The 144,179-nt window shown below is 37.0% G+C and overlaps 1 protein-coding gene across 3 annotated transcripts; it reads left to right on the forward strand.

Annotated features, from left to right (window-relative positions):
* Window positions 1–13,850: 13,850 nt before the first annotated feature.
* On the forward strand, window positions 13,851–95,800 carry LOC132306162 (uncharacterized). Of its 3 annotated transcripts, none has more exons than XR_009481843.1 (28): window positions 13,851–14,075; window positions 14,403–14,468; window positions 31,868–31,954; window positions 33,476–33,532; window positions 33,673–33,737; window positions 34,202–34,371; window positions 36,213–36,274; window positions 36,447–36,530; window positions 44,170–44,329; window positions 45,398–45,513; window positions 58,692–58,820; window positions 60,998–61,069; window positions 61,245–61,340; window positions 62,177–62,254; window positions 63,241–63,369; window positions 64,264–64,440; window positions 68,467–68,670; window positions 68,805–68,918; window positions 69,029–69,270; window positions 72,462–72,507; window positions 72,599–72,847; window positions 81,246–81,476; window positions 81,782–81,873; window positions 88,651–88,879; window positions 93,476–93,832; window positions 94,084–94,157; window positions 94,265–94,471; window positions 95,087–95,800. XR_009481843.1 is itself a non-coding variant. In XM_059803428.1 (27 exons), the coding sequence occupies exons 1-27, from the start codon at window positions 13,962–13,964 to the stop codon at window positions 94,368–94,370; spliced, it is 3,606 nt and encodes a 1,201-aa protein (XP_059659411.1). In that variant the 5' UTR covers window positions 13,851–13,961; the 3' UTR covers window positions 94,371–94,796. The 3 variants fall into 3 exon arrangements, 1 of the variants encoding a protein (XP_059659411.1); XR_009481842.1 differs by having other exon boundaries at window positions 95,090–95,800; XM_059803428.1 differs by lacking the exon at window positions 95,087–95,800 and having other exon boundaries at window positions 94,265–94,796.
* Window positions 95,801–144,179: the final 48,379 nt, after the last annotated feature.

Genomic DNA, 144,179 nt, shown 5'->3' on the forward strand with positions numbered 1-144,179 from the left:
GACCGATATTCCTTAGAAATTTTGATCCAAGCTTTTTGATAAAATCGGTAGACCGGTTTAGATTAACCTTCCATTTCGGTTGACCGAAATGGAATTTATGTTTCAGGAACCTGTTTTGATGATGTGTTAAGCTTGGTCCTTTGTTCCTTAGATATTATGAATGAGTTGTTATGCATGATTTTTGGAAATATGAGCTTCAAAGTGTTCATACAAACTTTAACAAAGTTTCCTAAGATGCTCACCATCCTAGCTAACCCCATTTGATAAGATGTTGATGACTTGTCTTTGATTCCTTTGTCCTTTTCCCATGCCTTTGTGTTGCTCCTTCATTTTTGCTTTTCTATTGTAATGTCTTGTCTTGACGAATACTTTTAATCTATAATTTGCTCAAGGTAGACATTAGTACACATAGAACATCATTAATGAATTATGATCATCAAAATCCTTAGATTCAAGGTCAACAGACTTCTTTTATAACTTCAATAGAATATGGAACATTTCCATCTATCCAGTAAGTCATCAATTTCCTAGCAACAGTTAATTGTTGCGAATTATGACTAAAAAAAAAATCCATATTTCTTATGCAAGTGAAAAGACTTAGTTTCGTCCTCCATGTGCAACACCGGGAACTCCTCCTAATGACACGCCATCGTAAATAAATTCTTAATTAAGAATAGACTGATGAAGATTTATTCAGTCTACTATCCTTACTTGGCGTCATTCTAATAGGTACCTAAACTAGTATGAAATCCTCCTTCCGACTTAGTAACAACTACCAGAACGTCCAAGAAGATATTCTGTAACACCGACACATCTGATAAACCATCATGGTGTTACAGTGGTCTTTATTTACCACAACCTCACGAATACTGAAATATTAATAACCACCATTATTAGCAAGTAAGTGGCTTGATGAGGATAACGAAGTTGACACGCCTGAGTTAGCTGCTGGCACAACAAGGTGGTGCCTCCTGTATCTTCTAAAAGGAAAAAAGATCTCTGAGAGTTGTTTTCTTGATCCAAATTTCAATAGGAGAAGCTCGGGAATCTTTCGTATAGGCTTCACCTCTATTCTCAACCCTTCAGTTGCTTTTCCCTGAGTCAAATAGCCATAGAATCACTTCGTTAGATAGGAACAGATTTGATAAATACTGATAACTCTCGGATAGAGTATTAGAACGGAAAGATCCATTAGATAATGAACTATTGGTTCTAAGCCATCTATTATACGAATCCCTACCTAGCGTAAAGTATATTAAACTAATCATACTAGATTATTAGAATCATCATGATGGTTTAATTATCCCATCCCAAATAACATATCATAATGACGCATGTCGAGGTCCAATTGATTGGCTAGAATTATGTATATCTACCAAATCATATGACCACATGCTAACAATCCTAGCATAAATTAGCGTTATTACCCCATAGTGTTAGAAACAGTAGTTAGCTTATCACATACTTGTGTTCCCAACTAAACCACATACCAAATCCCAAATAGTCAACAAAAATAAACACGTATGACAAACACAGTACCACAAAATATACTCCTACTCAAGACATCATTCTTTCTAGGGAAAATCTCCTCTAAAATCAACTTACAAAATTGTTTCACACAATTTTCGTTTATAGTTTCGTAGGTAATCATTCAACCTCAAAACATATCCTTTAAACATAACTTAAAAGCAACATATGATTGCCTAAGCAAATACCAACGGCTTAACCCTAATCCTCCTTATACGCGGAATGTAAACTGTTTAACTTGGCTTTATAAAGCAAATTAGAACGTCACAACATAATACCAATGCTATCATGAATATGATATAAAATCATACGTTTCGTTTTGATAAGAACTCCATCAGATCCCCAAACTCTTGAAGAGTACATCTTATATATCTCTTTTAAAGATGATAAGAAAGTTTAACTATATTTGAATTGATTAACACCAATTCTACTAATATCATTTGCTATACTACTAGCAAATAAGATCACCCTCTGGTGATCATTTATCTTCAAGATTTAGTACCCTGTTTCTTGGATACCCTGAAATCTCCTCCATTAAGATCATCTTCGGACTACTCCTCCTCCTCGCTTTTCTCTTTTTTGAGAATAATTGAAGTCGTGTTGTTCCCAATATGCTATGACCTATAACACACACTTCTTTGGTTGATACTTTAAAGTAGCGCCAACCAGAATTAAACTTTCTATCCCTAATTTTACCTTCTGGCAAAGAAATCGATAACATACTCCTTTACTTCTTTGGGTCTTTATTGCTTATGCTTTGAACTCCATCCTTTTCCTAGTACTACCCATTCTGTGAATACAGAATGTAATTGACATCAGCTCCTCCTAACGAACCGTAAATAGAGTACAATGAATCCATGGGCTCTATGTTTTAAGAGACGCAATGCGGAAGTCACATAACGAAAGACACTCTTAAGGATACTTGAACCTAGAGTGCTCTGATACTAATTGTGATACTCCCGAATTTCCACGTGTAAGTTAACCAGGCCCACAGCCGAAAGCACGGGGATATCAAAATCAAACTGGTAATAAATGAACACAGAATACAAAAAGATAAATAAGAATAAATAAAATGATGAAATGAAAACTAAAATAATAATCCAATATTTAAATCACAGAATAAATTTCCATTAAATATTAATTTCTCCTGATACAACGAATTCTCCAAATACAACTCGGGAATCTATCACGTGGACCCCTAATAAAATCCCAACTAAAAACTAAATAAAAAGGAAATCCTACATAGATGAGTGATGAAGACTATCTCTGCTCAACACGAATAATCTCTACACCTGACGAACACTTGAAAAATAATGGTGGGTCAAGCCCACAAACAAGTTCTATTCTACTACATTTCAAACAGAGACCCGATATACATATACATTCTAGTCAACTCAACAATAGCTAAGTAGCCCATATATATATAGATACAAACTATATGACGCTCAGTGGATTATAGGTCTGCCTCAACCTAAATAGTAGGCAACATGCAAATCGCACACAAAGTGAGCATGAGTACCTAGACCTACTAGGGCACACAGCTATCTACTATAACCTGTTGTCCATTCTAGCCAATATACGCACCCTAACCATGATCCTGAGACTCAAGCACATATCACGGCATATATCCATATATATATATAATCCATCCTATCCAAAAATAAAAATAAAATAGGTAGGACTTAACTTATTAGTTAATCCGTTCCTAATAAACGAATAGGTAGGACTTAACTTCTTTTGGTTAATCCGTCCCTATAATACATAAGTAGGTAGGACTTAACTTTTCTGTTAATCTGTCCCTAAAATGCCCCCATCCCATAATAGTGCATTAAACAATACAATCCAATAATTGATGCAATAAATATAATTATACATCAAATAATGCATACATAGCATGATATAAATCATACAGATAATCCTTACTTGTAATTAAACAAATATGACAATTTAAATAACATGCAGTTAACTTACATGCAAAGTAATTAACCTACATCTCAATTAAATTATAGTAATCCTCGTAATCGTGATTAAAATCATTTAACATCCATTATACTTATTATAATAATTAACAATGGTATAAATATACATTCAACAACATATAAGTTATTTTAAAATCTCATACTGTCCAATTCCTTAGTATACAAATGTATATTATGCATTATGGGACTTCCTCAAGTCCATTAAACCCATTTAAATTAATTAAAATAGATTTTAAACAATTCTGGACAATTAAAACAAAATACACAGGTCGAAGCCCAATTGAGCAGGCTCATTCTCAATTGAGTAAACTCTTTCTCATTTGAGTTAGCTCATTTACCAATCGAGTCGGCTCGTTCTCAATTGAGTCAGCTCGGTTGCTGCTATAGGTCGTCTTCTTTGTCTCCGGCGACCTCTGTCTACTCTGTTCTCTTCCGTTAAAGGTCTTAATTGATTGTACTAAGTCCCAAACGATCCCCAACAAATTTTTTAATCCTTTATGAATAATTTAAACAATTTAAAATAAGAAATCATGCATTAAAAATGAAGAACAAACAAAGATTTACATAAAACTATATACACTGTAATTCATCTTTTTAAGCATGCATACATGGTTGATTTTTACAAATTAATCATCTTGGAATTGTCCTAAACATGTATAGAACATAAGATCTAAAGGAAAGAGTTAGAAGAAGAACTTGCCTTTAAGGATTTCGAATTGAAACCTTAAACCTCCTTCTTCCTCTGATTTCCGGGGACCTTTGACTACTATCAACCTCCTTGTTGTTTCTGGTTATACATCACACAACCCTCTTCTCTTCTCTTCTCTTTAGGTTCGGCCTTGGACTCCTTTGGCCATGCCTCTCTTTCTCTCTCGGTTTCCCTTTTTTTTTCCTCCCATAACCCTCTTTTCTCTCACCGAGAAAATCCAAAAAAAGATAGAAAAATTGCCAAAAAGGGGACTGTAATCGATCGCATGTAAAGTGCGATCGATCGTACCTCCACGTCAGTAAAATGGCCTAAGTCTTTAGTACAACCTGCGATCAATCGCAAGAAATCTGTGATCGATCGCAGCCACGTCAGCCAAAGCTCAGATAAGATAGAATATTGCTAGCTAGCTGCGATTGATTGGAGCCAAGTTGCCATTGATCCCAACTTATGCTGGCATGATATTTTTGTGTGTGGTTTGCTGGATCTTCACCTACCAAAGGGGCTGCGGAATTAAATGATTTTGGGGCTTATTTCTGACCTGTTTTAGCCTCCAAGGGTCTTCTATAAAAGGTAAATTGAACCATTTTGTAAAGGTTAGCTTTTATATCATTAGATAGATATTTTGTTAGATAGTATTCCCTCTCTAGAATTATGGTTTTTGGGAAAGGAGGCAAGAACAACTTTAGATCTCTAGGGTTTCAGGCAAGAAGATCAAGAAGAAGAAGATAAAGTCATGTTGGGAGATTGCCCTTGAGGGTTCCATAACCACATCCACTTCCTCCATGAGTGGCTAGATTTCTCCTTAGGGCTTGGATGAGCCCTAAGCTTGTAATCTAAACCCTGTTTTTATCTTTTTGGGGAATTCATTGTTGTAATGAATGTTATAACCTTATGAATATATAAATCTTAGTTTTTCTTGTGATTTCTATGGTTAAATTATTCCTATTAATTCTCTAGATTGGTTGCATGTCTATGTGTGATTAATTGAAGATTATGTCTCTACACTAGATACCTTTGTATTTAGGATTTACTGATAGTTATGCATGGATTTCATTAGATACACTTATTAATTAATTTGATGAGTTATGCTTATGCTTGATGGATTGTACTACACCTTTAGTTTAATTGTTTTAATTTCATTGTCTTAGTTTAATTGTAGTTTAATTGCATTTCAATTCTAGTTAGGTAGACAATCCATGCTTGAATTTGATAATTCATGCTTATTGCTGCAAGTTGTATAACTCTCTAGATTGATGTGTGCTTGTTGGTTTACAACATGATATTTCCCAAATAAGATGAAGGCTTGTAGTTTAGTGAATGACCTTAGTGGTGATTCCTATGCCCTAAGACTCCTCTCCTATTTTCTAAACTCTACTCTCTTTAGCTTTAATTTGTTCTACATTACATGTTTTCAGTTAATCATTATAGTAATAAACCAAACCAAAAAATTTTCAATCTCTTGACCTACTAAGCCAAGTTTAATTCCAAGTGTCCTCCAAATCCCTGTGGGCGATCCCTTTCTCACTATACTTCATTGTATTCATGTTAAGTGGTTTTATAAATATTAATCCTTGATGCACACTTAGCACACTTTTCTAGCACATTCAAAAGTATACACATTCTTTTGTGCATACACGAAGTGAGCCATCAATATCAAAAAATAGTTAAAAGTTGCTAGTATGCGTGTTTAGATGAGAAAGGGTCCATTACATGATTTAGGCATCTTAGTTTTGGGTTTTTCATCTCTAAATCATTACATTTGAGCACACCGGAATTGAAAGAAATAATTATACATCTCCTTCCTTGTGGTATTGTAGAATTGACTCCCTGAATTGATGAGTTGAATGAAAGAAATTTTCCTTGGCATTGAAATATATATATATATAATAAATTTGCATTCTTTTACTTTGTCAACCGAGTAACCGGACCTTGTGCCTCAATAAGCATTGGATATTCGCGTAAAAAAGAAGATAAGTATAGAATGTAAAATGTGTGACTTGTTTGAGTTCATAGCCTAGCTATCCCGAGTAATTACACCCGTTAGAGTGTTTTTACACTTAACGCTCTAAGACCATTTGGTTTGGGAGTCATTGGCTCAACGCTCGCTACATGGGGTACTTAGAAAGCTTAAAGGACTTGAACATTGCACGACCATCTAATATATATATATATATATATATATTCAAATAAAATTCATACCTTGGAAAACTATTTCAAAAGACAAGTTAAGGATGGGGAAGCCATGATATGAACCATGAAAGGGTTAGAATGCATTAAAAAAATAATAATAAAATAAAATAAATATTCTTGTTCTCTTCTAAAAGAAGCTTGAGATGAAATTCTATTAAAAATGAGATGTTGAATGTTGTGTATGTGGATGATTTTGTTGATACATGAATGCTGGAAATTGTATAGTGTTTTGAGATATCATTGTGTACATACTTGTTGTAGTCTTCGTGATAGAATCCTCCCTAATGCCATATGTTTCAACTTAAAAGAATGAGCCTTTTTGTTAATATTAGTGGGTATCATTTTTGGTAAACCCTCACGAGACTTCACTCATCCTATAGGGATGCTTAGGGGTTTAAAAGGCTTATTGCATATGCTAAATTCAATCGTCACACCCACGAAAGACGGAATTTTTTATTTCTATTTTTGCTAATAGACAACCAAAATGTAAGTTTGGGAGAGTGATAAGCGCTGAATATTACATATTCAAGCACCCTTAATTGCATGGTTTAGTCTATTTAGCTTGTTAATAAAGTTTTACAGGCTTTATTGTATATACTTGTTATTTTCAGGGCTTATCTCCAAAATGGTGTAGAAGCGGATTTTTACGGGCTTTTAATGAATAAGGTACATGACGAGCAATGGAACCCGACAAAATGGATATAAGTCTAAGAGCATGCTCAGCCTAAGAAAGAAATCAGACCCGAGAAGCAAATCTAAAAAGAAGAAGTCAACCTTCAAGAACAAGGCTTGGCGTTCGGACATAAGCTCCAAGTGCATTTCTGGCATCCAGACACCCTTTATAACTTGGGACCAACAATTACAATTGCATAAAAATAGAATTCCAGTAGCCAAGAAAAATAGCGTCCGAACGCCCAATTTTGCGTTCGGATGCTGATAAGTGCTCAAATGTGATGCATTTTAGCATCTAAGTTAGGGTATTTTAGTCCATTTATCTATCTTACTTTCCCATTTTAGTTCTAATTTGTGTTTTTGTCTATTTTAGGTCAATAAGGTTCAAACAGGCTAAAAAGAGCCTTTTATCTCAATTTTGGAGTCAATGAGAAGATCCAGAAAAAGTCAAAAAATCTGCATTGTTGAAGGTTCAATCGATCGAAGGAAGTCCCGATCGATTGAAGGAAGCTACAATCGATCGAGATCAAGGCGGTGCCAGCTCAATGGATAAGGTTGCCAACTGTCCAAAATATCTTGCCACGTCAGCTTCGATCGATCGAAGTAAGTGCTGGATCGATCGAAGCCCTGTTCGATCCATCGAAGAAAAGGCTGGCAGTAAGCTGTTTTAATTCCCGCACGCCCGAACCCCACCTACCACATGGCTGCGGGATTAGATATTTTAAAGGCTTATTTTCTAACTTGTTCATTACTCCAAGAAGCTTGTATAAAGGGGGAATTGAACCATTTGTAAAAGGGATTCAATTATTAATTTATTTTTACATTGTAATAATTAATTTCTCTCTCTAAAAAAGTTAGAGATTAGGGTTAGAAGAAAAAAAAAAAGAGTGGAGGCACCAAGAACACATCTCAAGATCTACACACTCTCTCTTTCTAGATTCAACAAAGAAGAAGAGGAAGAAGATGGAGCCATGTTTGGAGATTGCCCTTGAGGGTTCCATGACTACATCCACCTCCTCCATGGGTTAGGCTTCTCCTTGGGGCTTGTATGAGCCCCAAGTTTGTAATCTAAACCTCTATCTCTTTCATACTTTTTGGGGAATAATATCTTGTGATTAGTATTTTAGCCTTATAAATTTAATAAATCTTGGGTTCTCCTTTGATTTCTATGGATTAATTTTTTCTATTAATTCTATATGTGATTACATATTGTCTTATGTGTGATTATTTGGGAATTGATCTCTACACTAGTTTTTCCAATATTAATTTCATGTCTATGTGTGGTTGATTGAGAATCTAGTGATGGCTAGGTATGGTTTTATTAGATGGGTTTGTCAATTAATTTGATGGGTTATGTTTATACTTGATGGGTTATTCTACAATTTAATTTATTCTTGTAGTTAGGTAGACAATCTATACTTGATTTGATATTACATGGCTTATTATTGCAAATTCCATAATTCTCTAGATTGATGTGTGCTATAATTGTTACTAGTTTGATGGATCATGCTTACGATTGATGAGTTATTTTACACTTAGTTTAATTGATGGTTAGGTAGATAATTCGTACTTGAATTTGATGGTCCATACTTAATATTGCAATAGGTAGTCGCATTTTGTTCATAAGAAGGTTTTCCCCAAATTAGTTGAAAGTGTGTGGTTTGGTGAACGAGCTTGGTGGCGATTCCAATGTACCCCAAGACCTCACTTCTCATCTCTTAAATCCCTATCTTTACTTAGTTCTGTTTTACTTGCATTTTAATTAATTGCATCTTAGTGTAATCAAACAACCAACCCTCCTTTGCAATCATTTGGCACATTAGAGTCAAAATTAAATTCTAACACGTATAATCTCTTGGGACGATTCCTTCTCACTTATACTACATAGTATTGGTGTTAAGCGGTTTATAAATTTAAAGTATGATATCACTTGACACTAATTTCCAAACTCAAAGTGTTGTGCATTATTTTGTGCACACGTTCGAGTCGCATCAGACACCTAATGCCAGAAGCCTGCACCATAAGTACCTCATCGCTCACTGCACACAAGCTTGACACTCAGCGTTCGGACACTCGTCTTAGCATCCGGACGCCCACCTGCGAGTAAATGTGCTGAATTTAAATTATCAATTACTTTTCTCTCTCTTCTTCAATTGAATGACTGGTTTTTAGGAGTTTTGAACCTGATTCTGACGAGGAGGTTATATACACTTGTCTAATGTTGTAATAAATATCATATATCATTTGGGATTCAAATTTTGTATACTTTTAGAGAGAGAAAGTGAGGAAAAGCTAAGGTTCTTGAGTGTTCTTGGGAGAGGCTACTATGGAGCTGAAGATGGAGGCTTCCTCTTCAACCATTGAAGCTTCAACCACCACCAGGATGAGCTAAATCCCCTCCTAGGGGATTGAGGTAGCCTTGACCAGATCAATTGTGTAATTTTTGTAGTTTAATTTGGGGAAATAATATTATATGTAATGGATTTCATGAATAAGATGAGGATTTATGTGCAATTCGTGTATTACATTAAATTGATGTATGATCCGGGCAGAATTCATATTTATAAGTATATCTACCATGTAATTCTTATCATAGAACCATGTTTACATGCTTATACTCTTGATATCTTTATGGTGACAATGAAGATTGATTTTCATGAAATGGGATTATAGGCATGTTGTGTATGACTTTAGATAAATTCTGCCAAGGGAAGATAGGCCATGCTACACCCCTATATTAATGTAGTTAGGTAGATGGTTCATGCCAACCAAGTATAGTTTATGCCAGATAATTGCTTTCATATGCTAAAACTTGTAAATTCAAGACCTTAATAGGCCATGCCTAGGTACCACATCCTAGTTTAGGTGGATGAGTCATGCCACCTGCAGATGGGTTATGCTTAGTCTTGAGTTGCATGAATTTCTGAAAAATTATTGTAGTTGTTAATGCTTCTACACTTTATCATTACATGTAGTTGTTTTTTCCAAGTTAATTACACTAAAGCATGATTATGAGGTCTCGGTGAACTCAATTCCCTAGCCTCATTTAATTGTTATTTAAATCTTTGAATTTGATTTATCTTTTTTAAAATTTTATGCTAAGTGACAACAAACAAACTACTCTTCAAATCATCTTGTGACATTAATAAGCTTGAAATTAATCTTTGAAATCTGATTGCCACAAGCTTCGCAATCTTCGTGAATCGATACCCCTACTTAGCCATTTTCTACGTGAATTTGTGCTAGTCGGTGGTTTTATAATTGACGCACCGCTTGGACGCCCATCATAGCCCTTCTAGCAGCTTTATATATCACCATTGATCCTTTGTTGATCTCATCTTCAAGAATCCCTAAGAAATATTCTGTGACAAGTGTAAACAGAAGTGGAGACAAATGACAACCTTACCTTAGGCCTTTTCCAACTTGAAAGAAACCATAGGGGGGTCCATTGACCAAAATAGAGAACCAAGCTGTAGTTATACATTGATGCACCCAGCCAATCTAAGTACTCCTAAAACTAAAAAGCTGCATTAAATGGAACAAGAAGGATCACTAGACAGAGTCATAAGCCTTCCTCAAATCAATTTTCCAAGCAAGGGTAGGTTTTACATTCTTTACACCAAAGCCTCTCATTAGCTCATGAGAAAGAATTAGATTATCTTGAATTTTCCTCCATTTAATGAAAGCATTTTATTTTCCCCCAACAATTTTACCCAAGATAACAACCAATCTATTAGCCGAAATCTTTATAATAACCTTATATACCACATTACATAAAGATATAGGTCTGAAATCATTCACCTTTAGGGCCTCTTTCTTCTTTGGAATTAGGGTGATAAATGTGTTATTTAGACCTTTGCCCATCACTGGAAATTTAAAGAAATAAAGGATAGCATTCTTCAAGTCATCTCCAACTACACTCCAATATTGCTGAAAGAATTTAGTAATGAAGCCATCAGGACCAGGAGCTTTATCGGCCCCATGTTAAAGACAGTATTCTTCACCTCCGCCCTACTGATATAAGCTTCTAACAAAGCAGCATCCTTAGGATCTAAGTGTCTCCTAATGTACTCTGATTTGGGGTCGGGGATGCTAGTAGCCTTATTAGTGAATGCATTTTTGAAATGATCCACAAACATCTTTTGAATTAAAATAGGATCATTTATCACCCCCCCCCCCCCAATGTCTTCCAAAACAGAAACATTATTCCTGGACCTATCCTCCTTGATCTTCTGATAAAAGAACTTAGAGCAATGTCTTGTTCTGTTACCCATCTCATCCTAGCCTTTTGAGAAAAGATAAGAGCTTCATCAGACTCTGCAAAGTCAAAATATTTCCTTGCCGTTTCTTCCCTCTTGATAATATCTTCATTCAATGGTTCATTAGCCAACTCAATTTGCATAACTTCCAAATTTCTTCTACAAGATATAAGATCCTAAAAAATGGACCCAAATTTCTCTATACCCTATGTTTTCACAGCTTTTTTGGTTAGCTTCAACTTCTGTAACAAACATTGAATAGGATCTCCATGCACCACATTAGACATGCTTTAGCAACCATCTCAAAAACAATAGGCTGTTTATTCCAAACTAAAAGGAATCTAAATGGTTTGGGACCAACATCAATATTCAAAGGGAGTTTCACACCCCTGTCCAGTTTTGCATAAATTCTCCTTTGACTAACTCTCTTGTTACACCAAGCAAATTCACCATTAGAAATAAGCATCTTTGACAGGCACAATTGATCAATGGTATGGTTAAAACCCTTGAAGAACTCTAGGAGTGTGTCAACCCACCTTTCTTTTCATAATTAAACCGAATAACATTCCGATCCCCAATCTGAAGCCATGGTCCATTCATCACAGAAGCACAATCTAGTAGATTTTTCCACAGGTATTTTCTCTCAGTGGCAGTATTCTTTACATAAGCAAAAACAACAAAAAAATACCTAGTAAACCCTCTAACACCAACTTTCAACAGCATTACTTGGGCTTTAACCATCATAATATTAACAACAAGTTTATTTATCAAAAAAAAAAAAATATTAACAACAAGTTTAGTAGACTCCCAACCACACCAAATATGTACCCTAGCATCAACAGAAAAATTGTTAGTCTAGGACCACTCATCCTTGATCCTAGACTTAATCTTTGAAAACTTGCTGCAATTGAATCTAGTTTCAACTAAACAACAAAGAAATAAAGAGGACTTACTCAACTAGGACCTAACCTCAGCTTGCATCTTTCTCCTGTTGAGCCCCCTAACATTCCATAACCTAATCATATAGGTAAGTGTGGTGAATTTGTTCCACCTACTGCCATGCCTCTAGTCACTTTAGTTGTGTTAGTTTTAACCTCAATATCTTTCTTCCTATTCTTCTTTATCTAATTTTTGGACACTACAACCATATGAGACATTGTACCAGGGAAATAGTTTCCGAGTTCCTATCTTGAGTATTTGCCTCTAGTTCAACCACCTCTACATTAGAGGATGTTAAAGGAGGGTCCTCGTTATGATCTTCAACAGAATCTTGCGACAAAGGCTCCGTCTCCTGCACTTCAGCCTCCACTGTGGACACCTTCCCTTTAGCCTTAACCACCCATTGTTCAGTAACCTTAGGTATAACCTATTTTCCCCTAAAGGACATAACCACTCATTGTGATCAATTCGCTTACATAGGTTTCCACTCATACTCCACTCGTACCTTACAGGACATCCATGTAATCAAGTACTAATGGTTTTTGGAAAACCATCTTCAACATCCATCTCTGCCATGACACGAACAAAAAGTCCTCTTTCCCATTGAAAGGTAACATCATCCATGTTCAAGGGTTTAGCTATGTTGGACACCACCTTGGCAACTGATGTTTTACTACGAGCATATACTGGTAAATTATATAACTTGACCCAAATCGGAATCGAGGCAAGGATATCTCGTTCCAGTTGAATACTCTTATGCCATTTTTTAATGATTACCGGTCGTCCTTGGAACATATGGAACCTATACATATTTTGCAACACATTATCTTCGCATGCAAACCGAACTTGGAAGAAACCATCCTTCAAAGAGAGCACCACTGCATTCGGTTCTGGATATAGGCTTTAAAGTGAGGAAAGTAGGGTTTGTTCCCCAAGACATAACAAACCACCGAGTTCGCCCAATACTTCAATTCCTTTGCAATATCTGCGTCTTCAATTTTAACAATGTCCTTTGATTGTATATTGCTATAATACTGCAATGGAGAATAGCCTGAGGGTGATGAATCCACCAACAAAGAGCTCCATGTTGGACGTTAGGAAGAAGGAGAGAGTTGGGTTTGATCTCTTCCCAATGTGGAGGAGGAGGGAGGACCCTCCTCTATGGTGATACTAATCTTCTTCCCCGAAACCCTAGCAAATCCTAGGGTTTGGAATGGCCTATTGAGTTGCTTTTGGAATGGCCTATTGAGTTGCTTTTAAGTTCCACCTATAAACTTCTTGCAAAGTTAAGAGTTATAAATAGGTATAGCTATATATATACACACACACATACACATATTATAATTGCTTAGTGTGGGCCAGTTCGGTCCTGTAGGACCCTAATTCGAGACTGAATAAAAAATTTATGATTTCATTATTTTAGAACTATAATTAGACTAAATCGCTAAGAAATCGGCCCAGACCGACCGAGTTGGTCGGATTTGATTTCTCTGAGTTGATGGTTTTTTGCACACCCCAAAAAAAAAATGGACATCTAAAAAGCCAAAAACCATAAACCTCGGTCTTTAGGTTATATATGTCACACCCCCAAGTCATATGTTACAATAACTCGCGCAGAGTAGTAGATCTGCTATACTGAAAACAGCCTCTTGAAAGCCGAAGCTGAAGCTTCAGATCAGACGAATAATGGCGATTCTTAGAGACTATTATTTTCTTCTGAGTTTCTTCATGATGCATATAGTCTGTGCCACTTCATACGCTGCTGCTGATCTGATCCAAGGATGTGGTGGATTTGTTGAGGTGAATTTTATTTCCTCTAATTCATTTATAGGGGAAAATTATTCTTCTAACTTTCAATTTTCTGAAAAAATTTCCCAGTTAAATATTTTCTTTCCTACCGTCAATCGAATTCAAGTGGATGATAGAAACCCTTGTGGCTACTTCAAAGTGAAACCCCTAATAGAATCGTAAAGATATGATATTTAATTTAACCCCTTTAAATTAGCATCATATTCGTTCCGTAAGAAAATATTGTCTCTCTTGATTTCGCCGAATTGATGGATATGATGTGTTTGGTTTGTTATTTTCTGCTGTTAATTTAGCTCGGCGTGAATCTCTATGTTATAGGCCAGTTCGGTTTTGATCAAGACGAGGAAGGCGACTGATGCTAAATTGGATTATTCTCATATCACGGTATGATATTATTTTGCTCATTTGCGTATCTAAATGATAGTATTATATTCTTGTTTTCACTTTTTCTTCTCTTTCGCTCTCTTCTTTTATTATTTTATTTTATTTTATATTTTTAGGCAAGTCCCAGTCATCTTGATGCACTAAAAGTTTTTTTCTTGAATGAAAGCTGCAAGATGTTCCAAATGGCTCGCTTCCAACTAAAAAGCCCTTAATACCAAAACCTTCTCTTTCAGGGAGACAAATATCTTTATAACCTACTTTTGCTCCACCTGATTTTAAGAAACTTCCACATAAAATTTTCAGTCTCCATTAGCAATTTCTTTGGAAGAACTAACATAAATGACTGGTATACCTCTTTGGATAACAAATAGTCTAAATAGAGTTAATTAATTCCATCCTCCTAGCAAAAGAAATAGCTTTCTTCATCTTTAGTTGGATTATAGCAGTGATGCGATCAACCAAAGGCTCGCAGTTCTCAGCTCTCAAAAGAGTGGAAATGAGTGACACTTGCAAGTATTTGATGGGAAGTTCTCCTTGTAAAAACTAGAATTGCGTTATATGCTGATGTTATCAGCCAATGGCTTGCAATCCTCGGCTCTAAAAAGAATAAAAATAAGCAACCCTCATAAATCTTTTTCTAACAGTTTAAAATCTTTCTGACCTGTTTGATAGATCCAACTTAATCTACCAATTCACTCTCTACACTTCGATAGTTTTATGTTTCGAAAAACAATTTATGCATTCAAAAATAGCATTTGAAGATCAAAATTATATGAACCCTAACATGTTTAATGATGAATTTTTTATTTTTTTGGTAATGAAGAATCAACCAATCCGCAAAACACGCATATATCATTGAAACCCTGGTGTTTTTGTGCCTTGTGAGAACTGAATAGACGACATCCGAGTTTACGGTTTGCCCCATGAGACCCCTTATCCACTGGCCCACCTGTGCGTGTTGTTTAATGATGAAATTGCATGAACATGAACCCTTTCAAATTGGCGAGTGAACAATCTAAGAGTTAAACTTACTTTTGCACCCTTGTTGAATCTTTGAAATCTCCTATTTGACCTTGGATAGAGGTAATTACACTGAATGACTAACTTGTAAAAAAAATATAAACAAACTAAAAATTATTGACTCTTGTTTTCAACGAAATTATGCTAAGTCATATTGCCCTTACAACAACAACAACTATAAATTCCCAATTGTAGGTGCAAAAAATTGCAGACCAAGAATGGTCAACTCAATCAATGCAGAACACTCAAAAAACGAAGAAAAAGACAAAGGAAGCTATGAGACAAAAGCTTTTCAGAGAGAATTGTTATTTATTTATTTTATTTGAGGTCTCTGCCCCTATTTATAAGGATTACAATAGCCGAGTCCTCTTTAGACTCCTTTCCTCAAGCCCTTTTCTTCTTTATTTTGTTTCCATCTAGGTTTCTATTACCGTAGCTGCATACTTGATTCACAAGTCTAAAATTTCCTCTGAGTTTTTGAGTTGAGAATTCGGCATTGGACCTGGGCTTCATGCATTGGTCGAATTGGGCTTCAGCTGAGATGGGCTTACAGCTTACTTTATGTCTTGCTTCTTATTCCTTGGGCTGTCCACGTGTCATCTTTCCACCGGCTCTCCACTTATATAGATGGCTCGTTTTTTATAAGTGGAAAATTTTCTCTCCACACTTTGCCCCCAATTGTCTCCTAAGTTAACGGTCCTAATTTGAAGGGAATTTAATTTTTGCTTGAATAGTAGATAGTCCTGGGTAACTTGGGCGGTTGATGTCAGTGATTCTTTTACCGCTAATTCAAATTTTTGATGGTGTGAGTCGCTCCTCTTCACCTTCCTCTAGCTTCCCATGAATAACATGGATAACCTGAATTGGGTGGGGCATCTGTTGGGTTAACCCTACGGGTATTCAGCATTGGTTCTTATGGCTTAGGCTGCTCCTTGCCCAACAAATACTTAGTCAACTCTCCCTTGGCCAGCATAGCCTGTACTTAGCTCCTTAAGTTCCTACACTCGTTGTTGATGTGACCGAAGTCTTGATGAAACACACAATGTTTGTTCTTGTCGTTTTGCTCAAGTGGCTGCTTTGTAGGTGGCGGAGGTTGGAACTTATTCTTTTTCTCCTGATACAACCGTGCAGTTGATTTCAAGTTGAGAGGTGAGAGTTTATTAAACTTTTGGCATTCTTGAAATGTAGGTTTCCTTTTAATGAAGTAGCTCTGAACTCTTTCCACCATTCCCTGAAACTCGTCATTGTCAGACCAGAAATAAAAAACCTTAAAAGGTTTATTAACCTTTGCAGGGAGAGTTTAACCATAAAAGTGATATATGAATGATTATAAATACCTGGAGGATGAAAAGAGACTTCAGAATAAGGGAAGACCATGATCCATTTTTCATTATTCATAACTCTGTTCAGTGTTCAAGTGATCACCAGTAAATTGAAAGCCTACATTGATAGTTTAAATTAACCAATTCATTTTGGCATGTACAATTATTAAAATTGTCCATGGATCTTGGCCATCCTTTGAACCCCTTATTCTTTTATGTTTAAATCTTATGGCATTAAAATCCCCTGCAAGAAGCCATGGAGAGGAAGAAGCCAAACAAGACATTTACCTGATCTCCTTCTATAATTCTGTTGAAGGAATAGATTATTCTTGGGTAGTTATGCTGTTACTTTCTATCTGAATGCAAGTGGCTTTATATATTAGAATTATACATACCAGGGCCCATGTGACATCTAACATCTCGCAGTTGATGTTTCTTCCTTCTCTTAACTAAAGAAGAGAAATCTTATATCAAATTTTCTTCTCTGTTGTGATCTAGACATAGGGGTTGGCATATTGTGTAACTCATGTCACAACTGTTATGACTGGTTACCCAATTTTGACAACATGGCCTCCAAAAAAGGGGAAAGAATCATGTTAGTATTATATATTCGTGCCCCTGATATTTGATATTGTAGTTGGTACATTGATATTACAGCTGCCCTTGTGTAGTTGTCTTTGGGATGTGCTCCCCTCTTGAGCTCTCTTTATTGAAATTTTACTTATCGTAAGAAAAAAAAAAAAAAAATTGATATTAGTGTCACACTTCTAAATTTAAATACCGGAACATCTAGTCCCATACTTAAATTGTGATTGACTTCTATTCAACATCCAAATTCATTCACAATAATGTTTAATAAACCACATCACCAACTAACATATCATTCAACTAGAAAGCACCGACACTTCACCTAGGGGTGCCATGGCGGTGTTGGACATGTGAACATGACTCGGACACGATTAGAAGTATCCTAAAATTTAAATAATTTAATTTTTTACTGACACGGCTAGGACATGGCTGACACACGGCATGGACACGACAAAGACACATTTTGGACACTTTTAGGACATGACAGGGTCACGGGGCGGTTTTTTAATTATTATTTTTTTTTTAGAAAAATGGGATTCAATGAAATTTAAAACATATTATGAGTTAGGTAGAAAGATAATATAAAATTTGAAAAAAAAAAAAAAATCTAGCTCTAAGCTTCGAATTAGTGATTTAATAGATAAAATGAGTAAAAGTTATTATTATTATTTTATATATAATAGTATATTATATTAATTTTTTTTTTTATGTATCCATGCTGTATCCGTGTCCTATTTTTTTATTTTTTTTATTTTTATTTTTTATATTTGTCATATCGCCGTGTCCGTATCCATGCTTCCTTAGTCATTCAATATTATAAAATCCACAAACCAACTTCAACTAATAAATTCCTATCTCCATTATGTGGTTATCCTCACTACAAGATCACTAATGCTAGAAATAAATCTAAAATAATAAAAATACAAAAAATAGACGTCTCTATACAATCACGTGTCTAGGGAGGTTAGATTGTCGTTACGGGGAGGGTGTTGGTGGGTGGCAGTCTAGAGAGGTTAGATTCCCAGCGGGTATGGGCTCGTGGAAACTTATCCATAGAGGTTGGGATGAATTTTCTAAAAGGATTCGGTTTAAGGTTCAAAGTGGAAGAAATGTCAGATTTTGGGAAGACACATGGTGTGGGGATTTGGCTTTGGCCCATAAGTTCCCGCTTATTTACCGAATTGCTGCTAATAGAGATGCTTTTGTTGCTGATTATTGTCGTCTTGATAATGGAAGGGTGACTTGGGATTTACGGTTCCGTAGACAGTTCCATGACTGGGAACTATTGGAGGTTACAGATCTTTTGACTTTCATTTATAGCCAGATGGTGGTCGCGGTGGGCATGCATGAGATGGTGTGGGTGGGTTCCTCGAGAGGGGTGTTTGAGGCCAAGTCTTTCTATTTTAGTATGGTGGAGTTTCTTGGCCTCGTTTTTCTCGTAGACAGCTGCTTTGGGAAGCATCCTCACTATTGATAATCTTAGAAGAAGAAGTCAAGTTGTGGTAAACAGGTGCTACATGTGTAAGAAGACGGGGGAATCTGTCAACCATCTTCTTATTCATTGCTCGATGGCAAGGGATGTTTGGACCATGTTTTTGGTTGCTTCTAGTATTCCATGGGTGTTCTTAGATTCAACGGTTGACTTGCTTGAGACTTGGATAGGGTGTACAGTGGAGAGCCGAGTCAGAGATGCTTGGAGGGATACTCCCTTGTGTATATGGCGGGGTTTGTGGCGAGAGAGAAATAGGAGATACTTTGAGGGTGTGTAGTCTCTTATTTGGGCTATTAAGTATAGTATACTTTCTTCTTTATTCTTTTGGGTAAATGGGCGGGATTGTATGTTAGTGGATTTTCTTTTGGATTTTGTTGATAGCTTGAAGCTTTAGTGTCGTCTTGGATGGCAGTTGTTTGTTTTGGGAGCGCTGCCCTTTTGAACGTGTTTATATAATCTTTTCTTTATCTATCAAAATAAAAAAACTCTTGATTTTCTGATATTGATATTGATAAAAGTAATACCTGATCCCTAAACTCTTACAACATGTATTTATAGGCATAAGCAAACCCTAAACTATTAAGGAAATTAAAACAATGACAACTTTCTAAAACAGACAATGAAAACTTTCTAAAACTACCCTAAACTATTTAGGAAAGTACAACAATGGAAACATCCTAATATAGACTCTTAGCTATTAGGTAATTAAAACAATATGAAAAAGGAAACTAGAAAACACTCTGGAAAAAAACTGTTCATGCACTGTTCATTGCTGTACTACATCATGCTTCCCCTTCTTTAGAAGAACTCGTCCTCGGGTTTAATTTGCTACGGGTCATATAAAAGTATGAACAAAGTTTTGTACCATTGACGACATGACCTTGGTATTTCATAAACTTGCTTATTACTTGTCCAATCCCAAAAGAGCACCAACTGTGATAGATTTCCAATCTCCCTTGGCAACTTAAAAGAAGAGAAATTATTTGAGACATCAAGCCTTTGCAACTTTTGACAATACCCATTCTCATAAATAATAAGACCACTGCTAGATTCAACAACAATATTTTCCTTGAATAGCAGACAATTAGGAATGCTGAATTCTTCAACAGTAAGTGCATTTGAATTCAGATATATGTATTCCCATAAGTTGGGCCTTTGCCGAACACCAAGTGCAATTCAAGGATGTGCCACTATAGGATTTTGGATAGATTTTAAAACAAATCCAAGTGCTTCATTAATGAATGTCTCTTTGCTGTCCATGCTATCCATATGACGTGTACAAACTTTTTTTTTTGATAAGTATATGACGTGTACAAACTTTGAGGTTTGTTTCCTCAAGTTTGGCCATACACTGAAAATTATTTTGAAATGAATTAACATTTGTATCATTGGGAACTACCTTATCTTTAACAAAAGAAATATTGATGGCAATAGTCTCGGTCGCATAAGATATACTAGGAGAAGTTGTGGCAACACCCACTTCCCGAGTCTTGACTGGTGTTGATTGATGGTCGAAGATGGTGGTGGTTTATTGGAATCAGTTTGCTATGCAGAAGGAAATTTTGATTACAAACATTCTGTTGATCCAACTGGGCTTCCACTTGAGTGGCTAACTCAACTGCAGCATCAAGGGTGAAAGATGCTTGCAGCATCACTCTATCCTGAATAGCCAGCCGCAAACCATTATTGAACAGCACAACTTCTTGTGCTTCAGTCTCTAACAAATTGTTGCGAGATGATAAACCGATAGAATTCTTCAGCATAAACACGAACTGAACGATTTACTTGGTGACAATTTTGGTACTGTTGAAATAAAATCTGACCATAATTATCTGGTAAAAATTGCTTCTTCGTAATTTGTTTATCTGAAACAATGATCTAATCAGATTCTTCATGTGTCTGGTTCGAGAATGTTGTAACTGATCCCACTACGCAAAAGTACCACTCTTAAGACGATAGGCGACCTGTTTAACTTTCTTTTCCTCCACGATACCCAATAATCAAAAACAATTGTCAACATCTGAAAGCCAGTTCAGAAACCCTTCGATATCAAGTTGACCATTAAAAGACGGAAGGCCAATTTTCATCTGAAAATCTCACTTGTTTCGACCCGTGATCTCCATGTGGTAAAACGATACCTTCAATCTCGTCATCACTCGAATCAGACCAGAACAATGGAAACTTCCTAAAACTTACAAAAATGGAGATCTCTCATTTAATTTTTGCGAATGATACCTTGGTAATTTGTGATGCTGATGTATCCTAGTTGAGATATTTGAGGTGTGTCATGGTTTGCTTTCAGGCAATTTTGGGTTATAAAATTAATGTAGGAAAGAGCGTGCTTGTCCTTGTGGGGGATGTTCAGGATATCGTTTCTCTTGCTGCAGTTCTTGGGTGTGGGGTGAGCTCTTTTCCTATTCCCTATTTGGGTTTGCCGTTGGGTGCTTTGTTGAGGAGGGTGGAAGTTTGGGATCTTGTGATTAAGCGATTTGAAAGAAGACTAGAAGGGCGGGAAGGTTACTCTTATGAAGAGTACGTTGTCGAGTCTCCCTAAATACTTCCTCTCTCTCGTTCAGATTTCCTCCTCTGTAGCTGAAAGGATTGGTAGACTTCAACGAAACTTCCTTTGGGGTGGGCGGGGGGAGGAGTTCAAGTATCACCTTGTTCATTGGGAACAAGTGTGCAAGCCGATTCCGTTGGGAGGTCTGGGCATTAGGAGGTTGACCCCTTTCAACAGGGCTCTTTTGGGCAAGTGGCTGTGGAGATTTAGAGGAAGGTTGTTGCGTGCCGTCATGGGGAGTAGAGAGGTGGGTGGTCCTCTGATCCGATCAGATTCGGGAGGCGTGGGTGTTAGGAAATTTATTCGGAAGGGTTGGGATGAATTTTCTAAACACATTAGATTCAGAGCACGGGATGGCAGGAGTATTCTGGGAGGATTTATGGCGTTGCAATTGTCTGTTGGCTTGCTCTTTCTCCATACTTTTCTGGATTGCCTTGGATAGACATGCTTTGGTTGTCGACTGTTGATAACGATAGGCTCACGTTGGATGTGCATTTTCGGTGTTTCTTTAAGGATTGGGAGATGGATAATGTTTCTGGTTTGTTGGAGCTGCTGTATAGACAGGAGGTGGATGGTAGTGGCACGGATTCCTTGGTTTGGGTGCCTTCTCCTTAGGGGAGATTTGAGGTCCGTTCCTTGTTCCGATGTCTCTCTGACTTTCATGGCTCTATTTTCCCTTAGAAGACGGATTGGCACTCCAAGGCTCCCCTCAGAGTGGCTTTCTTTGTCTGGACTGCCTTTGGGGCAAGATTTTGACCCTGGATAATTTGAGAAAGAGAAGACAAATTACAATTAATTGGTGTTGTATGTGCAAGAGGAATGGCAAGTCCGTGGAACACCTTCTTTTGCATTGCCCTGTGGCCCACGATTGCTGGAGCCTTATTTTTGGACTATTCGGCGTCCAGTGGGTTATGCCTCGATCTTCGAGGGATTCAATTAATGTTTGGAGAAGTTGCAGTGCGGGGGGCCACACGGCCATGCCCGAGAGTGTTGGAGGGCGGTTCCCCTTTGTGTTTGGTGGTGCTTGTGGAAGGAGCGGAACAAAAGATCTCTTGATGGGGAGGAATCTTCCTAGGGGGCTTTGAAGTTCCATATTATTAGCTCTCTTTTTAGTTGGGTTTTGGGGAGAAATTGTATATCTATATTGGAGTTAATTGATTTTTTGGGTTCAGTGGGTCCTTAGGACCTTGTCTCTGGCTTCGGCCTTTGTGTGGCTTTTGGGATGCGTTCCCCTTTTGAACGCTTTCTAATGCAATCTTACTTGTAAATAAAAAAAAAAAAAAAAGCTCACTCAACTCAATGAAAGGTGTGCACCATAAATCATAACATGATCAGTGTCTCACACAGAATTCTACAATATCTCATCTAGTCTTGCATGTAGTTCCCCTTTTGAACACTTTTTAATACAATCTCACTTGTAAAAAAAAAAAAAAAAAAAAAAAAAAGCTCATTAAACTCAGTGAAAGGTAGCTGTCTGCTAGATTTTGTAAGTTATGTACACGTCACTATGTGCGATTTCACCCCACTAGGGGCGATTTGTGAGGCGATCTGTGTTTTGGTTGTTTGGAATGAAATCTTTTCTGGACATCGCAAGGTTACCAAGAATTTCGCTTGGGAGAGATGTGAAGTCGGCAGTTCCTCATCGCGGTCCGTCGTTGTATATCGACGGGGAATCCGTCGGAGGAAGGATATCTGTTCTCTCCTCTTGTTTGGTAGGAAAATTTGACAAGGAAGTGGGGAGTTGCGATCGCGTGAAAGAATGGGCAGCGAGGGCTTGGAATACGACTTGTGGAGTGGGGGTTTCACCGTTATCCGATTCAATGCTTCTTTTCCGGTTTCCTTCTCAGGCAGAGGCCAAACGTGTGTTGAAAGAAGGGCGAAGACAATGGGGTTCTGCAACTTTGAGGATCGATGTGTGGTCCTTTCGTGTTGGTTGCCGTGGCGTTCTCAGTGATCAAGGTCTCAAGCAAATCCGGTTGTTTGGACTTCCATTACATTTATGGTGCCATGCTCTGTTCGTCGAAGTGGGAGAACTTTGTGGTGGTTATGTCAGATCTGACGCGGATGAGACCAGGGATGCTGAAAGCGTTCGGATAATAATACGAGTTGGTCGTGATTGTTCGAAGTTTGTGTATATCAACGACGACACTTTCTGCTACAAGGTCGCGATTTGGGAAGAAATTTCGCCGGAGCTTGTTCCTTCAACGGAAAGTCTTGAAGGCAGTGACGGATCTCATCTTATGTCGGAAGAAAAATGGAACGAGCTTCTTAGCAAAGGTGAAGAAGGGATTCTCGAAATTCAACAGTGGCTGAAGGATCGTGAAATTCAGCAAAAGGTGAAGTTTATTGGAGGTAGACGACGAGGTGAGATTCACACGCCGAGCAAACGCGTCGTTGATGAGCAACACCGGTGTACACGTGGTGAACGGTGGGCTACCCCTTCAGATTCAGCTTTATCCTTATCTCTTGAAGATAAGGTAGGGAAGGATTATTTTCGGGCTGATAAAGGTTTTACTTTGGGCCATAAGTTATCAAGACAGGTTAGGAAATTTGGGCTTGATAATCATGGGCTCATTCAATCTCAACCTTATAGAGCGTATTTGGGTTCTGGGCCTGTTAGAAGAAGACTACAGAAAGGGCCACTAAGATTTGGTCAAACTGGGCAACTCCAAACTGGGCCTCTCAAGTCTGGGCCTATTAGAAAGGTACGAAAAGGGCCTAGCTCATTATCTATCTCACTTACAAACATCAAACCTGGTCCTAATGAATCACAAGCCCATACCAAACCCTCTAATATTTGGATGAAATCCGAGAGGAGATTGACGAATGTCGGACGCCATGGATCTCGGTGGACTCGGAATGAAAAGCAGAAATGGGTCGCACGTTCTCGCACTTCTTCTCCAGGTTTGAGTCCTAATCTTTCTCTCAACACTCTTTCTACTTCTTCTCCTTCTTCTTCGGGTGAAGTGGCTAGCGACAGGAATGTTATTGAGAATGTTTCGGGTCAACAGAGAAGTATCATTGGGATTTCGACTTCTAAATCAGAGTTGGACGTCTCAAAGGTTACTACCGAGAGTACAGGTTTTTTCAATGGAGTGACAGTTTGTGTTGGAAAAGATTTGCATTTCAAATTGAATAATGATTCAGCCGTAGCTTTGCTTAAAGAGCTTCGGCTATTTACTTCAGTTAAAGGTTTGAGCAATTTTTCATCTGAGCATGAGGAGTTTTCAGTAATCCCATCCAAAGAAGTTAATGCTTCGGAAATAGAGGGGATTTTACAGGAAGGAGAGGTTGATGTTGCTCTTCAGCAGCACCCTTTTAACGTATCTTTTTCCGGGACAGATCCTGTTCACGATGAAGTGGACTTTATGGAACCTTTGGCTGTTGTGCGGCCTGATTGTTTGGAGACAACCACTGATCTGGGCATGGAATGGGTCATCGAGAATGTTGGAGCAGTTAGTGAAACTTTGGGTGTCTCTGCAGAAGGTTTTGAGGAACAAACCCTGTGTATTCTCCACGAAATTATTGCAGGAAATGGTAGCAGTGAACCTATTCGTGACACAAAAGAAGTCAAAGTCAGAAATTCACATCGGAAAGGCGAACAGGAAGTGAAGAATTTGATTTCTTGTGTTAACTACGATGGAAAGAATGGGTCGACCAAAGAAAGGGGGAGAACCAGGAGTGGTAAAAGGGGAGGAGGTGAATTGATTGTTTTTGGTTCTTCATGAAGCTACGACTTATAACATGGAATGTTCGTGGTCTTAATGACCCGAAAAGAAGAAGAGTTATCACGGTCGCTTTGAGGAAGTGGAGTGCTCATGTTGTCTGCTTACAAGAAACTAAATTGGCTGATATTACTGTTGAGATTGTCAGGAGTCTTTGGGGATGTAGGTTTGTGGACTTTGAAGTTTTAAATGCAACAGGCACTTCAGGTGGTATTCTCCTCATGTGGGATCGTAGATGGTGTCAAGTTTGAACTGTTGGAAGGGTATTTTCTCGGTGTCATGCATGTTTCAGATGGAAGAAGACAATTTCAAATGGACGTTTTCAGGTGTGTATGGGCCTGTTACTGATAGTGATAAACCAGTCCTGTGGGAAGAGCTTTGCTTTGTTAAGGACTTATGGTCATTGCCTTGGTGCTTAGGTGGGGATTTTAACTCTGTTAGATCCCCATTTGAGAGATCCACAGGAGGTAGGTGGTCTTCAGAAATGACTATGTTTTCAGAATTTATTGACAATAATTTTCTTATCGATCTTCCGTTGGAAGGAGCGGCTTTTACTTGGTCTAATGGTAGGGAACCGGTTACTTTTTCTCGATTGGATCGTTTCCTGATTTCTGGGGCTTGGGAAGAGCATTTCCCGGATGTCTCTCAGGCTGTGTTGGTTAGAGTCACATCTGATCATGTACCTCTTGTTTTGGATTGTGGTGGTTTGAGGTCTAGACGCACTCCTTTCAGATTCGAAAACATGTGGCTTAGATCTGAAGACTTTCAGGGGAAGGTTCAGTCTTGGTGGCAAAAAGGGTCTTTCACAGGCTCTGCTAGTTTTGTGTTAGCTAGAAAGCTTCAATTTCTTAAAACTGAGCTTAAGAGATGGAATAAAGAAGTTTTTGGGAATCTTGAATGGAAAAAGAATAGAGCCCTTGCTGATATTGCTGAGCTTGATCGTTTAGCTGAGGTGGGACAGAGTAGGGAGTCTTTACGCTCTCAAAGAGCCTCTTGTCAAGCGGTTTTTGCTGAGATTGCTCATATGGAGGAGATTTCGTGGCGTCAAAAGTCTCGGGCTTTGTGGTTAAAAGATGGTGATCGGAATACAAAATTCTTTCATAGACTGGCCAATGCTCACAGAAGGTGTAATCATATCGGAAGTATTCGGGTTAATGGTTTTGATTTGTGGAGAGAAGAAGATGTGCGCAGAGGAATTGCTTCTTTTTACCAGCAGCTTTACACTGAAACTTTGGATCGAAGACCTACTCTTGATGGTCTTCCATTTAATACTATTTCTGCGATGGATAGGGATAGTATTGAGATTCCATTCACGGAAGAGGAAGTGCTTAAGGCACTTTCTAGTTGCAACGGGGACAAAGCACCAGGGCCAGACGGATTTACTATGCGCTTTTTTAAGGAGAGTTGGGAGGTGGTGCGAGAGGAGGTGATGAGTACTTTTCAGGATTTTTATTCTCATGGCACATTTGAAAAATCTTTGAATGCATCTTTTATTGCTCTCATCCCTAAAAAGGGCGGTGCATCTGATATCAAGGATTTTCGGCCAATTAGCTTAATCGGATGTATGTATAAGCTTATTGCCAAGGTTCTTGTTTCCAGGATGAGTAAAGTGTTGGATGGTCTTATCTCAGAATCGCAGAACGCTTTTGTTGGTGGAAGGCAGATTTTGGATTCTGTTCTTATTGCTGGGGAATGTGTTGACTCTAGATTAAGAAGCGGGGTTCCTGGCGTTTTGTGTAAGCTTGATATCGAGAAAGCTTATGATCATGTTAATTGGAAGTTTGTTTTGTATCTTCTTCGGAGGATGGGATTTGGTGATAGATGGATAAAATGGATTGACACTTGTATCTCATCAGTTATGTTTTCTGTTCTTGTGAATGGCTCTCCTGCGGGTTTTTTTGCTAGCTCACGTGGTCTGCGACAAGGTGATCCATTATCTTCTTTTCTTTTTCTCATCGTTATGGAAGGTCTGACTAGATTAATGAGAAAAGCGGAAGATTTGGGTTACATTAGGGGGTTCAGAGTTGGCAGAGATGTTGATCATCAGATCCAGATTTCCCATCTTTTATTTGCTGATGATACTTTGGTATTTTGTGATGCTGATATTTCTCAACTCAGATATCTGAGGTGCACTCTTGCTTGCTTCCAAGTAGTTTCTGGGCTTAAGATTAATGTCGGAAAGAGTGTGCTTGTTCCAGTGGGGGATGTTGCAGATATTTCCTCCTTAGCTGCTGTTTTAGGGTGCGGAGTTGGTTCTTTTCCTCTTCCTTATTTAGGATTGCCTTTGGGAGTTTCTTCTACTCTGGTTGGGAATTAGGACTCAGTGATTAATAGATATGAGAAAAGATTAGCAGGATGGAAAAAGCAGTATCTATCTAAGGGTGGGAAAGTCACACTTATAAAGAGTACTCTTTCATCCCTTCCTACCTATTTTTTTATCTTTGTTTCAAATTCCATGTTCTGTTGCTGATAGAATTGAAAAAATTCAGAGGGATTTTCTGTGGGGTGGAAGGGGAGAGGAGTTTAAGTATCATCTTGTTAATTGGGATCAAGTTTGCCAACCATTGAGATTCGGAGGGTTAGGCATTCGAAAAATTGTTCCTTTTAATCGTGCTCTCTTAGGAAAGTGGTTATGGCGATTTGGAAGGGAACGACATCGTCAGTGGAGAAGAGTTGTCTCGTGTCGTTTTGGTGAGGGGAGTGGGGGTTGGTCATCTCTTCCAGTCACTATTACGGGAGGCGTTGGTTTGTGGAAATTTATTCGGAAGGGATGGGATGTTTTCTCTACTCTTATTAGATTCAAAGTTCGTAATGGCAGGCATGTTCGTTTTTGGGAGGATCTTTGGTGTGGCGACCAGTTGCTTTCAGACTCATTTCCTAGGCTTTATAGCATTGCAACTAATAAGCATGTTTTCGTGATTGATTGTTATCATCTTGATAACAATGGAGTTACGTGGGATGTGCGGTTTAGGCGGTCTTTTCAGGATTGGGAAATGGAGGAAGTTTCTGCTTTTTTGGATATTTTGTATAGGCAGAAGGATATTGGCAGAGGGTGTGATGATATTTTGTGGGTTCCTTTGGCTCATGGTCGGTATGATGTCCGCTCTATGTTTATTCATTTATCCAATTTCGTTGGTTCCGAGTTTCCTTGGAAGTCCGTGTGGTGCTCTAAAGCCCCTCTTCGAATCGCGTTCTTCGCTTGGACAGCTACATTGGGGAAGATTTTGACTTTGGACAATTTGAGAAAGAGAGGCAACATCATTGTTAATTGGTGTTGTTTATGCAAAGATGATAGTGAATCCGTGGATCATATTCTTTTGCATTGTCCTGTGGCGTTTGGTTGTTGGAGTTTTATTTTCAGCATTTTCGGCATTTTTTGGGTAATGCCTAAGCACTCCTCTCAGTTGATTAACGCTTGGAAAAGCTGTCCTGTTAAGAAACAAGCTCGTGCTTATTGGAAGATTGTTCCTCATTGTGTTTGGTGGTGTTTGTGGCGTGAGAGAAATAACAGATCCTTTGAAGGAAAAGAATCGTCCTTAGCTAATTTAAAAATTCATATTCTTCGTTCTTTATTTTTTTATGTTAGAGGAAGTATATGCTCCTCGATTGATGATTTCTTTGATCTCTTGGATTCTATTGGTCCTTAGATCTTTTCTCTTGTATTAGGGATGCGTTCCCCTTTTGAACGTTTTTCTAATATATTTTTACTTATCAAAAAAAAAAAAAACTCAGTGAAAGGTGTGCACCATAAATCATAACATGATCAGTGTCTTACACAGAATTCTACAATATCTCATCTAGTCCTGCATGCAGTTCGACCAAACTCCCAATATCTCCATCACTTGCCACTATCCATACCATTATCAACATCAGTTTTAACATGATTAGTGTCTCACACAGAATTCTACAATATCTCATCTAGTCTTGCGTGTAGTTCGACCAAACTCCCAATATCTCCTTCACTTACAACTATCCATACCATTATCAACATCAATCACAACACATTCCATTCAAACACCACATTATGTGTCCTAAAACACATCCTAACTGCAATTTATAACTAATATGTACAAACTAGGGAGATTACTAGACCTAAAAAGCATTAATTTTACCTAACTGCCCATAAATGATCAAAACCTAATTAATCAACACATAATCACAATATTTTAAAATTCCGTAAGAATGATGGAGAGTCTGTGGATCACCTTCTTTTGCATTGTCCCGTGGCTCATGACTGTTGGAGTCTTATTTTGGGTCTTTTTGGCGTCCAATGGGTTATGCCCCGGACCTCAAGGGATTTGATTGACATTTGGAGGGGCCAAAGGGTGGGGGCTCATGCTTGCGATTATTGGAGGGTGAACCCACTTTGTGTTTGGTGGAGCCTTTGGAAAGAGCGGAATAGAAGATCTTTTGATGGAGAGGAATTCTCCATTGGAAGTTTTTTTTATCATTTGTTCTCTTTTTTGCTGGGTTATGGGGAGAAATTGTATATCTTTAGATGAAATTGTGGACTTTTTGGGTTCTTTGGGTCCATAGGACTCCCCCTTTCTCTTTTTTTTGGTTATTGTTCAGCTCTTGGGACGCGTTCCCCGTTTGAACGCTTTCTAATACATTTTTTCTTAAAGGACCTGGTTGCGGGCCCATAAAATTGGGCTCAGAGAGTAGACTTAAATGGTCCAAACATGGACTCAAAACTCACTTGGGGGGAGTCACACTCTCCTCCACTCACTTTCCCCTCGAGTTGGCATGTGCAAAGCCCATACCCCTCCTCCTCTAATTTTTTTTGCTCATAAACTCTACCTGAAACTCACACTCAAGAACCAGCCTATTCATCCTCAAAATCCATCCTTTAAACACGTTTCAAATCTCTTCAAACAATGGGACTTTAGTTCCACATACATCAAATACTACATAGAGATAAAAATCACTCGACTTAGTGACCTAATTTGACCATTTTACATATTTTTTTTTTTGATAAGTAAAAAATATATAAAAAGGCGTTCAAAAAGGGAACGCGTCCCTTAAACAAAAATGGAATTGGGGTGTAAGGTTTCACATAATCCAAAAAAATAATTAAATCATCAGAGGAGGAGCAAGAACTCCTCTTCACATAATTGAAAAGAGAGCGGATAATATATAGTTTCAGTGTCGCCATAGACGACTCATTCCCTTCAAACATTCTGCTATTTCTCTCCTTCCAAATGCACCACCAAATGCAATGTGGTACAATTCTCCAATAATCGCATACGCCTCTTCTCACGCGACATCCTCTCCAAGCATGAATCAAATCCTTAGAAGAACGTGGCATTACCCAACACATGCCAAACAACCCAAGAATAAGATTCCAACAGTTGTGCGCCACAGGGCAATGCATGAGGATATGATGAACTGACTCACCATCTTGCTTACATAGACAACACCAATTAACAAAACAATTCCCCCCTTTCCTCAGATTATCAATAGTCAGTATCTTACCCCAAACAGCAGTCCATACAAAGAATGCCACCCTAGTTGGAGCCATAGACCGCCAAATGGTCTTCCACGGAAAGTCGATGCTATCAAAATTAGATAGACATAAGAACAAAGATCGCACTTCGAAACGACCATGGGAATAGGGAATCCATGTCAGATCATCACTACCTCTGCTAACTCCTTCCTGTCTATACAACTGATCCAAAAAAACACATACCTCGTCCATCTCCCGATCTTGAAAGGAACTCCGAAAGTGCACGTCCCACGTAATCCCACTACTATCAAGCCGAAAAGTTTCTAGGGTTTCATGCATTCTAACGTAAAATTTCCTCAAATCTGCAACTCAATACCAAAAATTAGAACAATTAAATATAATAAAGTCATTTTATAGCAAATTATTCAACTAAATCAACAACTATGTCAACACGTTTAATGAAGAATAATGATGTCTATGTAAGATAAACTTAGGGTTCATGAAGGTTTATTTTATTATTATTTTTATTTTTTTTTTGTTTCCGGTAAGTAGGGTTCATGGGATTCATATACAATATATATGCACGTATTTATGTACTATATTTACACAAAAAGTCATTATATTTGTGATTGAAAATTAGTATTATTCGTGTATTCATCAACCCTTTGAAGTTTGAACACGTTCAAATAGATATCCATTAATTCACAAATTATACAACCATATGTGATATGACTTTCATGCTCTTTAACCAATTTAACTAAATTTACTAGAAACATGCCAATTATTGTAGGAAAATTAGAATATTACTTACATGGTAATATTTCCAGTTTCTTATGATCTCTTTCCTAGTTCTCTCTCTTCAAGACTGTAGACTGATTAATGTAGCGCTAGGCATTTGTAGACAACCACACACACACACACACACACACACATAGTCTCAATACCCATGTAGTTCTTCTGTTTAGGTTAGGATTCCATCACAAATTCCATTATTTCTTAATTTATTAAATACTTAATTATCTTTTATGAATTTACCCCTTAATTAACCACTAATTTGTGTTATTAATTCGGTGGTTATTACATTGTAGTGTCAAGTCCTCAAAAGTACTGGAAAAGACTTGATGCTTTGTTATTATGTTGGTCAAATCAGCTTTAGACCTTTATGCTTAAGTTTTGTTGATTATAAATTTTTGCTTAATAGATGTGCTATATCTAAGATTGGAAATACGTCATTATGAAACTGTAGGTTGAACTTCGCACATTGGAAGGATTGGTGAAGGAAAGAACTCAGTGTGCTCCAAATGGTTACTACTTTATTCCGGTTTATGACAAGGTATTTTGAAAACAATATCATCTCACATACTGCATTGAATTACGTATTCTATAATTCCTTCCGTTGAACATACCATCATATTTGTCTATGACTTTTCTGCTGACATTTAGTATTTTATATGAGGCATACAAAATGTCTAGAAAGCTTAACAAGTGACTAGGACTGCTAGTGAAGCATTTAAGCTAGTTTGGCTGGTGGGTTAGTATGAGTTGGCTTGATTATGCTACCGTCTTATGCATACTTTAAGCAACTTTTAAATGTTCAAAATGGAGACATGATTTTAAGAGATGAAACTTGGCATATGAGTTGACCAGTTTTCTCACTCCTGCAGGTACAGTTTTATGATTTAATCAGTTGGGTTCAGGTTGGAAATTTCAAATCCAGCTTGGGCTTTGGTTTTGACCTGTTGAAGGGTTCGATTACTGTGTAAATATTTTGTCATAAATTATTGTTGACATTTTGACCTACGTGAAGTCAATTCAACTTGCAAGAAGGTTGGATGCTTATAATTGGACTTAGATGGTAATCTCAAACCTGCTATTATATACAGCATCGAACCATGGATTTGATAAATCAGGTTAGGAGTTCGAGGATTGGTAGACAGGGAACTGAGAAAAATCAGGTCGTTGAGGTCAAATTGAGTAGTTTGCTTCGTACCTTTTCATGCTTACACAAATCGTGTTTGTTTGGTGTAGATGTTTGACTTGCTAAGAAGCTGTCAGCAATCTTTATCTTCTCCTAGCCATTATTTGCAAATGTAGCTATCGGCCGTGGGAGCTCATTCATTCTCTTGCTCTATGGAAATTTATACCATTAGATTGTGAGGCCCTGATTGCACGATGAGAGTGTAATTTGCGAGGACTATTGTTAAACTTACTTGCTTTCCTTCTTTATATAATCATCCTAGCACTCTAGCAGTGGTGATATGAAGAGTACCCCTCTTGTCTAACGTGTCGAATTGTAGGCATTGTACTTATATGCTGTGGCTGTGAATTAATTTGTCAATTTTGTTGCTCATCATTGCATCTTTGGTTCCTCCTTTTAGATATCATTTTGTCTGGTTTCCATACATTGCCAAGTGGAGCTGGCAATGGGTTAGGTTTGGATAGTATCAACTTCATTTGGGTCCGTGTCAGTTATAACAACTTTCTTCCTTTATTCTCGCACTTGTTGAAACAAACCAAACTAATTTTTGTCTGGTCCTTTTGCCAACGTGTTCATACTTATGTTGTTTAAAACCAACTACTTGTAGCATGATGTTAAGTGCTGGTTTGGAGTCTAAAAGGAAAGGGTGGGGCTAAGGCCTAATGCTTTGATCCTTACAGCTTAACAGTAATTTGAAGGAAAAATAAATAAAAGAAAAACAATCCATATTAAAAATCGGCTGTTCTTTTTTTTTTTTTTTTGAAAACCATTTAAAAATTGGCTGTTCAACCATCAATGTATTTAACGTGCTTGTCTGACCCTCTTATAATTATATGTTTTGTTCATTTTTTCATCACAAGGTTTTTCTGCTTACAGGGTTCTTTTATAATTAAAATCAAGGGGCCGGAAGGATGGACAAGGGACCCAGATCAAGTTAAGTAACTCTTTTGTTAATTTCAGAATATTCTCGTGTACAGTGTTTTTGTCTCCTTTTTGACATGTGACCTGTTTAGACGTATATTATTAAAATAAACTTACAACCAAGTCTGACAGAAAATAATTTTTTTTTGTAGGTCCCTGTTGTTGTTGATCAGACTGGCTGTAATGCCAATGATGATATAAATTTTCGATTCACAGGGTTAGTCCAAATTCAAACACTTCTAACTTTTTTTTTTTCATGGTTGGTACTCACACACACATGCCTACATGGAGACTTGAACCCTTGACCTTCCTTTGGGAAATAAGGTTCTGATACCACCAGGCCACTGGCCCATTGGTAACACTCCTAACTTCTGTTTGTGTGATTCTAGATTTTTGTTAAGGATAACGATTTGGAGTCCAAAAGTCGGACAACTCTGACTGATTTATGTTAGTGGGGGCTGACGTCATCATGATGTTATTAATATCTTTGACATCATGATGACATCAGCCCATACTCACATAAAATTAGCTGGAGTTGTCTGACTGTCGGACTCCCTATCATTACTCTTTTGTTAATGATTCGTATTCTAAATTTTGTTTGTCTTATATGCATCATGACTCAACCTATGTGTACTGCAAGTTTTGCTGTATATTAGCCTCTTAAAATTTCATACTTTGTAGGTTCACAATATCTGGAAGAGTTGTAGGAGCTGATGGTGGAGAGAGCTGTTCACATAAAAATGGGGGCCCATCAAATATAAAGGTTGAGCTTTTGTCTTCCATGGGCGATCTGGTCTCCACTGTTTTAACATCATCGGGGGGAAGTTACACTTTTGCCAACATTATCCCAGGTCTGTACAGTACAGAAGGACTACATGTTCGTATATAATTTGCTGACTTCTCTGTCTGGAAATAATTACTTGGCCTAATAGAAAGAACACTGAACGTCATTTGTTTCTATTTATCTGGTTATCCAATTATTTATATATATTTTTCCTGGTAACCTTTTAACTTATTATTATTATTTTTTTCCTGAATGGGATTTTTTTTATATATTTTCAAAATGGAAAGATAGAGTACAAAATACAATAGAGAGGCATACCTCTCTTTACAAATAAAACAGGAAATGAAAAAACTTCATTTCCAAAACAAAATAAAAACCAACACCAATCAAACAGCATCAAAAATAGCTAGAATGTCTGCTAGACCAAGAGAAAAGAAGTTCAAAACTTCCCAAATAATATCATTTGCAGCAACAGTAGGAGAAGCTTTGACACCTCTATGTAAAGCTGAGTTTCTTTCCAACGAAATCTTCCAAATAAAAACTGAAAACAGCCCCTTTAAAATCTTAGACTTGATCCCCTTATTTTTTGTAATCTGTATCATCCAGTCCACAAAAAACTCAAGTCAGAAAACCTGTTATCAGGAATTTTCAACCAAAGCACAACCTGTTGCCAAACTGCAACAGCATACACACAGGTGTGAAACAAATGAGTATTGGAATCTTCATCCTGAAAACAATTATGACAAACTGAAGGTCCATGAGAACCCCTTCTCTGTAAATTAACACATGAAAGATTTTTGTTATGCATGATGATAACAAACACAGCAGCAATCCGTGGTCTGCAATATTTCCAGCACAGGTCCTTCCACGTAACCACTTGCCCCCTAGCCCTACAAGCTTTCCAGGCATTTTTCAAACTAAATTCACCTTGAATCCAATCAATAACATCATCTCCAGCCTTCAAATTTATATTAGTAATGAAACCAACAGCATCCACTGGAAAGAAAGGAGGGAACTGCCAAACACCATCAACAATGAGAGTTTCTGCTTTAGCTTGTTTATCAAAATTTCTGAACAAATTAACTCCAAATCTCTGGACCAAAAACAGACCTGCACACCAAGGGTCAAACAACATGTTAAAAGAAGAACCATTCCCAATTTTGTACACAACATTTTCTTGAATGAAATCCCTGATATCCAGAAGTTGCTTCCAAATACTTGAATCTTGAACCTTTGAGACAACCATCCAGAAATTATTTTGTTGTAAATATCTAGCATGCATCCACTGCACCCACAGGGTCTCCTTGTTCCTCAGAAAATCCCAGCAGATAGACACTTTTGCAGCAAAATCAATATCAGTAATTTTTCGAAGATTGAATCCTCCTTCTGCATAAGGAAGGGTGACTTGACTCCATTTGAGTTGAGACATCTTTCTTGAATCCAACTTCCCACTCCACAAAAAGTGTTTGAACTTTTTCTCCAAAGCAATGATACAACCCCATGGAATTTTAAAACCGAAAACCCAATGATACAGGAAAGAATAAAGAAATGATCTGATAAGCTCTATCCTACCTGCCAGAGATAAATTGATTGTATTCCAATGATCAAGCCTGGCATTGACTTTATCAAATAAACCCTTGCAATCTGCAGACTTCAAAGCTCTATTTGCCAGAGTAATTCCAAGATATTTAATTGGGAAAGCTTCAGTTTTCATTTGAAGAACCTGTAAAATTCTTCTCTTGCCTCTAACAGCCTTTGAAAAAATCACTGAACTTTTATCTTTATTCACTGCAAGACCAGACACCTCATGAAACCTCTTGAGCACTATTATTATTATTATTATTATCACCACTATTATTATTACCTTGACTGGTTTGCCATTTTAACTGTCGCCGTCCTTGGTTGTAGGAAAATATAAATTGCACGCTTCTCGTCCTGATTTGGATATTGAAATTAGAGGTTCCACGGAGGTTACCATTTTCTTCTCTCTTTTTCCTTTTTCCAATGGCTTTCTACTTACTATTATTGAATACAACCACCCCCCCCACCCCCCCACCCTCCCTCCCTCCCTCCCTCCAACATCTCACATATGTGAATTTTTGTATCTCGATGTACAACTAAATTCTGCTTGTCCCCACGCAGGTGCAATTGGGGTTTGGAAATGGTGTAGTCGATGATATTTTCTTTGTCACTGGATATGATATTCGTGGATACGTAGTTGCTCAGGTGAATTTCTCCAAAATGTAATATCCTCACACTTGTCTCTGTATAAAATGATACTCTTTTATGTTATTTTGGGGGAATATTTTAATGCCACTTGATTTCATATCAAATATGTAATGGTGATTTGCATGTTCCATCTTATGCCACTTAACTCAAAACTGAAGTTCATGTACAAGAATGCTTCTTATAAAACAAAAAGAGTAAATTACACCAGCCTCCTTGAGGTTTGGTGAAGTTACAGGCAGATAGATCTTACATAGGGGTATAAACGAGCCAAGCCGAGCCGAGTAGTGGGCTGTTTGGGCTTGGCTCGGCCGTTAGAACAGGATGTTTGAGCTTGGCTCGAAGCCGTTCACGAGCCCTTCGAGCCGAGCTTGAAGATCATTCAAATTTTTATTTTTATTTTTTATTTTTCTGCCCAGAAAAGCTTGTTTAGAACTTAAAACGACACTTTATACGGAGTATATATATATATATATATATATATATATATATATATTTATATATTAGAGTACAAACTTACAGAGATCTATATTTATAATTATATATATATATATATATATACACTCTAATATATATATATATATGTGTGTGCGAAGACTTATCACTGATCTTGTGGGTGTGAAATCATTCCTGTAAAAGTGATGACGAGGAGCAGCTGTTGAAATAAAACAAGCTGAAACTATGGATCTGCATTTGGGGGAGTGATGAATTGGATTGAGAGACCAGAGAAGCGTAACTGAAAGAGAAGTCAAAGTCGCTGCTGCTGCAGCTAGGGTTGGGACGACATGTGGGTTAAATATGAGGTTAAAGGATTTATATTGATGGGCTTCAGAGTGTGGGCTTGGGTTTTGGTTGTTTCAAATTGATTGGGCTTCAGAGTGTGGGATTCGGCTGGGTTTGGATGGGCTAAAACTTTAAGTTAAAATGAAAAGGTAAGGCCCAAACTTATGAAGTTATAATATATATATATATATATATACGGAAATGTTCACTTATTAATTAGACGGTGTATAATTGTGTAAGCGGTAAGAATTTGTGTGTTTGATTATGGAAATGTTCAACGTTTCCATAATCAAAGCAATAGTGGGCCTATTGATTAGCCGCTGCGGTTTCTTACCGCTTGAAAAACCAAGGTCTATACTAATTAGACGGTGTATAATTGTAAATTTGCGTTATAAAAAGCTTAAATCGAGCCTATAAGCGAGTTTGTTCACGAGCATTAACGAGCCGAGCAGATGAGTGTTTGAGATTGGTTCACTTATTAATCGAACACACAAATTCTGTTTGGGCTTGGTTCGCTTATTAAACAAACGAACACGAAAAGAGCCCTTAACTAGCCGAGCTCGAGCTGCTTGTCGAAAGCTTGGCTCATTTACAGCCCTAATCTTACGTGTTTATTGCACTTGGCTCCCTTTTATGAGTTTGTGGTAAGTAGATCGAAATGACATTTTTACCCTTAAATACTTTTATAAGTTCCTTAATAGAAAGTTGGAAAAAGTCAAAATGCTATAAAATGACCATTATTCCTCTGTTATGCTATATATTTTCTTTCTCTAACTTGGTGCCTTCTTCATATCCCACTCCATCATAGCTACCATCATTCCCATCACGCATCCCTTTGGCCTTTTTTTTTCAGTCCATGATCACCACTAATTTCTCCCTGTCACCCTCTTAACCATCATCTTCTTAAACCACGATCCTTTTAGGGTTGGTGTGTTCCCTACAAAGCCATTGATTTTAATTTTGACATTTAGATTTAGCAAAGTCTTTTTTATTTATCTTCATACATAATGGTGAATGCTTGTATTGATTAATTCATGAGTTATATATGTGTCCTTTAATTGTGATAGGATGGTTTATGTGCAAATGCAAGTGGCATAGGAGACATAAGTCATGGTATTCATAGTTATAAACTTGTTCACATTCGTTAATAGAATTGGGCTTTCTATTAGAAAGAATGTAACACAAAGGTTTCTACTTGTTTGGGTGACTTATCTCAGTCATTTGAGTGTAAGACTCAGAACCTAATGTGCTGGTGTGTTGGACACACTGAATTGGATTGAGGATAAGTTGAGAATAACTTGAGCCTTCACGAGTAATTCTCTTTATCAATTACTGAAGCAAACAGACTCTTTATCCTGAGAAATTTATGGACTCAAGTTCATGATCATGGTTACTTTGATTTCCTTGAGTGATATGTGAGTCAACGCAATTGGGTATTATGGGTGATTAATTGTTATGGGCTTTGGAACACACTTTTCATGATGGGATCCATGTGGTGTTTATTTTTTGGTTAGATTTGTTTGATCACAGAAAACTGGCAATTTATATTTAATAAATAATTTTCTTATTAATTAATTAATTTATTAAATATATTTTTTTCTGTAAAAGAATTTATGAGATCAAACAGTTCATAAAGCTAGTGGCCAAGTTATGGATTGATTAGTATACTGGATAGATGGTATTATTTATCCAAACAACTAATTAACATGTAGGGTTTAATTTTTCAATATTTACTAACATTGGCTTTTTATTCATGACTTTGAGTGCAATTGTTTTTATTTAGTGGACTTAGAAATAATTAATGAACTTACAAAATTGGCCAAGATTTGGCAAGCCGTTTAAATAGGCCCATTGGAGCCAAGACAAGGATAGGCCCAGCTTGATCCCATTCCTAGCCTAACTTGGATAGCAAGAAAAAGTCAAAGGAGGAATTAGAGTAGGACAAGGAGAGAGGGGCTGCCTACTCCATATATAAGGGTGGGGTGGCCAACTCCTTGGACATACATACATGCGATAGTTGCACACAACACACATACACACCCTCTCTCTTTCCTAGACCCTAATTCGTAAGAGACTTGAAGCCCACTCTTCTATTGCTTGTGGATTCCATCCAAGGACATAGGAGTGAAAATTTGGCGGTGTTTACAAGTCACACAAATCAGTTTTACACGAACAATTGGAGGTTGAAGATTGGAAAACTTCTGGTTTGGATTTTTCTGTATTGCTTCACCATTTTGGCCATCACTTCTTCGTTACTTGAAGTTTTGACCTGATTCCAGCGGCAAAAGAAAGTAGACTTGAAGACAATCAATTTACCAATGGGCCAGTGGCCTAGCGGTATCAGCCTCTTGTCTCCCAAAGGGAGGTCAAGGGTTCAAGTCTCAAAAGAGACAGGTGTGTGTGAGTACCAACTAGGAAAAAAAACAGAAGACGATCAATTTAATAGGTTATATATTTGGAGGTCGTCTGCCCTCTCTGCCGGCCATTTGATGTTGCTGTACATGCTGCGTAAATCAACTGTGGGATTTTTCAGGAAAGTTTAGAAAGAGTTGAAGACTTGCCTCCTAGTTGACAATGTACAAGTTGTTCAAAGGTCGTATTAATTCTTCTCTCTCTATTATCATAATCATGATTAGTTCGTTGAGACCAATTGAGATGATTTTTTTTTTTTCGCTGCCGCTTTAAACATGTTTTTCTAACAAATCCCATAAGGGCTGGAGATTTAGCACAACAAACGAGGAAACCACATACCCTCTTAACACACTCCACTATTGCCACCATCAATCCTTTCTGCAACGTGTCCCCTTTGCCCCTCCCTCTCTCAGCAAACCACTGCCATCTCCTTTCTCCATCAGTATACTTACCATCATCTTCTCAATATATTCTACATTTGAAATAATTTCATTATTAAGTGGCCATGAGTCAGAAATGTTTTAGTTTTGGAGGAAACAAAATTGATGTGGAGGTGGCACTGGCAGGGTTGTGGAGGTGGCTGTAGAGTTTGTCCCTGAGTTTGAGTTCTGGCTTATTGGAGGTGGTCAGTGGTGTTGGTGTTAGGGGTTGAGGCAGTTGTGTAGGGAGGAGCGGCGAAAGGTGGTGTTGTTTGTATTGTTGGTGGTGGAGTTTAATTTCGGCGGTGGCAAACGGAAGCAGATCAGAATCTGTACTTTGTAGTGACCTTAGGCACATATGGTATGACGTAGAAAAAAACTTACACTGTGAAACCATTCGAGTTGCTGAGTCACCTAGAGCACCCTTTCTTCCCTTTTTCTTTGCTCTTAAGTCTTAACCAAGAGAGCAACCACCTCTCTGTTTCTTTTGGTTTTGCCCTCCTCTCCACCTCTTAATCTCTCTCTTAACTCTCTCATTCTCTCTTCAAAAGCTTCAAGGCATCCACTGAGAGACCACACCATCATGGGCGGCCAACACCAACTTCACTTGATTGCCAGCCATGCCATCACTGTTCTCCCACCACAACGCCACACCACTGTATGGAAAACATAGACAAAAACAAACACACAAACATTACAGATGAAATAGGAAAGATAGATGAAATAGCAGTAAAGATAAAACAAAAATTCAGGGAAAGGAAAAATTTGAATGAAATGAAATTGAATGATCTATGTATATTTATATCGAGAACAAGAGTAGACAAATATACATTAATACCAAGAATAAGAGTAGACAAACCCGCAAGAAGTACAAATGAGTGCCAGTGAGGATGAGGTGATATCCGGAATGAATGGGGGAGTGATCGATGGATGAGCTAAGGAGTAGAGAGAAGAAAAATGAATATGGTTGTCTGATTTTATCGGGGCTTTGGAATAGGTTTTCATTGTATTTATTTAATGGAAAGATCAATTTAGGAAGAGTGATAATGAAAATCATTTGAAGAAGCAGTGCGATCATTTAAGGAAGGATATAGAGACCTTGGGTTCATTTTGCTGATAGGAAAAAAAAATGCTTAAATCTACGAGAAATTCTTAAATTCTCTCACTTTACTCATTAGATATATAAATCATCTAAGTATCTTTGTAAGAAACATGAAGGGGATCAGCGTTGTTCTTTTAGGACTTATGTAAATATAAGTTGGGGCCATATTTTTTTTCTTTAAGAATCTTATGACATGGGAAAACTTGTTGTTTTAGATGTCTAAGTAGGGTTATTTTTGTCCATTAGTCAAACCGAATGGCATTTAGAGAAATTCCATTTAATGGCCTTAATGGATGCATAATAGCAGGGTATTTTCATAAGTCAAGAAAACTGCGGGAAGTGGAAATTCAATCAATTTGCAGTTTTGCCAAACCTAAGGGAGGGTAGTGTAAGAGCCGGTTTGGCATTGCAGTACCTTATAATAAGCACTTTTTTTTATTTATTTTTATTTTTTATTTATGTAGAACTATAAAAAAAGTGCTATCTGGAAGATCAAGTGGTATTTGGTAACGGGATATGTAAAACAATTTTTATAATTTTTTTTTTTTTTTTTTTTTTCATAAATAGACAGTTGTATATGTTTGTTCCCTCTACTTTAAAAAAGCTTCAATTTTTAGATTTTACGAGTCGAAGTGCTACATTGCATTTCTAGTCTTCTAGTCTGTCTAATATAAATGCCAATTTATTTCGATATGTTGGGAAGGGGTATCAGTTGTTGGATGTTTCCAATTTTTTGTGAACTTGAAATTAATTATATCTAATTAAATTTCGATGGAACACCTGGATGCAACAATCTATCATAAAACTCATGCGAGTTGTTTTAGTTGTTAAATTACAGTCTGCTACTAAATTGATGAACTATGTTATGAGTTTGTGTAACTTGCTAAGATTTTTATTTTATTTTTGAAAAGTAAGATTTCATATAAGGCGCTCACCGTGTAACCTGCTAAGATTTGGAGAAAATTTGATTCCATGTGAGAAGTATTCTCCCATGGTTTTTAAGATTGTCTGCTTAGGGCTTGTTTGGCAACTGCTTCTGTTTTGCGTTTCCGTTTTCATCCGAAACAGAAACAACATTTTTGTTGGGGTGTGTTTTTATTTGTGATTGGAAGCATGTTTGGTAATGTAGAATTTGTTACAAGATTTTTGGATGCAAAAAAATGAAAACATGTTTGGTAACAAAATAGCTAGTTAAAAAGGGCCTGCTTCAAAGGGGTGCTATGGCGGATGAATTTAAGTACCATCTTGTTTGCTGGGAGCAGGTTTGCAGGCTAATTCAGTCAGGTGGCTTGGGGATCCGGAGATTGAAGCAGTTCAATTTGGCCCTTTTGGGGAAGTGGTTATGGAGATTTGGAGTGGAGAGACAGAGACTATGGAGGAGGGTTATTGCTAGTAGATTTGGGGAGGAGAGGGGATGCTGGTGTTCTCTAGAGGTCAGGATCCCTGGAGGGGTCGGTGTTTGAAGTTGGGATGAACTATACAAACATATCAGATTCAGTGTGAAGGATGGCACGGGGATCAGTTTTTTGGGGGACACCTGGTGCGCTGACTGTTCTTTGGCACGCACCTTTCTTAGACTTTCCAGATTGCTTTGGATAGGCGTGCCTTGGTGGCCAACTGTCATCATCTTGATAGCGCAAGGATGACATGGGATGTGCGTTTTTTTTGAGGCATTTTCAGGATTGGAAGGTGAATGATGTTTTTTGACTCTTGGAGATGTTGTATCACCAGGAGGTGGTGGGTAGTGTTGCTGATACTAGAGTATGGGTGTTATCTCCTTAGGGGAGGTTTGATGTGCGCTCGTTCTTTAGGGCCCTCTGGATGGACTGAGGCTTGCTTTCCCATGGAAAGCCATTTGGCACACGAAGGCACCTCTTAAGGTGGTCTTCTTTGCTTGGACTGCTGTCCTGGGGAGGATTGTGACTTCGGACACTGAGGATGAGTAGACAGCTTGTGGTGAATTGGTGTTACATGTAAGAGGAATGAGGAGTCGGTTGATCTCCTTCTTTTGCATTGCCCTGTGGCTAGGGACAGCAGGCGGTTGATTTTGGCTTTGTTTGGAGTTCAGTGGTTATGCCTCGGTCCCCACTTAGTATGATTGAGGCTCGTAGAGGGTGTACAGTGGGGTCCCAAGCTCGTGACTTTTGGAGGGTGACGCCTTTGTGCATGTGGTGGTGTTCTTAGGAAGGAAAGGAATAGGTGATCCTTTGATGGGGAGGAGACTCCTATTGGGGAATTGATATTCTTTATCATTTGTTCTCTTTTTGTTGAGTTTTTGGACATTTTTGAGAGTTTAGGGCCCCTTTTTGGTCCTGGCTTATTTTTGTGGGCTGCATCCCCCCTTTGAATGCTTTTTTTTATATAATCTTACTTATTATTATTTTTTTAAAAAGACCTGCAACAGTGTTCTTTGGGTACTGTTCACTGCTAAAGTGTTTGTGCTACAGTGCGAAACATTCTATTTGGGCCTCTTTTTAGCAACAAATTGGGTACTGTTCAAATCGCAACAACTGATTAGCAAACTTCTTGTGGTGTATTGCTTCACTACAGTACACCCGCAACATGAAACATGCAACAAAGACAGTTGCCGAACAGATTCTTAGGGGTTGCCGAACAGATTCTTAGGATGAAATTAAGTATTACTGCTGTCTACTTCCAGCCCTACTGTTTTCGAGCAAACTGCTTTATTTATTCCTGCACATATTGTGCTTTGTTGTATTGATGATATGGACCATGTGGTTATAATATTGCATAGATTTTTGTACCTAAAAATGAAGAACTAACAAAAAGGAACAATCATCCCCTCTTATATGTATAAAAATTGAATTTGTTGTGTGCCCTGAAAATTTTTGTTTTTGGTATCTGATTGTGTCATATTTAAACTAATGGAGCTAATATATTATTTAATTATGCTTTTTGGTAGGGAAATCCTATATTGGGAGTTCACATTTATTTATATTCAGATGATATCATTGAGGTGGACTGCCCCCAGGGTGCTGGTAATTCCCCTGGACAAAAAAAAGCACTCTGCCATGCTGTGTCTGATGCTGATGGAATGTTCACATTTAAAGCAATACCTTGTGGTAATACTCAATTTGCATGCCTATGCAATATTTTTTATTTTTTTCCTTTTCTCTTTATCTTCTCTTCTTTTTTTATTTTATTTTTATTTATTATTATTATTATTTTTTATTTTTGGATTTTTATTACAAGAAGTTTTTGGTTATCCAATATCCTCGACTAACAAGGATCACACTTGGGAATGAAAAAAAGATATATATATATATATATATTTTTAACCTCCAAGTATGTAGCCTGCACTTGGTCTAGATAATATTTAATGATAGCCTCAAAGAACTGTAGGTTCTCTGTTTTTGTATCTAGATAATATTTAATGATGGCCTCAAAGAGCTGGAGGTTCTCTGTTTTTGTAACTTTCAGATTGAAGCTTTCACCTGTCTCTGATATTTGGAATTCTAATTTTAAAGTGCAATTTTATTAGTATCTCTAGTTCTGTAAAATGGGATATGAATTTTATTAGTCTACACTTGGATATATACACACGTTGCACATCATTTTTTACCTCAGAACTGGAGGTTGTCTGTAATTTTAACTTCCAGTTGAAGCTTTTACCTGTCTCTGATTACACTCAAATCGCAGCAAAACTTGCTCTAATATGTCTGAAGTCTGTTTGTTGAGGTCAATACACTGAGCATATACTTCTTTAATTGAGTATGAAATATTATATGCGTGTATATATTAGTTTTCAGTGAGAGTTGACGGCTTCAGCCTGCTTAATTATTTGAAATGTAAACTTTCCTTGAAATAAAGAAAAAAAAAATTAAATTTACAATTAATCATGCACTATCATATAAATTTTGGATTTTGCCTGTTGAGACAATGTGCTTAATCAATTAATCCGCTTTCGATTTTGTTTAACTTCTTACCATAACTAATGTTGAAAATGTCTTTCCATGCCTTGCATCTGTAGTCATTTCTTGGTTTTAACTATACTGTGGATGTCTTGAAATTGAGTTGGTATTAAATTATTCACTATGTTGAAATGCATGGGGAGACGCTTCTATTATTTGTTTTAGCAAATGTATTCCTTATTATTTGAAAACAATTTTTGTTATGTGAAATTTGTACAGGTGTTTATGAGCTTATACCTTACTACAAGGGCGAGAACACAGTTTTTGATGTTTCGCCTACCTTCATGCCGGTGTCTGTCAGACATGATCATGCAACAGTCCTCCAAAAGTTTCAGGTATCATTTTGATTGGCTATACGACCAGAAGTAGGATGTTTTGTCTTCTCACGGTATAGTCCACTTTTTACAGCTTGTTATTCCTTTAGATCTCTCTAATAAACAGTATGTATGATACACATCTCTATGTCATAATTTTACCATATTTGTTTAGATTCAAATACCCTTTAATATCCGATAACTAGTAGTGCTACTGGCATAGTATCACACTACATTTTTTGTGGTGGCTTGTTATGTGCTATAGGGCTATGAAAAGCAGCTGGTACCATAAATCTATCTAGAAAAGTGATCTTGCAAATGTACAGTCTCTTTAAGCAGTTGATCTTAACATACACAATTTCTTGTATTCAGAGTGTTTATCTAATAAGTACAGGTTGGTTCATCGAGTATACTGGAATATCTGAATGGATGTAAACCTCCCCTCCTCCCCTCTTCCAACTGAAAAAAAAGAAGGATAAATGATAAGAGTGAATTGAAAAAGAAAAAGGAAACTCCTCTTTTCATTTGTCACCATGAGTGAAAGTGCCAGTCCATAAGCCCAAACTGCTCTCTCACCTCTGCCACCACAGTAGCTGCAGCTGCTGCCATCTCTCTCTCTCTCTTTCTACAATTCATTGCGCTTTCTGTGTTCCACTGCTCTTTTTACTCCCGACCTTCTCTATATACAATTATCTCAAATCATTGCTTGATTAATCTTACAGAAAACCACACAGATACACTCTTTATTAAACATCCCACTCCTATTAAGTGTTACAAATTTCTTCCAGGATTTGATCCTTATTGGAGTGTTCTGCCTTTCTCATTGAACCACATCAAAATTAATAACCAGAGCATACCAAATCATGACAACTGCAAGATCACCACCACAAAATGCACGACTGCTTCTTGACAAGCCACACTGCCTATCTGTTTTTTTTTTTTTTTGATAAGTAAAGATTGTATAAAGAGCGTTCAAAAGGGGAACGCATCCTTCAAAAGCTATACATGGTCAAATAGGGCCTCTAAACCCTCAACAACCCCAAACAATATACTAACTCCTCTATGGATTTACAGTTTCTCCCTAAAACACAACAAAAAAGCCACTGCGTATCATTTCCATATCTACAACCATAAGATCTTTTGTATAAGGAAAACGTTGCAGAATCTTAAAAGAGAGTTGTGGAGTTTTAGAAAGAAGATATTGTAGAACTTTTGGAATGAGAGAGATCGGTCATGAATGATGTGCTGACGAAGACAGTAGGGATCAGTTGATGATGTGAGCTACCTGTAGATGGTAGTTATTGCCAGAGATGGTAACAATTGTGGTGGTGGCCAATTAAACTTCTAGCGCAGAAGAATATTCACTTTTTTTTAAAAATAAATAGTTTTACTTTATTTGTTTAATTTTGTGCGTGATTGGAAATATTTAATCCATTCCTCATCTAGAGGATGTATTTGTTGCCTTTTGTTTTGAAAGGATCAATTTCTGTCTCTCAATGGGAGTGACATTTGTGTCCTTCCATGAAAATCAGAACTTCCCTTTTCATAGGAGTTTTTATATAAATTCTGTTACTAATGATTCTTCTTCTTGATTTTTGATTTCAATAATTTTTACTCACTCTGGTGCAATGTGTTTCACTAATTGTAGAAAAAAGCAATATGCATTTGAAGGTTTTTTAAGAAGAAAAATAATCAGTCTTCATATCTTTCAAGAGAGACGATTACAAGATAAATAGTAGAGGAAGGCCACCATATCAGAAAGCCCACAAAATCAGCAAATCTCTAGGCTAGAAAACAGGAAACGGAAACTACTAAAATCTGAAATAGTAATTTCAGATTTTATTTGCAAAAATAGAATTGCCTAATTTATTTCCTAGAAATCCGACACTCCCCCTCAAGTTGGAGCGTAGATATCTATCATGCCCAACTTGCTTATAAAGAGCTCAAAACTAGGTCTGAAAAGTCCTTCGGTGAAGATATCGGCTATTTGTTGAGTAGTAGGAACAAAAGGCTTGCAAACAGCTCCACTATCAATCTTGTTTATGAAGTGTTTGTCAATCTCCACATGCTTCATGCGATCATCTTGTACTAGATTTTTTGCAATACTTATGGCAGCTTTGTTGTCACAATACAACTTCATTGGCATGTTCATCGGCATCCGCAACTCGTCAAGAGAATATCGTCAAGAATTCTCTTCAACCATAGTATCTCACAAACTCTGTTAGCCATAGCCCTATATTTTGCCTCGGCACTGCTCTTTGCAACCACATTCTGTTTCTTGCTTTGCCATGTGACCAAATTTTCCCAAACATAAGTACAGTATCCTGACGTGGATCTCCTGTCAATAACTAAGCCTGCCCATGCCTCTATGTTCTGCTGTGTGGTCTTCTAGAAGAGTAAACCCTTGCCTGGTGTACTTTTCAAGTATCTGAGAATCCGATAAACTACTTCAAGATGTTTCTTGTAGGGTGAATGCATAAAATGGCTTACCAAACTCACAGCAAAAGCAATATTGGGCGTGTATGTGATAGGTAAATTAACTTTCCCACCAACTTTTGATGCCGAGTTATATTCACTTGACCACCTTCCTTGTCATCTTCAAGTTTCTGATTGGGATCAATTGGAGTGTCTGCTGGCCTACAACCGCTCATCCCAGTCTCCTTAACGAGGTTAAGGACATACATCCGTTGGGAGACAACAATCCCTTTCTTCGACCGAGCAACCTCCATTCCAAGGAAATACCTCAGAGATCCTAAATCCTTGATTTCAAAATTTGATGATAGGGAAGTCTTCAATCGGTTCATCTAAAGTACGTCATCTCTAGTGAGAATTATATTGTCAACATACACAATTAGTATCGCTATCTTCCCATCCTGTGAATATCTTATAAACATCGTATGATCACCTTGCCCTTGAGTATACCCCTGGCTTTTAACAAACTGAGTGAATTTCTCAATCCAGGCTCTTGGTGACTGTTTCAACCCATATAAGGACTTCTTCAGTTTACACACCTTTGTGCCAAACTTTTCACCAAATCCTGGAGGTGCATCTGTGTACACTTCTTCCTCCAGGTCTCCATTGAGGAATGCATTTTTTACGTCCAACTGTTGCAGAGGCAGTCATGATTAGCTACAAGTGACAAAAGAACTCTTACAGAGTTTAACTTTGCGACCGGGGCGAATGTCTCCAAGTAATCAATGCCATAGGTCTGAGTGAATCCCTTGGCAACCAATCGAGCTTTATACCGTTCTAGAGAGCCATCAGATTTATACTTGACTGTAAACACCCATTTGCATCCTATAGTTGTCTTTCCTCTTGGTAGATCAACTAACTCCCTCCGCGTGCCATTTTTTTTAAGAGCTTTCATCTACCCAAAGACAGCCTCCCTCCACTCAAGAACTTTCAGAGCATCCTTCATAGTATTAGGAATCTCTATACAAGACAATTGTGAGGTAAAAGCACGAAAAACAAGTGAGAGATGTTCATATGACACATAATTGGACAATGGATACTGGGTGCAAGACTTCACACTCTTCTGGACAGCAATGGGAAGTTCAGAATTATCGAACTCAGGATTAGAATTAGACTCGGGTTCAGAACTAGAGGACTCAGAACTCGAAGATGAAATGGGCTGAGCATGAGGTAAATGCTCGGTGAGGACATTACCTGGAGGGTTTACGGATTCTAGGCAGTGCAAAGGATTGGAAGACACTTTCTCTTGAGTTGTCCTCTGTCGTGAGTAGACAATGTCAAATGGTACCAACGCTGTGTTTCTTTTTCCTGTTTCTTGTTTGTTAGTCGTTATAGGAACATGAACATCATGAGATGGCACTGTAGGAAGACTTGCCTTTTTAGTCTCTAAAAAACTCGACTCACTTTCTCCTGGTATAATAAAGCTTGGGTTTTTAGGTTGAATAATCAAAGTTGGAGAAGGATCATTTTGCGAGTCTTCAGTTTGGAAAAAATCATGAAAAACAGCAGAATCTTTGTTTTGGTTCCCCCCTGAAGCTGAGGCGTGAAATAGGGATGTAATTCAAAAAAAGTAACATCCATGGTAACAAACATTTTTTTGGAAATGGGTTCAAAACATTTATACCCCTTTTGAGTGTGGAGCATAACCAACAAACATACATTTTGTTGCTTGGGGTTCAAGTTTTCCTCGATTATGACTATGAATATTAACAAATGCGGTACAACCAAATATCTTTAGTGGTAAAGAAGAAGAAAGCCGATTTGTTGGATAAAACTTATGAAAAACATCAAAAGGTGTTTCAAAGCTTAAAACCTTATTAGGCGTTCGATTTATGAGGTATGTAGCAGTAAAAAGGGCTTCACCCCAAAGATATTTAGGTACCTGATTGGTAAAAAGCAATGTCCGAGCTACTGCCAATAAGTGTTTGTTTTTTCTTTCAGCCAAACCATTTTGTTGCGGAGTGTCGACATAAGAGCTTTGATGAACAATTCCTTTTTCAAGAAGAAAATGGCCCAAAATGTTTTTGAAATATTCTCGACTATTATCACCCAGCAATATTTGAATAATTTTTTTTTTTTTTTTTTTTGATAAGTAAAAAATAATATTAAAAAAGGCATTCAAAAGGAGAACGCGTCCCAATTACAAAAGTGGAACCGGAGCTAAGGCCCCAAAGAATCCAGAAAAGTAATTAAATCATATGAAGAAGAACAAAAGCTCCTCTTCACATAATTGAAGAGAGAACGAAGAATGTAAAGTTTGACCATTTCCGTAGGCGACTATTTTCCTTCAAACATTCTGCTGTTTCTCTCCTTCCAAATGCACCACCATACGCAATGTGGTACAATTCTCTAGAACTCGCGAACGTCTCTTCTCACTCGACAACCTCTCCAAATATGAATCAATTCCTTAGTAGATCGTGGCATAACCCAACACATGCCAAACAACCCAATAATAAGATTCCAACAGTCAATCGCCACAGGGCAATGCAACAGGAGGTGGTTAACGGACTCCTCGCCATCCTTGCATAGACAACAACGATTAACTATACAATTGCCCCTTTTTCTCAAATTATCAATTGTCAGAATCTTTCCCCACACAGCAGTCCAAACAAAGGAAGCCACCCTAGTTGGAGCTATAGACCGCCAAATAGTTTTCTATGGGAAGTCTCGATTAACAAAATTTGACAAACATAAGAACAAAGATCTAACTTCGAAACGACCATGAGAAGAGGGAACCCAACTTAAAACATCATTACCTCTGCCAACGCTCTCCTGTCGATACAGAAGATCCAAAAAAACACATACCTCGTCTATCTCCCAATCTTGAAAAGAGCGCCGAAAATGCACATCCCATATAATCCCGCTGCTATCAAGCCGATAGCAGTCGGCTATGTAGGCGTGTTTATTAACGGCAATACTATATAATCTTGGAAAAGTACGAGAAAGTGACTGATCCCCACACCAGAGATCTTCCCAAAACCGAATGCAACGTCCGTCATGGAGTTTGAATCTGATATGAGCCGAAAAAACAACCCATCCTTTCCGAATAGCCTTCCACATCCCTACTCCTCCCGCTAGGATAACCGGACGGTAGACCAACCTCCAGCCTCTTCGCCAAACCGACAAGAGACTAGCCTGCGCCATGGTTGATGTCTTTCCCTCCCAAATCTCCATAACCACTTACCCAAGAGAGCTTGATTGAAAGGAACTAAACGTCTTATACCAAGTCCACCCAATTTCACAGGCTTACAAACATCCTCCCATTTGACAAGGTGGTACTTGAACTCATCGCCCTTTTCACCCCAAAGGAAATCCCTTTGAATTTTTTCAATCCTGTCTGCAATGGAACAAGGGATTTGGAACATAGAGAGTAAATAAGTGGGAAGGCTCGACAAGGTGCTCTTTATAAGAGTAACTTTACCCCCTTTTGACAAGTATTGCTTCTTCCAACCTGCTAATCTCTTCGCGTACCTGTTAATCATAGAATCCCAACTCCCCACTAAACTAGAGGAGACCCCTAGGGGCAAACCCAAATAAGGAATAGGGAATGTGCTCGCTCTGCATCCAAGGACTGCAGCTAAAGAGGAAATATCCGGAACATTCCCTACTGGGACAAGCACACTCTTTGTCACGTTGACCTTTAGCCCGGAAACTGCCTGAAAACAAGTCAGAACACACCTTAAGTGTCGAAGTTGAGACACATCAGCATCACAAAAAACCAGGGTGTCATCTGCAAAGAGTAAATGGGAAATCTCCATCTGATGGTCTAAATCTCTACCCACTCTGAAACCCTTAACAAAACCAAGGTCCTCTGCCCTATGCATCAATCTACTTAACCCCTCCATAACAACAAGAAAAAGGAAAGATGACAAAGGATCACCTTGTCTTATACCTCTAGAGCAACCAAAGAAATCGGCGGGAGAGCCATTCATAAGAACTGAAAACTTGACAGACGAAAGACAGGTCTCAATCCATTTCCTCCATTTACTTCCAAACCCCATTCTTTGTAACAAATAGAGTAGGAAATTCCAATTCACATTATCATATGCTTTCTCAATGTCAAGTTTGCAAAGAATTCCAGGAATACCACTCCGCAATCTGGAATCCACACATTCGCTAGCAATAAGAACTGAATCAAGAATTTGTCGTCCGCCAACGAAAGCGTTCTGGGAATCCGAAATAATTCCATCCATAACTTCCTTCATCCTTAAAGCGAGCACCTTAGCAATGAGTTTGTAGATGCAGCCCACCAAACTGATAGGATGAAAATCCTTTATATCTGAAGCACCTCCCTTTTTTGGAATAAGGGCAATGAATGAAGCATTAAGCGATTTCTCAAAGACGCCAAAAGAATGAAACTCCTAAAAAGTACCCATTACCTCATTTCTTACAACTGCCCAACTTTCCATCAGAAATCGCATAGTGAAGCCATCAGGTCCCGGAGCTTTGTCCCCATTACAGCTTGAGAGAGCTTTAAGAACTTCTTCAGTGAAAGGATTCTCAATCCTATCTCTATCAAGCTCAGAAATAGCCTCAAAATGGAGACCATCAAGTTTGGGCCTCCAATCTAAAGGCTCTGTGTAAAGCTTCTGATAAAAGGAAGCAATACCGTTACGCATCTCTTCCTCTCTCCACAACTCCTCACCATCCACCCGAATTCTTCCAATATGATTACTCCTCCTATGAGCGTTAGCTAACCGAATGAAGAATTTTGTGTTCCGATCACCTTCCTTTAACCAAAGAGCCCGGGATTTTTGTCGCCACGAGATCTCCTCCATACTAGCAATCTTAGCAAATACCGCCTGACAAGAGACTCTCCTGGAACGAAGAGATTCCATATCCCTTCTGGCCTCCTCAAGACGATCAATCTCTGAAAATTCAGCAAGTACTCTATTCTTCCTCCATTCCAAATTCCCGAAGACATCCTTGTTCCACTGCTTAAGAGCTAATTTGAGGCCCTTAACTTCTTTGCAATTGTGAAACTGGGCGAGCCTGAAGAAGTGACTCCTTTCCACCAAGAACTGACTTTTCCTTGGAAATCATCCGCACGTAACCACATATTCTCGAATCTAAACGGGGATCTTTGAGAGCATAAACCCCCGCAATCCAAAACCAAAGGCACATGGTCGGAAGTGACCCTTTCTAACACCGCTTGAACAACATCCGGGAATTTTTCTTCCCAATCCCCAGAAATTAAAAATCTGTCCAGCCTTGATAGAGTTACTGGATCCCTACCATTGGACCAAGTATAAGCTGCTCCTTCCATTGGTAAATCAACAAGAAGATGCTCATCAATAAAATCAGAAAATTGATCCATTTCCAGAGATCTTCTTCCCCCTGTAGACCTCTCTGACGGGGATCTAACAGCATTGAAATCCCCTCCCAGGCACCAAGGGAAAAACCATAGTCCTTGGACATGGCGAAGCTCCTCCCAAAAGATAGGTCGAACATCATCAACAACCGGTCCATAGACTCCGGTAAAAACCCACTTGAAGTTGTCCTCTTCCATCTTAAACACGCAAGATAAAGAGAATCTTCCCATCTATACATCCGTTCGAGTTAACCATCTACTATCCCATATAACTAATATCCCACCCGAAGATCCTATAGCATTCAAAGCCTCCCATTCCACAAACCTTCCTCCCTTCAAGCTCTTAACCTCCCTGTCAGTAATGGATGCCAACTTGGTTTCTTGTAAGCAAACCAGCTGGGCACCCCACTTCCTTAAAGCTACCTTCACCACCCTTCTCTTGTTCGGATCATTAAGACCCCGAACATTCCATGAAATGATTCGTAGCTTCATTGAAAACCAGATAAAATAATCTCCCCTCCACCCTTCTTGAGACTCCTGCTCCTGGTTTTTCCCCTTTCCTTCACCACTCCTCCTTTGCCTTCGTAGTTGACTTCAGAAATGAGATTCTTTATCTCCTGTACTCCTTTCCAAGATGATAAAGGCTTCGTGTTAATAACTTCATTGGTCACTGTAACTTCTCTCCCTTCCACAATTGTATGAAGGATAGATAATGTCTGGACATCATTACCCTGTGAAGAGACTCCCCGAAGCTTACTAGTGACTCCAATATTGTCAACTACCCGATCTTTCCCCATATCAACACCCTGTTCGTCGGGTCGCACCATAGCTAGTGGTGTCTCCTGTAAGATTTCAGAATTCTTCTCCACCCAAGGTGTAAGCTCATTGGAGCATACCTGTTGAATAGAACCCAGATCATCGAGCACTTCCTCTTCCAGCTCCTTATCATTTTTGTAAAAAGAATCAGAATCTGAAACAAAGTCAGTCCTATCATTCTTTGTGTGAGGCAAGCAATTAAGACCTTTCAGAGCGACACTTAGTCGAAGCTCTTTAAATAAAGCTACAGCCTCTTCATTGGACAGCTGGAAGTGGAGGTCTCTGCCCACGCATACTGTAATCCCTTCAGATAGTTTCTGAACAGCACAATCAGCAATTTTCATCTGCCTAGGAGCGACAGTCTCACACTCCTTCATACCTTCCGTATTCAACCCAGAATCAGATCCATCATTCGTGACAATCAGCTCACTACTCTTCTCCAATTCCGGCCCAACGCCGGCACTCCTCAGCACACAAGAAGGGGTAGAAGAAGAGGATGGGACATTAAAATTCTGAGGATGTGAAACTGATGGCGTACCTGGATTACTGGTAGAGGTCCACTTCTGCTTCTCTTTTCGAGACCATCTAACTCCTTGACGTTTTTTGTTGGGGTCCCGGGGCGAAGACCTAATAGTTCTTCCTTTCGGCTGGAAAGTTTTAGAGAAAGATGACGGTGAGAAGTCTGCACAACATTGAGAATGGCCAGAACCCAATTCGACAGGACCACCACCAGTCGCTACACCAGAAAATTTCAACCATTTTCTCTTTTCCGGAAAGTTCCAGAAAAATACAGATTTATCTTCAGGCCTCTGAAAGTGACTGACTCCTTTAGAGGTAAGTGAGCTGGGCTTGGGGTTGATAAAAGAAACTAAAACTTTATTTCTGGGCCCCCTTAAGACCTTTCTCCCCATATTACTCCTGTTTGGTCCATAACTTAAAGTGGACTTTGGGCTGGGCTTGTTCTTAAAATAAAGAGGCCCTCGATGACCAGCCTTCTGCAGCTCCTGTGGGCCGTGTTGAACAAGCGACCCAGATGACAATATAGGCCCGTAGCCCAATTCAGATCCACGCCTAAGCCCATTAGAATTCACAGCAGTAAAGACTCCATTTAGAACACAATCTTTGCCACGTGGTTGGTATCCGTTAGCGCGGATATTACGAGGGAACATATGGCGATGACTAAGGACTTGATTGGCCCCTCGACGCGCTTCAAGCGCGTGCATAGGCAGACATCTCTCTCCTTCGACGCCATGGTAGATCTGTGCTTTCTGGCGATTTCCTCCATTTGCAACAGCCGGGATATGTGACTCGTCAACGCCATAGTAAGATTTCGGAAGGATACGAGGTGTTATTTCCTCGATTAAGTTGACCCTGTAAGCCACTCGTTGGTCCTCAACAAAAACGTACTCCAGCAACACTTTCCCGACAAATACATAGAGAAGAATTCACTGTCCACAAACCGAAACATCCGCCTCAACTCCTCGGAATCCACCACATAAATTCCCAATTGCTTCAAAAAGCTTGTTGCACCAGAGATGGAGGGGTAAACCAAACAGGATCACTCGACGTATGACTCGTTCTTTTACAGCAGAACAGCCGGCGGCGAAGTACCAAATATCGATGGATAATAAAGCATCACCCCATCTTTTCTTTCCTTCGTCCAACACCCTTAAGGCCTCAGCCTCCGAAGGAAACCTTAACAAAAGTAGATCATCAGGTAAAGGAGATACTTTCACCCCACATGAGACCTTCCAAGTTTTCGACGCCCATGCCTCAATCCCTTCAAGACACCCCACGTCTCTGTTAAAGTGACCAACAAGGCATGATCGCAATACAGATTCGCACTCCTGAATGCTTTGATGATCAACCCGATAAACCAGATCATTGCCTATAGAGCAACTTTTGATTTCCCCGTGAAGATTAAGACATGGTAGGGTCGTAACGCTAAGATAGGAACGATGCATGTCACGATTCCTTGCCAGAGAACGAAGAACCAGTGACAGGCAAAAAACGGTGGACGCCGGAGTGGAAGACTCCGACGTCAAAAAGAGAAGAGAGAGAAGAGAGAAAAGTCAAACATTGGTTACCTAAGCTGTATTTGCCCTCATTTTTTGAGATGTACTTCACTACTTCGCACTTCAATCTTTAGTAAATATTACTATAATCTAAGCATGAAAAGGATTCATGCTGTTTTCATCAAAAAATGAGTTTGCTTTATCTTCATACTTCAAGATACTTTGAATATTTTTTTGAAATTGTGTTTGTACCATGGTGTAAAATTTTTTGAAAATTGTTCCCACTTCAGATTTTTCCTTCATCAAATAAACCTACCTTAATCTCATGTGATCATCAATAAAGGTCACAAACCATTTTTTGCCAGAATACGTAGATGTTCTACATGGCCCCAGATATCACTATGAATCACAGTAAATGGTGTAGTTGGTTTGTATGGTTAGGGGGAAAAAGATGAACGATGATGTTTAGCAAACTGACAAACATCACATTGAAAGGAAGATGGACTTTTATTCTGAAATAAATTGGGAAACAAGTATTTTAAATACTGAAAACTAGATGGCCTAACCTATAATGCCATAACATAATATCATTATCTTTGGAAACAGAAACAGAATTTAAGCAAGTACTTTGACATTGTCTACTCGAGTCAGGTCCATCGTTAAAATAATAAAGTCCATCTTTTTCCTTAGCATTGCCAATCATCCTCCCCGTGGTCAATTCCTAAAACTCACAATAAGAAGAGTAGAGATTAGCTGGACACTGATGATCAGAGGTAATTTTACTAATGGACAACAAATTGCAAGACAAATTGGGAACATGGAGCACATCATGGAGGGTTAACAACGGAGTGAGTTTGATAGTTCCTATCCCGGCAATTACCGAGAGAACCATATGCAATTTTGACCTTTTTATTGCCTGCACACGGACTATAGGATGAGAAGAATTTTGAGCAACCGGTCAAATGATCAGTTGCGCTTGAATCAATTATCCAAGAATGACAGGGTTAGGAACAACACCAAAAAACGCAGTAGCAAGAGGATTACCCTTCGGTACCAAAGAACAAGACGGAGTTAAGGACAGTTTTGGAGATTGAAACAATTTGTACAGGTGCTCTAATTGCTCCTTGGTAGAAGGCTCCTGAGTCTCTTTAGCAGTGGCTTGGTAGGCACAACCATCACGTTTGGATTTTGGCTTCCAATTTACTGTTTTACCGTGAAGCTTCCAACATGTCTCCTTCGTATGCCACGGTTTTTTGCAATGCTCGCACCACGGTTTCTTACGCCCGCTGTTGTCAAAATCAACACCTCTTGACACAAGACCAGAGCTTTCAGGTTCCAGGTTGAAACTAGGTTCGGTGCTGCGCAACATGATTTTTCTCCTTGACTACTCACGTCCAACTTCAGAAAAAACTTCACGAATAGAGGGCAATGACTTTCTGCCGAGAATGCGGCCTCGGACCTCGTCCAAACTCCGATTAAGGCTGGCCAAAAACATGTAGTCGTTTTCCTCTCTCTTCTTGTGGCGAGCGTAGTTATTCAAATTCTCCCAAACATCATCATCATAACACTGATCAAGTTCTTGCCATAACGTTACCAATTCATTATAATAAGTAGTAACATCGTGATCATTCTGCTTGGATTTCCAGAGTCGAGTTTTCAACTCAAATATTTGAGCATAATTCTCTAGGTCCGAATAAAGATCTCGAACGGCCTCCCAGACATCTTGAGCAGTGGGAAGAAATAGGTGAGGTTTTCTAATGGCAGGTTCCATGGAATTGATGAGCCAAGCAATAACAAGAGAATTTTCGGATTGCCATTTTTTCAGATTAGGGTTCACCAGCAGCAGGTTTCGATATTTCGCCAGTCAATTGCCCAATTTTGCCTCTACCATCAATCGCCAATTTTACGGGTTGAGCCCATTCGAGATAGTTTGTGCCTATCGAGTTTTGTCACTGTGAGATAAAGGGCTGAATTCTGCACATGGTAATCGGCATATACAGGTGTGGGATTGGGCGGAATATTCGTGGAGGAATAGTGGGATTGGGCGGAATGGTTTCGGAAGTACCGGAAGAGACGGTAGGATTTCTTTGGGCGCCAGTCATCGCCGACTTATAGGACATCATCAGAAAATAGAAAAAAAGTGCAAGGCTCTGATACCATGAAGGTTTTTTAAGAAGAAAAATAATCAGTCTTCATATCTTTCAAGAGAGTTAATTACAAGATAAATAGTAGAGGAAGGCCACCAAATCAGGAAGCTCACAAAATCAGCAAATCAAATGATTCAAATCAGCAAATCTCTAGGCTAGAAGACAAGAAACGGGAACTACTAAAATCTGAAATAGTAATTTTAGATTTTATTTGCAAAAATAGAATTTCCTAATTTATTTCCTAGAAATCCGACAGCATTATACTTAATGGGCATAATCATGCTGGTTATTATTTGGTTTCTGAATTTGAAATAATTATTTTTTTGATTGGCTCTGGCTAGTTTGCTGTTGCAATTGTTCTGCTTAGTCTGCCATTTTATCTTTCTGTTTTTTTATGATATCATCTCTACATCCTCATGCATTGTGATTTTTATGTAGGTCACTGGATTTTCTGTTGGGGGTCGGGTAGTTGATGGTAATGATGCGGGAGTGGATGGTGTAAAAATTGTAGTTGATGGTCATGAAAGGTCTACTACTGACAAAGAAGGATATTACAAGCTTGACCAGGTTAAATTTTATGTGCACTCAAACCGGTCATGTTTATCCTTTATTTCAGTGCAAGATATTCAACTCAAAGATTGTTGTGGTTTTTCTTCTTCCTTTCTTACATTTCCTTTTACCACTTTTATATTTCCCTAATTGTCTCATTAGTCGTCATAGTTGCTATCTCATCTTGTTTTATCTTCTTTCGGTTATTTGATTTATTTTCAAACTCCATTTTTACTCAATGAAGTGATGTTTCCCAGTTAGTTGGGGTTATTTGTGCACATATGTTTTTTTTTTTTTGTTTTTTTTTTCCACTTTGCCTTTTCTAGGCCGGTCATGAATTTTCTCAAATCACAGGCTATCAGGTGTTGTGACAAAATGATTGATATTCCTTTTGTCCTTGCCTTGTCCTTTTAATAATTTCTATTTGGATTTGTCCACCTCTCCTTTGCAGCCTTTTTTCTTTGCACCTGAAAAATTCTGGCTCATTTCCACCTTTTTTTCCTTAATTGTTTGTGCTTCTTGCTTATTATGAGTTTTGAATGCAGTCATTTCTTCCCACTCATTCAACTCAACATTCTCATTTCATGTACATCCATTATATAGATATATGGTCTTTATGGTGTAATAAAGCATGGTTAGCTTTACAATCATCATATATAATTTTCCCAATCTTGAAAGAAAATAATATTATGTTTCAGATTCCCCCAAACATTACATATGAGATTGGTCAAAGCTGATAAGGTTTCTTAGGGGGTAAAAGTTATTTGTTAAGTTAGGTATGAAAGGGCCTATGAAGCTTAACAATGAATGCAACACACAGACGTGGCACAATATGAATACGTCACCACAACAAACCTTAAAAAAGTTGAATACGAACATAGAGAGGGATCAACAGCCAATAAATTATTTTCTATTTTTATAAATTATAGGAAAAATCACACTGACCTCCCCTCCACTTATGCAAAAATAGAGCGGCCTCCCTTATGTTTTTATAAATTACACTAGCCTCCGTTGTTAGACCTTTTCATTGGACGGTGTTAACAGAAGTTGTAATTTACTAGTTTACCCTCCCATATAAATATGCCCTTCAATTGATCATTCAACAATTTTTTTTGAAAAATCACTAAATCCCTTATGTTTATATTGTGTCCTATTCTACTCTGAACAAATCCATGTCCTTATTTTGGTATGGATACTAGTTCTTTAACTCTGTAACTGGGCAATCACTCGCGGTATGTTGCCAGTACTTTTCTAAATCTTTTTGTTTCATGCTCTTTTGCCATTCTTTGAAACTTCTTTTCTTGTTTTACTTGTTATATTTTATGATTTCACCACAATGTTTCATTATGAATTTCTTCCCTTTAGTCTCTTTTAAAGATTCCTTTGCTGTGTCCTAAAGCATTAGTTTTTATGATAAGTAAACTGATATTGTATGGGATAACATAAAATTTATAATTCGTGTCTCAACAAAGCATGACATGGAAATGGCTTGCATCTGCTAAGAATTGGAAAAGCGTACATGTGTGTACATAATTATGATGCTCTTCCGCTCTTCTGATGCCCATCTTTTTATTGAACCACCTTAAATCTTTATTTTCTTTCTAAATTCGAGTCTTAAATACTGTATAAAACTTTATTTTGATTTTTCCGCTCTTGCAATGTTTATTGTTCACATGTTGGCAAGTGTCTAATAAGTATTAACCTTGTTTTATAGTAAATACTAACAATTTTAAGTGTAACTTTTGCAAGTCCTAGATGGGCTAGATTTGGGAGTTTATGAGCAATGCCAGTGTCTATTTCTGATGTCACTGTCTAATACAGACGCTGCTCCTCAAGTGTACATCTACTTACCAATCTCTTTGTTGATCTAGTTCTAGTGTTCATGCAAAATTATCGATTTCTGTTATTTTGTTTATCCATTAAAAAATTCTTTCTTTTCTACTGACTCGGGGTTGAAGTTGTATAGGCCAAATTTTACAGTATGTTGAACTAAATTTTTAATATTTCCTTTCCTCTCATCTATTCCTTTTTTAGTCGCTTTCGTAGTTAGTATCCTTCAAGATCTTAATTGATGTACTTTCAGAATAAGTGTAAATTATATTAGGTAGTGATTATTTGTACCAAATTATATTATATCATGTTCGTGTCTCTTTTAGATTATTGCTTTTTTTGGCTAAGTTGTTGAAGGCTTGTAGGTCACGTCTGATCGCTATACTATAGAAGCGAAAAAGGAGCACTACAAGTTTGACAAGCTGGTGGACTTTTTGGTAAGTGAATCAGAAAATTCTAGATCGTTGTATCTGAAGCTTTTATAAGATTGACCTAAACAACGTTCATTGACGTATGTGAAACTTAGTGCATTTGCTTTGTTCTTACTTCTCTGCTTCATTGTGATGAAGATTTTGTTGTGCTTTTCTTTAATTTCAAATGAACTGTTGTTAGGTTCTGCCAAACATGGCTTCAGTTGTAGATATTAAAGCGGTCTCCTATGATGTTTGTGGCATGGTTCAGATGGTTAGTTCTGGCTACAAGGCGAAGGTAGTTTCAAAATATTCAGTTCTTTTCTTCATTAATTTCTATTCCTAATATTATGTATTTAATTAGGTCCAATGTATGGGACTTGTGTTTTCTTTTTTAATTTTCTTACTTGTTTCATTTTCCTCCCAATAAGTAGCTATTTAGTCAATAATCAGCAGATGTGTTTGGTATTTGAACTCAAAAACTTTTCTTAAAATTCATATTAGCCCTGGAGCCCAAGGTACTTTTGATTGAGTTGGTGATGGTGGAGATTAAGGCAGAAGGGAGGTTTTTGTGTATGTGCTAGTAAAATTAGTTGCTAGTGGTGGTGCTATAGAGGTGGATGTGGTACCACTAGCTGCTTCCTTGGGAAATGTGAAGGGCTCAATTCCCAATAGAGGGACATTGGGTTTGGGTTTTGGAGGGGGGTTATTGGTATGGGAAGGGCTTCTGGCTGTGACCTGCAACACTGGATATTATGGAGGACGTGGTGTGATGGTTGTTGCCATGGCAGTTTTTGTTGTTGGAATAATGGAGTTAGTGGTGGCGACGAGGGGATGGTCACGAGGATAATATGGTGAGTGGATGTTGTGGCTGAGGGGGTGGTGGCAGTCATGTTGTAAATTATTAATTAACCGTTGAAGTTGTGATGCAAGCCTTGAACTAGAAGTGAATTGAATCTTTTACCTTGAAGATTTTTGTTTCTCCTGAACTTTGTCTTTTCATGGTTTCATTTTATAAACTCACCAGAGGTGACACATAACTTAAGATGCTGTGCTTTCTTCCTTACTTCTTAGAAACAGGAACATGCGTTTTGTTCTTTTTCCCTTTTACTTACTGTTATATATGGAAACTAGGTAGCCTTGACTCATGGACCGGAGAATGTTAAACCTCAAGTGAAAACGACAAATGAGCATGGTAATTTCTGCTTTGAGGTATGTTCACATGAGACTAAACCATTTTTCCTTTTAAATTCAGTACATGCGTCCACATTTGCTGTCAAGTATTTAATTTCTAAGATGCACCAAATAGTTCGAGGTGTGGTTCCATGTTATTTTAAGTTTACTTATTTTTTCTTTAATATACTCTTGATTCCTAACCATGGTACTTTGGACAGAAACCCCTATTAGGGTGGTGACGTACATAAATCTAGTATTTGGTTGGTCTATGTCCTATTTGTTAGCACAACACTAGCTTATCACATATCTTATTGAAGACTTTGTAAGCCATTGGGACATACTTTGGAAGTATTTAAGGACAATATTGTAGATCCTTAACCAGATTGTTGATGTGATTTCCTTGTCTGGGCTTGGCTTGAGTTGTATGGGTGATGTTGTTATCTAGTGCACAGAATATTTCAACAAGCTTGTAAATGCAAGCATGCATATTTCTTATTGTTTTTCTTTCCTTCTAGATTTTGTTTCAGTTGAGATCCGATGAATTTCATTCGATCTTCAACAATTTTTTACATCAGTTTATTATTTGCTGATTTGATTATTTTGATATTATGTTCTGGTGGAGCATCTTAACAGTTGAAAGTTATGTGACGTGGTATACTTGGCTGAAGCTGAAACCACAGTGCAAGATACCTTATGTGTTCTTAGTATATAGTGCAGAATGAATAGTCAAAAGCTGGTCAAACCTTTGTGCCATAGAAGAAAACAAGATTTACAGTTCTGAAAACAGTGCTGATGTTATTGCCTTAGTGATATGAAATACATAACCCTGCTGCCTCTACAAGAAACCTCCTCGGAAAATGAAAGGAAAATAATAAATAAATATAAAGAAAAATAGAAGAATAGCAGCTTCTGAAGTATTTTTTTGGTATTCTCATTCATTGTTGTCAGTCATCAATAATGGAATTTATGACTCCTTTATTTAATCAATTTCATCACTTTTTGTCAATATCAATATTGTTCAGGTTCAACCAGGCGAATATCGCTTATCTGCTTTTGCAGCTACAACTGAGAGTGCTCCGGGACTTCTGTTTTTGCCACCTTATGTTGATGTCACAGTAAACAGTCCATTACTCAATGTTGGATTTTACCAGGTGATTTCCTTAGTGAGAAAATGTCAAGTTGCTTTTACATTTTTCTTCCTATTTACACTTTTTTATCGTTATTGAAAATCATTCACCACTTCACACTAAAAAAAGTTTTACTCATAGTTTGACATCATTTTTGGATTGAGAAGATGTACACTGATATAGGGGTGAAAGTTTTATAGAGTGATTTATTAACTTGGATGATATTGTTCTCTTCATATTGACTTTTTGGAGCAAGAATTGAATAGTGTGCCTTGATCTTCGTTCGAAGACTATTTTTTTTTTTTTTGATAAGTAATGTTTCATAGAAAAGCATGCTCAACCAGGGAGCGCATCCCATGTACCAATCCAGGACCTAATAGGGCCCATAGACTCCCAACATAGCCACAAAATCGAAAACCTCCCCTATAGATTTAGAGTTCCTCCCAAGAACCCAAAAGAATAGAGAACTAATAATAGAGAACTTAATCACCCCAATAGAAGTCTCTTCACCATCGAATGATCTCCTATTTCTTTTCCACCACAAGCCCCACCACCAACACAATGCGCCACCCTCCAAGAGTCACGGGCTTGAGCCCTCACAAAACCACCTCTCCACGCCGCAAGCATAGACTTCATGGAAAAAGGCATGACCCAGTAGACCCTGAACAAAGCCCAGAAGCATGTCCAAACTATTCCGAGCCACGGGAGAGTGCAAGAGATTGTGATTCACTGACTCCTCATCCCTCTTGCACATGCAACAATCATTGTGAAGCCATAAAAAATAATTCTATAAAGAAGCTATTTTCTTAATTAGCATGAATGATTAAGATGGGTGCTGAATGTGGACTTCCTTTTCTTGTATGCTTTATGTTCTGTTTTATGTATAAATCACATTTCATGTATTTCTTTCAAATATAGGCACAAGTGAATGTACTTGGCTCAGTAGCCTGCAAGGAGAAATGTGGTTCATCTGTTTCTGTTAGTCTTGTAAGATTGGATGGTAAAAGTAAACAAGAGACAATGGCAGTGAGTTTGGCTGATGACAGCAGTGAATTTGTGTTTCCGAACATTTTACCTGGGAATTACAAGCTTGAGGTACTGTACTTGTTGTTTGCCTTTATTTTTGTCCCAGATTAAGTTTTCTAGTTATAATGATCAATAATAAAGCGTTCGTGTTACATTAACTTTGTATCTAGCTTGTCTGTGTTTTTAATATATATATATATATATATATATGTATGTATGTATGTATATATTTGTAAGATATAGTTGTCAGTTGCCATTACAGGAGGCATTACTCACTAATGCAGTCATATGTTGTTCTTTCTTAATATTTAAAGTGACTTTGTAAGTTTGAGTCCAAGCTACAGTATGCAAGACACTTCATATTGACGTCTATAGTTACGGGTGCTCATTAACATGGCAGCAGGCAGTGCCGGTTATGTCTGACACAATTTTGGACACTTATGAAAAATTCCATCTTCATATGCTATTTTTTTTTTTTGGATCAGTAACAGTTCATTGAAGAGCACTCAAAAGGGGAGTGCACCCCTAGTACAGCTGCTATAAACAAAAAGAACTATATCCCTCAAGCTATCCACAAAACACAAAAGAAGGAGTTCCATAGATTTACAATTCCTCCCATGAGTCCATAAAAATAAAGAACTAAGCACATGGAATTTCAGCACCCTTATAGAAGACTCCCCTGCCTTGAAGGGTCTCCAATTCCTTTCCCTCCAAAGGACACCATCAGCATATATAGGCAGCTCTTTAGACATCTCTAGCTTGAGATCCCAATGAGCAACGCTTCCAAACCTCAAGCATAATCAGCACCGAAGCCCGCATGACCCACTGAATCCCAAAGGTGGTGAAAAACATTTCCCACGTGTCCCTAGCAACTGGGCAGTACAAAAGGAGCTGATCCCACTGTCTCTTCATTTTTCTTGCACGTACAGGACCAGTTAACTATGATCTGTCGTCTTTTTGTATGGTTGTCATCATCAAAATTCTTCCGAGGGCTGCTGTCCAACCAATAAAAAAGGCCACCTTTAAGCGGGCTCTGGTCCACCTGCCTTCCTTGAAACGGAGGCCCCTCAACAACTAGCAATCTTCTGTAGAAAGATCGCACCTCAAACCTTCCATGACTAGAGAGCCCATCCAGGACCACTCAACCACCTCCTCCTCACACAAACTCTGATTATACAAGAGTGCCGAAAACCCCATAACGTCCTCGAATTCCCAATCCTGAAAAGATCTCTCGAACTGCACATTCCACACTTATCTATCGCTATCAAGGTGATAGAATCTGGGACTCTCGCCTGCCTATCCCCAACAATCTGAAAGAGTCTTGGGAAAATCCTTTCCAGAGGCTTGCCACCACACCAAGTGTTTGCCCAGAAGCTAATCTGTCTGCCTCTCTTTGCCCTGAATTGTGTATGTTCAGAAAAGTTATCCCAGCCTCTGCGAATGAACTTCCATAAGCCCACCCCTGCAGATTATCTCACTGCCATGGACCACTGCCTGCCTCTGGATTCCACAAACTTACAAAATGTGCAGAGGGATAGGTGTATAACATTTTTATGCTTGGAAAATGTGCAGAGGGATTGGTATATAATGATTTTTTTCTTTTTCTTTCTGGACTATATGTATTACAAAAAAGTAGTTATTTGCCTTTCCACCTAAACATCTGTAGCTCTTTCACATACATTTAGAAACTAAACACAGTTGAGTGATACAAGTATCTCTAGGAGAGTCCATGATTAGATTAACAAGATCGATACTCTGCCTGATTCTAATTGTGGCTCTAATGTTTATATGCACAAACATAGCTTCCAATAGTGTTAGAGTTTTTTTTCCTTGGATAAGTTTATATTTTAGATTAAAACTACAAAAGACGATATAGCATGTACCACATCTTAAGATCAGTTTTCTTAAAATGTTTTTGTTGGAGGTTGTCAGATTTGGATTTTGTTCTTATTGCTGGCGAGTGTGTGGATTCCAGACTGTGTAGTGGTGTCCCAGGCATGTTGTGTAAGTTTGACATTGAGAAGGCTTATGATCATGTCTGTTGGAGCTTCTTTTATATATTAGAGAGGATGGGGTTTGGAGAGAAATGGAGGAGATGAATTGAGTTTTGCATATCTATTGTGAATGAATCTCCAACTGGTTTTTTTAGTAGTTTGAGGGGTCTGAGACAGGGGGATCCGTTCTCCCCCTTCTTGTCTCTCATTGTGATGGATCTCCAACTGGTTTTTTCAGTAGTTTGAGGGGTCTGAGACAGGGGGATCCGTTCTCCCCCTTCTTGTTTCTCATTGTGATGGAGGCTCTAGCAGGATGATGAGTAGGGCTGAGAATCTGGGTTTTTTGAGGGATTTTTAGGTGGGTAGGGATGCCTCGTGCCAGCTGGAGGTCTCTCATTCGGTGTTTGCTGTCAATACTTTGGTTTTCTCTGATGCGGATGCGTCTCAGATGAGATACTTGACATGTGTTATGGTTTGGTTTCAAGTTGTCTTTGGCTTGAAAGTGAATGTGGGAAAGAGTGTCATGATTCCGATTGGCGAGGTTCCGGATATTTCCACCTTAGCTGACATTCTTGGTTGTAGCACGTGCTCTTTCCCTATTTCTTATCTTGGGTTACTGCTCGGGACTTCCTCGAGGAGAGTGGGTGTTTGGGATCCTGTGGTGGAGAGGTTTGAGAGGAGGCTGGTAGGGTGGAAGAAGCAACACCTTCCAAAAGGAGGGAGGGTCACTTTAATGAAGATCACTTTGTCGAGCCTTCCCACTTCCTCTCTATTTTTCAGATTCTGCCTTTTGTGGCTGAGTGGATTGAGAGGCTACAACGGAACTTTCTTTGGGATGTCAAGGGGGAGGAGTTAAAGTTTCATCTGGTTTGTTGGTGCTATCAGATTAGGAAGGGAGGGTTGGGTATTTGGAATCTAGTTTATTTCAACAACGCCCTGTTGGGGAAATGTTAATGGAGATTTGGGGTGGAGAGTCATAGACTCCGGAGAAGGGAGGTTGCTAGCAAGTTTGGGGGAGTTCAAGGTGGATGGTGTGATGGCGTTCTTTGGAGGTGAGATCTCCAAGTGGTGTTGGGGTGTAGAAGTGCATCCGGAAGGGTTAGGATGAATTCTCCAAACATGAGTCAAGGATGGTAGGGGGTTTCGTTTTTTGGAGGACTTATGGTGTGATGACCGATCTCTCGCTCTTACTTTTCCCAAACTCTTAAGGATTGCCATGGATAGTCATGCTTTGTTTGTTAACTGTTATCGACTTGATAACAGGAGAACAATGGGATGTGTGCTTTTGAGGCATTTTCAGGATTGGGAGATTGAGGGATGCTGTACCACCAAAGAGATTGTGGGTGGAGCTTCTAACTTATGGGTGTGGATTCCCTCTTCCAAGGGACGTTTTGATGTTCGATCCTACTTTAGATGTCTTACGGATGTTATTGGAGATTCTTTCCCGTGGAAGACTATTTGGCGTTCAAAGGCCCCCCCTTAAGGTGGCTTTATTTGTTTGGACCTCTATGTTGGGGAAGATTTTGACTCAAGATAATCTGAGGAGGAGGAGAGACGTGGTGGTGGTTAATTGTTGCTACATGTGCAAGAGAGATGAAGAAATAGTTGATCACATTCTTTTGCATTGTCCTTGGGTTTGTTTGGAGTTGAGTGGGCTATGCCCAGATCCTTCAGAGACTTGATGGAGGCTTGGAGAGGGTGTAGACTGGGGGCCCAAGACCGTGATTGTTGGAAGGTTACGCCTTTGTGCGTTTGGTGGTGCTTGTGGCTCGAAAGAAATAGGAGATATTTTGAAGGAGAGGAGAATCCTATACCTATTGGTGTATTGAAGTTTTCTATTATTGGCACTCTTTTTTGTTGGGTTCTAGGGAGAAATTGTAAATTCATGATGGAGTTAGTTGATTTTTTGGACTCTTTGAGAGTTTAGAAGCCCTATTTGGCCTTGTATAGTTTCCAAGGGATGTGTTCCCTTTTTGAACGCTCTTGTTAATACAATTTTATATAAAAAAAGGATCAATTTTCTACTTTAATAAATTGCGAATTGCTGGTTACTTTGTATTCTTTGCACTATCTTCTTTTATTTGCTTGTTTCCATTTTTAGGTGATGCATAGTTCCCCTGGAGCCAGGACGGGAGTAGATAATTGGTGCTGGGAACAGAGTTCTATTGATGTGGATGTTGGCACTGATGATGTTAAAGGAATTGTCTTTGTTCAGAAAGGCTATTGGGTTAATGTAATTTCCACCCATGATGTAGATGCTTACGTGACTCAACCAGATGGTTCACATGTGAATTTGAAAATCAAGGTTTTTTTCTGTCCGTTAAAAATAACTCAAATAACTCTTCCCGGAAACACACTTGTGGCTTTAACTGCTAGAGACTGTTGCACTCACGTTCTTATGAAACTAATTTTCTGTTTTCGTTTTTATGTGAACTGCAGAAAGGTGCTCAGCACATATGTATAGAATCGCCTGGAACGCATGAACTTCACTTTGCGAACTCGTGTATTTTCTTCGGGAGCTCATCTATGAAAATTGATACATCAAACCCGTTGGTATGGTTATTTAGTCAATCTTCCTCTTACTTGTGACATCGATGTCACTGTTTCTTGCATTTCTATCATCTTTGCCTCTTTCTCTCATATATATATATATTTTTTGCTAGCCCATCTATCTAAAAGGAGAAAAATATATCCTTGGAGGGAAAATCCATGTTGAATCAAGCTCACTCAATGATTTAACGGAGTTACCTGAGGATATATTAGTGGACATTCTTAATAATGAGGGTACTATTGTTGATGGTACTAATGCCAGACTTGAAGCTAGTGGAAATGATCAGTATGTGTACAAGTATTCCATATGGGCTAATCCTGGAGAAAAACTTACTTTTGTTCCCCAGGACTCGAGGTATATAGTTTTTAGTTCATTTTACTTGAAAGTTTGTTACTCCTTATTTAATGCCCCTATGATTGAAAAGATATATATTGTGCGCTTGGGGAAGTTCGTGTTATATCTATCTTAAGACAACCAACTTAATCATGTTTAGACATGAATCTTCACATGTATTTTGCATACTCCATCTAACCTTTAAGCATTTGACATTGTATGCCTTTCAATTTGTATATCCTTCATTTTTTCCATGCTTGATACCCCCACAATCACCTAAATTTAATTTGCATGCCATTTAACTGAAAAATTAAACTGTTTTCTATTAATTTTTTATTATTTTAAAAAATCTATCATGAATTCATCTTACTAAGATATTGTCTAATAGTGCTTGCTTCCAACTCTAAATTCTTTTAGGGCAAATTAAACTTACCTCTCCAGAGGTTTGTCAATATTACAGGAACTTTACTTTCGTGAGTTGGTCCTTGTCTAGGACTTGTTTGTGTCCTGTTTTTTTAGGACATGTGTTTTAATGAAGGTATGCCTTCATTTTCCTATGTAATATTTTGTTTATATTTAATATACTCCTTCATTTAGGTAAAAAAAAATATTATAGGAACCTCCCCTCTTGCATTCATAATAACACAACCCTCCCTTCTCATTTGTATTTATGTAACTGATTTCGCCATGACCTATAAAGAGTGATGAACAGTTGAGGAAGTTGCTGGTGTCACCACCAAAAAAAATTGAAAACCCAATTTTGCCCTTGTTGTAAGCAAAAAGACTTTTATATCCACTTTGACGAAAGTAAAAGTACACAAATACCCTTCTTTTATAAAGTCAAGTAGACCAAAATACCTATAATCAAATATATATATCAACTTAGTGAATATAAAAAGCCTTTTCGGGCATGCTAGTGGATAGCTTAGTAAGCTTACATTATCCCACCGCAGAACCCCTTGGTTGGTGCTGCTGCCTTCCCCGTCGCATACGACAGGCAAGCTGTCACTGTGTCAAAGTTGTTGGTATACTGATCTGCAATCGTGGTTGCACCAGCTGCAACGATCAAACTGCATACAAACAGTACCGTAGCGAGGATCAAGAAAATATCAAGAAATTGGAATCTTATTTTCTTCATTGTCTTTTGGGTATTCTTCCTTTCAAAAGAGGATTTGAATCATAGTGTGAAGTGAGGCGCTTTATTGTTTATAACTAATATGTATATGGTAGCATAAAGTTACAGAATTGGCTAGAAAAGGGGGCTGTTGAGGCTTTAATGGTGGCATATGAGAGATTTATTGCTAGGCTAGTTGTCCATGAGAAGTAGTAAAGATCTATATTGGTTCTTGTTTGGTCGTGCATTTCACAGAAGACGATGTGAAGTGTTTGGAATCTCTCGATTTCTCCGGTAACTATCTCACTGGTTCAATCCCTACACAAATCTATTCGTGGTTGCCGTATTTAGTAACCCTATATTTGTCTAATAATCAACTTACTGGTTCAATTCCGGCCAACGTGAGTCTGAATCAGTTTAGGAATTACGTGCCTATGTTGCTGCCTCTCTCAAAGGGTACAACTTTATGACCTTGCCAGAGCTCAAGTGCAGCTACCTGTCCGGTGGTGCCGCCGCTGGTGCCAATGACTTATTTTCAAGTGATGGATTACAGAATCTATCCCTTGATGATTTGCAAGCTGTTTTCTGATTCTTGTTTTCCTTCTCTTCTCTTTAGTCAAGGGTATATGCCCAAGACTAAATGGTTTTTCTGTGTTTGCTCGTGATCCTCTGTATTGATCACTTATCTCTTTGTACTCTAATGTTTATTTGTATCAATAAACTTTTCCACCATTCAGGGAAAAAAATTATACAATGGCCTTCTAGTCTTTTTGATACAGCAACAAGTATATGTAGTTAATTCATATGCAAAAAGGTATTTTAACTTGATAACCTAACCGCATTAGATGTCACTGACAGCAGATTCAGTGTTATTATGAAAGCATGAGGGGAGGTCATGTAATATTGACAAACCTCGGGAGGAAGTGTAGTTTTGCCAATTTTTTAGAAAAGGAGAATCTTCAACCTTGTTCTCAATCTGTGTTAATTGGGGAAATCTTCAGACCTTGTTCCCAATCTGTGTTAATGTTTGGTAATCTTCGATATTTGGTAGGGTTGAATTTCTCCAATATTCCTTTTCCTTTTGCAGGTATGGTATCAAAGGGTAACCCTACCCTTAGGTAGGACTAATCTTCTGTCACACGTCTATGCCCCAAAGCCTTGTGCAATATAACCACAGAATTTTCTGTGGAGGTTAACCTCGAGTGATGGTAATCGAACCAAGAACTTCGATTTCATGAGGCACGGCCCCTGACCACTTGTCTTACCCCTTGTGATTCGATTTATTTTCTTTCACGATGTTTATTTCACTATCTAGATATTCATTAATGCCATAGACTTTTGTGATTCCGATTTAATACCTATGGCTACGTTCATCACCAGTCTTCTGTAGCAGAACCCACGTGTGGGTCATACATCTGGTAATGCCTTTCTCTAGAAATTCCTGGTCCCACACATATACCTAAAAATTTTCTCAGTTTTGGTCATTAAATCCTCTTCAATTGCCCATGCATGTCTGACCCAAGGAGAGTTGCAACTTAACAATTATAAAGAACTTATACGGTGCTGCTTTCTATAATCCCATTGATTCGAATCCCTAAGATATAACTAGCTTTGTGAATGAGCTGTCATTTTAGGAGGAATCTTTTTTTATTTTATTTTATTTATATATTTATTTTTATTTCCCTCTCCCTGGAGCACAATGCAATTTTCTTTAAAATATTTTTTAGGTGAATGCTGACAGTTCCATACATTAGGGAGAAATGCAGGGAGTAACCATTAGTTCCACTTCCATTGCATTGGTAAATTTGCATGCCAGATTTGCAATAAAGGAAAATATAACTTCTTTTCTCCCGTTTGCATTAGTTTTGAAGCTTGATTCTGTTTTTCTGTATATAGTATTTTTTTCTATGAGCTTCTCTTCTGTGCTAAGGTCTCTCTTTCAACTGCTTTAGCATGGTGTTTTTTTTTCTTCTTCTTTAGGTGGTAAATATACATAATTTTCTTTTCTTTATCTTGATTGCTTAGATACTTGTCATACTCATCTATATTATCATTCGTCAGTTTGTATGCCCTTAACTTGAATTTTTATATGTTTCAGGAGTGATGGGAAAAATAAAATATTGTTTTATCCTAGGCATCATCATGTAAGCAGCATTATAATATTTCACTTCCAAAGTTTGCTCTAATGTCTATCAAATTTCAGTTATTTAAAATATTTAAATTCTGTACTTTTAGGTGTTTGTGACACATAATGGTTGCCAATCTTCAATTCCTCCATTTTCTGGTAGACTGGGGTTGTACATTGAAGGATCAGTTTCACCCCCTCTTTCTGGTGTTCATATTAGACTTATTGCAGCGGGAGATAGCAGCAATGCTCCACTTAAGAAAGGTGAATTAGCACTTGAGACCACCACTGGGGCAGATGGTTTCTTTGTTGGGGGACCTCTATATGATGATATTATTTACACCACTGAGGCTTCAAAGGTTTGGGCCATTTTCATCATAATATTTTAAGTGCAATATTATATACTTATGGATTTTTTATTATATGTAATGCTTTCTATAATTAGTTATGAGCGTGATTCTTCTAAATCATGGTGATCCAATTAATCTTGTTCATATCTACTTGTTTATATTTAATCTATAATTTTATTTGGGCATAGTTTTGCTGATTTATCTTTTCATGAATCAAAGATCATTTTCTGGGTGTTTATCATGATGCAATATGAACTTGTCAAAAAAAAAAAAAACTGCAATTTGGTCCCTTGAATGCTTCCATGAATTAGTTCGATATAGTAAATGACGGAATCAGCATTTTTAAAGATTATAGTTGTTCAAAAGGCCAAGGTGAGCTTTAGGTGACGATCTTGCTGGTTGCCAATGCAATATTCCTGGAACCTAGGCAGTCTTTAAAGTACATGTATATAAATGGCTTACCTGCATTAGATATTTTTCCTGCATTAGTTCTAATCATAATCATAATCATCATCATCATCATCATTGCCTTACTCCCATATGAATGGGGTCGGCCACACGAATTCTACTTCTCCACCTTTCTATTACCCACCATATTGCCTACCATGCTTATCCTTTGAAAGTTTGAAACTCATTTCTACTAACTTCATCCCGCGTTATTTTTGGTTGCCCCTTCCGTCTCTTACCTTCTATGGAAATTAAACTTCCTCTTCTCACTGGTGCATCTATAGGTCTCCAGTGTATTTGCCCAAACCATCTAAGTCTACTCATATTTTCTCTTGATGGGTGTCACACCTAATTTTTCTCTTACACTTTCATTGTGATCCTATCTCTTCTAGTTACTCCCACCATCCATTTTAGCATTCTCATTTCTGCTATGTGAAGGCATTGTTCCTGTTTCTTTTTTAAAGCCCAACACTTTGTTCCATTGAGAATAGTCGGCCTAAGAACGTCAACGGTCTTATAGAAATTTTCTTTTAACCTATGTGTTACTCTTTTACCACACAAGATGCCACTAGATTGTCTCCACTTAAATAAACATTATTTTCTGTATAATGGTTTTGCTAAAAGCTTTTTCCTCAAGTTTTATTACTAAACCCTACTGTAGGGTAAATGAGTCTTGTTTTGGCAATTTCCTACTCAAAACCTTGTTTGTAATGTTTCAAAGTGTTTTGAGTCATCTGAATACATCCATTGAAGACAATGCAGACAAAGATTTGTGAAGAACATGTCCAGAAATCCGCATATCACATATCTAGGGCACATGTAAATAAATAACCTTAGAAAAACCTTAGATATCCTAGTTTTGATCTTCAAGAATCTCAAAATGTTTATTTAAACTTGTTTTTGATAAGTGGTTTTTCAAAAGTACTTATTTTGTGTAGGTGTTAAAATTGAAAAAAAGTATGTGTTGATCAACAGGATCTAAGGGCTCTGCAGTAGACTTCAATTCATAGTTGGATCGATCAATTTTTTCTAGAATTTTTTATTTTTTATTTTTTGAACTCCAGTGTACTTTATTGGATTGGTCAATTGATTGAGTAGTTTGACAGTAGGTCTCAATAAATCGAATCATGCGAAGTTTATTTTTCTAAACTCACTCAAAACGGATGTCTACATGGATTGAACTCACCAAAACGTATGACCTACTTATATAGGTTTAAATTGTGGGATTATATTTGGTCGAAGGTATGTTTGTATGCCTCTAATCATCCCGAGAGATAAAATCCTTGTGTGTGAGGGAAATTCCCAAGTACTCAATCTAGGATTTTCTTAGACACCATTTTATGTGATTGAGTATTCATCAAGGAGACATTTTTAATGTATTGAGGCATTCAAATCGAACCGATTAAAGCAGAAGAAAGTACAACCATTGGAGAAGCAAATTCTTGATGAGCAAATCACCCTGGCAGGGTGGATGAATGACCTGAAGTCTTGAGTGGAAAGCTTGGTGTCAATCTATATCAAGAGGTATCTAGAGGTTCTAGGATGACGAAACAATTAACATAGTTGTAAATTCTTTCTCATATAAATTGTTCTTGTCAATTAGGCCTTGCTCTAGCTTCTTTAGGGGTTGTTACTTCCTTGGTAGTCCTGTGGTTTTTCCCTCTTTAGCGTTTTCACAAAAAATTTCAGTCTCTGATCTTACTTCAATTTTATGGATGCATGGTCATGTATGTGAAGGTGATTTGAAAACTAGCAAATGCAAAATGAAATTCAAATTACAAATAGCATAACTACCTAAAAATAGCTGAACTTTTGAATTAAAATCCATAAGATCCATTCACCCCCCTCTAGGTCCAATTCACTGCTCACACACTCATGTATCGGAGCCTTGGGTGACAGTTGATGTAGGACTTCAAGAGCAGCCTTAAATAGTAAAAATTTCAGATAATCAGGGCTCGGGATTGATATGTGTTAGTAGAGAAAAGGGATTTGAAGTAACAACAGCCTATTAGAGTCACACCAATGAGCCTAGGCATGACACCTAAACAAGACCTCACACTAATGAATTTGTGAATCTTTCACAAGGAAATTTCAAATGTCATTTTATGATTACACTCCATCACTTTATAGGATTTCTACTCATGCTTCTTATACTTACATGGAAGTTAACTCATGGCTTTTGGACTTAACTCATAATTGAGATAATCAATATGACTCACAAGTCTTCCCATTCCTAACTCATGACTCACTAACATAAAAGCAAATAACAACTTCCTTAATTGCATTGTAATGCCCACCAAACTCATAAATGATGCAACTTGCCCAAGACCCCAAATTATTCAAGACTCCAAGTTGACCCACATCATCTAACCTATGCCAATTTAAGGCTTGAGTCTTAGAATCGTCCTTACCGAGCCTTTTATACACCTTTAAAGATTGCTGCCATTACTCTCCATTAATCCTCCCCGGCTTGGAAAAACTCCACCCCAGCGGGTTTAATGGATGAATTGCTCTTAAAGGTAAGGAGCTAGGTATTGGAACTCACCATCGGTAACCCAAGTACGATAAAAAAGTGGACGTCCCCTCCATTCAACAAGGAACTTTTGATAACCCCCTCCTCTTGGTGAAACGAGTTGGTGATCAAATAGCTGATTAGCAATTACATTGAGGAAAAGGTTGCACCCTTTAGTATCAGCGTCGACAATCTGGAAGATATCCATAGCAGCACCCATCAAATATTCCAAGGAACCATTGTGGGCCATTTGTTGTTGAAAAGGAAGCAGCATCCACCTCTGAGAAAATACATGGTGATTGGTTGATCTCTGCCAGCAAATCAATCTTCAAGTTAGGAATAGAAGGATCAGGAAGCCTCATATTGCGTGAAATGCAATCAAATGGTGTTTTGCATTTGGATGCAGCTGGAAGTTATAACATCAGAATCTGAAATGATAATCACAAAGGAACTCTAAAAAATTGTAAAGCAGTAGTGCCTTTATACAGAAAATATATTGGTTCTCACAGGTCAACATTCCTCAGATGTGGCCCATAATTTTGAACAGGTGTACGAGCAAGCATTGAACACAAGGCCCACCTTTCGGAGGGTTAACAGTGAGCAATTTAGGCATAAAGCTCCCGTGACTCACCAGTTCCAGTCGAACAAATCTGAATGCAGAAACTTAAAAGACTGCAATAAACGGAAAACATTGGCAAAAGCAACCAAAACCTGAAAATTATCACCCTCTAGAATGGGATCTAGGTCAAGGTTGTCATTAAGCCAGCTGACGAATAACCTGAAATATGGCCTTGGGTGGCAATTACTGATAATATCTTCAGGCAAAATTTGAAGTTTAGTTGTCTCATGCTACACCACACAGTACTTCATAATCAGAACAATAAGCTTTGCGTACACATCTATAGCAAGAAATGACAGGTTCTGAGATGTGTCAGGTGACCGCGATGACAATGACCTGATACTTGTCGGCGCAGTAAAGACACAATGCGTATCAAAAAGTTCTGTGGAAAGGGGGGAACAACAATATGGCATATCATCCCCATTACGATGTTCACTTTGCTGCAACTGTAAAATAAAGTGAGTACAAGATACATCATTTGTACCATGAAGTTCAGATATTTGGTACCACTCCACAAATAGGGCAGAAACCTGATCACAAAAACCTTAGGATCTGCTTCCCAGACTCAGCATTGATATAGTCATCCCTGGTTGTAACAGCATGGTCAGAACCTTTATTTTCCCTGGATTGCTTGACCCTATCATCCTTGCCAGCAGGAAATCCAGCAAGAACTGCAACATTAGCAGCAGAATTTCTTGCAGTCTCAATCAACTGTTGTAAAGACTCGGGAGATCCAGGTCTTTTTGCAAGCTTTGCCAAGGCATTAAACAAATTAGGAAGTTCTTACACACTCTTGATTCCTGAACCATAAAAGATTGGAGAAGAGAGATTGCAAACTCTTTAGCAGCTTTATTCCTCTGAACATCAATAAGCTTTGCCATGTGCATGTTGTATTCTGTAAGGTTCAGCTAGTCCTTGCGAATAAGGCCAAGAATAATAACGGTGTCAAACATCCTCTCCTCATCTGAATAATTCACCGGAATAAAATTACTATCTAATGAAGCCACTTTGAAAAGTTGTTGGATGTGATTGGATTGAAAGTTTGAGGCGCTTAACCGTGGCTGCGGAGACGGCACTCGTGCAGCTACTGCTATCACTATTAGGCTTCTGAGCTTGGTTTCCACAACAAAATTGCATCTGAAAATTAGATTTGAGACACCAGTCTTCATCTTCAACTTTAGGGGCTGCAAGGATGTGCCTCACAATAGAGATGGATGGAACATTCTCTTCATCCTCTTCCGGATTATCAGTGTTGTAGATCCCACAGTCAAGTAGGTTCTCATTATCCTCTCCTTTCGTTCTTCTAACTCTTCTTCATGCCCTATTCCAATATGTAAGTTTTTCTTTGGACACTGATATGCCATGTGACCTGTTTCTCCACATTTGAAGCACTTGTTGTCCCTTCCATTCCCCTTGCTAGCCATAGTACTCTTTTCTTTAAGATCGACCATATTTGAGAGAGAGAGTTTTGATCCACCATTTGGCTGCATTGTTGTTCTTAGTGTGCTGCCATTTTCATCACTTAACTTCTTTATAATATCTACAGTATTATCACGTGGCTCATCATGATTCACTTCTAACGGATGTCTTGGAAACTCAAACATGGGATGTAGCGTTGATCATCCCTCAAATTACGACTTTGCAGAGAGTTTAAAGTCTGTTGATGCTCCAGGTTTCTGCTTTCATTGGTACTACATGCAGTTCCTTGTTCAATGGCTGCCAAATTGTTAATAGGCTGATAAATTCGAGCTTCTATCTCATTGTATCATATATTCACCCCATTAGGCTGCTCCACAATTCGACATAGCAACTCAACCCACTGTTTAGTATTTAATCTTTCATTTTCCGATTGTTTAGACATAACTGATATAGAACTTCAAGAGCAGCCACAAATTGTCGAAAAATATAGAGTTTAGTTGTTGAAAATTCAGATAATTAGGGTTGCGTTTTGAGATGTGTTAATAGAGGGAGAGGATTTGAAATAACAACATCCTATTCATAGTTATCAAAGGCGCGCCTGAGCCCCCTCAAGGCGCAGAAGCCGTGACTAGGATAGGCTCGGGCGAGGTGAGTTGAGGAAGGCACGCGCCTTTCGTGCCTGGTCACCGAGCTCAAGGTGCACGCCTTTTGCGCCTAATTGTGATTGAACTAAATGAATGCCATTCCTTCAACAAATAAACTCATCTAATTGCAGTTGAACTAAATAATATATTACCTTAATGATTACCACCCTTTCACAAATCAGCTAGCCTACCATTCCTTCAACTGATCAACTAGCCTAATTGTGGTCCAGGTAAATTATATATGACCTTAATGGATATGATTCTTTGAACAAATCAGCTAGCCTGATTGTGCTCCAACTAAATAATATGTTACCTTACATATCAACTGAATACTATTCCTTCAACGGATCAGCTGATAGAAGGAATGAAATGAAAGTGTTTTTTGCACCGTGCACAAATATATATATATATATATATATATATATATATATATATATATCATCCTCCTCCTCCTCCTCTCGTACTCTTCTCTAAACTTAAATTAATTTTCTTGTACTCTTTCCATACAATTGCATTAACTTTTATGTCTCTTAAAATTATGCAAATTTGATGTGAGACTGGGTATGGCTTCCAAATGAGCTTCTTGATTTAATTCTAAATGGTCCGTTGCTATACACAAGGATAGAACCATAGATGAGACACTCTTAGTAATGAAGGAAATTCCTTCCACAAATGAATGAAGCACATGGTTGTTTATTTGGGCAGGGACAAGCGGTATGCAATGAATTGTACCAGACAATTTACCACAAAACTCAACAATCCTGAAAGGAATTGCTAAATCTCAAAACTCAGTTCAAATGCAAATTCAGTCATTGACTTTTATTAATTTTTAATTTCCTCCAATATTTCAAATTTTTAATTCTTCTAAATCTGCTCTGCACTTCCGTTTCTTCTTGTTCTTCTTCTCCTCGTCTCTCTCTCTCTCTCTCTCTCTCTCGCTCCTCTTTTTGAACTCCCGCCCGCTTCAATCATGCATGTGCCCCGTCTTGTGCCTTGCACCTCAGGCTCGAGGAGACCATGGCGCCTTGGTGCGCCTTGAGCCTTTAACAACTATGATCCTATTGGAGTCACACCAATAAGCCTTAGGCATCACGCCTAAAGATGGCCTTACACCTGCTAATTTGTGAATCATTCACAAGGAAATTTCAAAAGACATTTTATTATTCATTCATTCATTCATCAACCAAGATAACATGGATTTCTACTCATGCCTCTTAGACAACATGGAGGTTAACTCACGACTTTTGCACTTACTTCATAATTGATATAATCAATAAGACACAACTCTTCCAATTCTTAACTCATCATTTAATAGCATAAAAGTAAATAAAAACCTCCTTAATTGCATCATAATGCCCACCAAACTCATAAATGATAACTTGATCAAAACCCCCCAATTATTCAAGACTTCATGTTGACCCACATCATCTAACCTATGCCAAATTAAGGCCCGAGTCTTAGAATCTTCTGAGGTGAGAACCCCTTTTGGGGTGGGGGTTTGGAAACATATTCGGAAGGGTTGGGATGAATTCTACAAGCACATTAGATTTCATGTCAGAAATGAAAGGAATATACGTTTTTGGGATGACATTTGGTGTGGGGATCGTTCCCTTGCTACCACTTTCCCTAGACTTTTTCGGGTTGCTATTGATAGACATGCCATGGTGGATGAATGCTATCGTCTTGATAGTGGAAGATCAGTGTGGGATGTGCGTTTCTTGAGGTTGTTTCATGACTGGGAGATGGAGGAGGCTATAGGCTTCTTGGAGTTGCTTTATCGTCCAGAGATAGAGGATTCTGACTTGGCGTGTGGATTCCATCTTCTCATGGGCGCTTTATTGTTCGGTCATTCTATTGTTGTGTTGTGGATGTTCCTGGACAAGCCTTCCCATGGAGGGGCCATATGGCGAACAAAGGCGCCCCTCAAAGTAGCTTTTTTTTGCGTAGACATCAATTTTTAGAAAGATTGACTCAAGATAATCTTCAGAGAAGAAGACAGATTGTGGTTAACTTTGTGTTTTATGTGCAAAAATTACAAGGAATCGGCTGATCATCTTTTTTTACATTGCCCAGTGGCTCGAGATTATTGGCTTTTGTTTTTGGGGTTGTTCGGGATTCACTGGGTTATTCCACGATCTACCAGAGGCTTGGAGAGGTTGTATAGTGGGGGCCCAAGCTCGTGACTATTGGAGGGTTACTCTGTGCTATTGGTGGTGTTTGTGGCTTGAAAGAAATGGAAGATCATTCGAAGGAAAGGAAAATCATATTGGGTCATCGAAGTTCTCCATTCTTAGCACTCTCTTTTGTTGGGTCCTGGGGAGAAATTGTAAATCCTTGGAAGAGATTGTAGAGTGTTTGGATTTATTGAGGGTTTAGAGGCCCTATTTGTCCTTGTGTTGTTTTTGAGGGATGTGTTCCCCTTTGGAATGCTTTTAATGAATTATTACTTATCAAAAAAGAAAATATACCTTTAAAGATTGCTGTCATTGATCTCCATCTAGTGTTCATGTTTTAGACATGATTGTTAAGATACTTAAATCTGAGCATGCTTTTGCTATATAGTTTAATGGTTTCATATTACAACATTGTAGAGAATGGGGCATCTTCATTAGCACTTTAGCAAAATATGAGTATGTCACCTACCCCCCATCCCCCCACCCACCCACACACACACACAAAAAAAGGGAAGCATACATCAGAACTCATGTTGTTTTTCCTTTTTTGTGATTGCTGGGTGCATTGCCTAATTTTTTTCATAATTTGCAGCCTGGTTATCATGTAAAGCCAGTTGGAACTCATTCGTTCTCTTGTCAGAAGCTTAGTCAAATTTCTGTACACATATATTCTAAGGAAGATGCTGAAGAGCTTTTTCCTCCTGTTCTATTATCATTAAGTGGTGAAGATGGTTACAGGAACAACTCCGTAACTAGTGCTGGTGGAATTTTCCTCTTTGATAATTTGTTTCCTGGGAGTTTCTATCTCCGCCCTCTTCTTAAGGTACTCTTGAACTGTTTAATCTACTTGCTATTTCAGATTCCAGTAGGTCAATGGATTGTGAACATTTTTGTTGTCAACTTAATCTCTTGAGTTTACTGAGGACTGCATTGTTAATTTATCATTTTACATATTTTGAATCAAATGTGATTGAATTAAGAGATCATATTTTTTCGAAGTGCATTCAAGAAGGCCAAATTATTATTATTGTTTCTCTTTGGTAGACAAAAAGGCCAAAAGATTTTCAGTGCACATGATTAATGTGAAGTAATTGATTACTACCTCAACTAGAAGAGTTATTTTTGTAGGAGTATGCTTTTATACCTCAGGCACAGGCAATTGATCTCGGTTCTGGTGAGTCTAGGGAAGTCATGTTCCAGGCCACACGTGTTGCTTACAGGTATGCGGTCTACCCTCTCCTTCCATTTCTCATTTGTATCATAATAATTGTTGTGGTAACACTCATATCTTCATGCTATATTTGTGTTTGTGTTTCATAATACTGATTTGACGCAATTGTGTTGAAAAACTATACTACATTATCTCGTGTCATGCTATGAGCCTATGTTAATTAGGTAAGTGTTCACTAATCCACAACTTTTCCATGTGATAATTCTAAGAGGACTTTTGACGGTGGCTTTCTCTACTGATAATTTTTCTTTATATTTATTGGCTCTCCTTTTCCCTTTGACAAATAGCTGAACTACTCATTGCTAGAACTAATAAAGCCGTCACTTAAAAAATGATGCTGTAGTATTTCCCTTTTATGTGTTGTATAGTTTTCTTTACCGATCTAGCATGAAGCTTTACTAGTTTCGTTTTTCTTTCCCCCTGTTTATAACCTTAAAAATGCTGTTTTTTTTGTTTTTTTTTTTTTTTGGTTGTTTTTCACGCTGACATGAAGAAAGAGCAATGAAGCTGTATATACTGATAAATAAAGGGCATTCGTACTACATTTTTACCATGATTTCTGAACTTGTTTGCATATTATTATTTAGAGAAGACAGAAATTCTGATGGACATGGGTGTCCAATCCAATTACCTATGTGTATGGAGAGAATTAACATGAGATGAAGCTATTAAAAATGATTTTATAAATTTAAATATTATATAGGAGAGATGACTTGTAATAGAATGTAAAAAGAGAATTCATGTGGACAACCCTGTTTGTCAAACTACATATAACCAATAATGAAAAATGTTAGGGAAAAAGAATCACCTCCATCATCGCCACCATCCTTGCTTTAATCCCATATAAATGGGGATGTCCACATGAATGCTCTTTTTACGTTCAAATAGTTGACCCAGGGTCTTGTTTTCATTCAATTCCTGGGGGGTTCAATAATCTCCTCTCTGCTTTACCTGACACCTGTGGTTTGGGGGTCATTGAGGGTATGTGTAGGGATCAGTTCCAGCCACGAAATGGGTGGGGACACAGTCCGTTATATAAAAAAAGTAAAAAGAAAAAAGAAAAAATTCCTGCTTGCTGCACTTCAAATATTTTGCTCTTTACCAAGTAGCCAGATCTCTCACATTTGCAAGGCACATTTTCTAATGCCAAAATACTCATAGGAGAAAATTTATGTATAGCTGACAAATAACATCTTAATGTTGGTGCATATTCTATTTGATGGACAACTATTAATAATCATAAATGGTAATTAGTAATCATAAATTTTTATGTATTTGGAGGTCATGGAAGATCTTTGTTTGGTTGGTTTATTTTCATTGTGTTTGTTGTCTTTACTCTCTTGTACTGTCTAGTTTTGCTAATCTACTAATATTTTTTTAATTTGTTCTTTTTTATATGGATTCATTTATCATTATTGCCTTTTCTTTCCTAAAGAAGGAAGGCAAAGGGAAACCTGTTATCCCTCTATTGGTGGAAATGGAAAGCTCTAGTCCATTGGTCTGTCTTGTATATTTGCTCAGCTGATATAGCCAAACTCTCAGACACAATTGATGCCTCTTGAATTCTGATTGGGAATTTGACTTAGTTCGTCTTATATAACATATTTGAACAATAACATTCACAGCCTCTTAGGGTGTCCTACAACCAAATTTTGATTTATTCATTTATTTTTAAATTTAACAAAAAATAATTTACTGTTGAGGAAAGGAAATATTTCGAGGACACCCAACAAGCTGAATGAAAAATGAAAGCATTCCTCTGCATGATGTAGTAACTGTGAACAGTGCATGAACAGTTTTTTACTAGTTTCCATTTTCATATTGTTTTAATTACCTAATAGTTAAGAGTCTGTTTTAGGAAATTTTCATTGTTTTACTTTCCAAAATAGTTTACGGTCTGTTTTAGAAAGTTATCATTGTCTGTTTTAAAGGTTTCCATTGTTTTAATTTCCTTAATAATTTAGGGTTTGCTTAAGCCTATAAATACATGGTATTGTAATAGTTTAGGATCAATTATCTCTTTTATCAATTTCAGAAAATTAAGAGCTTCTCTCAACCTCTTCTCATGGATTTGAGTGGTTAAATAATACATTGTTATTCTTAATTATTTTAATTGTTTTCATTGATCCGCTGCGTCACTACACAAAAGGTACACAATCACATCAAGGAGGCAAAATATTGCCTAAGAAGTGTTGCAGTGTTACAACTCCTATTTTTGCAAACAATCTTCTTTGAGTTGGTGCTTTCTGGAACTCGTATAAATAATCAAGACAGCTTTCATCAAGTCAATCAACAATCTTTTAATTCCGTTACCATCCTACTTTGAGCTTTTTCATATTCGGGGGGCAAATAAAATTATGTTGCCATTATAACCGCTCAAGTGTCACCACTGGCATTGTTATAGACTCCAACAGAGCATGCGTACAAGTTAAGCTCGACCTTGTTAATTGGAAAGACAAGACGTTAGTGGTCGCATGTTGATTTGAAGTACATATAGAAAATATCCTCTAATTTCTATGGGGAAAAAGGGATCAAAGTGGAAACTCCTCTAAAACTCTCTAGAATGATGCTAATATAAGAATTATGTAATCGATCTTCTTTATTATCAGATCATTGTGTCATCTTGTTTGGTCGAAAAGCGTGTCGGGGCTGCTCCTCGCCTGTGGGCATGCTAGGACCGTGTTCGGTCCGATCTGTGGCCTAGGACCGGTTTTGGGACCTGGTCCTACTTAAGCCAAGCAAATATTCCTGATGCTACGGCTCCACTAGGGCCGTAGTCTTTTTTCCTAATCCGACTTTGAGGCGCTGCGGAGGGCAGAAATGAGCCTCTCAGAGATTCTTCCCGGCCTTCATCTTGCCAAGGGCCTGCGTTTAGTATCTAGTGCTTCTTTTTTGGTATTTTTTAGTCTGTAGAGAAAAAGAACAAATGAGCGAGAATCAATAGGTGAGAGAAAGTGATCAATACATTACTGTCTTAGCAAAGCTCATCACTATTTATGCTTGAACAAAGCAAAATGGGGTACAGTTTCATGTCCTGGATGCAGGGTGAACCTGGGCTTCTAAGGAGCGAGGTTCAGGGAGTGATTTATTAGGGAAAAGGTGACCTCCACGGCATTTAACTTTAACAACATAGATAATATGAATAGTTTGAAATAAGAAGAGTGGAAAATTAACCTCACGTTCCGATCTCTTAGTTGCTTACATGAGTGTGGTCATGGCTACAATCTAGTATCTACCATTGTCAGAACCTTGACTCTGACGTAGTTCCTATATAAAATTCAATAATCATCAATGACCCATCTCAAAAGGAGAACGTGGGCTCACATAGAGCCCGAATCTACAAGCTTTTAGGATGAGCGATTGATACTGCAAGTTTTGTGGGAAAAACCTCTAGCTATTGCTTCGGGAGCATAACTACATATAAACATGGAAGACTACGGATGTGTTTATGCACTATGAAGTGTGTTTGGTGTTGGACCTTAATTCCCAGCCTATTGGTATCTCTCCACTTGTGAGTTTTGTGTGGTTGCATCTTCCTTCTTCACGCTTAGTGCTGGCTCGTGCTTGGATTAGCAGGAGATGAGTCCTCGATCTGACATGATTTCTGAGGGTGAGGAGTTCGTGAGTGTGGTAGGCATTGTCTATGGTCAAAGTCTCAGAAAGCAAGTCCTCTCTTGATCTCTCAAGTTCTTGCCCGCTAGTAGCATCTTGAGTCTTCCTCTTCTCTCAGTCACAACATCTAGTTTGAGCAATGTGTTATATTCCCGTGCAAACTGTTATGTTACATGGACTCGGGTACGTGTGTCGGGAACGGGTTCTCTAAACAGAAGGACATGCGGACATTGTTAAATGTTATTTTTATTTTATTAGTTTGTTTTATTTTTTAGAGTAAAGTAATATTTTTATGTAATATAGTGTTCAATATAGGCTTTTTACTCATTTTAAAGTAATAATGCGATGTAATTGAATGATTGGATATGCTTTTTAAGTACATGTCCAACCAAAAGTGTTGGATACATATCCCATACCCATGTCAAGCAATATATGTCCGACACGGGTACTTCACTACTTTTGAGGAGTCTATGTAATATAGGACTGCAGATACATCTTCTAGATGTTTTTCATGTGATCCACTCTAACATTGATTTATCATAATTTTTAGAAACTTTCAAGAGAAATTTCTTAAAAACTTTAATAATTTTTCCTTATAAATGCCAACATAAATCTATTACTAGTTTGGAGGGCAAATCCGAGAAAGTATTATGTTTTCCTAAATAGCGAGCATTATGTATTAATAAAACAAAACACTCAATTCTGCATGTTGTGTGTGCCTATGACATAGTGCTCTTGGATAAATGCATAAGAAACAAAAGGACTAAGAAATAGTAAGAATACTGGGATGCGCAGTTTGAGGGATTTTTGCATGATTGGGAGGTGGTTGAGTTTTTGGCTTCGTTTTATAGTCAGGATTTTTTTTTTTTTTTTTTTTGTTTGGTGTTGTGTGTTTTGGGGGGGGGGGGGACAATCGGCGAAGGAAACTTCAGATTATTGTCAATTGGTGTTGTTTGTGCAAGCAGGTGAGGAGTCAGTGGATCACCTTCTTTTGTATTTCCCCAGAGCTAGGGATGGCTGGGATTTGCCTTGTGTCATTTCTTGGGATCTAGTGGGTCATGCCTGAGATTGATTGATGCTTGGTTGCTATGTGTCTCCAAGTTAGTGATGCAAGGAGGACATCCCCACTATGTTTGTTGTGGGATTTTCGGAAATAGTGTATTAAGAGATCCTTTGGTAGGGTGGAGTCTCCTTGGGGGTGATTAAAATTTCTGTACTTAGTTTTCTATTATATTGGATTTAGGACTCTAATTGTAAATGAGGTTCTTTTCTCTTTTGTGGGTAGCTTGAGGCTATAGGTTTTGTGCTATTATTTTGGGCCGCGTCCCCCTTTTGGGTTCTCTTCAATGAATATTCTCTTATTCAAAAAAAAGAACTAGTAAGATTACAACAAATTATGTGGAATGTAAATTTAACACATCGGTATAAAGCGAGTGGGCTGAAAATCTGATTTTTGAGTTGGATGTACGGTAAGATTAGAAAGCGTAGAATTAGAAATGATCACATTTGTGAGATGTTTGGAGTAGCCCCAATTGGTGATAAAATGAGAGAGAATCTGTTAAAATGGTTCAGCCATGTGCATAGAAGTCCTTTAAGTGCATCAGTTCAAAAGAATGGCGTAGTCCACATTAAGCATAATACTCGAGGAAAAGGAGACCAAAGTTAATGTGGGTAGAGTTAGTAAAGAAGGTGTGATGTTGTGGCCCGAATTTTGTGCTGGGGAGCATTGTGACCCTAAGACTTGTTGGAAAATTTTGACCTCTTTTTGCTCATGGGTTGTGGACCCTAATTAGTCTCTTGTAGTCCGATAAATAAGGGCGCTTAGGGTTTGGAGTGGTGTAAGAGAGAGAGAGACTGAAATTCGTACGGAAACAGAGCGGGGCTGAAAACTTGTAATCTCCGATTTTACACATAGTGAAAACTTTCGCCGGATCCCAAACGTGAACGTAGTCTGTTGCCAAACCACGTATAAATCTGTGTTTTTTGTGTGGTGTGTTTACTTTTCTGTCGTGATTCTTGGTTCTATCTTGGGTTCGTTGCGTTTGTCGTAACAGAAGGATATGATAGTATGTGATTTGACTGAGGCCACAACATCAAGAACAGAAAAATAAGATTCATGTAGCCAACTCTAAGTGGTTGGGAAAAAGGCTTTAGTTGTAAATTTAACAAAGTATCGGATAACAATTATATAACCAAAAACAATTCAAAACCAAAGAATTCTTCATGATAATAATTTTGGATACAAAGGATCAATACTCTAAAGTGATAGGGAGAGAGATGACGATGTTAATAGTAGGATGGGAGAAGGATGGACAAAATGGAGATTGGCAGTGGTCTTTGGTAAAAAAAATATTAAATGAGTTAAAAAGATAATTTTACAGAACAGTTTTTAGGTCAACTATCTTTTACGGAGCAAGAGTGTTGTGCTCTATGGGGTAAAAAAAGTAGAAAAGGAAAAACAGAATGAGAATGTTGAGATGAACGACTTGGGTGACTAATTGACATAGGCTTACTAATCACAGATGGAAATTAGGAATAGCACCTATTAATTGTTTGGACATATTATAATGTAGATCTGCCGATGCACAAGTGAAAAAAGGAAAATTAGTTTGCATAGAAGGTAAGCGATAGTGAGGCTAACCAAAACTATCTTTGAATGAAATAATTAAGAATGACTAAAATATATTAAATACTGTAGGGGATATATAATATGATAGAATGGAATGGAAAAAGAGAATTCATGTGATCAGCTCCCATTCGTTTGAGATAAAGACAATTATGACTATGATGGTGATATACTTCATGGTACTTGGGCAATTAAGGGACCTTGCATGTATTATCTTTGGGCATCCATAACCCATATTGTGCCGATTGCTTTTGTACATGAAAGTTTATGCCATTTAATTGTCTCCTATCAACAAAGCCTTTTGTCCAGACTACTTGGATTGGACTACCTGAATTGTTTCCTTACCCCCAAGTAAAAAAGGTAACTTGAATTGTTAGCTATTTTAACCGTGTTTTTTCTTACATTTGATTCTTCTACTTTGTTTCTTTTTCTTTAAAATAAATCACTTCTGTTTAGATGAATATTTTGTTTTGTGCTGATCTATATCTGGTACTTTTCCACCTCTAAGATGATTTGACATCTTTACAGTGCAATGGGTGTAGTTACTCTCTTGTCTGGCCAGCCAAAAGAAGGTGTTTCTGTAGAAGCCCGTTCAGAGTCGAAAGGCTTTTATGAGGAGACAATTACAGATTCATCAGGAAGTTACCGTCTGAGAGGACTTCTCCCAGAGACAACCTATATAATCAGAGTAGTGAAAAAGGGTGACTTCGATAGCACTAGAATTGAACGCGCTTCTCCAGAATCTCTTCTTGTTACGGTGAGTTATAATTACTGTAGTTTGTTTCCTGACCATTCAAATGTGAGTGTGAGAATTAGGAACCCATAATTAGAACTTTTTTATCTGCAATAATTTTTGTTATGTTTTTTCCAGGCATAAGAAGCTTTTTGCTACTCTGTATGGTTTGCTAAAATCCTTATCAATTTTCTTATTTTTTTTTTTAATTGAAGAAAATATAGATTGGTGAAAAAATAGCATCATGCAGATGATACTTTGTACCATAAAGTGACTGTTCAATTAATCTGCCGAAACGTAGAACTAGTCAGAAAGTTCAGTGAAAAACAGTCTGATTATGATCTGTTCATATATCTTTTCACTCCTAGGCCAAGTCTGTCACACACACGACATATATTCTCCCTGCACATGCAAAAAATGGAATGTTAGAGAGAAGATTAGGATCGCCCTTTACACATGTGACATGTATCATTAACCATTAGACGATCTTACGAGTATTCTTCGTACTTCAGAGGAAGTAAAAAATCCCCATAGTTCACTGAGAGCATGATGTCAAGGGGGAAAGGGTGAAAGAAGAGAATTTTCATTTTTAATTCAGGTGAGCTTCAAAGTAAAATATTGGAATTGAGGAAACAGGAAATATTGAGTCTGTATCATCGTATATTACTTACTGGAAAAGCAATTGGAACTTCCTCTCGACAATGTAAACAACCAATATAGCCTACAAGCTTAATAGGTAATGCTAATGGCTATTTGGTTGGGCTGTTTTGAAGTTCGTTTGGAAGCAAGAAGTGCAATTATTTATTGTTTTCTTTTGGGAAATGCGTAAGTCGAGGTTGCTCTTAGGTTGCTACTCTGCTTAGAGTATTATTAATAGTATCTGTAAGGGTAAATTGCAAAAATACCCCCTTGGAACTAATCTATGTTTTGCAGTAATTCACCTAAACCACATTTTTTGCAAGAAAGCCCCCAAACGTAATTACGTCAATCCCCTGTTAAACAAGAATAAAAAAAACTTACAGAGAATAATCACATGTATGCTGTGTGCCTTTTGATTTTAGTTTTATGACATTCTTGCTGTTGACCTTTTATTACTAGTCATTTTGTTTTGATCCACAACCTGATTCATGACCTGCATTAAACTTCCCCCTAGTTATCCTATCAGTACTCTTCCCTTTGAATTGAACAGGACTTTTATCATGGCCTAGTGGCCTCAAATCGTAGTGCGCAGAGCTAGGTTATCATTCCAGTGGTACTGATTCGCACCTCATTGTAGGATTGCTACCGCAATTGTGATTGTTGGTATGTTGGCCATTGTATCAGACTTGAATTTCTGTGTTTTGAAGGTGGTGAACAACAATAATGAAGACAAACTTAAAGTTTTCTTTTGAGATAAACAACAAAATAAAATCCAATAAATCACTTTCTGTCCATCCCTATCTTTTTTGGGAAATCAGATGCAAAATAAACACGAATTTGGATTACTAGTTTTTTGTCTATCAATGATTCCATCCCATTCTCTCAAAAGTGAAATGAATGTAATGTTCAACTCACTTGAGAAGGCGAATTTTCAGATGCATAAACGCATAGATTTTGAAGATACGGTCTCAGTCCAAAAACCCAAAGGAAATAAGCAAAGACAAAAAAGCTGTACAATATATAAGAATCAGAAGTCTTTCTTCAGTTCAGGCCTCCATAAACATTCCATAAGAAATGTTTCTCCAAAGTTTTTTAATTCATCATCGATGGAGAGAAAACTGTACTAAGCCCACATTGCATGGTAACTGATTAACATCTCAAGCAAAAACAAATCAATATCAATCCAGAAGCAAAGCCACAGGAAAAGAAGTAGCAAAAGCAGGTAGACTATTTCCATTAACTGTATATGTTCCACACACTGTTCAAGAATAGAAAAACAGAACCCAAGCAGAAAACACTTAGAGAATAGTGCAGAAGGTTGAGAAATCTTCAATTATAGAGGATCAAACTAACAACCACCAAAGTGTTCATGGCAACGACAAAGAAGAGCTAGAGGAGGAGAATCATGAGTGATGAAGATGCATTGTCATTCACCAACCAATGGACAGCTGTTGTTGTCATTCAACTGTACCTGCACCTTCTGGTACGATTGACCGTCTCTCTAACCACCTCCCTTCTCCCAATTTTTGTAATTGCACACCAGACAGAGCGATTCATTGTTTCTTCACAAGTTTTGGTTGCCCTCCTTCGTTATCTCTCTATCGTATTATTCGTCTTCTGTTCCTCTATTGTTTTTGCAGCTCACACAGTGAAATTCAAGTTTTTCAACCAATTTAATTTTAATTTTAATGTATTTGGGTAGTGAGGTGTGAGGATTATGGTGAGATGCTGCCATTGCTTGTGGTGATCTGTTGTAGTGGTGATTTGAGGTTTGGCTGTAACATTTTTTTTCCCGCTCTTGAAATGGGATATAGGCATTTATATTTTTTTCCGTTTTGCCCAACTCTTTAATTTTTTTCTTATTTATTTATCTTTTACATTTAAGAGTAAATTAGTCATTTCAAAGCAATATTAACAGCAGACCAACACAGTGACCTTATTAGCGCACTTCCTATAGTTGAGGCCCTTGATTAGGGAAAAAATAATATTCATGCCACCATTAATTTACTTTAGGGTTAATTTCACTGGCACCCCCTCAGGTTTGGCCAAATATCACCCTCAAACATCTTTCGAAAATAACTACCACTTAGGTCCATTTTCACTTTTCCGTCACAGTTTCCGTTAAAAATATGTAAAAGACAATTTTACCCCTAATTTTTTAATCGAATTTATTACCAAATATCAAATTATTTAAATGACCATTATACCCCTCAACTCCACCTCCACAACTTTACCATTGTCGTCCCACCTCCACAAGGACCACCACCATCACAATCTGACGAATATATAATCATGGACTTCGTAATCACAAAAATTCATGTGTTTTTGCAAAAAAGTTACATCCACGATAATATGAAGTGAAAGATTATTAGAGGCATGGCATCAATTGGGGAGCCCAAGATCAATAATAAAAACGTCAAACTAAGCTCAGGCCTGAGGTTCGCCCTAGAATTTATACCACTTTAGATAGTAGTAATTAATACGTCCATGTAAATCCCTCTTTCAACTCATGCATTACAAAATTTAGAAGACTTGTCATGCGTGGTCTCTTTTTTCCTGTTCAAATTAAAAGGCTGAGAAATTAGAAAACTATAAACTGTAGAAAAATAAATAATACACCATTGAAGAGGCAACAATATTATCAAGTTCAACAATAGAATAAACTGTCCAATTCAAAGTAGTTCCTATTCAAATATTGGTAAATTTATCTATTACTATTATCACACAAATATAACAACTAATAAACTGAAGCCCCTGAAAATATGATCTATGGGTACTTCTGGAACTAAGAAGTACCCCAGATAGCCATAGCCATAGGTAACATGAAAAAAATAAAATAAGAATTAATTTTGGTATCAAATCAAATACACATTCACACACATCTTGATTGAACCAAAATTTTTTTTTTCACTGATTGAATCACCTAATTTCACAAAACAAAGTCGGCATCTCCGGCGGCCGTTATGGAATCAGTGGTGGTGGTCGGGAGAGAAAGGAATGGTGGTTGTGGTGGTGGAGAGAGAGGAACGGTGATGGTGGTTGTGGTGGTGGAGAGAGAGGAACGGTGATGGTGGTTGTGGTGGTGGAGAGAGGAACGGTGGTTGTGGAGAGAGAAAGGTACAGTGGTGGAGAGAGAGAGAGAGGAATATATATGTTTGTATATATGTCTGTGTATATAGATATATGTGTGTATATATGTTCGGTATATATATATATATACCGAACTTGTAAATTTACAAAATTTTAGGAATATTTTAGTCTTTTAATCCAATTATTTAGGCGAAAGTGTGGTTTGGACAAAGTCAAAGGGTATTTAAGTCATTTTATATAGTGTCAGAACTGTTTAACTAACGGTTGGGGTGTTAGTGAAAAATAGAACAAAAGTTTGTAATGTGAGTGATAGTTATTTTTGAAAAATATTTGAGGGTGATATTTGGCCAAACCTGAGGGGGTGTCAGTAAAATTAATCCTTTTACTTTAAGACAAGCCCTTTTGAGGAAAATATATATATATATATATATATATATATATATATATCAAATAATTACAAAAAATTAAATTTGAAAGACAGAACTGATGTGTATAAAAAATTACATATATATATATATATATATATATATATATATATATATACAACTTTCTTTTTCTTGTCAATAAATCATTTTGTAATAAGAAATTTAATAATTTTCTTAATAAAATTAAAATCTGTCAAGAACTTATAATCTATTTAGCTACACACACACACACACACACACACACACACACACATATATATATATATATAGAGAGAGAGAGAGAGAACGTGCACCAACAATCTATACAAGTACATATATGTGTGCGTGTAAAGAGAGAGTGTCATACTCAAGCTTGTAATATGAAAAGTTCAGATCCTGGAGGAAACCGTCAGAATATTTTCTTGTGCTTAATTGCTGCCAATTTTTTGCCTATTCTGATTTATGCTTGTTTAACTTATTCTAATAGGTTGGATCTGAGGATACAAGGGGATTGGACTTTTTGGTATTTGAACAGCCAGAAAGGACCATTTTAAGTGGGCATGTTGAGGGAATGAGAATTGAGGAGCTACATTCACATCTTCAGGTGGAAATCAGATCAGCCAGTGACCCATATAAGATTGAATCTCTTTTCTCGTTGCCTCTTTCGAATTTCTTCCAGGTGAAGGACTTGCCCAAGGTGAAGCACCTTTTGCAGCTTCGGTCATCTCTCCCATCAAGCACCCACAAATTTGAATCTGAAGTTATTGAGGTTGACTTAGAGAAACAAACCCAAATTCATGTTGGCCCACTCAGATACAGTATTGAAGAGGATCAACACAAACAGGTTTGTTTCTATAACATGTTTTCAACCAAATCATGAAACTGTTGGGTGGTGCAGTAATCAGTTGAGTCCTGGTTGTTAATTTATTATTTAGTCAATGCAAAACCTTTATAGCTACTGGTTTGGTGACATCAACATGCATATCTTGAAAATCTACTATTGTTTCAAATAGTTTATTTTCTGCCTATGAGCAATCAAGTAGCATCATAATTGTTAGTTAAGTAAAATATCTATCTTCTCTTCCACGGCTTCAGGAATTGACTCCAGCACCGGTATACCCTCTTATTGTTGGAGTTTCAGTGATTGCCCTTTTTATCAGCATGCCAAGGTAGCTGAATGCTCTCTCTCTCTCTCTCTCTCTCTCTCTCTCTCTCTCCTGTCAATTTTTTGATAGAATATAATTATGATTTATTTCAATGCAATTTTTACTCGTAGATTAAAGGATATTTACCAGGCCACAATAGGAGTATCCCTATCAGGGTTAACTGCAACTGCAAAGAAAGAAGCGAGAAAACCAGTTGTGAGAAAGAAGACTTATTGATGACCCGTTGCACATCTTTCTGGAGGCAGACATGAAATCAAGGTCTACTGCAAATTTAACATTTTGGCTTCAAGTTTTGGCAAAACATAGTGTTTACTTAGGTGAGATCACTTCTACTCGTTCTCAACCAGAATTGTTTCAGAGCAACTTCAAATGTTGCTTTGGGGGGTAGTACATAGAAGTAAACCCAAGTATTTAGAAGCAGTTCTTCCTTAAATATTTGATTCCTATTATGAGCATCTACAAGTTTAACGCGCACAAAACTACCTCCACCAGCACGTTATACACTACAGTAATTTTTTTCTTGGATTTTTTTTTGTCCCCTGGGTATTCTTGGAATTGTGTTGTAGTGAGATTTGTTACAAGGAAACTGCTTGGCAAAATTTTCCCAGACTGCTTATTGAATTCCACCCTTATTGAGTCCCATTTCACGATACCAAGCATGTGATATTTAACTTTGAGCCACCACGGACATTTTGAAAATTGAATTTATTGTTACAATCAGTATGTATCCTCCCATATTTTAAATAAAAAGCAGGCATTAGACAAGCACACAAGGTAGAGCAATTTGACTTGCAACGCAACGCAAGTTGCTCAAAGATGAGACTGTTAAAGATCTCATTATAGTGGTAACGACTTGTGTATTGTATTGTCAGCTTTTGTTTTAGGTTTAATGGTGCAGTGTTTCTTATGCCCTGCTGTGATATGCCATGCAGCAGACTCACAGTGCAGTTTCCGAACGATTGAACTTCTCTTGCACTGGGACTTAAACTGGGCTAGATTTATACATTGACCTGGATTAACAGGACAAAAGTGTTTTAGCTGAACTTTGGGTGCTTTGGATGGGATGATTCTTGCGCCTCTTGCCACTGGTATTGGATTATTTGGGCAGCATTTGATTTTATGATTTAAGTGGACCTTAAATACTAGGGACTGAACAATGGGAACCACACTGGCCACGCAACAAGAAGCGTTCTGGCTGTTAGGAAAATGAGTCTACGCGGCAGCGGAAATTAAATTTTTTATTTTTCCCCATTAGTTGTAGTAAATCATACTCTAAAACAGGAGTAAAAAATTCCGTACCTTTTGGGCAAACACGAAGACTTGTCAACATGAATTAATAAATGAAGACTTCACGTTGAAACCCAGAACAGAAACTTTAAATGTTCGGCTGTTGAGCTAAGGATCTCCAAAAATTTTGATTTTGAATATGTTTTAACCCCAAATGTTAGCTTTCTAATGATGCTGATTTCAGATCAATCGGAGTTGTAACAAAGGAGGTGTAGCCGTTTTATCGACACTGTTTGTATGCCCAATGACCTGTAATCTAGAAAGAGTCATCAAAATAACCATGTAACTAAGGCCCTGTTTGGTAACTGTTTTTGTTTATTGTTCATTTAAAGCTTAAACATAACAGTGTTTATGTGTCATTTGTGTTTATCCATAAATAGATACATTGTTATTTAATAACGTAAAAATATTTATCTTATCTTAAAAACATTAAACACAAAAATATTTGTTAACCTTAGACTATTTTTAAAAATTCAACACTATTTAAAACAAATAATAAATGTTTTTATAAAGGCTTTATGTACAAAGACAAGTTCACTGTTTGCCACTGTTTAGTATTTTGTCTCATATTTTGACCCACTTCCATTTGGACTATTGCCACTTATACATAGTGTATGATGTATCTATACATATAGCTCACTATGTGTGTGTGTGTGTATATATATATATATATGATTCTCTCTTCATTGGACTCCCAGATATTTCTAACAAGGTTGATTACAACTTTAGCAAATAGGGTGCTCATCAAGATCTTCAGTAGAATGTATGACCCCCTTGATTATCTAAAGACATAGAGGATGATATTTGTTTTGCTGTTAGCTCTGTTTTCTTCATGCAAAAAAATAAAATAAAATTATATATATGTATATATATTACAAAAACATCGTTTGGGCATTTATAAAATTAGCATGTGAACAGTAATTATATAAGTGAATTTATATAATCGATAAATAAAAATAATAGTAACAAACATGTTTTTCTTCAAAATCTATTTATATAAATAATAAATTGTAAATAGTTATCAGGCCTAATCTATCTTTTACGATTAACTTCATGGTTGAAGTTTGATCACTTGAAAGCTTTTCTTTTAGAAAATAATATATATATATACACACACACATATACATATATAAGAAATAAGTAGATGATAAAAACATTTCACCAAAAGTTCTCAGGGCCGGATTTGGTGATCAGACTTTACCAAATCAATAAAATGTGACTTCACATGGATGCAATCTTGAGAAGAAATAATTAATGAGTAGTAAAATAACCGGATTTGAAACTTGTGGTCCAATCAAAAAAAATCAATGTAAGTAGTAACATCACACACTCATGCCTCTATGAAAACTTGAACCACTAACTTCCCATTTGTGATTTAAGAATAATTTGTTGAAATACAAATTAAAAGGAGAATTTACTATGGCATCTACTATATTCCTTTTGTCTCAAAATACATGGTCTGCATGGAAAATCCAACTTTTTATGATAGTGGAGTTTTAATAGTTTTTTCTTGAATCGATGACAGTGAAGTTTCAAATATGCCCTTACTAGAAGACAAAATAGTGCATCGTAATTAGTGCAGTCCTTTAATTAAAAGTATAAGTTGAGAATGTTATAAAAAATAGTATATTTAATTTTGGAATGAGACATGTTTTTTTTAGGACATCTCAAAATGAAAAGATGAACAAATATTTTAGAACGAAGAGAATAATTTTTATAACATATACTCGATATTGTTCAATGTGTTGGACACATTAACTCGTACAGTCCATTAATTTATATTGGTGGAGATAAACTGACACATAAATATAACGGTACATGTTACATTCTCACATATAGAGTTTCTAATTTTATCACAAATGCGTAATATGTTTATGAGATGTAATATATCTCCTACGTTTGCTACCTCTTCCAAAACGTACATAAATCATATCACATAAACAAATGAACTTTGAATTAACTTTTTGCACCTATTGTTGTCACCAATCTGTCTTCGCCACATACATATTTCACTTGAACAAAAAAGGTGGCATCGAGAAAGGGCAAATTGCATTAAACTCTCTTGACTTTTAACATTTTGCACTAGATCTCTCTTTTTCAATTTTGTTTTTTGGGCAAAAACTCACCCAATTAAACAACGAACTAAACGAGTGGCGTTACTTTAAAGAAACAATTACTAAAATATCCACCAAGTCTAGGGGATTTTATGAAATTGGTCCAATTTTATGAATTTAGTTAAAAGATTCTATTTTTTTTTTTTTCTTTCTTAAATAATAAGATTTGAACTTAAATTTTCTATTAAATGCATCACCATATTTTTCATTAAAGAAAATCATCAAAAAAAAAATTAAAAAGTAAAATTCATATTCTAGTGCAAGGTTAATAGATATTTTATGACATTCAATTACTTTTTGTAATTAAGATTCATTTTTGTCAATATAATTGTTTGATCAAATGTCCATCTCAAATATATACACACACGCGTTGTATAAAATAAAAAAATAATAATTTAAACCATATAATAATGGTTTATATAATATATAATATGAGCAAACAAAAGTGTAAAACTAAAAATTTAAGTGGGCCTGACGTTGGACATGCGTATGTTAATCGGCTATTTGCTTTACATGCGGGTGTGCTAGGACTGTGGATTGGTCCGTGATGTGCTTGCATCGACGTCTGGTCAATCAAGCGATTGTTGAGCAAAATATTCCCAGTGTTAAAGCGGAATTGTTTTTTTGCCTCTTATCTGACTTTAGGGCGATTATGGAGACAAGGAATTAGCTTTTCACTAGTCCTTTCTCTATGGCCCTACTTAGGCCATCTGCACTAACCTCTTCAAATTTTGGCTCTCTAAAAATGTCACATCAGCTTTTTCAAGAGCCACGTCAATAATTCCAAGAGTCACATCAACAATTCCAAGAGCTACGTCAGCAGCTTTCGCTCTCTAGAAACATGCACTCCATCAGGCTTTCCGAATTTTCGCTCTCCAAAAAAATATATATATAACATTATTATTTTTTAAAAAAAATTTCCTAACGGCAATATTTTTCAATCAAACAATATTTTTGCAAATTATTAAAAAAATTACGATTGATATTATAACTATGGAATAAAAAAAACAAATTAAATAAAACAATTAAAAATAACTTAAACAATACAATATCCTAAATTGGAATAAGAAAATAAATAAACCAAGGATTACAAAATCCTATGAGAACTTTGGGGCGGACCGTGAATTCAAAGATGCCAATATCTCATTTTGTCGTGCAATAATCCAAGTTTTCCCCGCTTCTGTTGGTGCCGAATTTGGATCTATTAACATATTCTCTTTCTCTTCAAGTCTCTGTTTCTCTAGAATCTCTAACTGTCTCGTCTTCTCTTTCTCCGTTTTTCTTACCTCTTGTGCCACTTGGGCATCCTTCATTTTCTCATGATGACTCTCAAAACGGCTGGTGATATTATTAAAATTCGAAACGAATGAAGCTTGTAATTCATTCGCTGAATTAAATTTTGCTCGGCGCTGCTTCGCCGCTTTTCTTCCTGCTAGTCTTTGTAGTTATTGATATTCTTTTACTCCAGGTGAATTGATAAGTGCTTAAATGTTGCACATTTCAGCACCTAAACTAGGGTATTTTAGTCATTGCATCTATCTTATTTTCATGTTTTAGTTCTAATTTATGTTTTTGTCAATTTCAAGTCAATAAAGTTCAAACGGACTAATTTTGGTTCACTAAAGCCTTTTTGAAGTCAAGCAAAGACATTCAGAAAAAGTTCAGAAAATGATAAAAAGAGGTCGCAGCCCATTGTTCGTATAGTGTGTTTATTCTTCAAAAGCGGTCAATCTCGGGCCTTTGATGATGTTGCCAAAGATGAAAAAGCAAACCAATTAGCCTGGGGCCAAAATGGAGCTAAATAAGGCTTAAATGAAATTTCTAACTCTGGGGGATCAATCCCCCACTATTCATAGAACTAAAAATGCCTTTTGGGGATCGATCCCCCAACACTTGGCAGCATTACGGGATTTTCTTATTTTGGGCTTATTTTTGTAACGTATGGGCTTTAATAGGTCTTGTTACTTAAGGCCCAGTGAACCATTAGTTTAGGGTTAGTTATTATTTTATTTAGGTGAATATTATTATTTTTATAATTAAGTTTTATTTTTGAGTCTGTATCGATATATTCTCTCTGGAGAACGGGAGGAGTGTGAGAAGAGAGGAAAGAGTGGAGGCACAAGGTTTGGGAAGAACATCTACACACTCATCTCTCTAGAGCTTCAAGGAAAAAGAAGAAGGAGCAAAGCATGGAAAAGGATCTTGTTGACACCTTGACCACCACAACCATGATGGGCTAGATCTCCACTTAGGGCTTGGTTGAGCCCTAAGTTTATGTATTTCTAAACCCTTGTATTTCTATTTTGGGGAGATTAATATATTGTTGTAGTTGATGCTATGGCCTTGTGATTCCTATTTACATGCTTGATTTGACAAATCATGGCTTGTGTTCTTTTAATTCTTCCATTAACTCTATATGTTAATTATATGTCTATGTATAATTAATCTAGGGTTATGCTCTTGATTAGATGTTAAAGATTAATTCTTTCATTAATTCTCTATGTAATTGCATGTCTATGTGTGATTAGAGGATTATACTCAACACTTGATTCCATTGTTATTTGGGTTTAATGATGGCCATGGCATGGGTTTTATTGGATGGGATTGCTGATTAATTTGATGGGTTATACTTTATCTTGATGGGTTATGCTACAATTAGTTTACTTGTCAGTAGGTAAACAATTCATTGCTTGAATTGATAATTCACACTTATTATATGCAAATTCCATTATCCTCTTGATTAATGTATGTTCTCATTAGATGCAATTTTGGTTAGTTTGATGGAGTATGCTTAGGCTTGATGGGTTATTCTACACCCTAGTTTACATGTCATTAAGCAGACAATTCATACTTACATTTGATAATTCATGCATACTTGATTGCAAGTTGTTTTAGTGATTGAAGCTACATTTAAGTTGCAATAATGTTCTCCCCATTAATGAAAAACAAGTGGTTAATTGCATGAGCTTAGTGGTAATTCCAATAAACCCTAAGAATTCTCTTCTATCTCTTAAACCCTTAACTCCAACTTAGTTTATTTTCATTGCATTTTAATTTAATTGTTCACTAGCTTAATCAATCAATCATTTATTTTATTCTCTCTCTCTCTCTCTTATGGTAATCACTTGTTAAAACCAATTGTCTTAGTTAAATCCAAGCCAAAGGTCTCTTGGGTTTGATCCCTACTCACTATATACTTCATTATAGTAGTAGTGGTTTTTATAAATTTAAATTTGACTCTTTGATAATTCTTTGAAAAAAGCTTTTCCTAAACCACATATTAAAACATCTCATTTTGATTAAAGGAAAAACGACTCCCACAAAGGGGCTTGATCAAATTTTGGCGCCGTTGCTGGGGACCATTGGTTTAATTGAAGTTAAATTAGATATTGGTTTTCATTTGATTATTTGTATATTCTTACTATTTTCTTATTTTTCTCTCTCTAATGTGCAATTAGGTATTTGATACAAGAATGGCGAACATTGGAGCTTAAAGCTATCGTTGGAATTTGAAATTGCTTAAGGACCTTTGTATTTGATACAAGAAAGGCGAACATTGGAGCTTCAAGCTATCGTTGGAATTTGAAGTTGCTTAAGGACCTTTGTGAGCAATTCTTACCCTAATTGTTCATTTTTCTATGCTTGCGAGATAGTCCTTGTTGAGGCTTTCATATTGCTTAAATATTTTATCCAAGCATAGGTCCTTGTCGAGGCCATTACTTTTATTGTTATATGCATGAGCCATTGTCGAGGCAATTATTTTATGGTTTTTGGATTGTGAATGTGAATGGATCCCTTGTTTGATCCAAGTTTGGGGGAAACTTTTACCTCTTATCCTTATGCATCTCCATCATATCATGATCCTTATGAGAGTGAGTCCAATGCATTTCATGAATCATCATCATGTAATGGACTTGATCACTCTTATGATCCCTCTTATGACTACTACCCTCCCCCACTATTTTATAAAGAACCATCTCCATTACCTTACTCTCCCGGATTTAAAAATAAAATGTTAACTCTAATTGATGAACTTAATGAAAGGTGACAACTTATTAATTCTCATTCTCATAGGCTAGCAATGCTAGAAGCTCAAATTGAGGAAATTGCAAGTACTCTTTCTCGTCAAGAGGAAGAGGAAGAAAAGGCAAGTCAATTAATGACTAATCAAAGTGACCAAAACATGATAATAGAAGAGGGTGAGGCAAGTGAGCTAGTGACTAATCTAATAGAGCATAAATTGAATTATGAGGACATTACTTGTAATCTTGAGCATGAGGAAATTGATACCTTAGAGAGTGAGGAGTTGTTGACCACTATAGAGGTAGGAGAGGAAAAGGAGGAATTTGTAAAGGAGAACCTTCCTTTTATTATCTCCAACGACCCTCTTGAGGCGTGCCTTTTGAAAATGTATGAAGGATGTGGTTTTGACATCGAAAGCTCCACATATGAAGTGAACTTTCTAATGAACTCCATAACTAACTTGGAAAGTGAAGAGATGGTAATCATTGAGGAAGAGAAAAGGGATGAAAAGAATGTGTTTCCTAATAATTCAATTGAGTCTTTGAAAGACATTGCTTTGCCAAGTGCAAGGCCACCCATTATTGATTTCATTTTCAAGAACATGGATGAAAGAAAACAAATTGCATCTTACATCATTTATTTTCAAGCCATTCTTTTGGGAGATGAATTTGTTGTTATGAGAGAGGATCCACTTGGGAAGATAGACAAACGGATTAATGAGAATGTCTCATATCCCGTTTTTGATACTTTTGATTAACATGTTGCCCCAACATCTTGCTAGAGACGTTAAACATTAGTATTTTTCGTAGAGTTTCACAACTCTATTTCTCCCTTATTTCTTTTTGTTTTTCATTTGTATTTTTATTTCTTTGCATTTTTATTTTGCTTATATATACTTTGTTGTAGTTTACAATATATATATATATATATATAATAATAATAATAGTAAATTTGCGCAAAAGTATCAGGTGTCGGGCAATCATTCGCCTGGCATTGGGCGACCATCGCCCAGGGAAAAGAAAAATTGCGTAAAAATATCAATTGTCGGGCGATCATTCGCCCGGCATTGGGCGACCATCGCCTAGAAGAAAAAAATAAAAAAAGAAAGTGGGTAATGTAGGCTAGTATTCGATTTTATTTCAATTTATTATTCTTTATTTATTATTGTTTTTATATATTTTCTTTTATTTTAGAATATATATATATTTCTTTCTAGTTTTGTGTTAAAAAAATAATAATAATAAAAATAAATAAATAAATAAATTTGTAAATGGGTAGTGTAGGTTGGTATTTGATTTTATTTTAATTTTTAGCATTATTATTTTAATTTTTATTTTTATATATATTTCATTTTAGTATATTTATTTTCCTTTTTTTGTATTGCTTAAATTAAAAATAAAAAATAAAAAAATAGTACTAGTTAGTATAGGTTGGTAAGTGATTTTATTTATTATTATTATTATTATTTTATTTATTTTTATCTAGTTTTCATTTTAGTGTATATATATTTCTTTTTAGTTTTGCCTTATTAAAATATATATATATATATATATATATATATATATATATATATATTAAAAAAAAATTTAAAAAAATAATTTAATGGGTAGTATAAGTTTGTATTTAATTTTACTTCAACTTATTATTATTTATTTATTATTATTTTTATATAGTTTATTTTAATATATATATTCTTTTTAGTTTAATGTCAAAAATAATAATAATAATAATAATAATAATAATAATTGGGAGATAAATCCCATTCTTTGACAAAGAGCACTAAAAAAATGGACCTAGTGAATTGATCCCCTGCCCATGTCTAACAATCCCCTTCCACTTTCTCACATTACACAGGAAAATTTTTTGCATAAAACTATCGATCCCTCACTTAGGGTGATCGAGCCCTTTAGCTTGCCCCTCCCATATTTCTCTCGCCTCCATTCACTGCCCAACTTTCAACCCCAAATAAATCACTCTTCTTCTCCAATCACTGCCCAATCTTCAACCTCCACTCCCAAGTTCTTCGTCCAACCATCACTGTTCTTCTTCTCTTTCGCCGTGCCATGGTGATCGCGGCTGGGTCTTTCCAGCGCCTGCTGGCTTCTTTCCGGCGAGTCTCTGATTCCGGCCTGGTCCTCTCCGGCGAGTTTGTAGGTCTGAACAAAGAAATTAAAAAAATAAAATAAAAAACAGTCACATCTGGGTCGCTGCTTTTCTCCGGCGATCAAGGCTCGATCTTTGCGCCGTCGCGGCTGGTTATTCTCCGGCGATCGCAGTTGGGTTTTTTCCGGATCGCGGCTCTTCATCTTTCCGGCGTCGCGGCTGTTCGTTGTTCTTTTCCGGCGTCGAGGCTGAGTCTTTCCAGCGCCGGTTGGGTTCTTTTTCCGGCGAAACAGATTCGCCGTTCCTTCCGGCCGTGTATGAGTGCGATCTCGGCTGGGTTCTCTCTGGCGATTTCGGCTTGGTCTCGCCGGCGATCAAGGCTGGTTCTTCTCCGGCCACGATTTCCGACGATTTGGGTTCTTCGCTTCCTGATTTTCGGCGCCGGCTGGGTTCTTTTCCAGCGTCTTTGATTTATATTTCCAAAGCCGGCGATTTTGATTTCCAGCGTCCCTGTTCAACTGCGGTCGCGGCTGGGCTTTATCTTTCCGACGAGCTTGTGATTCGCCGTTCTCCGGCGCTTTTGGCTGGATTCTTCTACGGCGATTTTGGCTTCGCCGTTCTCCTTTGCTTGTGTATATATATATATATATATATATATAAATAACCAAAAAAAAAAAAAAAAACATAAAAAAAAATAAATAAATAATAAAAAAAACAAATTTAAATAACAAAATATAAATAAAAAAATAAGTACATAAAAAAAAAATACTAATAAAAAAAATACATAACAAAAAAATAATAATAATAAAACAACTAAATAATAATAAAAAATAAAAAAAAAACAAAATTAAATACTAATAAAAATATATATATAAAAAATTATAATAGAAAAAAAATTGCAGTAGCATTCCGTCTTGCTAGAGACGTTAACATAGCCCATTTTTTTTATTTTTTATTTTGTAGGTTGTATATATATATATATATATATATATATATATATATATATATATATATATTTGTTTCTAAAAAATTAATAATAATATATAAATAAATAAATCAACAAAAATACATACAAAAATATATATATATATATACATATACATATAAATATATATATATAATTAAAAATTAAAAAAAAAAAAAAAAGACGTATATGTTATCAGTATACCTTTATGCTTGGTTATGTATGTTTTTAATCTTTTATAATGGGTTTCATCTTATATCTCTTTGCATTGTGTTATATATTATTTTGAACTATATGAATTGATTATCACATGTGATATTTGATGTGAGTTTGCTAGTATAGTTATACAGCTAGGGTTTTGTATCCAAGTTTGGGAGAGACATATTTCCTACTGGATCATTGCCGAACTTCATAGTCTTTACCATCACGGTATACTCTTTCCATTATTTTTCATTCTTCTCATTACACATTGAGGACAATGTACAATTTAAGTTTGGGGGTAAGGTCATCATGATTCATTCTATTTTAAATTGAGTTTTAAATGTATGATGAGATTTAAGATGCGTTTGGCAATGATTTTAAACTTTTGAAGCATAGTGCCTTTGAAAAGCAAGTTGTTAGAGCCTAATATTTCTTGTATGCTTTAGGATGCCATTTAGGGGTAAATTTTTAATTTTTAATATCATGTTTGCTCTTGTGGTACACATCATCTTGTTGGTTGAAAATGCTTTGAGAGTTGATTTTAGAATTCCATACTTGCACTTGCGCACACTAGCATTCAATTTATGGGGTTCATGCTTAATTGATTATTGTCTTAGGTTATCCCAATTGAGCTAGTATACTTTGAAAGCTTTCATTCTTGATAAAATGACATTGCAAAGAAAAGAAATAAAAGCACTCACCAAAGATGATGATAAAAAAATAAAAAAATAAAAAAAATAAAAAAATAAAAAAAATAAAAAACTGTATTCTTTCAACATGTCAACTGATTAAAAAGGAAGATAAGGAAAGAATGTAAGATGTATGATTAGTTTGAGTTTGTAACCTAGTCATTCTATTACACCCTTAGGAGTGTCTTTACACTTAATGCCCTAAAACCATCTGGTTTGAGAGTTGTTGGTTCAACGCTTGTTACATGGGGTGATTAGAGAGCTTAATGAACTTGAATATTGCACATGGTCGTACATAAAAAAAAAAAAAATAAAAAAATAAATAAAAAATTGAAATCAATAAAAAAAGAATGTTTGATTGAATAACAAGGTTCATTCAATGTCTTGAAGTCTGGTACTATATCTGTATGCTAGTTTAAGGGTAAGGCTATGCCATTACTTTGATTTGCTTGGATAACAACACATTTTGATGCCAGTTTACTCAAAAATGATGATAGAATTGATTCAATTTGTATGATTAACTTGCTTGATGTGTGGAGGACCATTTTTACTTACATGATATTGAAATGTTGAGAATAATTTAGAAATGACAGAAATTTGCATACTTGAAGTAGTCTACTTTCAACACTTGTTTGATATGTGTTGTTGTTTCTCAAGTAAAAAAGAGTTGTTGATGTTTGTGGGTACCATTTCTGGAAACCCTCACGAGATTTCACTCGTCCATTAGGGGTAACACAGGGGTTTAAAAGGCTTGTTGCATATGCAAAATGCAACCGTGATCCATACGAAAGTAGTGTTATCTTTATTTGCTTTATTAGTTCATAGTTGTATATATGTTTGTTTCATTCTCATATACTGTAGTTCATTGTTAGGGACTAGCAATATCTAAGTTTAGGGGCGTAATAAGTGCTTAAATGTTGCACATTTCAGCACCTAAACTAGGGTATTTTAGTCATTGCATCTATCTTATTTTCATGTTTTAGTTCTAATTTATATTTTTGTCAATTTCAGGTCAATAAGGTTCAAACGGACTAATTTTGGTTTACTAAAGCCTTTTTGGAGTCAAGCAAAGACATTCAGAAAAAAGTTCAGAAAATGGCAAAAAGAGGTTGCAGCCCATTGCTCGTATAGTGTGTTTATTCTTCAAAAGCGGTCAATCTCGGGCCTTTGATGATGTTCCCAAAGATGAAGAAGCAAACCAATTAGCTCGGGGCTAAAATGGAGATAAATAAGGCTTAAAGGAAATTTCCAATTCTGGGGGATCGATTCCCTACTATTCACAGAACTAAAAATGCCCTTTGGGGATCGATCCTCAAGTCTAGGGAATCGATCCCCCAACACCTGGCAACATTTCGAGATTTTCTTATTTTGGGCTTATTTTTGTAACGTGTGAGCTTTAATAGGGTTTATTACTTAAGGCCCAGTGAGCCATTAGTTTAGGATTAGTTATTATTTTATTTAGGTGAATATTATTATTTTTGTAATTAAGTTTTATTTTTGAGTCTGTATCGATATATTCTCTTTAGAGAACGGGAGGAGTGTGAGAAGGGAGGGAAGAGTGGAGGCACAAGGTTTGGGAAGAACATCTACACACTCATCTTTTTAGAGCTTTAAGGAAGAAGAAGAAGGAGCAAAGCATGAAGGAAGATCTTGTTGACACCTTGACCACCACAACCATGATGGGCTAGATCTCCACTTAAGGCTTGGTTGAGTCCTAAGTTTATGTATTTCTAAACCCTTGTATTTCTATTTTTAGGGAGATTAATATATTGTTGTAGTTGATGTTATGGCCTTGTGATTCCTATTTACATGCTTGATTTGACAAATCATGGCTTGTGTTGGTTTAATTCTTCCATTAACTCTATATGTTAATTATATGTCTATGTATAATTAATTTAGGGTTATGCTCTTGATTAGATATTAAAGATTAATTCTTTTATTAATTCTCTATGTAACTGCTTGTTTATGTGTGATTAGAGGATTATACTCAACACTCGATTCCGTTGGTATTTGGGTTTAGTGATGGCCATGGCATGGGTTTTATTGGATGGGATTGCTGATTAATTTGATGGGTTATACTTTATCTTGATGGGTTGCGCTACAAATTAGTTTACTTGTCAGTAGGTAGACAATTCATTGCTTGAATTAATAATTCACACTTATTATATGCAAATTCCATTATCCTCTTGATCAATGTATGTTCTCATTAGATGCAATTTTGGTTAGTTTGATAGAGTATGCTTAGGCTTGATGGGTTGTTCTACACCCTAGTTTACATGTCATTAAGTAACCAATTCACACTTACATTTGATAATTCATGCATACTTGATTGCAAGTTGTTTTAGTGATTGAAGCTACATTTAAGTTGCAATATGTTCTCCCCATTAATGAAAAACAAGTGGTTAATTGCATGAGCTTAGTGGTGATTCCAATAAACCCTAAGAATTCTCTTCTATCTCTTAAACCCTTAACATCAACTTAGTTTATTTCCATTGCATTTTAATTTAATTGTTTACTAGCTTTATCAACCAACCATCTCTTTTATTCTCTCTCTCTCTCTCTTATGGTAATCACTTGTTAAAACTAATTGTCTTATTTAAATCTAAGCCAAAAGTCTCTTGGGTTCGATCCCTACTCACTATATACTTCATTATAGTAGTAGTGGTTTTTATAAATTTAAATTTGACTCTTTGATAATTCTTTGAAAAAGGCTTTTCCTAAACCACATATTAAAACATCTCATTTTGATTAAAGAAAAAATGACCCCCACAAAGGGGCTTGACCATGAATCATTTTCCCCTATATATGGTGATTCTTCAATTGAAGCTCCATCTGTCGTGGCTGCATGACTTAACGGAGTAAATGGAATTGAGTGCCCAACAGACTCATTAATGTCAAAGTCAAATCCACTCCTCTTTTTCGACTGTTTTTTCTTTTTCCTTTTCCTACTTGTTCGACACAATGTGAATGCCATTTATTGTTATACTTTAAGATTCCCACCAACTTTTTAACTTAAATTCACCACCTGTTTAGCTACGAATAGGTCTTTAGCTACTATCATCTACACGAAAAAATTAACAAAAAATTAAAAGCCGACTATTTAAAATATTTAAACAATAAATAACTCACCATATAATCACTGCTGAAGCCGTTAGGACAATTCATTTCCATGGTAGTCATGCATCAAACCTCCATCATTTCGCTCAGTTGGAACACCAACATGCTGTTTATAATGTTCTAGAATTCGTGTGACGGCCCAAGTTTTTCAACCTAGTGCATCAGTGATGAACCGAAGGTGACCCGATAATGGATCCAAAATGCGGAAGCAAAAGAAAAAACAATGGTCTCTAGAGATACAACATGACTCTAAGACGCCAATGTGACCCTCAACAAGGTCACGGAACCCAAAGGAAACAAATGCGGAAGCAACGTTTCAAAAACGAACAAGAATGAACCTAGGGGCAAAAACATCATTTTCAGCTTAAAAGTGGGTGCCACCGAGTACACCATTGGAAAGACAACGAAAAATTAATGAATTTAGACTCAAGAATCACTTGATTTGGAGTCCGGATGAAGAAGATATGACTAATGGAAGAAGAAAGGGCAAAACGGTCCAAAAGAGGCAACCCATGAACATCTAACTGGTTAGGAGACCTTCCTAACCTTCCTAACCGGTTAGGAGACCAAAATTTACGACCAAGACACTGCCATGCACATGTAACCGGTTACGAAACCCCTCGTAACTGTTTACATGTGAAGAGGGCAGTAAAGTGTAACCCAAAAACCTGGCAGCAGGGGTTTTTCTGGAAAAAATGAAAATTTGAGGGCCAAGATGGCATTTTCTGGAAAAACTCAAAGAAGAAACCCCCCTCAAAATTGAGTTTTCTAAGTGGCTTTCAAGAAAAATCGAAAAAAACTCACTGTAAAATGCACAAAATGCCCTCCCAACAAAACTGGTCCAGAGGGTCCAAAAAGCTGCTAAATTTAAAAACTGAGAGCTGCACTTCGGATACGATTTCCGATGCCAAGACGATAGTTTCCGGAAAAACACGAAGAAGAAACCCCCTCCAAATTCACATTTTCTATGTGGCTTTGTGAAGAACGGAATTTATTTCCCAAAGAAAATTCCCAAAATACCCTTAGGTCAGAATATGCAACAAAAGTGAAAAATGAGTCCGTAGGAGGCTCATTTCACCAAAGAAGAAGCTTTGCTCGGAAATGACCATGCACACAAACGTAACTTACCTAATAAGATGTGTTACAATGGTCCAGGGCTCAAAAATATGGCCGATACAAAATATGACCCCCCAAGGGCCAAGATGCCAAAAACGAAGTTTGGAACGAAAACTTGGAATATAAAATCATGAGATGGTTTCAAAATGCCGTTTGGCCCTTCGCCATACTTCATACATGATTAATGAATACTAATGGAAAAATCAAATTGGAATTCCCACACCCAATGCAAACATGGTGAAACAAAGACTCAATATTCTTCAATACTTTCATAATATTCCATGAAGGCAAAAATTATATAGGATGCAAATTACATGTCATTGGCCTTCGGTCTCATCTCATACATGTCAAATACATCGTAAAGAGTATACTTATGTACACATTACATATAAGGAATCAAATGTACACATGTTGACATATAAGGCTATAATTGGCATTCCAAGCCAACCTTCACAAAAATGGAAGTCTCCAAGTCCACAAACCATCCAAGCATAATGAAGATCTCAACTTTGATTCTTGTACCTGAAATATGCCCCAGTATCGTAGGGGTGAGTAATATAAAGCTACTCGTAGGAAATGAGCATGCATCGACCTACGTTTTACAAGTTTGCATGATTTAATTATTGTGGTTCATTCCACCTAACGTCTATGTCAAAAGTGAGACTCAAGGAGCATCCTAGCTACCTAAGATCATTTCTCGCATCAATCACCTCATTCATGCAATTTTATCAACATTGGGTCATGCTTACAGAAAGCAACAACATAGGAGCATGCTTACACAAAGCAACAACATATAGATTTTCAAGGTTATCAACTTGAAGTCTAAAATGCAACATCAACTAAATATAACAATTTAGCATAATTAGAATATCTAATACCACACATCAAGACATAGATTCTCAAGGTTATCAATTAGAAATCTAAAAGTGTGAAATCAACTAAATATATCAATTTAGTATGGATGTACTTAACAACATCAAAATCGCCAATAGCCAAAACCACAAGTCAACAAGGTAAACATGATTGTCAACTTGGAATTGAATGCGAAAACAAAAAGTAGAAGACTTGGACATCACGCTCAAAATTCTGCCGAGACCTCAATGGTTATTCCGGGCACTAACTCGCAAGGAAGACCACCCTAAGTGCGCACTATCTCAATGACTTAGAGGACTCACGTCCCCGTACTAGAGCCAAACCCTAGCCATCTCAACTCAACAATGTTCCAAGATTCCAAAATAAGCCAAATAAGTTCATAACTTATACATATTACTATTACATAGTAACAAGTTAGCAATATAACTCTCAATTGTGCATAATAAGCATTTCAAATCCATAATGCTACGAAATCACAAGCCAACAATATATTCACATAGAAACATACTCTCATGAATATAAATTTAGCAACAATGCCCTTCAATTCATATAACACAATTAAGTGAATACATCACAAGTCTAAATCCATGATCTTAAAATAGAAGCACCTTCTAAAACATGATTAAATCCATGGATAAACAAGATAGAATCTAATTGCATCAAAATAATTAACCTCTCTAGATTTCAAATCATTTCCAATTGGCCCCAATTTAATATATTCTAATAGACATATCATGGTCATTACATATATTCCCATAAAAGCTTAATTAGGCCCATGAAACCATAAAATTAGATTTTAATTAATTCTCTTAATTAAAGTCTCTAAATTTTCAAACTCAACCAAATACTCTCAAATTAAAGTATGTTAACAAACATGCCAAAACTTAATTTAGAAGCATAATATAACTCAATTTCATGCAAGGTACGGCCATGAACTTTAATCTTTCACAAAAGATAAATATTAATTAAAAAGAGCAATTCTTATTTAATTAATCCAAATTTAATATATGTTAACCAACATGTTCAAATAAGATTTTCTACCATGCCACAATTCAAATCAAAGTTATATATCATCATGAATTTTAAATCTTATACAAAGAATTAAAAATTTCTAACTTTCTAGATTTGATACAAGGCACATATATAAGTTGTATAATCATGCTAAACACTCAATACAACACACACAAAAGCCTAAAACATTCCCTACCTCCATTTGAGATGAAATCTCAAATCCCCACCAAAATGGAACGACTCCGAATCTGACGAAACTTCTAGATTTTATCGGGGACAACACCATGAGCACGAATCCCAAGGAAGCCCCATAAAAAACATAACTTGACTTCAAACCCGAACTCAAGAAATGGCCAAAACGAGATTCCAATCGGTTGGAATCGAAGGCCTCACCGAGGGGAATAATAAACACTAAGGCATTAAGGTATTTCATTGAAGGGAAGAAGCTCAAAAGAAGAGAGAGAAGATGGCAGCCATGGCTGCCTCTAGATCCGGCCAAGAGAGAGGAGAGAGAGAGCAAAAATCTGATTTTTCACTTAAAGGCCCCCTATTTATAGAAAAACTCAAAAAGTGTCCCGAACGGGCCCCGCCGAGTCCGGAAAAGTGAAATCTGAGCAGACGCTTTCAAACGGCAAAACTCTATGAACGAAAAAGATTTCAAATGAGAAAATATGAACAACGGAAGAAACGGCATTGAAAAACAAGTCCCGAGTAGAGAGTTATGCCCAAAACAAGTTTGGCGCAAACTAGGGCCAGAAACCCTGAAACTGGAAAACATCAACCAGGAGGAAATTCTAAGAGTCCATGACTCGAAGAAATGTTAAAATGAATCCCATACGAGGATCCAGGCTCAAAACAAGGCATTGAGCAATAACTTTCATTAATTGCACAACGACCCCTCCAAAAAGTGAAAACTGCGAAACTGCCCCAGAATGAAAATATCTTCCAAAAGATATTTTCTTAGATACCCCTGAAATAAAATATCTTCAAAAGATATTTATGAAAAACACCCCAAGAAAAGAAAAAGTTTTCAAAGAACTTTGCATTTATGCCCTTATGGACACCGGGAGCAACCAGAGTACTTTCTCATGAAAGTAAAGATACGTATCTCATAAAAATTATTGGGAATGAAGATACGTAAAGTCAGAAACCAACTCCGAACACAAGAAGTGTGGTTACGCAAACAGAGTGACAAATGAGGAAAAGACGGAATAGGGAAAAAGACAAAAAGTGAATAGTGTCGAAAAACTAAAAATGTGGGAATGACTCGGTCCTCAAAGGAAGTTGTCAATCCATAGAAAAGAGTCTCAAAAATCACTCCAGAGCACTCGAGACGACACTAATCAACAAGAAACCAAACTCAGAAGGGAAAAGACAACGGAAAAAATTTATCCGAAAAATCCGGGTCATTACAATTCGCTCCCATAACTTTTTCTTACTTTGGTCTACCCCCATAATCGCAACAGAGGTAATGGACATCCACACGCCCAACATAAAGCCTCATCTTCAGCCTTGGTCCATTTATTATGTCAGATAGCCGGTTGTTTTGACGAGGCTTTTGAGTTCTTGATTATGGAACACTAGTACCACAATATTGATAAGAAGGTTGGGATGGTTAATAAGAAGGTTGGGATGGTTGATAAGAAGGAAATTAAGAATCTCCTCCATAATAATTGATATTGTCTTCGGGAAATGGCAAAAACTCATTGTTTGATGGGCTGAATTGGGTGTTGCAATAAAATGGATGCCGAGGATCCATGGAATCGAAATGACTTTAAAAATAATAGCTAAGATTGAGAAAATAGAAGAAGAAGTAAGTTGAATGGTAGATAATAGAGATGTGTTAGATGTGATGAGTGATAGTAGGAGTTGGGGGATTTATAGAGATTTTTATTTTTTATTTTTTTTTTTATAATTGTTGCCGTTAAGGCACTATTTGTGTTAGCCAAATAGTGCCTTAACGGACAAATACACTATTTGTGGTAAACATTTAAAATTTAAAGCAAATTTTTTTTAAAAAAAAAAAAAAAACCAAAATTTAAGGGGAAAAACACAAAAAAAAAAAAAAAAAAAAAGGTTTTTTCATTTATATTTGCCCAAATAAAATTTTTTTGAGACAAACAATGCCTAAACAATATATTTTTTATTTAATGAATTTTATTTTATTTTTTTTCAAAAAAAAAAAGCTCTAAATAACCTATTTTTAGGTTTTTCCAAAAAAAAATAATTTCTGCCAAACAATGCCTTCAGTCATTGTGCAGTACCGTTGGAGGAAAAAAACGAAAAAAATAAACCACGAGTCGGCCCGTGATCACTAGTGGGCCTGCTCGCTGAATACCGTGAGCCGGCCCGCAATCGCTAGTGGGCCCCATTCCATTTAGCTAGGCTTCTATGCGGCCTTTAGAGCATCTCCAATACAATGCTGTATTGCATGCTATTTCTTTAATATAGCAAGTGGGATTGAAAAGGAGCTCTCCAATGCAAAGCTATAATGTTTGCCAAATTTTAACTTTGCCAAAATTGATGCCTATTGTAATATAAGAAATAGCAGTAGCTATTTCAGAGAGAGAGAGAGAGAGGGTTTCAGATCTATCTATATATATATATATATATTAAAAAGATCATAAAAAATTTCACCAAATAGGATTTAGTTTGCAAAAAAAGAATTACAGACCTTGATTACAGAAAAAAAATAGAATTACAAACCTTGATCATAAAATAGAATTGCAGAAAAAAATTTTAAACAAAACCCATACATACAAGTTAGCAATTACAGAGAGAGAGGGGGGTAAGCTTGAGAGTTGAGAGACAGCGGCTGAAGCTTGCGAAGGCAAACCCGAACAGGAACAACAGGCGATGGAAACTGAAAGATATGGCTTTTGATTTTTTGAACAATCTGAAATGATATGGCCGAGAGAGAGGGTAAGTTCAGTGAGAACGAGAATAGAGATGGAGGCGATTGAGGAGACTGAATGATTCGCCCTAAATATATACTATATTTTTTCCTGGGTCATGGGCCTATAAATTCTATAGTTAAATATATATAAATTATATAGTTAATTATATGGGTCATGGCCTCTCTTTTTTTCTTTTGTATTTTTATTTATTTATTTATTTTTTTTGGTCTTTTTTTTACCAGATATTTATATTTTTACTTCTTTTTAATTAAGTTTAATTTTAGTTTCCTTTTAATGTCTACAACTTGACTTGGAATGTGCCTAATATTAATATTACTGACACAAATATAAATGGTGAGAATGGTAGTTGTGTCAAAAAATAACATTTTGGATGAAATGCACCATTGTAGCAGAATTGATAAAATATAGCATTTTGACACTGTAGCACCCGTCAAAATATAGATTTGGCATGTGAAAATAACTTTTAGCATTGGAGATGGTTTTAGGCCATCTACTCGTGGAAATTGGGCTTCCGCGAGCCCGTTGCAGTTGGCCTTAAGGGCTTTGTGGATAAAACTTCTCTTTTTTATAATTTTTGGTGTTTAGAGGATGAAACTTAAGAAGTTAGTGTAATGAAAGTAAGACCGAATATAAATGACTTTGACATGAAAGTAAAGAAAGCCGTAAATACAAGAAACTTAAATATAGAAAAGTAAGAAACTTAAGCGCATAAAAGTAAGTGCTGAAACTTTGATATTAAAGACTAAAAGGTAAGTGCTTAAAGTAAATGCATTGAAAATAATGACTTGAAAAGTAAATGCTTAGAGTATCTGGGGCAGTAGAAAAAGTAAACAATATTTGCAAAAAGTAGAGAGAGAAAGGGGCAGTATGCAGTTTACATTCAATGCACTTTTTGTGGCCCCCACATGAGATTGTTTATTGGCTTCTCTGCAGACAGAGTATTGTTTGGAGTATCTCCATTTTGTTTTTTGCCTATCTTTATTCAGTTGCTTTGTGTTCAATCTGTTCTATAGAACAGTTTTAAAACGGCTATTTTTAAACACTAATAAAACAGCTATATTATTTACTCTATAAATACTAATTTTCATCTTCAATAATTTTCATCTTTAATAATTCTCTCTCTCAATATTTTTTTTAACATTCATCTCTATAGATCCTCAACCTCCATTCTATCGCCCCCATCTCAACCAATCTCATAACTCCGAATTACCACTGCAATCCAATTATAATTTGGATTCTTCAATTTTTTTTTTCAATCCGAAAATTCATCTCAACCCCAATACTCTTATTTCCCATTCCAACCTTCTAAATACCTACCCGTACCACATCCCCGATTCCAACTGGTGTGTCGTCACACCAACGTCTAAAAATGTGCACTAAGAGTGTGAGTGTGCAATGTGGCCAAGTTTTAAATTTATAAAAGCCACTATTACCTCTAACTAAAAATATAACTAGGGTGAGTAGGGATCGTCCCAAGGGATTATAGGTGTGCTTGCAATGGAAACAATGTATAGGGTTAGTAGGTCGAGTGATCAAAAGGTGGTGTGTTTAGTTGATTAGACTACAAACTAAACTAAATAAGTTCAATGTAAAATAAGCAATTCAAGTGAAATGGAGAGAAAACAAGAGAGTGAGGTCTTGGGGTTTAGAGGTCACCACTAAACATTACCATTCTAGACATTCAATGTATAATTAATAAGGGGAAACATGTGTTGCAATTTGAGAGTGTGTGATTGATTGTTTCAACAAGTATGGATGACCGATTAAGCATATATTGTCTAAGCAACCTAATGAATAGCACAATATATCAAACTAAGCCATTAATCCTTCCCTTAAGCTCACAATCCAAATACATCACATGGTTAGAGAATAATACTACTTGCATTCATAAGTACGGAATATCAAACAACAAGTATGAATTGTCTTCCCATCTAACAACTAAGGCAACTACACTACAACTAAGCTAAGGGTATGAAAATTAAACTAAATAAACTAAGGGAGAGGCACAATCCATCAAGACATGAGTATGAACCATCAAATAAACTACAATAGTATTCTATTAAGCACTATGCCTTGACAATCTCTAGATCCATAGCATCAACACACATAGACATGCATCAATAACACAAAAACTAGAGATAAACACATGAACATCTATTCTAGCATACATAGACATATGGATAGAATGAAATGATTAATTGAAAGTATTAAATCACATAAATTATTGAATAAACAAGATTCATGAATAAAATAAGTGTCAAGACAAGATTACAACACAAATCCCCTCAAAATACAAAGCATTAGAGTCTAGAAGACATGCTTAGGGCTAACTCTAGCCCCAAGAAGATGTTTAGCCACTCATTGAAGTAGTCATCCAACCCTCAAGGGCTATCTCCATGGTAGGAATGACCACCTTCTTGATAGAACCCTAGAAGAATGGAAGAACTCCCAAGAATATGTCTTTAGCCTCTCCTCCTCTCTTTTCTTCTTCTCTAAGAATGTTTCTAAGTATATGTGTATTGAAGATCTTCCAAGCTATGTGTAAAAATGGCTAAAAATCCTTATATAGGAGGCTCAAGTGTCACATCCAATGGTCTGGATTCGTGCACTAGGGTCCTTGCAATGATTGCACCATGAGATAACTTTTAATGAGCTGGAATTTGATTTAATTCGCACTTGAGAGGGATCGATCGATCCAACTATGTTGAGATCGATCGAACATTGGTGAGATCCATCGAATGTTGCATAGATCGATCATCCTTGGCGGCGCCTTTTTGAATAAAGACAAATCTCTAAGATATTTTGGGATATTTTGGGAAAGAGACAAAAGAAGTAGGTGGGGTGGTAGATGTGGATAAGATCGAATGTTTTCGATCGATCGAAGATAAGTTGGATCGATCGAACATGATGGAACCTTTTGGATAAGGACAAAGGCTTAGATCCATCTTGAAGTGTCCAGATCGATGCTGCTCTATTCGACCGTAGGAATGTTGAGATTGATCGAACTTGCTGATTTTTCACACTTTGCTTCATTTTATTTCCACTTTGCTCATTTCTTCCATTCAGCTTGGGATTGCTTCTTTTAAACTCTTATTTAGCTGGATTAATTTATTTTTGGGATAAGTACCTAAAAAAAAGCAGTAACATGAAATTAGTCTAAAACGGGAAAGTAAGATAGATAAAGGTCCTAGAGTTCCTAAGCTTAAAGGGTTTAATTGCGCACTTTTCAGCGTTCATCACCAACCTCATTACCAATTCCAACCTTCTCAATCCCAACCATCTCTGTTCCAACCATCTCAATCCTAATCAACTCAGTTCCAACCATCTCAGTCCCAACCATCTCAATCCTAACCTTCTTAGTTCCAACCTTCTCAATCCCAACCATCTCAAACCAAACATAATTCTAGGCGTTCGAAAACAAATTGGTCCATTGAAAAAGATGAAGCATTGTGCAAAGCATGGGTTGACATTGGGGAAGATCCAATAATAGGTTCGGATTAGAAGCAAATCACGTATTGGGAACGAGTCTGTGAAAATTTTATTCGACAACTAGGGGGCACGACGTCCCGAAATGTACCAGGTTTGCAAAATCGTTTCTCACACATTGAAAAATTTGTTAACAAATTTTCTGGATATTACCAACAAATCCAACATCATACTCCTAGTGGCTTCAACGTTGAAGATGCAATAAGTTTTTTACTTTGTAAATTTTTTAAATTTTTATTTATTTTAATTGGTAATCTAACTAATTTCATTTATTTTTTATTTTTTATAGCACAATGAAACAAGAAATGTATTTAACACGGCAGAAAATGAGCCATTTAAGTTGGATCACTGTTGGTGTATTTTAAAGAATTCGTCAAAATGGAATTCCATTTCCAACAGCAATGATAAAGGGAACAAAAGAGCAGTGGAGATCGATATGAATGAGCATGGGAATTGGCCAGAAACTGTTCAACCTACTTCATCAATAGTCCAAACTAATCTATCTACTCCGTCAACACATGGAGTATCAACCTTCAGTAAACCTTGGCGACGACGATTTGCCTACAATTAGTGTTGAAAGTTCGCATGGCATTGTACGACCTCTTGGACGAAAAACATCTAAGAAAGGTCACAAAAAAAGCAAAGAGGAGATACAACATAACTTATTTCTAGAACAATTTAAAGATTTTATAACAAAGTGATTGATGAATGCCTTGGCAGTCGAATCTCAAAAAATGAAATTGAAAGCTACATTCGATTTAGGCTTGGAGCAAGAATGTACAAAAAGAATGGACATTGAGTGCAAAAACAATTGAAAAGGTTGGAATTTGGGGCGCAAAAAGAAATGAAAAGGTTAGCATTTGAGCAGAAGCAAATTGATTTCGAAAGAGAATGATGCTTAAAAATCCAAATGATGTTCCAACAACAGCAACAAAATTTATGCACGTTTCAGTAAAAGGGGTAGTTTGTGAAACTATATATGTATGTAATTTCCTTTTTCTACCTGTGGGAAGCTAATGCAATGTAATTTTCTTTTTCTATCTATGGGAAGTTAATGCAATGTAATTTTCTTTTTCTATATGTGGGAAGCTAATGTAATTTTTATTTATATATGCAATGGATATTTCTTTAAATAATAATTTCTTTAAATTTCTTAACAAATCTAATCGAAACAAATAAATTTTAAAATATTTTTTATTCATCAGCAATATGAAAATTACATTTTATTTGACTAAAACAAATTTAAGCATCTTCATCATTAAATTGATTCCACAAATGTTCCATGAGATCTCTCCTAAGATCGGCATTGTCTGATCTATTGCGAATCCTACTTAGGCGAGAGGAAATGTGTGCCACCAACATTAATGGGTTTCGAACGTAATGTGGAAGGGATATTAGGTTATCTGTCAGAGGTGTCCATTGCAAAATGTGTTTGCCCTCGTCTTCAATGATCATATTGTGTAATATGATGCACGTTCTCATTATCTTATTTAGATCTTCTATATTCCAATAAAGTACCGTTTGATGCGTTATAGCCCACCTCATTTGTAACACGCCGAACGCTCGTTCTACATCCTTCCTAACAGCTTCTTGTTTTGTTAGCAAATAATTTCTCTTTGACAGTTGTTGGGTGCGGGATCATCTACATCAAAGTTGCCCACTTAGGATATATACCATCAGATAGGTGATACCCCATTGTTCGCCAATGCCCATTCACCACGTAATTAACTAGAGGCATTGAACCATTGATCATGCTCTTGAATACTAGGGAATGATCGAGAACATTCAAGTCATTGTGTGAACCAGTCATACCAAAGAAAGCATGCCAGATCCATAGATTTTTTGATGCAACGGCCTCCAATATGAGGGTAGGTTTATGGCTTATTCCCGTGTGCGTGCCATGCCAAGTTGTGGGGCAGTTCTTCTATTCCCAATGCATACAATCTATAAGCCAAGCATACCTGGAAAACCTCTCTCTTCCCCTTCTCGAAGCAGACGGGCAATGTCGTCTACATTTGGTAAGCGTTGGTACTGCTCTGCATACACAGTAATTATAGCATCACAAAACCTCTTCAAGCTTTCGATCGCAATGTGCTCAGAAATCTTTATATACTCGTCACAAAGATTAGCTAAAATTCCATATGTGAGTATACGGATTGCAGCAGTCATCTTCTGTATAGGAGTGAACCCCATACGACCGAGGACATCGTCTTTCTGGATGAATCATTCGTCATATGTTGTAACACCATTCAAAATACGAAAAAAAAAAACTCTCGTTGCATCCGAAACCTTCTACGAAATATGTTTGGTGGATAAATCGGATTTTCAGCAAAGTAATCTCGGAATAGCCGTTGTGCTGCCTCCTCTCGATCACGTTTAATATAATTTCTCTTACAAGGTTGAAAGAATGCCCGCACCCTATCAGGCGATAATAATCTCCTCACATTGTTCATCCTTTTCGATGGATTTCAAAAATATCTTCCCCATCTGAATCTGAACAATTCAATGGAGAAATAGACTCGGAGATGGGTATATCTCGTGACGATAAAGCCATTATTTTTTTGTATAAGAAATATGAAGACTCAAAAAATAGAGAATGGACTTGAGAATGCAAAGAAGTGGAGTTGATAATTGAAAGAAGATAGAATTGGAAAGAAAAAAAAAATAGAATGAGTGGTTTATATAGAAATTGAAAAAACAAAGAATGGACTTGAGAATGCAAAAAAGTGGACTTCATAATTGAAAGAAAATAAAATGAGTGGTTTATATAGAAATTGAAATATAGCCGTTGGGAATATAGCCATTGGGAATATAGCCGTTAGGAAGAAGACAAAAAATTATTAAATTCAAATTCAAATTTTTTATTTAATTTTTAAATTAAATTAATAAAATAATAAATAGATAATGAGATAATTGAGTTCCACACCATGAAACACATGGATACCAAAAAATAAGGTACCACATCATCACTTTTTAGCTTGTCTGGCACTCTACTTTTTAAAAAGTAGATAGAGAACCTCACCACACCACTTGCTCTTAAAGTAAATGCAGTGAAAGTAAAAACTGAAAAGTAAGTGTTGAATTCAACGTTTAAGGAAACATGCTTGAAAGGTGAGGGTCAAGGTAAAAACTTTGTGTAATGACTCGGTCTTTTTCCTCCCTTTTCTTTTCGACAATTTTCTTTTTTCGTCTTTTTCTTTTTTTGTCTTTTTCCTATTTCGTCTTTTTCCCGTTTTTCATTTTTCCTTGCATAACCTCACTTGTTATGCTCGAATTTGATTCTGGTTTTGCATGAATTCATGATATTTGATTTCCATGACATTTGTATTTTTACTTTTGTAGAAAATACATTCTAGTTGCTTACTTTTTCATAAAGGGCATGGATGCATTTATTATTGTAAATATTAATTATTTTTGGGGTTTTGGTGTAATTATGTAAAATAATTATTTTTCGTCTTAGGGACCTTTTTGTAATTTCATTTGTAAGACATTTTGAAAAATGACCGTTTTGCAATTTTTGGAAAATGTGACAAGTGTCACATTCTCATGGTGCCACTTGTTGGCAATGGGGTGGAGTGATTTGGATGTGTAATCTTTTGACATTTGGAGGGTGGAGATTCACCCACTTGTTGGCCTAGGATTGGTGCACATGTTGGCTTTGATTGTTGACAAGTGTAGGCTTAAGATTAAGCCTAGGAAGGAGCCTTGGATTTGTGACAAGTGTAGGCACCAAAATAGTCTTGCATTGTGTGTGTGTGAGAGGTAGTGTAAGAACACATAGTGAGTGGAAGATTTCTAGCCCTTCCACTCACCATTTCACATTTTATCTTTTTCATTTCACATGTTCTTAACCCTAGCCTAGCCACCATTGGAGAAAAGCTTGGTTTATAGCTTTGACTTCATTTTTGGCTTCCTTCCATTCACCCTAGACTTAGAACCTTGGAACACAAAATTTTTCCCTCACTCTCCTCTTCATTAACTCTAAACTTGTTTTCGATTTTGACCTTGGTTGCTTAGATTATAGAGATTCAATTCTCTATTTAGGTAAGGGTGGTAGTATGTTTATATTTTAAGTATTTTAAAATCCTTTGGGGTTTAATATATATTGTATACATACTTTTAGAATTGTAGTATTGCATATTATAGGAAATTCTTATGATTGACTTAGGATTTTATTGATTAAGCAAGTATATTGTGTGTGTATCTTGATTAGGATTGTTGATGTCGTGTAGAACTCTTATTGACTTGAATTACTATACTATTGTGATGTTAATCTTACATTATAGTAGATTACTATTGGTAATTATGATTGTTTTAGAAGCTTATTGCTAAAATGCTAAGATTTAGTATATAAAGCTTGTTGTTGAGGCATAATTTAAATTGATAAGTTAGTGGTATTGTTTTGCATATCTTATCATGTTAAAAACTTGTCATATATTATGCCATTCTAGACTTGGAACCCTAAGACATGGTTTGTGTGGTTTCAAAATGCTTGTGCATGGAAGGTGATATATATGCCTTAATATTATGTATAAGTTTTGAACTTGATATATTTTGGATTCTCTTGGGACATGGTTACAAGTGACATGGCTAGAGTTTGGTTCTAGTGCGGGAGGTATGAGTTCTCCCCAATTGAGATAGTGCGCACTTAGGGTGGTCTTCCCTGCGGGTTAATGCCTGGAATAACTGTTGAGGTCTCAGCAGAATTCCGAGCTTAGGTGTCCAAGGATTCCACTTTTTGATTTTGCATTCAATTCCAAGTTGACAATCAATGTTTAAGTTGTAACTTGTAATTTTAGTTTCATGCGATTTGATGTTGTTAAGTACATCCATTTTGATATTGTGTTGCTAGATTCATTTAAGTTAGCTTAAGATGATCCCTTATAACACCTTGAACATAGACGTTAAGTAGAATGCTCCCTTGTATTCGTCTATATTGATCCTGCAATGATATTGAAACTTTAGGGTATACGCATATGCTTCTTCCTACGCGTTACTTGATTACTTACCCTAGTGGTTTGGGTTGTTTTTCAGGTAAGGAGACTATATTCTAGGATGCTCATCTTCCTTATAGGCTAATGAGCAATTTGGAACATTTTTGTACATTGACATGCAAGTGTTTAGCATACTTAACTTTTGATGTTATATTTTGTATACCACGGGTGTATGGTACTTTAGAAGCTTATGTAACTTTCTTGGCATGTAATGATACTTAAGTATTCACTTTTAACATTATAAGTATGTATGTATGGAGGCCAAGGGCCAAGCATGATTACTTTTGTACTTATACTCTTTTGGTATCAAACTTCTCTTCAAAAATGTATTTTAACCGTCTTGGAGGTTTGCCACATGAAATTCTTGTAATTGACATGTTCACATGTTCAATCTTCCTTAAAATGAATCAATTTTTGATCTATGCATGTTGGTAGAATGAATCTCATAGGTTCCATTGCAATTTCACCTGTTTGGAGGAGCTTTCAGCAGCATTTCGAGGAGTTTCGGTCGACCGAAACTCCATCTCGGTCGACTGATCCCTTTTTGAGACCAAATGAATAGTAAAAATCAGCCTTCATAAAACATTCTGTGAGTTTCGGTCGACCGAAATAGCCCCTGTGCACCAGCACTTCCAAATTTCAATTCAGCACTGATGGTCCAACTTCGAAAGGCCATAACTTCTTCGTTCCTTATCCAAATGGGGTGATTCTTAAGCCTAAACTCAATAATTTTGAGTTAGATTTCCAATGTACATATGCCATTCTCAGATTCCAAACACATTGGAAGTTATTCATGTTTTAGTGAAGTAGTATCAGTTTTCACTTCTACCAGGAAAGGGCAATTTGTGGGATTCTTAGCCAATGTTCTTAAAACCTCTTAAAATGTCTTGAAATGATTAGATTAGATTGTATTCACCTTGTTTGACTTGTTTAGAGTCAAGTTTCTCTCTTTAAATTGTGAATTGACCATTTTGCCCCTCGGATAATGAATTTTGTCATTTTTGACCTTTGTTTCCGCTTTTACTCTTTTTAGGTCCCGTGATCTCATGAAAGGTCACATTTGTGTCTTAGGAATGATTCCTATCTCTTAAGACCTTGATTTATCATTTGCTTCCGCATTTTGGATCCGTTATCGGATTAAGTTTCGGTTCATCACTGACGCACCGGGTTGAAAAATTTGGGCTGTCACAAGTGGTTTTAGAGCTCCTAGGTTTGAACACCTTAGGACGATGGGTTTTGGGTGCATATCATGCTTTGGTTGATTTACTTGGATATGTTCATATGCTTTTGATAACATATTTTGGCTCATAACATGTTTATGTGTTTCTTGATAACACTTTTGATATTATAACATATCTTTACGCTTATATGCTTATATATTTAAAAGCATTTTTGTTTGACATGTATGCTTCATTGTTTAAGTGTTTAACTATTTACACAGTTTTCCTTGATTGCTTTAGCATGACTATATGTTGCATACCTTGTCTTGCTTGGTGTTTCGTGCATTCATAGTGTGAGTTACACTCGGTCATACTAACTTGTGTTATTGTTGACCTTCCTTCTTTTACACGTTTAGCACCATGGTTGTCACACGTGGAAAGTCCTCACGTCAGGGCACTGAGGAGCAGGTGGCTGACACCGAGTTCATGAGGGGTTCGGGGAGGCCCAGGACTCTAGTTCGTGGCGTGAATGCTAATCTGCCACAGGCACCGACTTACGAAGAGCGGGTTGTTCAGGGAATCAATCAGGGGATTGCTGAATCCTTACAGGAGCTGATACGCAAGCAGGTGGCAGGTATACAGTTTCCTGTATTGGCACCGGCACCGATAGTCAATGAGGCACTAGAGTACTTCATGCGACTACAGAAGGTCAAGATTGATCCATTCAAAGGGAGTTCAGATCTGCTAGTCTCAGAAGCTTGGTTGGACCTTATGGTTCGCAAATTGGACAGTATAACGGTACTTACAGACAGGTTAAGGATTTCTTTGACGGCCTCTATGTTTATGGGAGATACAGATATTTGGTGGAGGTCTATGACCAATGTCCACAATGTTGAGTTGATGGCTTGGAATGAGTTCAGAGATTTGTTCTGATGAACGCTGAAAAGTGCGCATTTAAACCCCTTAAGCGAGGATATTTTAGTCCATTCATCTATCTTTATTTACCTGTTTTAGTACTTTTTTGTGTTTTTGTCTATTTCAGGTCAATAATGTTAAAATGGGCTAAAAATTGTTTCTTAAGGTCTTTTTGGAGTCAAACTAAGTCTTAGTGAGGATCCGGAGCAAAAGAAAGCTGATTTGGAGCAAAAGGAGGCTAATGCTAAAAAACTGCCAAGTTAGATCAATCCAACTTTTTTTGAGATCGATCGCTTTTTCTGAGATCGATCGAAGTTGGATCGATCGAAAATAAAAGTTGGATCAATCGAACTTTTCTCTGATCAATCGAACTTTTCTCTGATCGATCGAAGAAAAATTCTGATCGATCGAACTTTTGCTGGCAGCGAGCTGTCTTATTTCTGCACGTTCCCAAAACTCCCACCTACCACATAGTATGGGATTAGATATTTTTGGAACTATATTCCTGACTTAGTGACTAAGAAAATGACCTTCTATACAAAGGGAAGCGACCCATTTTGTAAAGAAGCTTTTTATCATTTTATTTTTACATTGTAATTTTATATTCTCTCTCTAGAAAAGTTAGAGATTAGGGTTAGAAGAAAAGAGGGAAATGGAGACTCATCTCAAGAATCCATCTCTAGATCCACTCTCTCTCTCTCTCTCTCTAGAGCTTCAAAGAAGAAGAAGAAGAAGATGGAGCCATGTTTGGAGCTTACCCTTGAAGGTTTCATGACCACATCTACCTCTTCCATGATTGGCTAGATCTACACTTAGGGCTTGGATAAGTCCTAAGTCTTATGTAATCTAAACCCTTGTATTTCTATTTTTGGGGATTTATATATATTGTTGTGATTAGTGCTCTAACCTTGTGAATTTAATGAATCTTGGTATATTTCTATGATTTCCATGGTTTCATTCTTCCTATTAATTCTCTAGTTTATTTACATGTCTATGTGTGATTAAATTGGGAATTATTTCTTACATGATTCATATGGATTAATTCTTTCTATGGATTCTCTTAGTGATTACATGTTGTCTTATATGTGATTATTTGGAAATTGATCTCTGCACTAGTTTCTCTATGTTGGTTGCATGTTTATATGTAATTAATTAAGGATCTAGTGATGGCTAAGCATAGGTTTTTATTAGATGGGTTTGTCAATTAATTTGATGGATTATTCTTATACTTGATGGGTTATCCTACAATTTAATTCATGTTTGTAGGTAGGTAGACAATCTATACTTGATTTGATATTCCATGGCTTATTATTGCAAATTCTATGATTCTCTAGATTGATGTGTGCTACAATTGTGACTAGTTTGATGGGTCATGCTTAGATTTGATGGGTTGTTCTACACTTGGTTTATTTGTCGGTTAGGTTGACAATTCATACATGAATTTGATGGTCCATGCTTAATATTACAATTGGTAGTCGCATTTTGTTCACAACAATGTATTCCCCATTAATGGAAAGCAAGTGGTTGATTACATGAGCTTAGTGGTGATTCCAATACCCTAATACCTCTCTTCATATCTCTTAAATCCCTATCTCTCACTAGTTTACTTTACTTGCATTTTAATTTAATTGTTTTCTAGAGTAATCAAACAATCAATCTCTCTTTGTAATCTTTTGATACGATGTTGAAGTTAAATTCCAACACGTATAATCCCTACTCACTCTTGCTACGTTAGTAGTAGTGGTGGTAGTGGTTTTTATAAATTAAATTTGACCTAAAAGGCTTTTCTTGAACCGCACATTCACTATATTATTTTGACGTATACAAGCGGCCGTCGTCAAATTTTGGCGCCGTTGCCGGGGATTAACGGTTTTGTTGGAATTAAACTAGACAATAGTGTTCATTTGATTGCTTCTATTTTTATTTTATTTTCCATTGTGTATTCTTTTCTCGTGTTCTCATTATTATTTGTTCAATTAGGTACTTGACTACAAGAAAGGCAAACTTTGGAACTTGAAGCAATTATTGGAGCTTAATGCTAACATTAAAATTTGAAGTTGCTTAAGGACTGTTGTGAGCAATTCTTGGAACTCTTGTATTTCAATTGTGCACTTTTTTGAATGCTTGTGATAGCCCTTGTTGAGGCTCATTATATTACTTTATCTTTGTCCATGCATAGGCCCTTGTTGAGGCTAATATTTTCTTGCATTTAGATTTTAATTGTGAATAGAGGAATTGTTTGATCCAAGTTTGGGAGGAAATTATATCCCTTCACCTTATACTCCTCCATCATATTCTAATCCTTATGAGATTGAGTCCAATTCATTTCATGCATCATCTTATTATGGGATTGATCACTCTTTTAATCCTCCTTGTGACTACTACCCTCCCCCACCATTTTATGATGAGCCAACTCCACCACCTTCTAGGTACTCACCTAGATTTGAAGAAAAGTGTTAGCTTTACTTGATATGCATATTTCACAAACTCCACATATTAATTCACATTCTCAAATTTTAGCCAAGCTTGAAGCTCAAGTTGAGCAAATTGCAAGTACTCTTTCTCATCAAGAGGAGGAGGAAGAGGCAAATGAAAAAATGGCAAGAATTTCAATGTATATAGATGAGGATGATGAGACTGAACAGGAGGATGAGACAAGTGAGCTAATACCTAGCACTCTATCTTGTATAGAGGAGGAAGTGGCAAATGAGTTAGTGGCTAATCCAATGGAGCATAATATGATTAATGAGGACTTTCCTTGTTTTGATTATGATTTTATCTCGACCATTGCTACCTTAGAGAGTGAGGAGACATTGACCACACTTGAGGTAGGAGAGAAGGAGGAGGAACTTGTTGAAGAGGACCTTCCTTCTATTATCTCCAAAGACCCTCTTGAGACATGTCTTTTTGAAATATATAAAAATTGTGGTTTTGACTTTGAAAGCTCTAAAAATGAAGTGAACTCTCTAATGGACTGCTTAACTAATTTGGAAGGTGAGGAGATGGTGATTTTTGAGGAGGAGAAAAATGATGAAGAGAAGATGTTCCTTGATATTCCAAATGAGTCTTTAAAAGACATTGACTTGCCAATTCACAAAGGAAGTGATTATTTGAATACACTTCAAGATCACAAAGATGATGCAAGGCTAACCATGATTGATTTTGTTTTCAAGACTGTGGATGAAAGGAACAATATCATCTCTTTCAACTCTTTTCAAGTCATTCTTTTGGAGGATGATTTCATTGTCATAAGTGAGGCATTAAATAAGAAAATGGAAAAGATGATCAATAAGGATGTTTCATATCCGGTTTTTGATTCTTTTGATTAGTGAGTTTGCCCAACGTCTTGCTAGAGACGTTAAACACTAACATTCGTAGAGTTTTCAACTCTATTCATCTCCCATTTCTTTTTATTATTTATTTTTATTTTTCGTTTTTGTGTACATTCTTCTATCCATTTTTCAATCTTTATTTTTGTTACCATCGTTGGGGCTTAGCATAAGGTTTTTTGCACTTTCATGTTGAAAATTGCATAAGTTCGATCGATCTCAAATGAGAGTTCGATCGATCGAACTTCATTCCTGCAGCAAACCTGCATCCAAATCATTCTCTATCTCATCGATCCAAGAAAATCTTCAGATCTCAATTCTCAGTTAGATCGATCAGAAGACCTTCGATCGATCCAAACATCAAGTTCGATCGATTTGTAGTTTCAACACTTAGACAAATTTTGAACTTGCATCAACCTGCATATTTCAGCTTTCTGTTAGATCGATCGAAAACATTCCTAGATCGATCTAAAGTTCTTCGATCGATCCAACTTCATTATTGGATCGATCTTGAGATTCCATACTTAGAAAAAAAATTTAAAGCACTGCAAATTTCATACTCTCTATCCATCGTGCGAGCATAGATCGATCATAGCTTTGCCCCTTTGACTTTTTGACTTTTTCCTTTTTCTATTTTTATTTTATTTTATTTTTCATTTTCTTTTTTCAAAAAAAAAAAAAAAAAATTGTTTATTTGCATTTTTTATTTCCTTGCATTTTTATTTATTTGCCTTTTTATTTTTGTTTGTGTACATATTTGTTTTGTCTAAAAAATAAAAAATAAATAATTAAAAAAAAAATGGTTTTTCAAAGAAGCATTTCGTCTTACTAGAGACGTCAAACTTAGCACCCAAATGACACATTGTCATTTATCTCTTGTTTCATACATATTCATTTTCATTTTTATTTCTTTATTTTTCTTGCATTTTGTTTCATTGTACATACTTTCTTAATAAATAAATAAACAAAAATAAATTTTTGCATCCCATATTTCCTTGCATTTTCATTTCTTGCATGTTTATTGTTTTATTTTTGTGTGTGTGTACATACTTGTTATGTCATAAAAAAAAAAATGAAAAACAAAAAGTAAGAAAATTTTGTATATACTTGCATTGTACATATTGTTTTTCATTTCTTGCATTGTACATATTCTTTAATTACATTTTACCTTTTTTATTTTTCTTTTTATATTTTGTTCATGCATTTTATTCTTTGTTTTTCTTGCACTTTGTATATACTTGTTTTCATAAAAAGAAAAATACAAAAATTTGTTTCACCATTGTGCCCTTATGTGTAGTTATGCATACTTTCATGCTTTAGTTAGGGCTTGATCTCATATCTCTCTTTCATCTTGTGCTATATTGCTTTAGAATGCATGATTTGATTATTATTATCCCATTTGATATTTTATGTGAGTTTGCTAGTGTGGTTATTCAAGTAGGTTGTTTATTCCAAGTTTGGGGGGGGGGGGGGGGGGGGACATTTTTCGAATTGGATCATTGCCGAGCTTCATCTCTTTATCACCACGGTATACTCTTTCCATCTTTTCCATTGTTCTCATTGCACATTGAGGACAATGTGCGGTTTAAGTTTGGGGGTAAGGTGTCTTGTTGCATTCTACTTAAGGTTGAACTTTAAATACATGATTGAGATTTGAGATCCATGTTAGTGATGATTTTGATCTTTTGAAGACTATATTACTTAAAATTTAAAAATTGCTTGACTTGAGAGTCCAATACTCCTTGCATGCCTTATGGATGCCATTTAGGAGTAAATTTTTCGAAAGATTGATATCTTGCTTGCATTTGTGGTCCATATCATCATAATTTTGTGATTGCTTTGAGATTCACTCTACTATTCTACACTAGCACGGGCGCACACTAGCATTCATTTGTGGGGTACATGCTTTGTTGGTTATTGAATTAGTTATATCCCAATTGAGTTAGTAATGCATTGAAAGCTTTCATTATTGATAAAGGTGGATAACAACCCCTTTTCACTAAGTAGCCGGGATTCTAGCCTCATCAAGTACTGAACTTCTCGTGCCGAAAGGTGGAGGGCCCAAACTCTAGGTTAATAATTGAAAAAAAAAAAAAAAAAAAAGTTGTAAAAGTAATAAAAAAAGTGAGGACTTCTCCCAAAAGGTGAGAAATGGGAAATGATTAGATGGAGGTTGTCTTGATTTGTAACCTAGTTGCTTTGAGCTTGTAAGTCCGTAGGGGTGTTTGAACACCTAGTGCCCTAAAGTCGTCTGGTTTGGGAGTCATTGACCTAACGCTCGACCTCATAGATCATTAGAAAGCTTAATAGATCAACACATTGCACTATGCTTCCATCTTTGATCCTAAATAAATAAATAAATAAAATAAAATAAAATCGAGTGGAAAGAATAAGTGCACCTAGAATAATAAAGCTTCAATAAAAGGTCCACTCTTTGTCTTGATGATCGGTACTAGATTTGTGTGCTAGTTTGAGGGTAAGGATGTGATCATTTCTTTAGTTGGCTTAGATAGCAACATATTTGATGCCGGTCCACTCAAAAAGGATTCTAGAGTTGTTTTGATTTGCATGATCATTTTCTTGATGTGTGGAGGACCATACTTGCTTGCTTGGTGTTGAAATTTTGGGAAATTGCTTGGAAATGGTTGAAACATTGCATACTTGAGGTAGTTTTCTCTCGATGCTTGTTTGCAATATTGGTACCTCTTTTGTGAAAATGAGCTTAATGTTTGTGGGTATCATTTCTGAAAACCCTCAAGAGACTTCACTCGTCCACTAGGGGTAACCTTGGGGTTTAAAAGGCTTGTTGCATGTACTAAATGCAATCGTGTTCCCTACGAAAGTGGTGTTATCCATTTATTACTTTCTAGTTCATAGTTAGTTAGTTATTCATTTCATTCCTTTACTTTGTAGTTCATTACTAGGGACTAGCAATATTTAAGTTTGGGGGTGTGTTGAGCGCCGAAAAGTGCGCATTTAAACCCCTTAAGCGAGGGTATTTTAGTCCATTCATCTATCGTTATTTACCCGTTTTAGTACTTATTTGTCTTTTTGTCTATTTCAGGTCAATAATGTTAAAAATGGTCTAAAAATGGTTTCTTAAGGCCTTTTTGGAGTTAAACTAAGTCTTAGTAAGGATCCGGAGGAAAAGGAAGCTGATTTGGAGCAAAAGGAGGCTAATGCTGAAAAACTGCCAAGTTGGATCGTTCCAACTTTTTCTGAGATCGATCGTTTTTTTTGAGATCGATCGAAGTTGGATCGATCGAAAATAAAAGTTGGATCAATCGAGCTTTTGTTGACAGCGAGCTGTCTTATTCCCGCGCGCGCCCAAAACTCCCACCTACCACATAGTACGGGATTAGATATTTTTGGAGCTATATTCCTGACTTAGTGACTAAGAAAAGGACCTTCTATATAAAGGAAAGTGACCCATTTTGTAAATAAGCTTTTTATCATTTTATTTTTACATTGTAATTTTATATTCTCTCTCTAGAAAAGTTAGAAATTAGGGTTAGAAGAAAAGAGGGAAGTGGAGGCTCATCTCAAGAACCCATTTCTAGATCCACTCTCTCTCTCTCTCTCTAGAGTTTCAAAGAAGAAGAAGAAGAAGATGGAGCCATGTTTGGAGCTTACCCTTGAGGGTTTCATGACCACATCTACCTCCTCCATGATTGGCTAGATCTACACTTAGGGTTTGGATAAGCCCTAAGTCTTGTGTAATCTAAACCCTTGTATTTCTATTTTTGGGGATTTATATATATTGTTGTGATTAGTGCTCTAGCCTTGTGAATTTAATTAATCTTGGTATATTTCTATGATTTCTATGGTTTAATTCTTCCTATTAATTCTCTAGTTTATTTACATGTCTATGTGTGATTAAATTGGGAATTATTTCTTACATAATTCATATGGATTAATTCTTTCTATTGATTCTCTTTGTGATTACATGTTGTCTTATATGTGATTATTTGGGAATTGATCTCTACACTAGTTTCTCTATGTTGGTTGCATGTTTATGTGTAATTAATTAAGGATCTAGTGATGGCTAAGCATGGATTTTTATTAGTTGGGTTTGTCAATTAATTTGATGGATTATTCTTATGCTTGATGGGTTGTTCTACAATTTAATTCATACTTGTAGGTAGGTAGACAATCTATACTTGATTTGATATTCCATGGCTTAATATTGCAAATTCTATGATTCTCTGGATTGATGTGTGCTACAATTGTGACTAGTTTGATGGGTCATGCTTAGATTTGATGGATTATTCTACACTTGGTTTATTTGTCGGTTAAGTAGACAATTCATACATGAATTTGATGGTCCATGCTTAATATTGCAATTGGTAGTCACATTTTGTTCACAACAATGTATTCCCCATTAATGGAAAGCAAGTGGTTAATTATATGAGCTTAGTGGTGATTCCAATACCCTAAGACCTCTCTTCATATCTCTTAAATCCCTATCTCTCACTAGTTTACTTTACTTGCATTTTAATTTAATTATTTTCTAGAGTAATCAAACAATCAATCTCTCTTTGTAATCTTTTGATACGCTAGAGTTGAAGTTAAATTCCAACATGTATAATCCCTTGGGACGATCCCTACTCACTCTTGCTACGTTAATAGTAGTGGTGGTAGTGGTTTTTATAAATTTAAATTTGACCTAAAAGGCTTTTCTTAAACCGCACATTCACTACATTATTTTGACGTATACAAGCGGCAGTCGTCATGTTCTTCGAGCGCTTCTTTCCAAGGGCTATGAGGTGGGAGATGAGGACACAGTTCGCAGGTCTCTATCGGGGCACTATGAGTGTCATTAAGTATGAGACACAATTTACTTCTCTCTCTCGTTATGCCGAGGATATGATAGCGACGGATGAGGCCAAGGCAATAAAATTTCAGGATGGGCTACATCTTGACATTAGGCCACGGGTCTCAATTCTTGATTTGAGGGCTTACAGAGAAGTGGTCCAGAGAGCTATGCTAGCTAAGGCAGAGGAACGAGATCAGTTACGGATCAGGGGTTCACACAAGCAGCCTCGCAGAGATAATCCATCATCTTCTGGGAGTCAGTGGAAGAAGGCCAGGGCAGGGAACAATACTCACTTACAGGGGGCATCGCAGCAGAATCGTTCTGCACCCACAGTTCCTGTATCTTCGGGATCAGCCCAGGGTGTGGTTTGTTACCATTGTCAGCAACCGGGGCACATCAAGCCTCGCTACCCACAGCTTTGGGCACAGGCCAGTTAGACTTCAGTTTCTACGAAAATAGGGCAGTGAGCTTGCTTCTATTGCAAGCGGCCAGGTCATCTCAGGAAGGATTGTCCAAAGTTGTTGAATAAGTCACGTAGTGGCACAGATTCACAGATGGTACCGGCACAGTTTGCAATGGTTCAGTCTTGTTTCAGAGTTCCTCAGGCACCACAGCCAGTGGCGCCAGTTGGCACTTATCCAGCCAGGGGTTCTACACCTACTGCTTCTTCACATCAGTCAGATTATCAGGGCAATTCACAGTAGGGCTCAGGGACTCAGGGACGAGCCTACACTCTTCCACAAGCGGATGCTTCCGCAGGCACCTCTTCAGTTCAAGGTATCTTTCCAGTTTTCAGTTCTTGGGCATGAGTTCTTGTTAACACAGGTGCATCACATTCTTTTATTTCGGCATCATTTGCACATTCATTGGGTCTGGAGGTCACACTTCGGGACAGTCGTCTTTGTGTTGACACACCAGTTGGGGGTCCAGCGTCTTTGGATCGTGTTTGTCGGGGTTGTGCTATTGAGATAGCTGGGCGGACCTTAGAGTTCGATTTTGTTGTTCTCGACATGACGGGCTTTGATATCATTCTCGGGATGGATTGGTTGTCATTCTTTTGGGCTACGATTGATTGCTTTCGCGGGAGGATGTCCGTTTGCACTCCCAAGGGAGATTGTTTCCATTTTGTGGGAGATCGGAGCGATTCCCACCAGGCAATGGTTTTTAGTATTGGTGACTGGAGTCGCCACAGATCGTACTTGGCTAGTTTGCTAGTAGACGAGGATAACAGTTTGGGCCGTGTTCTTTCGACAGTTATTGAGGATTTTGTTGATGTCTTTCTAGAGGAACTGACAGAGTTACCTCCTTTAAGGGAAGTTGTTTTTGCCATTGATGTCATTCCTGGTACAGCGCCCATCTATATGAGCTGAAAAGTCAGTTGGATGATTTGAAAGCTAAGGGCTTTATTCGTCCTAGTGCTTCATCATGGGGAGCACCGGTTCTTTTTGCAAAGAAGAAGGGTGGGTCTTTGAGACTTTGCATCGATTATCGCAAGTGGAATCATGCTATGATCAAGAACAGGTATCCCTTGCCTAGGATTGATGACCTGTTTGATCAGTTAAAGGGAGCGACATGTTTTTCGAAGATTGATTTGAGATCAGGTTACTATCAGTTAAGGGTTAAGGATGAGGATATATCCAAGACCGCTTTTCGCACACGGTATGGCCATTATGAGTTTTTGGTGATGCCATTTGGTTTGACCAATGCTCCGGCAGCTTTTATGGATTTGATGAACTGTGTATTCAGTGACTATTTTGACAAATTTGTGGTGGTGTTTGTTGATGACATCCTGGTATACTCGGCTTCGGTAGAGGAGCATGAGTATCATTTGAGGACAGTGTTGCAAATCCTTAGGGATAATCAGTTGTATGCCAAGTTCGAGAAATGCGAATTTTAGCTACCGGAAGTGAAGTTCCTTGGTCATGTCGTGTCAAGGAGCAGTGTTGCAGTGGATCTATCGAAGATTGAGTCTGTGATGGATTGGGAGCGTCCAAAGACAGTGTTTGAGGTTCAGAGCTTTCTTGGCTTAACCGGCTACTACAGGAGATTTGTTCGGGATTTCTCTCGTTTAGCGGCACCTATGACTCGACTTACTCGCAAGGGAGTCAAGTTCATATGGAATGAGGCTTATGATTTTGCTTTTCAGGAGTTGAATGGCAGATTGACATCAGCTTCAGTTTTGATCATACCTGAACGTGGTTTGGGTTACGTGGTCTATTGTGATGCTTCGTGAGAAGGATTGGGTCGTGTCTTGATGCAGACAGAACGGGTGGTTGCTTATGGGTCTCGACAGTTGAAGACTCACGAGTTGAACTATCCGACACATGACTTGGAGTTGGCAGCAGTTATCTTTGCCCTGAAGGGGTGGAGACATTATTTGTACGGGGAGAAGTTCGAGGTTTTCTCCGATCACAAGAGTCTCAAATATCTCTTCTCTCAGAAGGACTTGAACTTGAGATAGTGCAGATGGGTTGAGTTCATGGAGGACTACGACTTTGAGTTGCAGTATCATCCAAGGAAGGCCAATATGGTGGCCGATGCTTTGAGTAGGAAATCACGGGGTACTCTTGCTAGCATTTCCATTCACAGATGGAAAATGCTAAAAGAGCTTGCAGATCTTGGTTTGCAGTTGTATGAGGATGTTTCACCGGCTATTTTGTTTAGCCTTGTGGCTCAGCCAGCTCTTATTAGCAAAGTTATTGAGGCACAGCAGGAGGATGGGGAGATGAAGTCCATCCACGATCGAATTTCAGGTGGCGAGAATGTAGAGGGTTGGACCTTGCATTCAAACGGAGGTCTCGGGTACAGAGGGAAGATGGTTGTTCCTTTGTCTTATCGTGACGTTGTTCCTCGGAATTTTTACCATTCTCGACTCGCAGTTCATCCTGGTGGTACGAAGATGTATCACAATTTGCGAAGAAAGTTTTGGTGGAAAGGCATGAAATGGGATGTTTCTCAGTTCGTGGCTAAATGCCTTACTTGTCAGCAAGTGAAAGCAAAGCATCAAAGACCGGCAGGTTTGTTGCAACCACTACCAGTGGCAGAATGGAAGTGAGAGCACATCACTATGGATTTCGTTAAGGGACTTTCGAGATCCAAGGTAGGGAATGATGCCATTAGGGTCATTGTTGACAGGTTGACTAAGACGGCTCACTTCCTGCCCATGGTAGTGATAGACAGTGCAGAGAGGCTTGGTGGACTGTATATGGGGCAGATTGTCAGGCTTCACGAGTTCCTGTATCTATTGTTTCGGATGGGGATCCTAGGTTCACGTCTCACTTTTGGCAGAGTTTTCAGGAGGCTCTTGATACGAGCTTTTATTTCAGCACGGCATTCCATCCTTAGACTTATGGTCAGTCGGAGCGTACCATTCAGATATTGGAAGATATGCTACGGGCTTGCATTTTGGATTTTGGGGGTAGTTGGGAAGACTACTTACCTTTGGTGGAGTTTGCCTATAACAACAGTTACCAGACCAGTATTGGCATGACACCTTTTGAGGCGTTGTACGGTAGACCTTACAGATCTCCAGTTTGTTGGACCGAGGTAGGTGCTGCAGTCGTCTTGGGTCCCAATATAGTCTTCGAGACTACAGAGAAAATTAAGTTGATTCGGCAGCGGTTGGTTACAGCTTAGAGCAGGCAGAAGAGTTCTGCTGATAAGAGGAGGAGATCCTTGTCTTTTGATGTAGGGGACCACGTCTTTCTCAAGATTTCTCCACGGAAGGGACTTCTGAGATTTCGGCAGACGGGCAAGTTGTTTCCTACGTTCATTGGACCATTTCAGATTTTGGAGCGCGTCGGTGAAGTTGCTTATCATTTGGCGTTGCCGCCAGACCTGGATAGGGTTCATGACGTCTTTCACGTATCTATGTTGAGGAAGTACGAGCCGAATCCATCGCATGTTTTACGATGGACAGATGTTGTTGTTGATGAGGATGTGACCTACGAGGAGGGTCTAGTCCAGATTCTTGATTCACGGGAGCAGGTTTTGTGGACCAAGACCATTCCATTGGTTAAGGTCTTGTGGAGACATCACGGCGTTAAGGAGGCTACCTGGGAGCTCGAACAGGAGGTTCGCTCTCGGTATCCCCATTTGTTCTCTCTTTCAGGTACGACTCGATTTCGGGGACGAAATCTTTTTAAGGAGGGTAAGTTGTAATGACTCGGTCTTTTTCCTCCTTTTTCTTTTCAACGATTTTCTTTTTTCGTCTTTTTCTTTTTTTGTCTTTTCCCTATTTCATCTTTTTCCCTTTTTCATTTTTACTTGTATAACCTCACTAGTTGTGCTCGAATTTGATTCCAGTTTTGTATGCATTCATGATATTTGATTTCCATAACATTTGTATTTTTACTTTTGTAGAAAATACATTCTAGTTGCTTACTTTTTCATAAAGGGCATGTATGCATTTATTATTCTAATTATTCATTATTTTTGGGGTTTTGATGTAATTATGTAAAATAATTATTTTTCGTCTTAGGGACCTTTTTGTAATTTAATTTGTAAGATATTTTAAAAAAGGACCTTTTTGCAATTTTTAAAAAATGTGACAAGTGTCACATTCTCATGGTGCCACTTGTTGGCAATGGGGTGGAGTGATTTGGATGTGTAATCTTTTGACATTTGGAGGGTGGAGATTCACCTACTTGTTGGCCTAGGATTGGTGCACGTATTGGCTTTGATTGTTAACAAGTGTAGGCTTAAGATTAAGCCTAGGAAGGAGCATTGGATTTGTGACAAGTGTAGGCACCAAAATAAGTCTTGCATTGTGTGTATGTGAGAGGTAGTGTAAGAACACATAGTGAGTGGAGGATTTTTAGCCCTTCCACTCACCATTTCACACTTTATTTTTTTCATTTCACATGTTCTTCAAGAACCCTAGCCTAGCCACCATTGGAGAAAAGCTTGGTTTATAGCTTTGACTTCATTTTTGGCTTCCTTCCATTCACCCTAGACTTAGAACCTTGGAGCACAAAAGTTTCCCCTCACTCTCCTCTTCATTAACCCTAAACTTGTTTTCCATTTTGAGCTTGGTTGCTTAGATTATAGAGATTTAATTCTCTATTGAGGTAGGGGTGGTAGTATGTTTATATTTTAAGTATTTTAAAATCCTTTGGGGTTTAATATATATTGTATACATGCTTTTAGAATTGTAGTATTGCATACTATAGGAAATCCTTATGATTGACTTAGGATTTTATTGATTAAGCATGTATATTATGCATGTATCTTAAGTAGGATTGTTGATGTCGTGTAGAACTCTTATTGACTTGAATTACTATACTATTGTGATGTTAATCATACACTATAGTAGATTACTATTGGTAATTATGATTGTTTTAGAAGCTTATTGCTAAAATGCTAAGATTTAGTATATAAAGCTTGTTGTTGAGGCATGATTTAAATTGATAAGTTAGTGGTATTATTTTGCATATCTTATCATGTTAAAAACTTGTCATATATTATGCCATTCTAGACTTGGAACCCTAAGACATGGTTTGTGTGGTTTCAAAATGCTTGTGCATGGAAGGTAGTATATATGCCTTAATATTATGTATAAGTTTTGAACTTGATGTATTTTGGATTCTATTGGGACATGGTTACAATTGACATGACTAGAGTTTGGCTCTAGTGCGGGAGGTATGAATTCTCCCCAATTAAGATAGTGCGCACTTAGGGTGGTCTTCCCTGAGGGTTAATTCCCGAAATAACTGTTGAGGTCTCAGCAGAATTCCGAGCTTAGGTGTCCTAGGATTCCACTTTTTTATTTCACGTTCAATTCCAAGTTGACAATCAATGTTTAAGTTGTAACTTGTAATTTTAGTTTCATGCGATTTGATGTTGTTAAGTACATCCATTTTGATATTGTGTTGCTAGATTCATTTAAGTTAGCTTAAGATGATCCCTTAGAACACTTTGAACATAGACGTTAAGTGGAATACTCCCTTGTATTCGTCTATATTGATCTTGCAATGATATTGAAACTTTAGGGTATACGCATATGCTTTTTCCTACGAGTAACTTGATTACTTACCCTAGTGGTTTGGGTTGTTTTTCAGGTAAAGAAACTATGTTCTTGGATGCTCATCATCCTTATAGGCTAATGAGCATTTTGGAACATTTTTGTACATTGACATGCAAGTGTTTAGCATGCTTAACTTTTGATGTCATATTTTGTATACCATGGGTGTATGGTACTTTAGAAGCTTATGTAGCTTTCTTGGCATGTAATGATACTTAAGTATTCACTTTTAACATTATAAGCATATATGTATGAAGGCCAAGGGCCAAGCATGATTACTTGTGTACTTATACTCTTTTGTTGTCAAACTTTTCTTCAAAAATGTATTTTAACCGTTTTGGAGGTTTGCCACATGAAATTCTTGTAATTGGCATGTTCACATATTCAATCTTCCTTAAAATGAATCAATTTTTGATCTATGCATGTGGGTAGAATGAATCCCATAGGTTCCATTGCAATTTCACATGTTTGGAGGAGCTTTCAGTAGCATTTCGAGGAGTTTCGGTCGACCGAAACTCTATCTCAATCGACCAATCCCTTTTTGAGACCAAATAAACAGTAAAAATCAGCCTTCAGAAAACATTCTGTGAGTTTTGATCAACCAACACTCTAAGTCGGTCGACCGAAATAGCCCCTGTGCACCAGCACTTCCAGATTTCAATTCAGCACTGATGGTCCAACTTCGAAAGGCCATAACTTCTTCGTTCCTTATCCAAATAGAGTGATTCTTGAGCCTAAACTGAAGGATTTTGAGTCGTCTTTCCAACGATACATATGCCATTCTCAAATTCCAAACACATTGGAAGTTATTCATGTTTTAGTAAAGTAATATCAGTTTTCATTTCAACCGGGAAAGGGCAATTTGTGGGATTCTTAGCCAATATTCTTAAAACCTCTTATAATGTCTTGAAATGATTAAATTAGGTTTTATTCACCTTTTTTGACTTGTTTAGATTCAAGTTTCTCTCTTTAAATTGTGAATTAACCATTTTGGCCCTCGGATAACGAATTTTGTCCTTTTTGACCTTTGTTTCCACTTTTACTCTCTTTAGGTCCCGTGATCTCATGAAAGGTCACATTTGTGTCTTATGAGTGATTCTTATCTCTTAAGATCTTGGTTTATCATTTGTTTCTGCATTTCGGATCCGTTATCGGATTAACTTTCGGTTCATCACTGACGCACCGGGTTGAAAAATTTGGGCCGTCACACTTTGCGCTATACTACAGAAGCAAGCGCTAAAATAAATTAAAGATAAATGCAAAAATGCAGGAAAATCACATAGTGGTGACAAACAAGGGTGAATCTAGGAATTGTTAAAGGGGGTAATATTAAACATAAATTTAATAATATAATTTCATAAGAAATTTTTTATTTTTTTTATTTTTTTATTTTTTTATATATATAACATAATCTAGATAAATATTTAAAATCAAATATTACAAAATATATATCTAAGTTGTGCTCGGCGAGTCTTTAAAGACTCGAATTCATCGATAATAGACTCCAAATTAATTTTCTAAACAAGGTCCCGTTCAAAATACCTAATCAAAATACCTAAATCAAAATACCTAAATCATGTTAGAAATAAAGTGAGGGCGAAGGCGAATTCAAGAACGGGAGCGTGAGAGAAGCATAATTAAATCGTAAATAGTGAGAATTTGAGTTAGAGCGCGCGCGAAGCGTAAGAGCGGGAACGCTATTGGAGCGTGAGAGCGACACCCATTGAGAAGGATTATATGACTTAGCTTATGGGTGTCATGATAGAATGCGGTCAGCTAATGATTACTTGTGTAGAAAATGTTCCCTCGCACTCACCCGTGCAAACACTTATTCGTGGCCATACTCATTCGCATTTGACCGTGCCAGTGCATACCCACTCGTGCTTATCACTTGTGTTGTAATGTTTCAGGCCCTCCTCTTGGCTTGCATACTCATACTCACATACACTCAAACTCTTGCACTCGCTTGTGCAAACTATTTCTCACTCACTTGTCCCAACACTCACTCCCACTCGATCGTGCTAGAGCTGACCCACTCGCTCTTATCATGTTGTAGAGTCTTACGCCATCCACTTGGCTTGCACGCTCACTTACATTCAAACTTTTGCACTTGCTCGTGCCAACACCACCTACTCATGCATGTCACCGCCACCACCATAACTCCCAAAATCTCCTTAAGACCAACCCAGAATATGTTCCTATGTACTCATCAAAGCCCTCCAAATTATGATGATGAATTCTTAAGAGTCCCCAATATTGCCGCAAGTTCGAAGACGAGTGATCCGCACAGACGTGTTCCAAGAAATGCCAATTTCAGAGGTAAGCTAAAATTTTCAAATCCCAATTAAATATAATATGATTTTTAGTTTAATAATATGCAGTATTGCATTCCAATATTGTCGAGCCCAGTAGCAAGGCTTGTAACCGGATATTAAAGTGATTGGATGTTGAATGGTGGGCAACCCACCATGGGTTCAGTAGCAATCAACTTTCTCGTTAAAAATTGAATTTAATCATATGCGGAGCAACCATGGTTAGCCACCAGTAGCATATCCCTAGCTAGTAGCTAGCACCAGCTCTGGTCAGGGCTCTAACCCAGCACGCAACCACTTTTTAATATTATTGCTTTTTAAAATTACTTTTAATTTTTGCGACTGTGTTTTCAACAAAATTCAGAGATGGTATTGATTACTTTAGGGTTAATTACAATGACACCTCTTGAGGTTTGCTATAATGACAGCTATATACAAGTTAGACCATTTTTTAATGATGACACCCCTTTAGGTTTGATAAAGTTAACAAAGACACCCCTACCAGAATTTTTGATCCAAACAGACCCTTAAAAGGTGAGAAAATATTAGATTGCCCTTCAATAAAATACTAATTTTTGATTTAAAATATCTAAATCTTTAAATGACATAATTAACCTTATTAATCCCAATTTTATCTCTCTATCCTCTCTCACTGAAAACCTAGAAATTTTGCCCCAGAAGCCACCACCACCACTTCCACCATTGCCACCTCTACCCACTCACCACTGCCACCTCCACCAAAAAACGAAACTGAGAATTTGCAAATGGGTTTAGTGAGAATTATTGCATACTATTATTTTTTTTAATAAGTAATAATCAATGTTTTCTCTGTGCCCATCCAAAATGTTTCTTCAATTTTGTGGGCAAAAAAAAAAAAAAAAATTTATTTCTTGAAAGAACGAACAGAGGCGATAGTGGTAGAGAAAGTGAAGGCGGTGCCAGGCCTTTGTCGAAGCATCCACTGGCTGTGGAGACTCGACGGCGAGCTTCCGAGAAAGGTGGAAAGCTCGGTTGTGGATGAACTACGAGCAAGGCGGTGACGACTTGATGGAGCCGGTGGAGACGGGCTGGCTAACTGCGGCAGTAAGCGAGGAGGGACTCTCGGCTTTGATGATGTCCACCGACAGGAACTCTCAGCTTTGATGATGTCCACCGGTGGGCAAAAACAACTCGGCTGTGGATGATCTGTGACAGGCGATGAGAGCGACGGCGAGTTCGGCCGGTGGCTGTGGATCGATGAGACAGATCCGACGAGGGAGGTGGAGCTCGGCTGTGGTTAAAGAGAAGCGGTGGCATTATAAAGAGGGAAATGATGGCCGCGATTATGGTTGAGGAGAGATGGCGGCTATGGCTGTGGTTGGGGAGGTGGCGGCGGCGGATGTGGTTGGGGAGAGGAGGCGGGAGAGGCAGCGGCGGCAGATCAAGATGGCGGCGGTGGATGTGGATGAGGCGGTGGCAGAGGTGGAGGCTAAAAGGAGGCGGTGAGATTGTGGAAGTGGAGAGAGGTGGTGGACGTTGTAATGGAGAAAGCGTGGAAGTTTCAGTGGTGTAGGACGGTAGGTAGGTGGCGACGGTGCTGCCTTGCTTTCTTGTCGGACTTGGTTATCTATATATATATATATATATATATAAGATGGTGCTGATGTAATAATGTATATGTATAAGGGCAAATTTGACTTTTCATAAGTTCTGATATTTTACCATATAAATGAATTAAACATTAAGGGCAATCTCATCTTTTCTAACGTTTTAAGGGCTTGTTTGGATCAAAATTCTCATAAGGGGTGTCTTTGTCAAAAAAAGGACTAAGTTGAATATGATTTTCAATATATCAAACCTCAGGGGGTGTCGTTGTAATTAACCCATTACTCTATTAAATCTCTTCTTCAATCATATAAAATTTTAAATTCTATTAAAATAAGAGCTTGAAGGAACACAATTTAGATAAAACAGTTCTGCTTTACACTTCTTCTTTTTTTAAATACATAAGATAATTTTTTTCAACTACCATAATAATAAAAAAGATCACTTCTGAATATTCTTTCATAAAATACATTCTTCAGAGTAGAAAAAAATATTTATTTTATTGTGCTATATGATTTATAAATTGCAGAATTCATATTACAATTATATAATATTAGGTTCTCGAAATGAAAAATTGTTGCTGCATATAAAATAATATTTATATATAAAAATATTTATTTTACTATCGTCATGTCCTCATTGTGAAAATCAAAGATTTTCTGTTGGCATGTTTGCGTTATAATGTCTCTGTCCATGCTACTACTTGGCACTTTAATAAGGAGCATACTAAATTGACATAGATTAGTAACAATTTGATACTTTTTTGACAAATGTTAGCTGGTTTGATCAATTGGTATATTGAATTGTTAAAAATCAACCAGACAATCAATTATTGTAGCTTTTGTATTCTTTGATTAGTTGTGGTACAACTATAGTTTTGTAATAAACCCAAGAAATCAAATATTTAGTATGAGGTTTTTATAACGCCGTAGAAGTATTTTCTTTATTGAATTTAGGTTCCTTTTATTGTCAAATCATCATAGTGAAGAGC

The sequence above is a fragment of the Cornus florida genome, unplaced genomic scaffold (genome assembly GCF_030987335.1).
Source record: "Cornus florida cultivar Cherokee Brave unplaced genomic scaffold, ASM3098733v1 CherokeeBrave_3.0.0_Hap2_Chr05, whole genome shotgun sequence".
NCBI lineage: Eukaryota > Viridiplantae > Streptophyta > Magnoliopsida > Cornales > Cornaceae > Cornus > Cornus florida.

Bases quoted from the DNA above. Each gene is read 5' to 3' on its own strand.
- LOC132306162 (XM_059803428.1), top strand. From the start codon at position 13,962: ATGGCGATTCTTAGAGACTATTATTTTCTTCTGAGTTTCTTCATGATG. The intron at 81,477-81,781 runs GTACTCTTGAAC...TTATTTTTGTAG, and splicing joins ATCTCCGCCCTCTTCTTAAG to GAGTATGCTTTTATACCTCA. The intron at 94,158-94,264 runs GTAGCTGAATGC...TTTTACTCGTAG, and splicing joins CTTTTTATCAGCATGCCAAG to ATTAAAGGATATTTACCAGG.